The following is a 144179-nucleotide window of genomic DNA, read 5'->3' on the forward strand; positions in this document are numbered from 1 at the left end:
TAGGTTTTTACTCGAATATGGAACGAGTACTTTGCGTAAATTTCATTTCATTTAGTTCTTTACAATAATTTATTTATTTGTGAACCACGTAGTACTAGCTTAAAGTGAGGAAACCTCAAATATTTGTACATATGCAAGGAGACCGGCTTTCATTGTTTAACTCGTTTGTGTTATGTTAAATCCAATAATTGTTTTAAATTGTGTGAAGGCATGGAAGTGATCAAGGCACCTTTTTGTTTATGAGTGAAACTTACTTGACCACAAATAGCCTACCTTGTGAGAAGAGCGAGTACTTGCTAACCCACTTGAGCCAAATGAATCGGAGTCATCAATTATGAACTGTCAATTCATAAGCACAATGCTTGATGAAGTTGCCTTTAAATTTTTCAAAATTCAGTTCATTCTTGACGCACTTTAGGACTCTGATATGTTTTTAATTATTGAACCCTCAAATTTCAATGTTATTTGTCCCTTTTGCCTTAGAGTAGAGGAACATTCAATTAGGGTATTTGATTGATTCAAGTTGGGGAGAGAAGGTAGATGTAAATCTTATGTCAAGTACTATGGTGTAAATTTATCTTTGATCAAGACAACATGTTGTTGTAAATACAAAAAAGAAAAGAAAAGCAATGTGTACATGAAAAGAAAAAGAGAAAAAGAAAGAAAAATCCAAAAAGAAAATAAGTTGTCAAGATCAAAGTGCCTCATGTTTAAGCACCAAGGGTTTGTAATGATTGGTAGGAAAGATTGTGAATTTTAATGGTTGATACAAGGAATGCTCCTCTTTGATAGGCTTTTTGATTTCAATTGCCCCACATATGACATTTCTTTTGTAGCCAAGCCAAGTTATAACCATCAAAGACCTTTTGATCCATGTTTTTATGCCTTTTGAAACGATTTTTGGATGGACACATAACTTGATTGGAATGTTAACTTGATTGCCGGATGTGTGTTCATAACCCTCATTCATTTGATTTCAATTGTTTATCTACTTTCATAGAAGTGTGTTAGGTGTGGTTCGTAAATAAATATATTATTGTTTTGAAATGTTTGACATGAACTTTGTACTTAGGACTCATCTCATGTTAGTAGTAGAATTTTAGATTAGTTGGAAACTTAGACTTGCCCGCGCATTCACTTTTAAATCATTCATCTGAAGATGTTTTCAAAGCCTTTTGTACTTGTGTCTTGTTATTAACTTGTTTGATTTTCATTTTGTTTGAGGACAAACAAAGAGTTAAGTTGGGGAGAGTTTGATAAGTGCTAAAAAGTGTTATTTTCATGTTATATTTCATACACTTTTTGTTACTTGTTTTACAAGATATCGAAGGAAAAGCCGAGAAATAAGCGTTAAATGCCTTATTACGCTTTACTTATCATTACTCTATCCTTTTGTGCAGGAATTAGCCCAAGACATTGATCAAAGAAGCAAAATCATGAAAAAGTACTGTTTGGGCAGAAGCTGTCCATGGAGGCATGTAGCTCGCAACCAAACTCGCAACTGCGAGTGCCTGTTGCGAGTAGCTCGCAAATGCGAGCTCCCTTGCTCGCACCTGCGAGTAAGGGCGGTTTGCCCAGATACGCCAATAGCGTATCTCTCTGGAATCCTTTGAAATTCTCAACTCGCATCTGCGAGTGGTGTAGCTCGCAGCTGCGACCTCAGGCAGGGCAGACCTCTATAAATAGCCCACTTGCTATTCCTTGAAGATATTATGTTGGGATTTTCTTAGATATTTTGAGATCCTTTTTCTCTTAGGTTTTAGTTTAGATATTTTCATAGAGAGAAGTAAGGTAGTTCTTCATAGAGTGAGATTGGTTTTGGAAGTTGGATCTTAATACTTTGTTGAGACATCACAAGTGTAATGAATCCTTCCTTTTCAATCCATCCTTGCATGGCTTCCATGATGATGTGTAGCTAAATACCCTTTGTTGGGATGAGAGGTGCTTGATCTTTGCTTAACATGTAATCTTTTGATCTTGCAAAATATGTTTCTAGCAATTTATATTCAATATTGTTGTTATTCTTGTGTTAATGCTTTCAATGAGATTCAAAGATGATTTGGACACAAACTCTTGAATCTTGAGCTAGAATAGCAATATATCTTAGGTTAACTTACTTGACATCTTTGTTAATCTTGTGATAATCACCATAATCAAGAGCTAAATGCTTTCGTATAACTCAACCAGGCTGGACACGGTCGATTAGGTTATTCGATCGACTTTGTTATCGTTTAAGGAATTTGGACACGAATGTTTAAACGATAACTTAGAAATAATTATATCACTTTGGACACGAAGGGTAGTTTAGAATTGATTGTGATAATGTTGCTTATGAAGCTAGAATTCGTATGGATCATTAGGTTACGTGTGACGCTTGGTTAAGGAACGCTACTCCTAACAAGTTTCAATCCTTATTTATCTCATCTTTTACTTTTTGCAAATTAGTTTAGATAATCACATTTCATTTCAAACAAACAAGTACTCTTAATACTTGGAATGATAGTCGATGTTAAACTGTCATTGATAACGCACTATTCCCTGTGGAGACGATACAAAAATACTTACCTCGTTTGATGCGAAAATAAACTTTCATCAAAAGTAAGGGCTGTTTAGTAAAAGCGTTATATCCAATGATTATTTCATTCCATTTCTTAATCTGTGTGCCAAAGCCTAAAGCGACACTCATTTTGAAACGGAGGGAGTAGCTTATTTTAAAAAGCTTATTTTATGCAAAACACCTTATTTTAAAAACAGCTTATTTTATGAAAACAACTTATTTTAAAAAAACAACTTATTCAAAACAGCTTATTCAAAACAGCTTATTTTATGCAAAATAGCTTATTTTAAAAGGCTATTAAATTAATTTAGATTAGCTACATAAAAGTTAACTCAGTAGTTAGTAAGAGCCTCAACTCATTCAAATACTGTAAAAGGTAAACATAGGTTATTTTCCACATGCCAAACATTGTAAATAAAATTGTTATTCATACTCAACTTGTACAGTACCAGACATATAGAATTATTCCCTTTCCAACCTCATCAAGCTTTGTCAAGAAATCATGGTTAAGGGCACGACAAGAAAAGAAACAAAGCTGAGAACAAAATTGTATTCCATGAATGAAATTAAGATATAAATTATCAAACAAATTCTGAGTCTAATATTCATGCAGGTATAATAAAGTATGTGTTAACATAACCTATTGTTTCATAGATCAGAACTGTCATTTAATGTTAACTGCAAATATTGATGGTAAAAACTTGAGACTAAAAACTGGTGGCTTGCATATGCTTTATTATATCCAAATTTATAAATCCTGATTTCTAACTTGTGTTATTGTTTTCAGGGTTAATTATGTTTTTGGTCCCTACAAAATTGCGACCTTGTAACTTTAGTCCTTACTTAATTTTAATAGCATTTTTAATCCCTACAAAAAAAAATTTACTTATAATTTTAGTCCATGCTAAAATAAATTTTGTTTAATTATCCTTAAACTCTTAAATTTTTTAACGATTCTTTTTATACAAGTTTAGAACACTATGAAAGGTTCATTTACTAAAATTTATAATTTTTTAACATGAAATAAATTAAATATGAATTTTTTAAAACGACAAAAGTTTAAGATATAAGTAACAAAAATATGGACGTAGAAATCAAATTTTTGCGATATTTTTTTCGCAGGACCTTTTAATAACGTTCTTAACACGCCTGTAAAAAATTGTTGAAAAACTTAAGAGTTTAAGCATAAATTAAACAAATTTGGATTGAGTAAGGACTAATATTGAGTGCAGATTTTTTTTGTAGGGATTAAAAATGCTATTAAAATTAAGTAAGGACTAAACTTACAAGGTCGCAATTTTGTAGGGACCAAAAACATAATTAACCCTTGTTTTCACCTAATCAAATAATTAATATTTTTCTTGTTTGTTGTTCAGAATAAGTAAAATAGTTTCTAAGATTGGCCAATCAATGGATAACCTTAATTTTGTATCTCTAAGATAAGATTTGAATGTTTAACACTGCAGAAAGAAATTCGTGATTTTATTGGTTTAAAAGAAACTGCTTAGATAAGTCAAATAATATAATTTACTCATTTATCAAAGGTTTACAATCTATCAAAGGTTTACAGTTAGCATCAAGACCTCCAACTCCTCGGGTTCCTAGTGTGTTGGATGGTCTGTTAGCATTAAACTTATTATTTTACTGTGTTTGTGTAATAATAATATTAATAAAAAAAATTATATTCTTAAAAAAAAGTAAATAAAAAATATTTTGCATTTTGGATAAAAAAAACACAATTAAATTCACAAAAGGATAAAAAAAATACATTTCGGTTCAAAATATTGGTTTTGGTTCGGTTCGGTTCATAGGTAAGAAAACGGTTAACCGAACCATAACTTTGGTTCAGTTCGGTTAGCTCCATACCTGAAACGGTTCGGTTCGGTTCGGTAAAGTACTAGTAGGTGCAGCTTGTTAACTTGCACCTACTAGTTATTTACCAAAACACCCATGTTTTTCTATTATAAACAAGTATTATTTATGCTATTTACAAAAATGTCCTTTTAATTAAAATAAAGTTTAATAGAGACAAAAAGGTGTTTTAGTAAAGTACAAGTAGGTGCAACTTGTTAACTTGCACCTTAGTGTTTTTAGGTGGGTGCAAGTTAACAACCCCCTATATATATATAGAGAGAGCTTACATATTATATGCACTAAAAATTACTCCAATGCATTTTAATACATGATATAAGTACGCAAATTGTTTGTGAATATGAAAGAGCGCCTAAATTCATATTTGTTTATACAACTGTTTCAAAACATCTCATGTGTGATACATAGATTGTGTTATACAATGTAACAGAAAAAAAAGTTTGGGTTACACAGGATTTTAGCTAAATATTGTCCTTTATAATATTATTGATGTATGGTAGAGACATGGAGATAAATGATCAATTGATCTTTCAAAAAAAAAAAATGATCAATTGAGTATTGTAGATATACATTATATTGAGAGACAAAATGACTTTTTTTTAGAGGATCGAGAGACAAAATGACTTTTTTTTTTTTGACAAGATTGAGAGACAAAATGATGTTTAGTGGATTTTTTTTGTTAAGTGGATTTGATCTATGGGAGGAAAAAAAAATCTAAAAATAGATTTATTTATATCCTCAATAAAATTGATGTCGCTTGGAAATAAATATAAGATATATATATATATATATATATTGGCCAATACTAGTATTTTTCAATTATTTGAAGTTCATTACAATCAGTTAGTTTATAGTAAAAATATTTTAGAAAGATGATTTTTCATATAAAATCGGTATCCATCATATTAAAAAGATACACCTTTTTAAATAAAAATACATCTCAAAATAGATTTATTATTATATTTATCAAAGATGTTGCTACTTAAAAATCTAAGCATGCATGGATAATCTATTATTAGATCGAGTTTTTTTTTTTTTTTTTTAAGAATATTATTAGGTCGGGTTTGTTAATATAAATTTGATTTTTGAGGAAATTAGTCTAAATTTGATAATGGAGACGATATTGACTAAAACAAATTATTGTCCATTTATTTAAAATAAGAATATTGGGTCTTCGTTATTCGCTAAATATGCATCAACTTACACTTTTGACGAATACCCACTAAATGATGAGGTTATGTATCTTCCTACTAAAATACCCTTGCATACAAACATGTATTGTAACAATGCACATTTTTGACAAATTAATTATGGTTAATTTGATAATTTGCATGATAATTATTTTGAAATTTTTATCAATGACAATATGTCCCTATAAGAACATCGACACATTGGATATAATGGTGAGTGACAGCTAAAAAGTCGAGTTGCATTGTAAAATGAAATTATCACATCGGATAAGACAGTGAGTGACAGCTAAAAAGGTGAGTGGCAACTAAAAAGATGATTGACAGCTAAAAAGGTGAATTGCGTTGTAAAATGAAATTATGTGGGGAGGGAGGGAGAGGGAGGGAGAGAGAGAGAGAGATAGAGAGAGAGAGAGAGAGAGAGAGAGAGAGACGGAGTAAAACTATTGGTTATGCCCATATATAAACTGACGCGGTCTGGAAAAAATTAGGTAAAGGACATCCGTAGAGCGGATAAAATGGTGAGTGACAACTAAAAAGGCGAGTTGCATTTAAAATGAAATTATCTCACAACAAAGAGAGATTGGTGGACTCAAAATATTCGTAGTTATCACCAGATAGACACTGACGTGGTATGAAAAAAAAATCAAGTAAATGACATCCGCATAAACAGATAAAATGGTGAGTGACAACTAAAAAGGCGAGTGATAGCCAAAAAGACGAGTGCCAGATAAAAAGTTCTTACATTGTAAAATGAAATTATGTGACAAAGAAGAGAAAAATTGATGGAGTAAAACTATTGAGTAGCTATGTCAAGATTGAACTTAACGTGGTATGGAAAAAATCATGTAAATGACATCCGCAGAAACAGATAAAATGGTAAGTGACAACTAAAAAGGTGAGTGACAACCAAAAAGATGGATGACAATAAAAAAAGTACCTATATTGTAAAAATAAATTTGATCAATTTTCCCACATATCTTTATGCTAGTGAGTAAGTATCAAGGAGCATGAGACTTCAGTGAAGTTCAAAATTAAAACTGGTGGTAGGTAATTCAACCTACCATCAATGTTATTTTATCTTTATGGATAAAATAACTCACTTGTTAGATTAATTAGCACTAATGATTTTGTGCATTAAAAAGTTAAAAGCATATGGAACAAGTTTTTTATTTTTTGTTGATAGTTTAAATTGTAAATAACATTTTTTTTAGAATATAAGGAATTCCATTTTTTTAACATTAATGTTATTAAAACCCCCTATTTTTATGCTAGTGATTTGATAAAGATAAATAAAAATAAATGATGAAACAAAAATTTATAATATTTTATTAAATTTTTTAATTTATTTTTATTTTATTTGATTATTTTAACAATAACAAACATTTTTATATATAGGTTAAAGAAAATAAAATAAAAAGGGAGAAAAATAAAAAGATTTAATATTTGATTGAGGTCAAAGAAAATAAAATGAATTCCTTATTTTTTATTTTGAAAGAGATGAATTTTTATTTTGTATTGTGATAAAATCAAATGGGTTTTTTCACTAAAAAAGTAAAAATATTACATCGGTCAAAGAAAATTAATGTGATTCCTTGTTTTCTTCCGTTCAAATCAAATTAGATTTTTTACTTATCAAAATAAAATGCTTACACCCCTTCACAATAAACCCCTCAAAAAATGAATACATGGTATTTCAAAAAATAAAATAAAATGAATACATGGTCAAAGAAAATTAAATGGAATTCCTTATATTTTTTGGTAATAAAATTAAATGAGATCTTGACCAAAACAAAATTAAATTAAATGAGATTTTTGACCAAAATTGTAAAAATGGCATTTTGACAAGAAGCCCAATCCATGTTTATTTGAAAAGGAAAATGCTAAAAATTGCCCTAGAAGCATTAGTTAAAAGTAGAAATATTGCATTGGAAAATAGTGAAAAGTGGTGAATTTTACATTTTAAAAATCAAAATATTGTTGAATTCAATGTAAATATAATATTTTTGGTTTCATTAAGAAGTGCCCTAAGGGCACTAGTTAGTATAACCACCGACTAATAATAAGTTAATTAAACCCTACGAAAATAAAATAAAGAAAAATGCTAAAGAGTGCCTTTAGAGCGGTTAACAGGGCACATTTAAAAATGATGTATTGAAAAATTGTGAAAAGTGATAGATTTAACTTTTTTTTTTTTTGAGGAATGATAGATTTAACTTTTTAAAAGTTATAAAATTGCTGAATTCTTTTTTGGTAGTGGCCGGGGTTTGAACCCCGGAGCACCTTGCATATTTTATGCATTGTCCCAACTAGCTGAGCTAAGCTCATGAGGACATAAAATTGCTGAATTCAATACAAACTTATCATTTTTGGTTTCCTTAACTCCTTAAGACACCGGTTAACCCTACAATAAAACCCATTTTCTAGATTCCATGACACCTATAAAACCCCCCTTACCTCATTGTACTTTGCATCTTTTTAAGAAACAACACAACATAGTTTCGCACTGAACTCAACTGAAAGAAAAAAAAAACCGACACTCTCGCCGGAAAAATCGCCGGAGTTTCTCACCGGCCACCGGCGAAAATAATCTTCCAGGTTTTCGTTTTTTGATTTTCATTTTCGATTTTGAATTTTCATCGTGGCATTGCAAAAACTCAATTCAATTACGTTGCAGTAGATCAAACCTTCACTCTGCACCGCGATTCAATTTTTCTGATTTCTTTTTCGTTGTTAATTGTTAATTCAAAGTGTGTGTTTGAAGTTGCATTCATTTTCTGATTTCTTTTTTGTTGTTAATTGTTTAATTCAAACATGAAACCATGAACTTGTAATTAATCGATACAGTTTTTACAATTTTGCTTCATTTTTTGTTAAATGTTTGTTTGCATGATAGTTTTATCGTTGAATCTTTGTTTCAGCAATTTGTTGAATCTGTCTGTGTTTGTTTCAGTTCAATTGAGAAGGCAGAAATGGATGAGTTTCCGGCAGGAATTGACAATGCGGATACTGGTCATGAGGCGAAAATGACGGAAAACACCCCGGCGATGAATACTTCTGATGAAATTCGAGGTGGTAAGATATTTGCTTTAGAGAAATTATAGCTGTACAACCATTTGTGATAACTTTTGAACAACTTTATCTCTCATACTCATTACTATTTCTTAGTCTCTCTTCCTTTCTCTCTCTCTCTCTCTCTCCTGTTTTTGACCAATAAGAAAAGAGGAAAAAAAGGTTGTCCCAAACATTGCCATCATTGTACAAATATCATTACTCATAGAAATATTTTCTTGAAAACACAAGTCAAACATACTGAATGAGTAATAAATACACATATTTGTATGCAAAAGTTACTCCTTTTGATTACTTAAACAATGTGCATGGGTACTTGTTAGCATTTCCCAAAAAAATATTTTTTTAACCTTAAAATGAAAAGCTGATGGTAGTAGCGTTTCCAAAATCAATTTTTTTTCCTAGTAACAAGAAACATAAGTGTAAGAGCCTCAAATGTTTTTAAAAAAAGAGTTTTATGATAGTAAACAAACGAAAATTAGTTTTTTTTTTTTCAAAAATCTCTAAAAAAAAAGTTCTAGATTTTTTAAAAACATAATCATTTTTTTTAAGCTAAAACAAAGGCAGCCTAAATTACTAAGTCTCTTGTGTTAGTATATATGGTTGTTACTATTTTACGGCAATTTTTTTTTTTTGAAGGAATTTTACGGCAATTTTTTAAAATGTATGCATGATCATTTTTCGCATTGAATCGTTGTCCAAGTAGTTTGCTGAATCTGGTTTACTTTGCTTTAGTTCCATTCCAAGGAGATTTGTATCCGAATGAGGCAATGGATGTGATTCAGGCAGGACTTGAAAATTTAGATTCTGGTTATGAGGCAAAAACGACTGAAAATACCCCAGTGACCAACACTTCAGAGAAATTCCGAGGCGGTTAGATATTCACATTGAACTAGTTATCTCATTTGTGCAATCTGTTATATCACGCTTGTAAATTTTTGTCAGTGCGTTTGTTTTAGAATTTTTTTTTTCTTTCAGAAAAAATCTTTTTTAAAAGAAAATAATCACTTTTATCATTTTTATAGTGCTTGTTTAAGATTTTTTAGAAAATACTTTTGTTAAAAAAAAATCATTTTTAAACTTAAATTGAAAAGCTGGTCCTAGTAGCTTTTCCAAAATCTATTTTTTTACTACTAAATACAAGGAACTTAAGTGTAGGAGCTTCAGATTTAAATAAAAAAAGATTTTATGATAGTAGTTTGCTTCAGATTTTTTTTTTTTTTTTTTAAATCTCTAATTTTTTTTAGAACAAAATCATTTATTTTAAATCCAAACAGGCTATTAATATACAAAATATCTTGTGCTTATGATAGTTGTGCCAATTTGATTTCTTAAAGTGCATGTGCTTAAGCTTAGGTATCATTTTTTTGACACTGAAAAAAAATACTATTAATTTACAAAGTCTCTTGTGTCAATCTATGGAGCTTTACTATTTTACTGCGACTTTTTTAAATGTTCGAATGATAGTTTATTTTTTCTTTGAATCGTTGTCCAAGTAGTTTGCTGAATCTGATTTTCTTTGCTTTAGCTCCATTTGAAGAAGATTTCTATCAGAAGGCTGCAATGGATGCGCTTCAGGAAGGACTTGAAAATGTAGATTCAGGTTATGAGGCAAAAATGACCGAAAACACCCCGGTGACGAACACTTCAGAGAAATTTCGAGGTGGTCAGACATTCACATTGAACTAGTTATCTTATTTGTGCTATCTGTTAGATCATGCTTGTAAATTTTTTCCTATATAGTTGTGCCCTGGATGGAAAGTGGTTTTTTCTTTTGTATGTTTGGAGAGTCGGTCATTTATTGAGTTCCCGCCTCTCAACGTATTATTACCGCGATTTTAGCAAAGCTACAGACTGTAGCTTCTGAAAGGACGTGCACCGAGTTTTATATCACTGTGAAAACATAAAGGCTATTAAATTACGAAGTCTCCTGTGTTAATGATAGTTGCAATTAGTTTGATTTTTAAAAGTACAACACGCATAATCTGTAGAGCTTAGGCATCATTTTTAATTTATGGTAAAGATTAACTTCGCTGAATCTTTGGGCAAGTAGTTTGCTGATTCTGGTTGTCTTTGCTTTAGTTCCATTCCAAGAAGATTTTTACCCAAAGGAGGCAATGGATGTGCTTCAGGTAGGAATTGAAAATGTAGATTCTGGTTATGAGGCAAAAGTGACTGAAAACACCCCCGTGACGAACACTTCAGAGAAATTCCAAGGTGGTAAGATATTCACATTGAACTAGTTATCTTATTTTTGCTATCTGTTGTGTCATGCTTATAAATTTTTTCCTATATAGTCATGTCTGAAATGGAAATATGGTTTTTTTCTATCTTGTATGTTTCGAAAGTCGGTCTTTTATTGAGTTCCCACGTCTTGATTTATTATTACCGTTATTTTAGCAAACTGACAAACTGTATCTTCAGGAAGGACATGCGCCGAATTTTATATCAATGTGAAAGAAACAAGCTATTTAATTAAAAGTCTCGTGTTAATGATAGTTCACTAATTTGATTTTTAGAAGTACAACTTGCTTAATCTGTAGAGCTTAGCCATCTTTTTTTAATTTAGGGTAAAGATTAACTTCGCTGAATCTTTGTCCAAGTAGTTTGCTGATTCTGGTTGTCTATGCTTTAGTTCCATTCCAAGAAGATTTGTATCAGAAGGCGGCAATTGATGTGCTTCAGGCAGGAGCAGGACTTGAAAATGTAGATTCTGGTTATGAGAAGAAAATGACTGAAAACACCCCCATGACTGATACTTCAGAGAAAATCCGAGGTAGTAAGATATTCACATTGAACTAGTTATCTCATTTGTGCAATCTGTTATGCCATGCTTATAATTTTTCTTTCTATATAGTCATGTCTGAAATGGAAATATGGTTTTTTCGATTTTGTATGTTTCGAAAGTCTGTCTTTAATTGAATTCCCGTGTCTTGATGTATTATTACCACGAATTTAGCAAACAGACAAACTGTATCGTCACGGAGGACATGCGCTGAATTTTATATCAACGTGAAAGAAACAGGTTATTAAATTAAAAAGTCTGGTGTTAATGATAGTTGCACTAATTTGATTTTTAAAAGTACAACTTGCTTAATCTGTAGAGCTTCGGCATCATTTTTAAATTTAGGGTAAAGATTAACTTCGCTGAATCTTTGTCCAAGTAGTTTGCTGATTCTGGTTGTCTTTGCTTTATTTCCATTCCAAGAAGATTTGTATCAGAAGGCTGCAATGGATGTGCTTCAGGCAGGAGCAGGACTTGAAAATGTAGATTCTGGTTATGAGAAGAAAATGACTGAAAACACCCCCATGACTGATACTTCAGAGAAAATCCGAGGTAGTAAGATATTCACATTGAACTAGTTATCTCATTTGTGCAATCTGTTATGCCATGCTTATAATTTTTCTTCCTATATAGTCATGTCTGAAATGGAAATATGGTTTTTTCGATTTTGTATGTTTCGAAAGTCTGTCTTTAATTGAATTCCCGCATCTTGATGTATTATTACCGCGAATTTAGCAAACCGACTAACTGTATCGTCACGGAGTACATGCACCGAATTTTATATCAACGTGAAAGAAACAGGTTATTAAATTAAAAAGTCTGGTGTTAATGATAGTTGCACTAATTTGATTTTTAGAAGTACAACTTGCTTAATCTGTTGAGCTTCGGCATCTCTTTTAAATTTAGGGTAAAGATTAACTTCGCTGAATCTTTGTCCAAGTAGTTTGCTGATTCTGGTTGTCTTTGCTTTATTTCCATTCCAAGAAGATTTGTATCAGAAGGCGGCAATGGATGTGCTTCAGGCAGGAGCAGGACTTGAAAATGTAGGTTCTGGTTATGAGAAGAAAACGACTGAAAACACCCCCATGACTGACATTTCAGAGAAAATCCGCGGTGGTAAGATATTCACATTGAACTAGTTATCACATTGAACTAATTTTTTTCCTATATAATCGTCTCCGAATTGGAAATATGGTTTTCTAGTTTGTATGTTTGGAACGTCAGTCATGTATTGAATTGCCATGTCTTGATATATTATTACTGCGATTTCAGCAAAGCAACAAACTGTAGCTTTAGGAAGGACACACACCAAAATTTATTTTGCCGTAAAACAAACAGGCTATTAAATTACAAAATCTCCTGTGTTAATGATAGTTGCACCAATTTGATTTTTAAAAGTACATGTGCTTAATTTGTAGCTTAGGTATCATTTAGTCATGATTATGATACAATTTCACTTTTTGGTATGTGAAATTGGACTTTTAATTTGTTACCCAACTTATTTGGCATACATGTGTCAAAGAATTTTAATAGATGTTAAATTGTTAATCCATGCAGTTAGTTCCTTATAGGTGCCTGATTCACATGATTCATGATAGCTTATTTATTGTCATATAATGTGCTTTGATTAGTTGGGCATTTTTCATAAGGTGTAATATGAAAATCAATGTTTTAGAAACCAAACTTAGAAGATCTCTAGGTTATGGTTCAATTGCTTTTAACTTCTCGAATGAAGACAAAACTCTAGTTGGACCACTCAAATAATCACTGTTGATAGTGTCGATCCAAGGTTTAACTATTTGAAGTTTGGTTCGATTTTTAAACATTGATGCAAACAGAACCTTTTGATTGCACAAACTTGGATACATGTCACTTATTGGCAATTATTTCCTTCTTAACAGGTGCTGAATCCAGATGTCGGAGAAGAAGTAAATATTTATCTTACCCATACACAAATAGTGGACCAAGAGATAAAGATTTGCCAGCTGAAACAGAAGAATCAAAAACTCCATGTGTTGTTAAAGAAAAGGCTTCAAGCAGAACTAGTAAACCTTCAAATGGATCTATTTTATCTGATAAATTGGTTAGCAAGAGATTCCAAAATAACTGGTACAGAAAATTCATCAGCTGTAGTAGTATGTCTAGCAGTCCAGATTTCGTAAGTGCAAGTTCCGGTGATTTACTCTCAGGACTATTTTCTGCTGCTGTTGATTGTATGTCTCCAATTGAGGATAAAAACTTTGATTTGGTTGAGTGGTTCTTCTGCAAAAAAAGAATATCAGAATATCATGATGAGGCTGAACTTGCTACTTTTTTGGTTAGTGTGAATGGGGGGAAAACAGCGAAACCTGGTGGCAATGATTTACTGGATACCAAAAGTAGGAAGAAGAGAAAGAATACTAAAGCAGAAAATGCAGCAAGGCGTAAGATGAAACCTCTTTCTGGTCTATCAGATATGAAGGGTAATGTTTCTATAGGTGACTGCACAAGTTCTGGGAAAAAACTTCAACAAAAGAGGAAGGTGGAAGAAATAACTTCATTGCGTCAGCTGCAAAGTCCGGAGACAACTATAAATGAGAGTGGTAATATATGCAGCTCTGTTCCTGAAACCCAAAATCATAATGTCCTTGCTTCTGAAAAAAAGACCAGGCCTAAAAAGAAACAAAAGTTGGAAGCTGCACAAAAGTATCAAGGTGCTCAGCTTGCTTCTCCTTTCCATTCGAAGAGTACTGAATGCAGCTCACTAGTAATAGATTTGCAGTTTATGTCCCCACCTCTACCTGTTGATATTCATCAGAAAAGCAATGGTGAAAATAAGGAAGAACAAGTTTTTAAAGTTTCAAATCCAGAGATACGTGTCTCCCAAGGTGAACTTGATGGAAATGTTACTCGCAGTAACTTGTTTGTGAGTACATCAGAGGCTGGTACTGCCTCCCAGGAAGGATTTGCAGCAAATAGTACTAATCATAACGTGTCGGTAAATGCTGCATCAGAGCTTGGTTCAGTATACCAGGCAAGATTTGTTGGCACTGCCTCCATAAATAAAAGAGAGAAGAAGAAAAGAACGAAGAAAGCACCACAGGAGCATCCCAATACTAAACATGCTAGAGAGATACCTGATTTGAACAACATTAGCTTTGAGTCCAGTTCAACAAGAAAAGAATCCGGACCTGTCAACTTCCTTTCATCTGAATTGAAGTCAGGGCACCCAAGAAGCTTATCTGCTTGTTCGAGCCGTACCAAAACTGTTAACTTAGGTGGAGTGGAGTACAATGGAGAATCACCGGGAACCTTTCTCTTTCTACAATTTGCACCAGGAGTTGATATCCCATCAAAAGAGGATATGTTGAAAACATTTTGCCGGTTTGGTCCGCTGAAAGCACCTGAAACTCAATTGATGAAAGATAATGGTGGCGCTCAAATTGTTTTTGTTAGAAGCATAGATGCTGCAGAAGCACTTCGCAATTTAGAGCAGAACAACCCATTTGGTGCAGCTCTTGTGGGCTACAGGCTCCATCCTCCTTCAGCGGCTCCACCATTGGAGCAATGCATGACACCAACTCAACCAAGGCCCCATCATCCTCCTGCAGCAGCTTCACCATTGGAGCAATTCATGACACCAACTCAACCAAGGCTCCATCATCCTCCTGCAGGGGCTCCACCATTGACGCAACTCATAACACCTACTCAGCAAAGGCTCCATCATCCTCCTGCGGCGGCTCCACCACTGCCAACTCAATCAAGGCCCCATCATCCTCCTGCCGCGGCTCCACCATTGGAGCAACTCATGACACCAACTCAACCAACTAGGTCTATGCCAATGCCTGGTGAGACACCTCCTCCTCTTGAGATTATGAAGCAGAACTTGCAGATGATGACATCAGCGCTGGAGAAGTCAGGGAATAATCTTTCTCCCCAGATGAAAGCCAAATTGGAAAGTGAAATAAAAAATCTCCTGACTAAGATGAATAGGCCTAAGGTATGAACATTAGTATGGGAAGTTTTCCTATTTAAATTAAGCATCATTGTATTGAGATTTATAAGTAGTTTAAATTATCCGTCAAAAAAAAAAAGGTAGATTAGATTAGACTAGTTTGGGCTTCTGTTCTAGTTCTTCTTCGGTTGTTGGTCTGTTGTTGTACCTTTGTACTTTCCTGCCGATTCTTTGACTTTGCACAAAATGGCGCAAGGATATCAATTCATGGTTGTCAATCATCCATATCAAATATTTATCAAGCTTTCCTTTCATATTCACGCCTGTTATTTTTATTTTTATTTTTTTTATGATGATAAATATTATTGAAGTTAGTGTTATGTTGTGAGTGGAATAAAACTCTCAATCTCTATCACTCCCAATTTTTTTCCGTATCGTTATTTTTTAAATATATTAGTGAAATATTTATTACATTCATTTTGTTTCATCTTTTTGGAGCAACTTAAATAGATATATCATCCACAATAGTAAAAAAAAAAAAAAAAGAAAGGGAATCACCCAAAAAGTTATCTTGTACAATCTGCATGCGTTTGATTTTTCTCGTTCAATATATTTATTACACTTAAGCAATTCACCTGGTAATAATAGCCCTTGATAACTTAGGCTTATTGATCGGCTCTTATCGCGCAGTGTGCATGACCATCTTATATCTTTGGATAGTGAAATGACATGAAACATTACCATGAACACCATTATTTCCTTTAGTTTTCTCTTCTCAATTCTCACCTGCATGGGTATGTATATGAATGATCCTCATTGTCGAGTTGTCTTTGGATTCAAAGCTTTGTCGTGGACCGTGGTATGACTTTGTAACTTGCAAGTCCGTCAAAGTGGTATTCATTATCAAATTTTGTTGAATTCTTAAGTTGAGAAAACAAGACGACACTCTTTGACAATAAGTTTGCAAGATTTCAAATACGTAAGACTATTTATTTATTTATTTTTAAACAAATAGGATTATATTAAAACATTTTGTCTAAGTACAATTTATGTCTAATAACTGGAGAATCTCTTCCATCCAGTAGACCTCTACTCATGATGGGCCTGATGGGCCAACAGATCAGCTGCCTTATTCCTATGAGAATTCTATTCCCACCATGTTTCTCACGCGATCAACAACATTTCGGATTATTAATCAAGCAGTGTAAAAACACGTTAAACACACCCTCCATCATTTCGGATTTCATAATCCGAATCAGGTGTGGAAAGTGGGAAAAGAAAAACTCTATTCCTATTTCTATTCGTGTGAACAAAAGTTACATCCTCAGAAAAACTAAGTTGGGTTTTAACTTGTATAATAATATTACTCCATCTAGTTCGCTTTTTCCTGTAATTTAGTCTTGTATGTTTTCAGCAAACAAATGATGGTGACAATCTCATTCAACATTTAGAAAAATGATGGTGTCAACATCTTATAAATAAATTGTGTTATTATCTTTGTCGAAATAACCACCTTCATTCCTTTAAAACCAATTTTCTTCTGAGATTGAATACACGGTTGAGATTCAATTATTCATCCCCATCAAATATCATGTAGGAAAACAAATATTTATTTGATTCCAAATTCCACCTAGCAAGGCACCTTCCGAAACTTCAATCAGGCTTAAATGCCACCTGAACTACATGTCTACATGTGTGTTTTTTTCTTTGGTGGTCCCTATCTTTTTATTCCTGTTTTTCTCTTTGAGCTGAGACAAAAATATTGAAACAAAAAGCGTTGACTGGCTTTTTTTATGCAAAGCGTTGACTGGCTTTGAGCAGCATTTAAAAATAAGGGTTAAATATGTTTTTGGTCCCTATAAATATGTCAACTTTTCGTTTTAGTCCCTCTAAAATTTTCCTTCAACTTTTGGTCCCTATAAAATTTTCAATCACTACTTTTGGTCCCTATTTTCAACTTAATTTATGTATTTTTTAATGAAATTGTGCAGAAATGTGTAAAATATTCTAAAACAATTTCCTTAAAAAAATTAGAATTTTTTAACAAAACACAAATTAAATATGAATTTTTAACCGTAAAAAACATAAAAAATCATATTAAATTCATGTTTTGTTAAAAAATTCTAAATTTTTTTTGGAGTGATTCTTATAATATTTTGAATTTTTCAGGAAAATTTTATTAAAAAATATGAATTCTACATATGAGTTTACTTTAAAAGAGGGACCAAAAGTGAAGATTGAAAATTTTATGGGGACTAAAAGTTGAAGGAAAATTTTAGAGGGACTAAAACGAAAAGTTGACATATTTATAGGGACCAAAAACATATTTAACCCTAAAAATAAAAGAAAATAAATACTATTGAGCTGTACGTTTTCTAAAAATAAATAAGGAAAATGATAAAAAGCACGAGGCGAAATTTCGTGCTACTCCCGCGAATGACTTGTAACTTCCATAGCCATCAGATTTTCTTCAAATTACCATTTTATCCAGACTTATTCTATAACATTACGTCATCGCCTCTCTTGTGGCAACACAATATGTATATGTGAAACTTGCTGTAGCAACCAAAGGCAATATATTATCATCTCATACATAAGATAACATTCTCTACATATTATGAGCCAGATTGATCACAAGGAATATAATACAACAAACAATATATAAGTACATTGAAAAGCATTATTTGCCAAGAAATTTATGCACTCATCTTTTATGTACTGTTCCAACGATCGTTTATCAACAACATTTAAAGGAGAACGTTTTGAACGAGACAAATGTCATGGACGAAAAGAACGATCCGAGCAAAATTGCACTATGCTTAAGAGATAGTGGCAAAAAGTTGTTTTCAACAACTATAATTAACTTTAAACCTAATCTCTAAGCTTCTCATCATCTATAAATACAAGAAAGTTTGAAATATCAAGGCAAGAGTTCAATCTGCATTGAATATTCAACTTGTTCTTGAAATCTAAAGTCATAAACTCTTCAAACAACAAACTACAACTCCCTACTATATATGTCCATCACCTATATTCTGAGTTTGTTTTAAGTCATCTTAAGCACGAGTTGAGAAGCTTTTTAAGCTAAGAGATTAATCTTCAAACATAATACACTTTTACGTGAAAATATCGTAATCTCTTCATCTTTAACACCCCAACTCATAAGAGATATGTGAATCACATATTATATGTGTGTTCATATCATCATAACCTTTAACACAAGTTGAGTGTAAACTAGATCATAAGCACCATCAAACTCTTAATTTTCTCAAGTCTATCCTTTATGTTAGATTGAGAGGCATTGAGTAAAAATCCTTTCTAGTTTGAAAGGTGAAAGGTTGAAGAGCACCAAAGTCCTTACCAGATTTAACCTTTAATTTGCTAAGTTGTAAGAGTCTAACTATCTCTTTTAAACCTAACTCTCATGTGGACTGTGGTACATAAAAATCAAAACCTTTTTTAATGACATGTTAGAATTTTTTTTAACAAAACTAAATAAAATACTTTAGAGAAAGTATGTGTTATATCTATTAAAAAAATGATTGCTCAATTACCCGTCGAAATTGCTCATATTTCTACAAAAACGATCGGAAGTTACAACTCCATCAATATTTACACACAAAAAAAGTTTATCGAAAGTTACGTCTTGATCAGAAGCAAAATTGAGAGACCTATATATCGAGCAACCATCTTAAAAAAAGGTCGATATAACCTAAGTATCATGGAGGCTCAGTCTTTTCCATTGGCCCTAGATAAATACTAAGTGCGGTTAATTCGTTCTTTATTTTAAGAATTGCTTTATCCACCTCTTAAGTTGCTCAAAATTCCTTAGATTTATTGAGTTGTGTTGTTACTCTTGATCACACAAATTCTTCGAGAGTTACAATCCGATATTTTCTTTTTATCGGGTTGTAACTTCTGATTTACTTATTTTCAGTGGCCGATCAACTTGAGGACGGATAAAGCAATTTTCATGTACTTATAATTATAACTCGAATCGAAGTATAAAGAAAAAGTGATCGAAACTTCAATTCTGAATCAGGTGCATATCCAAAGATTCTAAACTCATCTTAGCATTGTGGCACGGCAGCACCTTCCAAAACTTCAATCAACTTGAAAAGCACCCTTGTAGATATGTGCATTTTTTTCTTTGATGGTCCCTACTCTTTATTCCTTTTTTTCTCTTCCATTGGTTATTATTGATAGATAATATTCCCTATTTTCAAGTATTGAAACAGAAAGGGTTGACTGACTTTGAGCTTTATTATTTTATTTTATTTTTGAATATATATAAGATTTTGAGCTGTACATTTTCTACAAAAAAAAAGGAAATAAATATCGTCATTTTGCACGGTGGAAATGAAAAGTTTCGACATAATATCAATAAGTTTCCCCTTTGGCTAGTTGACTTCTCTATACTTAAAACACTTTAAAGCCAATCTCTTGACACTTATGTCGACATTCTAACAACATTACTTTTTATTTTTTAAATATTGAAACATTATTAGTCATATGAATGCTAACAAATTCCATAGTTTTTGCCGTCATATTACGTGCAGAATTCACATTATAACTGTAACCTTTAAGTCACATATTAGATATTCATTCACATCTCCATTTCCAAGACCTACAACATAAAACCCTATAGCCTAATCCTTATATATATTGCATCATTTCATCACCAGTTCCCTGCACAACTCTCTCAACCGATCACTCCCATATGCTTTGAGTTTCTAACCATTGAAATGGGATTCAAAAACAATAACAAAGTGTTTGTTTTCTCTATCTTGATCTTCCTTATAATCCCGACTTTAATAGCCGCAGAATGCACATGTGATGAAGAAGATGGAGATAGAGACAAATCCAAAGCTCTTCGCTATAAGATAGCAGCTTTAGTATCGATTCTAGTTGCAAGTGCAATTGGTGTTTGTATTCCACTTCTAGGCAAAGTGATACCGGCGTTAAGCCCCGAAAAAGATATATTTTTCATCATCAAAGCCTTTGCTGCTGGTGTGATTTTGGCAACCGGTTTCATTCATGTGCTTCCTGATGCTTTTGAGAATCTTACTTCTCCTTGTTTAAACGAACATCCTTGGGGTGATTTTCCATTCACTGGTTTTGTGGCTATGTGCACCGCTATGGGGACTCTTATGGTTGATACTTATGCCACTGCTTATTTTCAAAACCACTATTCTAACAAGGCACCAGCCCAGGTTGAGAGTGAGGTAACACCAGATGTGGAGAAGGATCATGAAGGACACGTGGATGTTCATACTCATGCTTCACATGGTCATGCACATCCCCATATGTCTTCTGTTTCTTCGGGTCCGTCAACAGAACTTCTTCGCCATAGGGTCATAACACAGGTATAATTATAATACAAACTTAGTTCTTCGCCATTTATGTTGATATATGTTTTGATGTATGTGTAAAATTCTTGTACATGCATATATAATAGTTAAACCCTTCTTTTGAATAAATATATAATTTATGTTGATATATGTTTTGATGTATGTGTAAAATTCTTGTACATGCATATATAATAGTTAAACCCTTCTTTTGAATAAATATATAATAATAGTAACAATTAAACTCTAATAATATATTCAATTTTTATTTTTTAATCATGTCATACGCAAAATAGTTCATATATTGATTGAAATACGGTGGTTTGACTTGATTCTGATAAATTATTTTGATTTCATAATAGGTATTAGAGTTGGGAATTATTGTTCACTCCGTTATAATAGGAATTTCTCTGGGTGCTTCAGAGAGTCCTAAAACCATAAGGCCATTGGTAGCTGCATTGACTTTTCATCAGTTCTTTGAAGGCATGGGACTTGGAAGTTGTATAACACAGGTATTTATTTATTTGTATTTTTTTTTTCTTTCAAAAAAAGTTTATTTGTATTTTTTTAAGTATATGTATAACTCAGATATTGCATTTGTGACATATATCATTCAACTATAAGAAATTATTTAATTATCAAACTATTTCTGACTGTACATGGGACCATGTGTTTGCATATCACTCAACTATAGAAAATTATTTAATTTGTATCAAAATATATCTGACTGTTCATGAGCCCATGTGCTTGGGACCATGTGTTTGGTTTGGTTGTTGTGAAACACAAACTATAGAAAAGATAGGATAAGACTTTTCAAACCTTGGTTTTTTTAATGAAGTTTCAAATGTAGGTGATGTGAACTTTTCAATAAACTTGGGCTGATAAAGATAAGACACTTTAAGATACTAGTATTTATCTTTGACTTATATGTCAGACATTTTATTCCTCTCAATCTTTGTGTGACCAATGCATTTTGTTGGGTTTCCATTGTTTGTTCCTATATCGCACTACTAGAAAATATACATTTGACATCAGGGCTTTCACATCAGTGGATAAATACCCGAAGGGAAAGAACTTTGGAGAAGGTTTTCACATCAGCTGAGGAAATGCCTGAGGGGAACAACAGATACTAAAGAGTTTTCACATCTGTGGAACTAATGCCTGAGGGCAAAGATAAACGCGGTGGCAATTTCGTAATATTAGCAAACTTTACATCAAACATTGTTCACATCAGTGGATAAAGTCAGCCGAAGGGAAAACAAATAAAAAATAAACAAATATGAAATTAGTCATTCTTTTCACTCGCGTTTTGTCTCTCTTCTTGACCCACCACCAAAACCCTCAAAATCTCCACCTCCAATTTCAGTCCCAAATTCGTCCCAACCACCACAAATATCCATTCAATTGAGTTTCTTTTCAATTTTATTCAACTGGGTTAGAAGGATCGATTGAGTTCACTTCCCTTTAGTTGAAGCAAAACCCTAGATCTACAATGCTCTTCATCTGCTGGCCAGTTCCTTTCTTCGTAAAAGAAGCCGTCGAGGACAGATAAGACTGCAACTTCAGTGATTTAGTATATAGTCACGACTATTCCTCTCCGTTGGCCTCTCGCCGCCGTCTCCTGAAAACCCCAAATCTCTGGTCTTCACTCAATCTCATCTTCTTATAATGGGTTTCATACAAGAATATTTGAAGTTTATTTTTGTTCTTTTCCTTGTAGGTTGTTTTGAAGATGTCATTAATGGCCAAAAGACACTTTATTCTCTGCAGCGATGAAGGTGTAAGAATTAGCTGGTATGTATTTCTCAGTTCCTCCTTTCAATTCACACTTTCTCTCTTTGAAAACCCTTTTCATTTTCTTTTATTTAATCTTTATTTTTTTTGTTGTTTCTGATTATTTAGTCAACGTGTTTGGTGAATTTTGTGTTTAATGATTGTTCAGCGAAAACAAATTTGAAGTCCCTCTCATAAGTTGTTCTTATCACTGATGCTATTGTGAATTTGGGTTTGAACTAGGAGTTACTACTTTTTTTTTTTAAGATTTTTTTTTATTTGTGGTAGTTTGTTTTTTCTTAATGCATTCAAAAGGATTTTTTTATTTGCGTGGTTAAATGGAATAATAGAAACACGGAAGGCCAAGAACACTATGTATCTAAGGAAGAATTGGATTTTTTTTCTTAATGGATTTTTTGCATGGTCAAGTGAAGAATTGTCTAGATTAAATGATAATAAGTGTGGTGCTTATGTCATAGTGTAGGCTGCATACTATTTGATAATCAAACATTTTAAATGTAAAAATACTTCAAAAGAACTTTGAACTAAGAATGGATCAAATTAATGTTTGACATAATTAGAGCCTATAAATCATTGAAACAACATATATAATTTGCAACTGTTGCTTTCTTTAGATCCAAATTTTATGTGGCTATTCTAGATGATACACCACTGTGAAGGTATATAAATAGTTTGAGCATATATATATATATATATATATATATATATATATATATATATATATATATATTGTAATGAAGCAAGTATATTATTCTTGTAGGCTAGCCATTGCCTCTATTTTTTTTTAAATGACTGACTTTACTTTATTGAGGCAGTTCCATCCTTTTGTCTCTAATACTTCAATCCCACTTTGTCAATATTGCAAGACAGGGCATCTGAAGCAAATGAGTTTTCATTACATCTTGTAGGCTAGCCATTGCCTCCATGAATATCCACTTGACAGAAACAAAAAAAAAAAGCAGAATTTCATAGTCTTTGAATTGATTTGTTCACGTCAATATGCATTTAACTTTCTCTCTATCACTACTAACCTTATTTCAAAATTTAGCAAAAACTGCATCAAGGGTTAATTTTGGGATTGTTCTATCTTTTTTCTTTCAATGCATGAAGGATTTATAGTCAGTGTTTGTATCTCAATTTTGTCTTCTTTGCTTGTTCCTAGAGATAGTAAAATCCATACTTTAAACCTTTGGAGGAAATGGTTTGTCAAATATTAAATCGACCATGAGACAGAAAACCTTGAAATTTGTCATGAACTTGGTAGTGTCTTATAGTTGAAATTTGCTTATCATTTTGAAAATGGGGAGTGATTTATTTAGTGGAGTAGCATGCAATAGAATCAAAGAAGGTAATTGAAATAAATAGTTTGAGGATGAAAACCATATCTGATGTCATTGATATTATTAATGGAATGCATAACACTTATGATTAGTTATTATTAACGGGTTAAATGTTTTGATGTAACCAATGTGTTTGGTGTTTTACTTTTGTGATAGTTAAGTTGTGTTGGAGGATTTTAGTTTGATTTACTGATTATTATCCGATTTAATTGTACAGATATGCTACGTAGGTGAATGATAATATCGTGCATTTAGGATCTGCTTCTTGCCCTCTTTGAGAAGACATTGAGGAACTATCTGCAAACCACTTTCGATTTGCTAAGTGAATTTAGGTCAGTAGCTTCCTCCTCCGCCTGGTTCGATTTGCTTTGAATTTTGACGGTACTGCTAAAATATGGTGTGGTTGTTTGCTATAAAATAGTAATGGTCTTTGGTTGATAGTCCACTATTTTCTATGGAGTGTCTTGGAAGGCTTCCTGTTTCTGGTTTCTTGTATTTGGCAATCTTATTTTCCTCTTGTTCATGTCTCTTCGTGCTTTGGAATTTTTTTATGACCTTTATGTCTTATAAAGTCCCAATGTATTACCATTATGGAATCATTGTTGCAATGGAGTCTAATGCTGGTGGTTTATTTGCTGTAACGTTTGGATTTAGGGACTACTATTTGAGTGGTAAAAAGCTTTGTCTCTCATGTTCACGCTTGTTTTTCTCGTGTTAGCATAGTATCTCTATGAGGAGGATTTTTAGCTTGTTTGCCATTCTGTTCAGTCTTAACTTACAAGGTTGTTAAATCAATCATCAACAATGTATTTGTTTTTGCTCTATCTCGGGTACGTCTTGTGCTTGGGTGTCAATTTTTTCTAATATGTTTAGCCGTTAAAAATAAAAATAAAAATTATACCTCTGCAATTTGCAACTGATCATATGTGAACTGAGATCCCTTCACTTTAACCAGCAAATGTTGAACATGTAAGTTTATCTTTAATTATATCATATATACATAAATGAACTTGTACTAGATTTTGGTTGATGTTCTGTGTGGAAAACTAATTGAGTTGTTTAGGGGTACTAGATGCTAATTTAGTTTTAATTTGTGCAACATGAAGCCAATGGCAGAATGAAAGGTTGGATTATAGTCATTGTATCACATTAGTTACTTTTGTTTACAATTTTTGTACGAAGTATTTAACAGGAACAAAGAAACCCATTCCACCCTATTACTATTTAGTTGAATATAACATGTGTTAAATTAGTACTTTTAATTTAAAATTTGTGTAGGTTAGATGTCACTAAATCTATAGCTTCATTTATATTATTACATTTGAACCTATATGACTATAAACATGTACTGTGTTACTTCTTAGATAAAAAATAATAATAATTAGGATGCTTGATTTATTAAGTATCCTTGTCTTAATATTGTTATGCATATTACCTACATAAGTAACTTTCTTGTGTGGTTTGCTATGCTTTAAAAAATGGATAAATTCAGTATAATAGAGCTAAATTTTAAGTTGTGTTTTTTATGATAACAATGAGTTTAAAAATATGTTTTTAGTTAATCAAATCGAGGTAATTGTGTAAGCTGTGGTTTTTTTTTCCAAGTGCTGGTATTGGCTGGTTGGCAGCACATTGTTTCTACTGTTTTGGTGCCCAGGTTCTGCTTTTGCCCTTTGTTTTGGGGTGTTCCTGTGTCCCTGCTTTTTTTCGGGTACTGTTTTTAGTTGGTTTCTGTTAGGAGGCCGGTCTGTTTTAGCATTCTTGTTTTTCTGATTTCAACCATTGTAGATACTTGAGTTCGTCCCTTTTGATTCAATAAATTCCATTTTCCTTTCCTTAGATTTGTGGGTTCTATCACAGGAGGCCTACTAATAATAATATGATAGAATAAGGATGGTAATGTGACTGCTATTTGGTAGCTTATTTATTTGGATTGGTTTGGAAAGATTTGGTTCTCTAATTCATATAGGTTGTGATAGTTTTTAGGAGTTACCTTATGTTCGTCCAGCAATTTGTATTTTTTATTTTTCATGCAACTATTGTTGTGGGAATTTATTCCACAAGTTGATATCTTGAAGGTGCAAGTTGCTTTCTTAATTCAAATGCAAAATTCTAGAGAAAAGAGGTAACTTTCATCACTTAAGGATATATTGATTTAGGGATCTTTGATAAATCACATTAGTTTATTATTTATTGCTTGTGGTAACCGAGTTGCTCAATAGTGAATTGAGTAAGTAAGTTCAATAGTTGTTGGTGTGGCAGCAAGCGCATGTGGCCTAGTGGGTCATATTTAGTATTTATTGCCAATATTGTCTTATTTTTTTCTTTTAATCATTGTCTTATTCACCGGCCTTTTTAGAACTTGCTAATCATTGCCTTTTTTCCTTTATAGCCAACAAATTTAGAATCAGCACCAAAACGCCATGAGAACCAAAATGCCATGAGAAGTGGATAAGGTCGGCACGGCGAAAGTCTATGTGAAAGGGTATAATTATAAGTATTGTCGATAAAATTGTAAGTATTCAATCGACGTAAACTGTCTATGTGAAAGGGTAGAATTTTAATAGAGCTGTGATAGATTCTGGTATGTACTATGCAGAGACCGCAATGTGGGAAAGTGGTACTATTATGCAAATGATAAATCTGTGGCAGATCTTATTTTATAGATGTTGGTTTTATTTTATGATTCAATTATCATGTTAATTAATTAGTCACATATTTGGGATAATGTGTAGTTTACATGTTGGTCGTTTTGCGTATGATAATGGTGGAATTAATTACATTAAAATTCAACAATGTTTGTATATTATAATTTGGTAAGTTTACATGTTATATAGAGTTGTATTTTTTTTCCAAATGTTATTGTATGTTTGAATTATAACTAACAAAGCATGATAACCTGTTTTCTAATGATTTATATATATAAGGTTTATCTGCTTTGGGTTATAATTTGATGCAGATTTGGATCTGTAGTTAGCTTTTGCACAATTAATTGTATAATATATGTATTTTTCACGTCATTGGGAATGTCAACTGATGTGAAATATGAATTTAAATAAAAATGGAATACAAATTCACATCGGTGAATCTTCTACCTGATGTGAAATATAATTATATGATATCTGTTACAATGGTATAACCGATGTGAAAACCTTTGATATTGTATTAAATATTCACATATCAAATCAGTGAATTCCAGCCTGATGTGGAAAATGTCTTAACACATCGGTTTGGTACCCGATGTGAAATGGTGGAGACATTTAACATCACCTTTAGTCACATCGGTTGGGACCCGATGTGAAATGTCGATTTCCACTGATGTTAAATGTAATTTCTGTATATGTTCAAAAGATGCCAAACTCCACTATTGTTTATTCAAAGATATCATGTTTTTGAACTATGTTTTTTTATATTATTTTTTTCCCTTTTTCTAGCACCACTCTTTAATATGTTTTTCTTTGCTCATATTTCTTAATTTGTATTGGGACTGCTTTCCGCAAAAAAGAGTTCTCATAACATCACCTTTTGCATGAAATTTGAATTTTTCTAATTTCAATCATGGAAAGCATGAAAACAGTATCACCTTCAACCGAATCTCATCAGAAATCAAATATTTCAACTAACAATGTCAATCTTTTCTAAAACATTTATTTGTTGTTTGACTATACAGAACACAATAACCATTTACTATCACTATTTTCTAATAACTCCTTTGAATATTACTCACACTAGCCACAACTAAAGGTTTACCAATTTAATAGCATTGGAAATACTTGCAAAAAGGTTATCATATTTCACACGTTATGAAATCATATAAAATTGAAATAGTAAACAAACTTATCTTACAAGTTATGTGTTAATTATATTTTAAGAACTTTGTGCACCTTATAATTGTTTGCTGACTTATTGGATGTGTGATCATTGCAGGCAAATTTCAAGAGTCTATCAATTACAATTATGGGATTGTTCTTTGCTTTGACTACTCCAGTAGGAATTGCAATTGGCATAGGGATCAGTAGTGGTTATGATGAGAACAGTCCAACCGCCCTTATCGTTGAGGGAATATTCAATGCAGCATCGTCTGGGATCTTAATCTATATGGCACTTGTAGATCTTCTTGCTGCCGATTTTATGAATCCAAGGATGCAAAAGAGTGGTAGACTTCGATTAGGATGCAATATATCTCTTCTATTAGGATCTGGTCTTATGTCTCTTATAGCCAAATGGGCTTAGATGTTTATATATTTTTTATTATAAATTTTCCTTTCCTTCCAAAATTTCATTTAAAGTCGCTTATGATCTCCAAATATACCTATAACATAGACCTATTGTCGGTGAGTGCATGAATATAAACTTCCATATCACGTCACATTTTGGTTCCTATGAACTATTTGGAAGTTGAAAAATGAGTGCATATTTTTGAATGAGTCAGATTTATGTGTAATTTTGGTTTTTGGATCACATTATGGTGTTCTCGTGACTAGGTTGAAGTTGGACTGGTGTGTATATAATGAGTAGTGTGTTGACCCTGTACGATGTATTTGAAGGCCATAGTTCCTTTGGCTAGATGGGTTTGGCAAGGTCGTGGTTATTGTCTAATGCTTTTTCTTCTCTTATGCTTGATTTTTAATATTTGGATTAGAATATATCTTATACTCTTATCTTAATATACTTTAATTCTTTTGGTTGTTTAAAAAAAAAATGTTTTTCAACTTGATGTCATGTGTCCATACATACAGTGATCAAGAATTTGCTTCAGGATGTTTTTTAGTTCATAAAAATGTATGCTAAAGATTTGTCTATATACTTCTTTCGGTAAACTGCAACAAAAGTTTGAATAATGAAGAACAAGGAAAAGCAAAACTAGTTTCGGATTTGATTTATTGGTATGAACATATTTCATCAGAAACGACATAACTTGACTTGAGTTGACATCCTATATTTATAAGTTTACATCTACAGAGTTTGAACTAATCTACGGAAAAGCCATAATGATGGAATAAAAAGATGCACATGAATTCACTTCTTTCCAAGATATGATATCTCAAAGATGTGATCATGTGTGCATGAGAAAGTAAATGAAGATCCTAAATTGAATCTAAGAGATACAATAATGTATATATCAGAAACAAAAAGAAGACAAAGATGTTATAGTATCGCATCCTTGAAGGATAAAAAATAGAGTTTAGAGGTATCAATGAGTCCTTTATCATCAATGTCAGAATATCATGCCAAACATGTGGATAAACATCGCCTGCATAGTGCTTACCTTAATATAAGTGACCAGTTCATTGATCACTTGATTAGTTTTGCACAACTCATAAGTTTCTTTTATAAAGGTTTATGCATTGGGGAATAGAAAGAAATTGACATCAAGAAAAAGGAGGAGTTTGTATTTGTTGTATAGATGATGAAAAAAATTGCAAGTTAAAATGCTATGCTAAAAATAATGAACATTCTATTTACCAATAAATTTTTTAGTATCTAGTAACTATCTTGTCAAAAATAAATAGGCAAACATATATAAGTTATAAGAGCATTGCAATTGTAGGTTGCAGCTAGCTTACCTTCAAGATTTTCAAAGTGCTGCTTAGAATTCTTGGGACTGATATGACTATCCCACCACCAAGAATGTGACTTCCTTAATTCCAACCTCTTCATTTGCTTGCTAGACTGAAGTGAACCTAACATAAGAAAAGAACCAACCATCATTATGTGCAAATAAGCTTTACTAGCATAATAACACATGTATTTACATAACCTTTAGCTCAAGTTCCGCGACGTTTTCCCCAGAAGCAGCCGTTTTCCAGAGCAAGTGTTAGCTAGCTCCTGAAATTATGATACAACAATAATCACAAATCAGCATGCTTATGTCGATGGGAGTAATCTATCTAACATTACTCTTAAGCCAGCCATACATACATACATACATACATACATATATATATATATATATATATATATATATATATATATATCATGTATTCATAGTCTTCAAATATATATATAAAGCTTATCAATAAGAGCAGGAAACATTATGGATCCTGGGAATCTAAAGCTTATGCTGGCAACATTTGTTCGTAGTACTTCCCTCAAAAAAAAAAAAAAACATTTGTTCGTAGTAGTAAAGAAGGTGTGCATTGCATTTTGGGATTTACATGATTGGATCTTAGTTGGGCCTTTGTTCGATATTGGTCTATTGGGCCAAAGATGTATTTTGGACCCATTGTTGGGCTTCTGTTCGGGGCTAGATTAACGAGGGAAAGTTACTAAATAGGCCCCTCAATTACGCTTTCGATCCGGACATAACTCTCGATCGGCTTTTTTTAGCCAAGTGAGCAATTTTGATGGGTCTATTGAGCAATCATCGGAAAAGCCAAAAATAGGAACCACTGTTATCAAAAGTCCCATTTATCTAGTAGAGAGCCTTCTCTTCTTAGGAGAAATAGTGTTATCAAAATCATGAATAAACGATAATTTTTCTTATCACATGTAGACGATTTAATATTCCTAAAGTCATAATCTAACGAACAATTATCCTATGTGTGGTTAAAAAGCCTATGGTCAGTATCAGAATATTCCCTAGATTAAATTTGAAATTGATAAGATAAAGAAAATCATTAAGCACAAAAATAACTGAATCATCCTATGCATTCAATTGCATAAAAGGACTCGTGAATTACATAGTTCAAGTAATCAAAATAACTGAATCATCCTATGCATTCAATTGCATAAAAGGACTCGTGAATTACATAGTTCAAGTAATCCGAAGAGGTTCATCTACGTCATACTCAATAGAGATTTATCTACTCATAATAGGAAGATGCATTACAATGGATATTGGGAAATCGCACATTTAAAATATGAATTTTAGCCCTCAAATCCTGTTTCCAAGAGTTGATGCCACTTTTTTCTTCCCAAAAGGCCTTCAATCGTATTCTCTAGGTAAATACTTCAAAAACCCTTGTGTTTTGCTAAACTTTGGCCTTCATAACGATAAATTTCACACAGAAACGCCTTGCACCCCAGGTGATCTGCAAAATGGATTGATCTTTAACCGCTAGAATGATTTTACTCCATAGACGAACGCAAGTTGCATGAGACAAAACTTTGGCATTTTTTCTTTCATACTCTTTCTTCAACTGTGATATGGCTTTGTATCTCCATAACTTCTATAACGGCATTCATATCAATTATGTTAAAGTTCCTTTTAATAAAGATAGTTTAGTGATTAATGCTGGAAATAAAACTGCTTGTCAAGGTATTCTTAGAGTTCGCAATAATAGGTTTCTTTGTGCTTTTACATAAAACATCTAAAATCATGATGCAAAATTTAGAAACAGGACTTAAGTGACCGATGTTCAATTTAAGGGACTGAATATGATTTCAATTTCACATATTTGAGAGATTACATTGATCAAGCTTTACAATTTTAAGAAAAAATTTTGATTGGGAAAAAAGTGATTGAAACTTCAACTCTCATAATTCGTAAACTCGAGTTTACATAAATAAAATGAGGTAAACTCTCGAGTTGTAAAAACTCCCAATTCCATGGCCCTTGAGGTTGTTAAAAAGCAAGTCCTTGCGATTAATATAAATTGATTTTTTTTTTTGGAGAGAATTACGAATTAAATCAATACATATAATATTGCGTTTTCAAATATTTAATGATAAATATGTCAACAAAGATATTTAAAATATAAAACATTAATTCCTTTTTCTTTAAAAAAAATAAAATTGATGCCTTTTTTTTTTTGGGTAAAAAAAAATTGAAGACTTCAAGCTGTTAAAAAAATTTCATCATTTTTTTTTTTTTGTGAAGAATAGAAATATCGTCATTTACCAATGAGTTTTGAAACAATAACAATAAGTTTCCCTATGGCTAGTTGACTTTCCACATTTAATTTACTTACTTAAACAAAAAAACTTCTGTTTATTACTAGTTATGTCGACATTTTAACCACATTATTAGTCTAATCAAACAAACAACAGTCATATGAACAGAAACAAAAACTATGATGTTGCCGTCATCACGTGCTTATGACCTCGAAATCTCATATTTAATATTCAAATATTTCTTTTTCGAAATCCCAGAATTCACGTAACAATTATATAAATTCATCTTTATCAATTGTTCACAATACACACATTTTGTGCATTGTTTCATCTCTCCCTGCACAACTGTAACATAACCATATTTCTTTGGGTTTCTAACCATTGAAATGGGATTCAAAAAAATTATGAAAGTCTTAGTTTTTTCTGTCTTGATCTTCCTCATATTCCCGACTCTAATAGCCGCAGAATGCACGTGTGATGAGGAAGATGGAGATAGAGACAAAGCCAAAGCCCTACGTTACAAAATAGCAGCTTTAGTGTCAATTTTAGTTGCAAGTGCAATTGGTGTTTGTATCCCACTTCTTGGCAAAGTCATACCCGCGTTAAGCCCTGAAAAAGATATATTTTTCATCATTAAAACCTTTGCTGCCGGTGTGATATTATCCACCGGTTTCATTCATGTGCTTCCTGATGCTTTTGAGAATCTTACTTCACCTTGTTTAAACGAACATCCTTGGGGTGATTTTCCATTCACAGGTTTTGTGGCTATGTGCACTGCTATGGGGTCTCTCATGGTTGATACTTATGCCACCGCTTATTTTCAGAATCGTTATTCTAAAAGGGCATCAACGCTGACACAGGTTAAGAGTCATGAGGCAACCTTAGATGTGGAGCAACAAGGACATGTGCATGTTCATACTCATGCATCCCATGGTCATGCACATGGCCATGTTTCTTCCGATCCTTCATCAGAACTTCTTCGTCATAGGGTCATATCACAGGTAATGATATTTTATATATAATTTTCATTATGTTCTAACTATGAAAGACTTTTGATTAATTTTTTTTGTTTTTTTAATCATATCACATATTAGATTGATAAATATTGATTTTTTTAGTTAACATTGATTGTGATTTAATATTGTTTTGATTTCATTATAGGTGTTGGAGTTAGGGATTATTGTCCACTCTGTTATAATAGGAATCTCTCTCGGTGCTTCAGAGAGTCCTAAAACCATAAGGCCGCTTGTAGCTGCATTGACCTTTCATCAATTTTTTGAGGGCATGGGACTTGGAAGTTGTATAACTCAGGTAGTGCATAATACCTATCCATGAATTATGGAATATGATTTAATTTTTATAAGGCTAATATTTATGAGTGTAAATGGGACCATATGTTTGTTTGGTTGGTGTCAAACATGAAATGATACTATGAGTCAGGATTACTTTTCAAACCTTGATTTCATTATGAAGTTTCAAATACATGTACGGTTGGATCTTTAAAGATAAGATACTTGAATATAGTACTTATTTGACTTACATGTTTGTTTTAACAAGAGAAATTACTGCACAGCATTTTGTAACCAATGTATTTGTTGGATGCCCTTGTTTGTTCCTAAATGTTCAAAATTAGCCAAACTCCCTTATAGTTTCTATAGCTATGCTAATACTCAAGAGGAAAAAAAATGTTATTATACTTCACATTTTTGTTCCAAAGTCATATAAACTGAAATAGTAAACAAAACTAATTCCTAGAAGTTATGTTAGTTGAACTTTTTTATTTATGTATGGTTGAAATTGTGCACCTTAATTGAATTTAAACAAGAAAACAATCATGGGATTATTGACTTATTGAAAGTGCAACCATTGCAGGCAAATTTCAAGAGTCTATCAATTACAATCATGGGATTATTCTTTGCTTTGACTACTCCAGTAGGAATTGGAATTGGTTTAGGGATTAGCAATGTTTATGATGAGAACAGTCCAAACGCACTTATTGTTGAAGGAATCTTTAATGCAGCTTCAGCTGGTATCTTAATCTATATGGCACTTGTAGATCTTCTTGCAGCTGATTTTATGAATCCAAGGATGCAAAAGAGTGGTAAACTTCGATTAGGATGCAATCTATCCCTTTTATTAGGAGCTGGTTGTATGTCTCTTCTAGCCAAATGGGCTTAAGAGTTTGTACAATTTTTAGTTTAGTTTTTCATTTCCTTCCAAAATTTTATTTTAAAGTCATTGATGATTTTCAAATATGCCTGTAATAACAGTAGAACTATTGTTGGTTCCATTATCACATTATATTTTGGTCTTACGGGCTATTTGGAAGTTAATAAATGAGTGCGCATTCTTTTAGCAAGTCTGATTTATGTGTTATTTTGGATCACATTATGGTCATAGAGGTTTTTTCGATTTGGGTGAAGTTGGACCAATGTCTCTTTTTTGAGTGGTGTATTGATCCGCTAGCGTGGTCCATTTGGCCAAATATGTCTTTGGTTCAGATTAGTAAGCTTTTGCTTGAAGTTGTTGCTGTCATTGATTTATTATACCTTTGATTTCAGGATGACTTTTTTGATATGTTTCAGTTTATTTTCTAAATATACTATCTAGGATGGGAAGGTTTCCTATTTAAATTAAGCAACAGTGCAATGAGATTAATAATAAGTAGATTAGATTACACAAGTTTGGGTTCTGTTATAGTCCTTCTTCAGTTATTGCTCTGTTGGACTTTCCTCACAATTCTTTGACTTCGCACAAAATGGATATTATTCATGGCTTTCATTTGTCTGTATCATCGAGAACAAATATTTACAAAGCTTTTCATTCATATTTATGCTGATTGAACCAAATTTGGCACATTATATTCTTAAAATTAAGCTTGATTTTTGGGAACAAGTAACTACAAAGGCTAAATTCTGCTCTATATCTTGCTTCATGAAAAAGAAATTAGAGAAATTGTTTAAAATTTAAGCTGATATTTCAAGTATAACTTCTAATACCTGTATAAAAAACAAACCTATTTAATTTTTTTTTTTTGAGAGTTGGGTTGTGTATCATTTCTTTTAACATACTGTAAGATTAGGAGTATATACAAATGATATGAAGTAGCCTATTTATCTGTTGAAAGATGACCGCAGAGTGCAAACTACTAAAATTGCTGTAATTGAGAGTATTTAATTTTTAAGTCATCCTAAACTACTGATAGATATCCATAGATTTGTGCTAAAGATCAAACAACCTGTTGAAAATTACATATAGTATATTGCTTGAAGGCAAAGGAAAGCACAACTTCAGTAACAACTGATAAGTTTCGGAAGCATGCCTATTAATAGATAGGTTTTGATCTTCTTCTATAAACTTGTGGATTCGATCAACATAACTTTGGTTTGAGTAATCATGGACGTAAGCTCAGGTACATTATAAATTGGTTCTTGTAGAATTAGGGATGTTGCAAGAGCTGATAGGACTATGGCTGCAGTTAGCCCCGTTTTAACCAATATACATGCCCCAAAAGTGAAGGCAGAAACTTAAGTTGAAGTTGTCCATAAAAGAGTGTCTATTGCTCAGGGGCGGATCCAGACTTTCATTATACGTGGAGCTAAAATTTCTAGGTCCTTAGATTCACTACAATCCAATCATACAATCCAATCATACAAATTAAACTAATTCTTACAAAATCTACGTCTTTGTCTACCATGATCAGACCAAGGGTAAACGAAATTGCTAGGTTTATAACGACCTTTTTTAAGGTAAGCTTTACGTACCTCATCTTGGATGTTAGGATGATAGCTTGAAATTGGAGACCTAAGTCCTGGATCCGTTTCCAACAAATTGTAATCAACAACTTGAATACCCTCATTGGCCGAGTTAGGTGTAACTTCATTTTGTGGTTCACTTGGATGTCGAGTATTTGATGGTTCTTGACTAACCGAAGAACTAGCTTTGTCTCTAGAAAGCACGGGAAAAAATTTCTTCATCCTATAAAAGTAAAACACACAATCATTGTTACAAGTAAGTAACAAGAATATCACTAGTCATTAAATCATAAACAAATACAAAATACATATATATCGGGATACATTATAACAGCTTCATAGAACTCTTTGTCACATTTGATATAGCAGCATTATCAATTGTTCAATAAAAGATGGCTAGTTCAACCATTACAATTCTTAGTATAGTTTTCTACCTTATGTTCATTTCACAAGGTAGTATTTTCTTCCACAATTTTTGTAAATTATTATTCAAAACTGTCATAATTTTTTTTGGTGATTATCTCAGGTTATAGCCTATGTTCATTGAAAGATATTTCAGTAACCCAGTATGAGACATGAGTAGTGGAGAATAAGCCAGAATGGACTGTATATATCTCCAAAAAATATCATTATGCTCAAAGAAAATTGCTTTTCTGACCCAGCCACTTATTACCATTTCCACTTATTACCTTTGAGAGAGATTGCAATTTAAGAGAGAAAGGGACGTGTTTAGTTACGGTACAGGAAGGAAATTGGAATAGAAAATGAAAGAGAGAGAGTGAGACACACATCTGTCTTTTGTTTAATATACACTCCGATCACTATTATAAGCAAATGTTTGCATTTTAGATTCATTCATTGAATGATGTATGTGACCTACAACAAAGACCATATATATCATTAATTGTTGAATGAACCTAAAGTGTAAACTTTTGCTTATAATAATGACCGGAAGGTATATTTAAAAAAAAAAAAAAAAAAAAGGGAAAAGCATGTGGAGCTATAGTCCCACATTGCTCCTACATGCATCCGCCCCTGCTATTGCTGAACTTGCATGGAGGTATTTCAGCACCAAACTCATTTGTGTCCCTAAGTTGGAGGATTTTTTGCATGGATGTTAATTCCATGAATGCAACTTTAAAATTCTCATGTTCTTCATGGTCTCTGATGTCATTTTCATTCTTGCATCCGTGGCTTCCATAATTTTGGAGTGTAAACCTTTTTGCATGTTAGCCATATGTGTGTTACACACCTCGACCAAAGTTGTCATGGAAAATGCAACAAGGGAAGGTATCCAATCCAGATTTATGCATAAGATGGTCTGAACTGGAATCAACCAAATTCCATGAATGTGATGGCAAAAGTCTCCAACTCTGTTGGCATCCACATTAATGGTGATATTACCATCCATTGGTCCACCACACTTTACCATTAGAGACTTTTTTATAAACTTGAGCCATAAGAGCTGCAAAAAATTGAATTCGAGTTCTTTGAGCACCAAAGTACCATTGTCTCTGGCTCAGTTGTTTCACAGTTTTTTAAAGGAAGAGAAGGGAGGCAAGAATTAGTCCATATTGGTTGCTTGAATTATCATTGTTGGATAACAATTTTTTTACAAAGTTTAATATCAACAATGGACACTATGAGGCACTAGTATTAGCACCTGAGAATATGAATAAAAAGAAAAACAAATTAGTAATCACTATACATAAATCAAAATGATTGAATGTAGTACATAAACAAATTAGTGATGAGGCTAACTTGGAAATTTGGCAAATGTAATTTTCAAGTATTGCAAATCAATGCTGTGGAGTTCCTTTTTCAATGGTTTCTCTTTCTCTACTCACCACCATTATTCAACCCCACAATGATGCTATTAGGGAAAAGCTTATGCATATATCATATACTCGCAAATAGTTTGCTATTTTTATACCTGCAAGCTACTTGCCGAACATTTGCAGTGAATTCAAATGTGGAAGTTACTTTACTTTCACAGTGCAATGCAGACCCACGACTTTTAATAATTTGTTTCTTTTCATTCTCTTGTACCTCACTACATTACACAGTCTCTTCATCATAAAGGCCTATATTATGCATATAGCTTTCTCCCTATCCCTTCACTCACCACTCTTACTCTAAATTCATTTACTGCAGTATACTAAAACACTTTGCTTCAACAATGGCAACCAAATTGCCACAAGACGACCTCATTAACATTGAGGAGAAACTGAAGGAAGACTACTTCTTGGACAGTTATATAATAGTTTGCACAGTCTTGTACCTTAAAATGCTTTTCCTATTCCCATACCTTATGAACTTAGACTTGCACAAAAACGTCGAGAAATCCATAATATTTTTAGTCATCTGTTTCTTGTCCAACTCCTTGTTTTACCTTGCTCTCAAGAAATCCCTCCACTTCATCAGCCGCCGCACCTTAAACATTGGCATGCTTCATCAGCCGCCACATCTCACACTTTGCCGCTTATTTAACATTTTGCTCATTCTCGTACCTTATAATGCTTCTCCAATTGTCGTACCTCATGAACTTAGACTTCCACAAAAACACTGAGGAATGCATATTGTTTTCAATCTTTTGTTTCTTGTCCACCACATTGTTCTCCTTTGCACTCAAGAAATCCCTCCACTTCATCCGCCGCTGCACCTTATATACCGGCATACTTCTGTGTTGTTACACTTGTCTTTGGATGGTGCTTCTTCGCGACTGGGATTTACTATACTATACCTGGTACGTTATTTTACAACCTAGTTAATTTGTTTTAATAGTTTGCATTAGTATTATGAATTATTATGTTTTTTATGGTATGGTGTATATGTGTAACCTTGATTCTTGATTTCAAAGAGATAAGATTATTTCGTGTGATGAGATGGTTTTCATCCAGGGTTGCTGGCTTGCTGCTAATGCTACTATATAAATAACTCTTGACTAACTGTGCTGATTATTACTATATACCTAATATAAGTGATTCTCTTACTGCAGGCTTGTATAGCTTAATAGCAAAGATGGAAAAAAGCAGGGGAGAGGCCACATGCTCAATATGGAGAAGCTAGCTTGTTGCATTTTTGGGTTTGATGAATGGAAGAGTAAGAAAGGATTATGCTGTACCAAATCCAGCACTAGTTAATTTGATGAATGAAATAATACGTAAGATTACGTGTGTCTGTTTAGTAATGTGTCTGCTTAGTACATCTTCTAATGTAATGACAAAAATGAAATACATATTCTAATGTAATATGGTCCCTCTTAATGATTATGTCTTGATAGTATTTTATCACTTATTGAATTTATGCAACTTATGTTAGACATACTAGTATTTTAACCAAAAGTCACTTGATATCAAACAATTAAAAGTTTGTCTTGACTAAGATATGTCATGAATTGCAAATAAAAATAATTAAGTGGCCAACATAACATTGAGTATGAACTAGATACTTATCTTAAAGAGATGGTCCAAGAAGATGATGTGTTGTTGTGGGTAAGCCAGTGTTCTAGACTTTGAGCTAAAGTGATACAAGGAGGGTGATGTGTTCTTGTGGAATGCAATATTTATATGAGGTCCAATTATTGCCTGCCTAGGATATGGTTGGGGACATCTACCTCTAGTGTCAACTCCTCCGACTCCATCGACATAGTATTCTAAGTTTTATTTATGAAAACACTTTGAAACTACCTTCTCTCTACCACTTTTGATGTATCACCACCATATCCCTTGCCTTGTGGTTTCATAGCTTGAATTTTTCCTCCCTCCCTAACCTTGCTTTGTTCACCTTTAATTTGAACTTCCCTGGTCCCCCATCTTCGACATTCTGTACGTTCTTGAATTTCACAAAGCTGAAACGTCGCCCCCATTTGTTCAGGTTGCGGGGGATGAACGCTTCCCCCACCCTCCCGTATTGTGCAAACAACCTCCGCAAATCCATCGCCCCCACCTCTTCCGAGAAATTGGTGAAGAAGAAGGGTGTGCTTGCCCTGTCCATGTTGTGGACAAAGCCACCCTTCTGCGCGGAAATGGCGCTCTCTCTTTTTGAAAGTCCCGGGTGGTCCTGGAATTTCTCTCTATCTACTTTCTCTCTCTCTAGTTGAGTTTTAGTTGGTGATTATTATTCATTAAATTACTCTTTATGTATATAATTTTTCAATATAAATAGATTATTAATTAGTTTTGTAAAATGTGATCAAGGAAGGTTGACTTAGTTTGTAAAAGTTGACTCATCTGAAGGGGGTTCGACTTTTGACAACTCACTTAAACTTTGTTTTATAAAAAAAATAGTTCTGTAAAATGTGTATTTAGATTTGTTAATTTATATGCATATTATAAACATGTGGTGCTAACTTGATATTTTGCAAATGCGGTTTTCAAGTATTATCAATCAATGCTGTTGAGTTCTTCCGTTTTAATGGATTCTCTTTCTCCACTCACCACCATTATTCAACCCCACAATGATGCCATTACGGAAAAGCTTATGCATATCATTCTCCTGACTGCAATTTCACATGCAGCGGGACTCTGTTTGCCATTTTTATACCGACAAGCTACTTAATTGCAGGACATTTGTCTTTAGCTCATAACATCTTTATTATCACTGCGCATTCACCAAAACATAGTCTGTACATTATGGCATCATTTATACCCTCTCAATCCATATTCATATATGTGATGTGACATATGTGTTTTGAATGAATACAGGAGTTTCAATACTTGAAGATTAACATGCAAAGCACACACTCATGTAACATAATGGTGTATGTTTCAATTTTCAACTGAAACCTCTCTTGAACATCTATGCATTGTCATAATAGATGTCATATTCTTTTCCTTAAACTGAAAAAGAGTGTTTTATTGGTAGCATATATATGCATTGAGACTGTTAATCTAATGCATAAAATGATTAAAACTTCATTCACCGAATATACAATGCTAGATGGAAATAATCTGAAAAGGTAAATCTCAGTAAGATTAGAAACTAAGTTCATCTTGTGAATATCAATTAAGACATACTCATCAAGAGCCTTCAATTTATATTAACATTCTCTTATGCACAATAGTTGTATACATCAGAGTAGTGGTGTTTATCAGCTTCAAGTTTACAAAATAGTTTGCATTAATATGCTTTATAATTGGTGAAAATTATGTGATCTAGCTCTACACATGATTCAGCCCTCCACGTCTCAGGTTTCAATAATAAGATCTATACAGGAAGCAACTAAGGAATCTGATCCTAATCATACATATTCTGCTGGCTTGATTTCAATAGAAACCGTTGAAGATTCAGAATTCCATGAATGTGATGGCAAAAGTCTCCAACCCTATATCGACATCTACATTAATCAAATTGGTGATGTTATCATCGGATAGTCTGCAACACTTGACCATTAGACTTGCTATAAACTTAAGCCATAAGTGCTGCATGGACTTGAAGTTGAATTCCAATTCTTTGAGCACCAAAGTACCATTGTCTATGACTTAGTGTCTCCACAATTTTTGAGAGGAAGAGAAGGGAGGCAAGAACCAATCCATATTGGTTGCTTGAATTTTCATTGTTTGGATAACAAATTTTTTACAAAGTTTGATATCAACAATGGACCAATATAGGATGCAATAGTATTAACACCTGAAAATATGATTGTTCAAAATTAAAAAAACACCTGAAAGTATGAATGAAAAGAAAAACAAATTAGTAATCACAGTATATAAATCAAAATGACTGAACTTAGTACATAAAAAAAAAATTAGCAGATTTAGCAGGCTTATTTATATACAAAATTATTTTCCCGTTTACCATGAAGGCAGGCTTATTAGCAGATTTAGGAATAGTCTTGTTATTTTATTTAAAGATCTCATTGAAAAGTATACTTTTAAATAGATTTTAAAACTTCTAGATCAAAAGATATCTCTAAAGAAAATATATCAAACTCAATCCAGACTTTTAAAAAACTAAACCGAACGTTTAAAAAAGACTTTAAATTTAGAAATGGTTGCCTTTCCACCGCGAGAACCATAACAATCACACTGAATTGATACTAAAACTATTTTGGCCAAGTTTAAAAAAATCAGACCATCATCAATTCCTTATGTAATGGAAGTCTGTATAAAAAAAAACTTACCCACATAACCCGCATGATGTCTTCCTCACTCTCGACAACATGGAAATCCTTCACCTGAAAATAAATATTTGTTCTATGTTAATCGTTCATGCAGCACAAATACTTAAACTCAGAGTTGCACTATGAGGGAGTAGGTAATAACAATGTATTCCATTCAGTAGAAAAAGTTAAACTCACCATAAAATAAAGATATGTATAGAGTGAGGATATTGGCAAAGCTGTACAATATAAATGAAAAAGACATTAGAGGGTAATATAGAGGTTGTTTTTATAATTAACGAAAAATCTCAAAGAGAAAAAAAACAATGCTTACATCTCACCCCCATAGCCATCGATAGATTTGTGCTAAGACCAAACAACGCGCAATACTGGAATCAAGCAAGCACCATTGTTGTTAACTTGTTATAGGAGAACATCTTATCTTAATCTTAATAATATACAAATGTGAAGAAACAAATAGGAAATTTTTTTGCACCAATCCAATGTGTCACATCCTCAAGGTAGCCATATTACAAATTCAAGAAATTCAACATATATTATCAAAATAGGTTGAGTTATTACTTGGTAGGAGTTCTTCTTCTTCTTCCTCTTCTTCTTCATCTCTCTGCACATGTGTTTGTAGCAGAAAGTGATGAAAACAAATTGTGAGGTGAGTGGATCGAGTAGAAAGAAGCAAACGTTATATAAAAATGATCGAGGGGGAAGAGTTTGTTTGGAAGAAATTGGAAACTATATAAGCACGAAGAGTTTAATATATAGTAAGGAGATAATATGATGGTATACGTGGTTGTTGAAAATAAAGTTATCAACATGTATGCATTATTGACAAAGTCCATTTATCCATGTCAATGTGACATATGATATGTCCACGTTCTTTTAATTGGTGTTCTCATCACATGTGTAGTGGCAGGAAGTTCAGCAAGGCTAGGAGTAAATATATAGATGAAATTTATTCCACTATTATGACAAGAGAAGTGGTTTCTAGAATATTTATAAATAAATAAAATTAGTTCATGGAAAATGTTTGTTAGACACTCCAATATGTGTAAACACCTTTATAGTAATGATATGATAAATGCGATAGTTTGATGATGTGAAAAGACAAAAAGATAGAAAAAAAAAATATGAATGTGTTGAACGGGTGTATGAAATTTAAGGAGTCTAAATATCATTGTTGTTAATTAATAGATGCAACAAATGAATGCCAAGCGAGTGTGAAATGAGATCACCAACTAAAGATTTCAAGTGGGTTGTTTGGATTTATTTTTTTCAATAAAGATCATCATGTTTCATAAAGATTTAACTGATTGTCGTGTATAAAAAAATTAATACCGCTACTCAATCACGATCGTTTTATCATTAAAATTATTGGAGTTTTATCATAATCATTTTTAAACGAACACATAATTGTTTATGATGTCTGGGTGATCTGAAAATATGTATGACCGACAATTTATGAAAGTTAAACTCATTTCATTTGACAAAACTTCATTTTTCATCAAAATGTCTGTAATGACTATGTTCACTAAGGATATACTTGAAAAAAGCATAGCACGGTCACATAATTGTCTGGTTTGGGTGGACTTCCATGACTTTAAGTTTTTTTTTTGAAAGGCCCATGACTTTAAGATTATTATTCTGCTTTTGTCGTTTCATGACATTTTATCGAATCATTTATAAAACTCAACTGAAATATATTTAAACTGTCGACTTTAACTTTAAAATGACTCTAAAAACGGACTAAAAACTCTATATGATTTCTTGTCACTAGAGAGCAGCCCATTGCATTGGAGTCCACCACAAACGAAAAGGAATCGTCATTACTTTTTTTGGAGGAATATATAAAATTTAGAAGGAAAAAAGTGAAATTAAGGAGTTGAGCTCTACTCCCAACCCTCGCAAAAAATACTCAATGTGCCACAACCCACAACAAGCAATGCTACAACTACATGTTAGGAAAAGGTACATAAAATTCTCTATACTATCTCACACAAATCATACTATTTCAATCTAATCAAATTATTCCCAAAGAAAAGGAACCAAATCATCCAGAAGTCCTAGCTCAACTGGCAAAAATGCCGAAATTGTTAGGCCGGATGCCATGACCGGGGTTCGAACCCCGGTACCTCCACTTGTGTGTGTGAGTTTATAATGGCTTTGCCATTTCGTCTATCTACCAAAAAAAAAAAAAAGGAACCACCATTTCGTCTATCTACCAAAAAAAAAAAAGGAACCAAATCCAAAAAGAACTCGTCTATCTACCAAAAAAAAAAAAAAGGAACCAAATCCAAAAAGAACAAGCATGCATATGCTAGTCAATTGGAGAATAATCTATCTCACAGTGTAGATGTCTAAAACACCAATCTATGTAAGGTCTTTTTGAGCGGAGTCCATCAGAAAGTTTAGAAGGCAAAACTAATTTTGGAATTTTATTGTCATGCTGCCTTGTATACATCTTCAATTTGTCAGAATAAACATCAATAGCATATAAAGCATTGTTTTTATAACCCCACATGCCTGGGTTGCTCAATGCATAGTACTTTTTTCTCGGAGCATAAAATATTGCAATGTCACCCAAAGTTTCCAACTTGACATAATTCATGGTTGAGAAATCTATCTTGTACACATCAAATATTACCTCGGATAAAATATTAAGCACTAAAAGTTGCCCATCACAATTAACCAATCTTACATGTGACATATGAGCTACACTAGGAATACTCTTGAAATCTAAAAACTTTATAGTTGCAAAATTCAAGTTGAGTATCCCTATGTTGGCTTTGTCTGTGACAACATATATGATATTGTGCAAAACAACAAAGTCAACAACCTTTTATGGTGTCAAATAAGTAACCCAACCAAGATTTCGAGATTGATAAACATGCAAATTGTCAGAATTTTCACATAAAACTGCCAAGATAAATTCCTTTGATCCTCTAACAAAAACAAGTAAGACATTGCAAGCAAAGCAAGAGGAACCAACTTCAAAGGTTGAGTTATCGATTACCATAATTCTTCTTGTAAATGGATTAAGTAGCATAAATGAATTATTTCTCCCTGTCATGATCAAATATCCGCTAGAAGACCTTTGATAGACAAATCCGATGTAGCGATTGATATGTTTGAGTGATAAATTTTTTGGTCATGTACGCTATGGAAGAAAAAAGATTTCTCAAAATTTAAAGATTTTTGGAGAATTAATGGTTCTTGAGATGCCATGAAATTTCTCCAATAAAATTTATGAAATTCCCACCAATTCTTGCACACACTACCAAACTGGAAGAGGTCATCAAAATTTAGCTTTCTAGCAATGACATCTAACAAATCCCAAGGAAGTTGGTTGTTCTTGTCTACCTTCATTTTTTTACCTTGCATAATTGACAGTGTTGTTTTTTTTTTTTTTTTTCCATATATTTCTAGAACATATGACATAGACATTGTGGAGTTAAAGAAAGATTTATTGACCCATTTTTTCAAACAGAAATCAAGACCCACATATAAATATAATACAGTTATGTACGTACTCCTCAATTTTTATGTCGGTAGATTATTTTCCTATTTCCCTAATCATTGGCATTGTGTCGTTAAAAAGTATTAAAACAAGATTTCAGTATCTAAAAAGGTACCAAACTACCAGCAACAGATGACCATACATACACATACATACACATGGTTTTGACAGGAATGGTTTAAAAAGCAAACCAAACTAATCAAAACCAAGTACGGGTTTTGACATATTTTTATCAAAACATTAAGTTTTCATTTTAACATGTATCTCATGTTTTTTGCTATAAAACAAAAAATGTATCTCATGTTTTTTTTTTTTATGTATCATTGTTCACGTTGTTTTTTTATTTCTCCATGACAATTAATTTTTTTAGGTATAAGTGAAAACTTCTGTGAGAGAAAAAGTAAATCATTATTTTTTAATATTTACCCAAGCAAAAAGTGGAACCAGGAAGGAATAATAATGAAACTTGAGTAATAAAATTGTACATTTGCTAGAAGAAGAGATGGAAATAGAGAAAGAGTTATAGTACCATTTTTTTTTCTGGATAAGAGTGAAGAGGGAATTGAAAGATTGGTGGATTGAAAAAAAGTGATAAAAATGACATGCAAATAATACAAATTCTTGTGTTTGAGAAGGTAAACCAAATATTCGTTTGGTTAAAGTACATTTGCATTGATGAAATGTGTTTGAGAATCTTAAAGAAGTAATATTTTGGTGAAAATGCATTAAATTGAAAAATTAGCCCATGATTTTGATGAAGTGTTAGCTGGAAGAAGTGTATAAAATACTATAGTATGTTACCATTATATATATATATATATATATATATATATATATATATATATATATATATATATATATATAAGATTGCACTTTGGCTCCCCAACTTATACAAATAGATGATTTTGGCCTCCATACTTTCAAAATATAGCATATTTGACCACATCTTTAGCCCATTTTGCAAAAGTGTTGGTCCCCTTAAGTCAAAGCATACATGAACACTCACTTAACCGACTCAAAAGCCACCTATAATTTTTTATTTCAAAACTAAAATAATATCCAACTCATCACTTGATTGAAAAAAATTAATAGAAAAGAAGACAAATAATCAACAAGCTTTAAGCTTGTTGAATATAATTAAAAAAATTAATAGAAAAGAAGACAAATAATCAACAAGCGTTAGGCTTGTTGAATATAATTAAAGACACCATCTTAATTGGGACTTTCAAACTTGATCTTGAGAAAGCTTTTCATAATGTTAATTGAGACTTCCTTCAATCCTTCTTTTAAGACTATGGCTTCCACAACATTACAATCAAGCTTATCACGCACTTTGTTACTTCCTCCACCCTCTCTATCCTTTAGAATGGGAATAAGATGTCTCCTTTCAAGCCTGATCATGGTCTTAGACAAGGTGATATGTTGTCCCCTTATCTTTCAATCATTTGCATGGAAAATCTATCCATTTCCATCAACAATGATGTTCTTCAAAGGACATGGTACCCCATCTACTACAAAATGTGGAAAAAAAGCGCCCCTTTAATGGCGCTTTTAATACTAAAGCGCTATAAATGGAAACACGGAGGTCTTAGATAGCGCTTTTTCGAAAAAGAGCTACCTTTGGTAACAACTTTATATAGCGTTTTATTTGAAATCGCCATCATAAGTTTATTGAAAAACGGTAAATATAAAAAAAAAATTAAAGAATAATATTAAATAGCGCTCATTATAGAAAGCGCTATTTATGGCTCAACCTTAAATAGCGTTTTTAAAGCGCTGTGGTAAATTAAGAAAGATAGCGTTTATATTGTTAAAAAAGTGCTATTTAATAATTGAATTTATGTTGCCTAGTGGTAAAGTGTGTTCACAATCAACGCTAGGTCGCCTGTCCGATTCCTTGCCCTTACGTGGAAGTTTTATTTATTTTTTCATTTATATAAAATTCGATCCTTTTTGGATTTTTTTCCTTATTTATATTAAAAAAATCGGTGTATGTGTATCATAACAATAAGCTCTATTTTTTGGTTCCTAAAAAAACAAAATCAACTAAAGTAAAAACACAAATTCTATAAAACGTATTTTTTATTTTTTTTAAGATCCCATTACTAATTTTTTCCTCAAAACTTTCAGATTGTGCGATTCATTCCAAAACGGCTGCCCTCTCTTTCATTTCCAGAATCAGCATCATTCTACTTCGATTCATTCACCACCATCACTCTACGTCTCTCTCCTTCGATTCCAGCTTTCTCAATACTCAGTTCTTCATTCCAGGTACCATCTTCATTCTCTCCTTATATTTCCTCTGTCAATTTATCATATTATTGTTTTAGGGTTTTTGGGTTCAAACTAAAATTAAGACTACAGTGTTGGTATTTATGATAATGGGAAATTGAAATTTTGCTGTGAAATTGAATTTGACAATGGTGTGTTGTGAAATTAAATTTGAGTTTGTGTGTTTTCTCATTTAATTGATTGTTGTTTGGATTAGAAAAAAATCTCAACTAGTATTGGGATAGTGTTTCTAGTTTTATGTGTAACCAAGAAAAAGTTTATGTAAAAAAAAAATCAATAAAAAGTTTATGATTACTATTTACGGGGGATTTTTTATGTAGTTTCCCATTTTCCCATTTTCCTAGCGCTTTTTTCCTGTATAGCGTTTTAAAACAAAAACGCTGTTTTTTACTAGTGCATGTGTTAGTTTAAATCCCTTTTAGATGGAGTTTATTTTTGAAAGCGCTATCTAAGGATAACCTTTGCTAGCGCTTTTTGACATAAAGAGCTATATAAACCCTGCTTTAGATAGCGCTTTATACAGAAAAAAGCGCTATATTACCTTTACCAGCGCCATTTATAGTAGCACTTCAAAAGCGCTATCTAAAGCAAAAAAAAAGTGCTATATAAGCTCATTTTTGTAGTAGTACATCTCAACTAATGGCCCCCCAGTTATCTCACATTATCTTTGTGGACGATGTCTTTCTCTTTACCAAGGAAAGAAATTCCTAGTTTAGATTCATTACTGATTTGTTTGAACGTTTCAGCCGTGCATCAGGATTGAAGATTAATTTGTCCATGTCTAAAGCATTTTATTCATCAGGTACCCCTCAATCAAAAATTAACAAGGTTACACATCTATTTCGGGTATTAGAAGGACAATTTCTCTTGATAAATATTTAGGTCTTTCGATTCTCAGAGGGTGGGCAAGGTGAAGTGATTTCAATTTTATTATGGAGAAAATGTAAACCAGGTTTGCCTCTGGGATAAACAAAATTCTCAACAAACCATGTAGATTTGCTCTAGCGTCTTCTGTTCTTTCCTCCATCTCATCTTACTACATAAATATTGCATATCTTCCTCAAAGCATTTGAAAAAGTATTCATTAAACCGCTCTTAATTTCATTCAAAGAGGCCCTAATAACAAAGTTATCCACTTGGTTGGTTGGTACAAAATTGCTCGTACTAAACATCTTGGTGGTTTAGGTATCAGATCGGCTAGAGAGACTAACACTTGCCTCATGAGAAAACTTGTTTGCGATATGGTTCAGTCATCTAATAAGCTTTGGGTTAATCTTTTCTCCAGCAAATATGTAGCCGACCCAAACATCCTTCATGCTACCGCTCATCCCATTGGATCGCCTACTTGTACTTCCATCGTTCATGCAAAAAAAAAAGTCCTTGGGTAAGACTATTCTTGACTCGCAGGTTCTGACTCATCTTCCTTTTGGTTCAGCCCTTATAGACCTCTCAATTTCTTAGGGACTCTTTTTTCCTACATAGACATTCATGATTTACATATCACAATTAATCATAGTAATGATGTTGAGACTAGACAATCCTTGTGGAGATAAATTTTTTATATATTACCACCCGTTAGTATTTTGTCATCATTCATTTTCTGAAAATATAATGTGTATCCCCATTGAACAAATCCATGCTCCATCCTTGACTAAGTTTGCATACAATAGTGTAGTTGAAACTAGACAATCGCTGTGGAGACGAATCTTTTATATATAACTACTTGTCTATTAACTATTACATTTGTCAGTAGTTTGTCAATATTCATTTTGTGAAAAGATAATTCGCATCACCATTGAACAAATCCATGCACCATCCTTGACTAAGCCTGCATATGCATTAAATGCATCGATACTTACTTTATAAGTTTTTCAAGATCCAACTCTAAATATTCTATTTATTGGTATAGATTCCTATCAAGATTATAAAAATAAAGTAAAACACTAATATATACTATAGCTATAAATTCGTCATGGCCTAGATTTCACATGAAATCCAACAACAACAAAAAAAATCCCTCTTTTGTGATTTCACTTTTCTGTCATGAAAGGTTAAAGAATAAAATAAAAACCTTGTAAAATAAGAATGAATTCTTATGATTGGTACAATTCTTTATTTGACCTCATTACTAAGGGTGATAGAAAGACAAACAACACTTTGATGTACTTAAGAGAGGTTTAATTATAATTTTTTATATCACCACTTTACTATGTGTGCTAAAAGAAAACATACGACACATTTAATAATGATGAGGAATGAGAATGAGAATGAGCTCTTAAACTATTTAATGTATTTAAGGTGAGAATGAACTTTATAAATCATAAAGTGATAATACCATATTATATCTCATACATGCAAAGGGGAGAAAGTATGGCTAAAATTATAAAGTTTGTTTATTTCATGATTATCTTTATTTCTCCATTTGTTGTTGAAACGAAAGAAGAAAGTAAGCCCCTTTTTACCCTTCAAAAGTTTTCTTAGGTACATTCTACATAATGTTTTATCTCATTTTACTAACATCATTTATTCAACAATGACAGTAAGCACCTGGCTCCCAGAACTTCCTCCGGGCTTATGTACTCATAATAATGACTGTCTAGATTATAATTGCCCTCGAAAAGCTTGGTGTATGACTTTTTTTCTTTCTTTTCTGCATCGTGGATCCCCGTTAGGTTACTGTAAGTGTATTTAAGTGATATGCTCGTAATATTCTAATAGAAAAATCCATAAGTTGTCATTTCGTAATTATGTTGGAACCCGGTAATTTGTATTTTTTTCATTTTCTACTTTCATGGACCATATAGTTATGGTTTTGTATTCTAAGATGATCATAATGAAATTTAATAAGGAATTTGAAATAATGTTTAGATTGTCTTCTTCTTTCTTAATTTGAACTTTAATTCATGTCCATCAAGAGTATCTATAATAATTAAGTTGAAAAAAGTGTTTATGTTACTTCTATGACTCTCATTTTATACTTATGTCATAAATTATTACACCTATGATTTTTATTAGATTCAATTTACAATTATCTTCTTTTTTTTTTAACATCATCAAATGCTTTATTTTCCTTTAAAATAAATGAAAAACAAGAATGTCATAAAAAATATAATAATTGGCAAAAATATTGTGAACGTGTTAACGGGAAAAAAATTTAATTTGTTCTTTTTTACCTTTTGCAATAACTTTTAGGGAGCTTCAAATTATAGGTGATATAGTTGAGCTGCTAACATAATTCAAATGTCAATCTATATCACATGATTCTTTTGCACCCTATTCTTTTAAAAAAAAAAAATAATACAAATATCTCTAAGGTTTATGCTTGAGTTTCAAGGTAAGACATGTAGATTAATAAAATAAATAAGAGAAAACAAGTCTTACTCATTGTTATTATGTCGACGTACACATATGCAGTAAGAAATTCAGAAATAGATACGTCGATCAGAAGGCAGCACTGTTATTGTGAATGTGTATCAGAAAGAAAAATTAAATAGGTGAACTACATGGAAAACTATAAGAAGAGGAATCCTTTATTTAAAACCACTCTTAACATATAGAATGCGTGAAATAATGTATGATATATGTCTGAAAAAATATGCAAACTATATTTGTCACATGTTAGAGAATTTATTAAAAAGCTTATAAAAGAAGTGAGAACTAATGACAACTTATATACAATTTGCACTTTATATAAATGAGCAATTCACTCTGCAAGATAAAAATCACTCAACTGCCCTTCCATTTTTATATATGCTTAACTAGTAACCAGTAACCACCAACTCTTTGTTGTTTTCATTGTCCACGTCATAGCCATCTCAGACAGTGCAATGCAAAGATTTTCTCCATCACAATATTTAATCAATTGAATTCTCTAGTTTGATTCAAATTCTGAAATATGAGTTAAAATAGACAATGTTAGTTTACTCCTATTTGACTTGGTTAAATTTTTTAAATGTTTAATCTATTTTAGATTTGGTATATTTCTATATGAGATCCAACTATATACTACACCACCGTAGAAGTCACCCCACCAATTTAAGGCAATGGCACTTAAGTGCCATGGAGGAAAAAAAATTGACTGCCGTTGGGAAATTTAGCGAGCGCAATAAACTGCCGTTGTGGCGAACGACAATTAACTACCGGAAGTATTTAGGTTTTTTTTTGCGATGTGAAAGAGCAATTTTATGTGTGAAAAGAGCAATTTTTCATGTAATTTGAAGACATTATTGGATCAAAGTATGGCAAGTACATTTATCCAGATCAATGTGACGTGTTATGCAGTTTCAATAGGGGCAAATCTCTCTATGTACTTGGTAGTGCATGTGATATGTGTTGTGAAGACATTATTGGATGAAGGCATTATTGGATCTCATATTATGGCAAGTCCATTTCCGTTTCAATAGAAAATCTTCACATACCCAAACCAAACAGTTTCAGATTATAACTAAATCATACAATTTTGTTGATCTTGAGCCAACAATTTAAGTAGATCGGCGACCAAATATTTTGGTAGGGTGACTTCAAATGCATATATATGCATGTGAAGAGTGTTTTTTTTTTCTTTTCTTTTCCGGTCAAGCATGTGAAGAGTGTTTTATTGGTAGCATATATATATATATATATATATATATATGTGTGTGTGTGTGTGTGTGTGTGTGTGTGTGTGTGTGTGTGTGTGTGTGTGTGTGTGTGTGTGTGTGTGTGTGCATTAAGACTGTCAATCTAATGCATAATAAAATGATTAAAACTTCATTTACGGAATATACAATGCTAAATGAGATTGAAACTCCAAAAGAACTTGGAATGGTATATAACAATTGACGGTATAGAAACTATACGAAACAATCACTAATTATGAGATGGAAATAATTTGAAAAGGTAAATCTTAGTTAGATTAGAAATAAGTTCAACTTGTGAATATCAATTAAGACATACTCATCCATTCAAAAATAAAATAAAATAAGACGTACTCATCAAGAGTCTTCAATTTTTATTAACATTCTCTTATGCACAATAGAGTAGTGGTGTTTATCAGCTCCAAGTTTACAAAATGGTTTGCATTAATATGCTTTATAATTGGTGAAAATTATGTCATCTAGCTCTGTACAAAAAAGTTAAACAATAATCAACGTTCGACATTCTACCGCGGCCATCATTAAAAGAAGGTATAAATATAGCACCGGTTTCTTGTCATAATTTATTTGCAACTTCTTCCCTTAACCGTATGTTGGCGCAGATTTTTTGAAGTAACAATATATGCAGGGATTCCCCTTAGTTTTGCTGCAAGCAGCAAGATTTCCACTGATTTCAGAGAACAACATCAGAAGAGAAATAAATTAATTCAATCAATTTTGAAAAAACAACTTATGTAATTATTGCATAAAACAAACCTGCTGTGTGCTAAGACCAAACAACGTGCAATACTGGAATCAAGCAAGCACCATTGTTGTTAACTTGTTATAAGAGAACATATGGTATAAACATATTGCAAATTCAAGAAATTCAACATATATATTACTTGGTACGTAGGAGTTCTTCTTCTTCTTATTCTTCTTCTTCATCTCTCTGCACATGTGTTTGTAGCAGAAAGTGAAAACAAAATTGTGAGGTGAGTGGATCGAGTAGAAAGAAGCAAAAGTTATAAAGAAATGATCGAAGGGGAAGAGTTTGTTTGGAAGAAATTGGAAACTATTGAAATAAAGTTATCAACATTTATGCATTATTGACAAGTCCATTTATCCACGTCAATGTGACATGCTATGTCCTTGTTCGAATGTCCTTGTTCTTTTAATTGGTGTTCTCATCACATGTGTAATGGCAGGAAGTTCAACAAGGCTAGGAGTAATTATATAGATGAAATTTATTCCACATTATGACAAGAGAAGTGGTTTCTAGAATATTTATAAATAAATAAAATTAGTTCATGGAAAATGTTTGTTAGACACTTCAATATGTGTAAACATGCACCTTTATAGTAATGATCTGATAAATGCGATAGTTTGATGATGCAAAAGGATAAAGAGATAGAAAAAAAATATGAAAGTGTTGAACGGGTGTATGAAATTTAGGACTTTGCCAAGTATCCAAGCCAAAAAATGTAAGACAAACTTTTAGTCAACAAAGGTTCTCCTTAATTCTAATTGGATAAGTATTCAATTTAAAACTTTATTTTAGGAAAGTGACTTGTTAATTAGGTTTATAATCATCATACATTGAGTATTAAATCATCACATACCCAAACCAAATAGTTTCAGAAGTATCAAACCCACTTGGGTTGGTCTGGTGATATTGGTTTGGAATCTGGGAGTGTGCTCCTCTTTAAGGTCTCAGGTTTGATTTTCCTCAGTGACAATTTGGGTGGGAAAATTTCGCTTCTTCAAAGAAAAAAGTTTCACAAGTTATAACTAGATCATACAATTTAGTTGATCTTGAGTCAACAATTTAACCACTTAATGTTAAATATTATTGTTTAGTGAAAGAAATTGGATGTCCAAATTTAACAACCAATGTTACTTACTTACTATAGTGGTCCCAAAGCATCTATCCTTACAAATGCATGTGAAACTCAAAAGGTTCAGAGTCCCAACTATTAACTGACTTCCAAGGGCAACAGAAAAATATTTACCATGCATCACCAAAATCATCAAAAACAGAACTAAGGTACATTTACTTTTCAGTTTCCAGCTTTAGCCGTGTCAATAATGAATAAGATTTTCATTTTTATGGAAGCACATAATATAAAACAGACTCAAAAGAACCACCTGAATAAGTGCAACAACATTAATTGATTTGAAAGGAAAATAAATACCTCCTGTATAGGACTTACTTAGTTCAAGCATATAGCATTGATCAATTCATATATTAAAGTTTAAATTAAATTATTAACAATCATCCATGACAAGGTTTCTATATATGTTATAAATTATATGAACATTTGTGATTGAGCATGAAAAATGAATATTGATTGGTATGAGTAAGTAATTAACTACTGCTACTATGATCAAGTGAGATTTTCCTCGATAGTCGTTGTGATTTATGGTCTTCTTTAATCTATTGGGAATCTTCTCCTCGCCGAGAATCCACAATGGCGTCGAGTTTAGGAACTGGAGGAGGAGTAGGTGGCGGACAAGGTAGTTTGTTTATAGGTTCCTTCAATCGGAGATAAATTTATTTGAGACACGAAATCTAAACATATCTTCTAGTTGTAATAACCTTGTATTTCTGTCAAAAGTTGTCACGTAGAAATCAAGTTGATTAATATCATACTCCACAATTGTTCATCTATACATCAAATATAATTTTAGCATAAACCGAGGCTGCATGCGTACACATGGGATTTGGGGTTGGACTTCAAATATTATTCATCTTGGCTTTGAGATCCAACAATATCAAAAGAAAGTGACATATTATCTTCATTTTTTTTTTACGAAAGTGACTTCAAGTGACATTTCATCTTTTATATCATCATAGTACATTTATTCATATATTTCCTTAAAGTTTTGCCTAGCCATATTAAGCAACACCGTAGAGTTTGATTCCCCACTCAATTCTTGCTTCAGAGGTGGCCCATGCCATGTGCCAATTGGGAGAGAATGATTGATTTTACATCACTAGCACAAAGACAAGTGCTGGCTATTTTGCATAAACGTTGCTAACTTGTGTTTTGAGAAAACATCGCAATCTTGTTGTTGATTCGAAAATTATTTTAACCGAACAAATGGACTCGATATTGAAACTCCAAAAGAATTTAGAATGGTGTAAAACAATTGAGTTCTGTTGAGGTCTCCTTCAATAATTGTGTATAACATCAATACTTTTGAATGAAACTACAGTATAGAAACTATGGAAACAATAACAAATTGTGAGATGGAAATAATTTGGAAGGGAAATATTAGTTAGATTAGATACTAAATTGCTTATGAAATCATAATATCAATTAAGACTTGCTCTTCAGGAGCCTTCAATTCAATCTATATTAAGTTAATTCTCTTATGCACACCTTTCACCAATTCTTAAGATCAGAACATAAATCAATTCCATATGTGAAATAAATGACATATTGATCCATGTTCACCAAGCTCTTTTATGAATAAGCCTTCATGTTACAATAGATGAGTAACACACTAAGCATCATTTGAGATCATCCTTCCTAACTTTTAATCTCGTGCATGGTCGATCCATTGCAATTAGATTAAGCTGACTATTGTACCTGGGAAGAAAGAAACATTTAACCGTCGTTCTGACCATTGTAATAATCTGCATTCACCAGAAGAAAAATAAGCAAAAAGATATAATTTTCAATATAACTTTTGCAGTCATAAAGTATCACTCTGAAAAATAATTTAATAATGAAACATTTGACTTTGTTAACTACAATTAGATCAGAAACTGTTAGTGGGAATGTAAATGCGCCAAATCAAGATATTGGTCAAGCTTGGCTAATTTTTTTCTCTTGTTTTCAAAAGCAGTACCATTTTCAAAAAGATCACCAAAAGTATGAGCATCAATTCCCAAATATATATCTCATATTGCAGTACTCTGACATCTTTTCCAAAGACATTATTTTATTCTGAGAAGGGAAACTATGCACTAGCTATATGTTGTGGCCAATAATTTCATTGGCAGAGTTTAGATGCACTGCAATTAATAGGGTATGGTAATGTACTGCACAACCCACAAATTGAGTTTATATTAATTCGAACACAATATTACTAAGATTTTCAACTTTAAAGGGTTACTTCTCTACTCTTCTCTTCATCCTATCCAACTTTCCTTCCTTCCTTCCTTCATTACCATGTTTTCTTTTGTGAAATGTTGGCAACTACTGCTCCATTATCTCACTACTACTGGAGAGAAGAAGAAGAAGAAGAAAAAAGAAAACCAACCAACACCAAGTAATCATCTATAGATTTGTGCTAAGACCAAATAATGTGTTGAAAACATTGTGTTGAGAGTATCACATTGTTTGGTTTAGTACAAATTTATGGATGGTTTTCAACATGAGATTTCTTCTTGGAAGTTTAATTGGTATGAATGGATCTACAAATGTTATTTTCTATACCTTAGCACCGGGTGGCTCAGGGACAAAAGGAAAGGTAGAGAAAATAGAGAAACTCTCTAATATTCTCAAAGAAAGTTGTTATTATTGAATGCTTCTATGATTGAGTATGCCTAAACACTTGATGGTGAGTCTTATTTATACTACTCTAGGAAGGCTCTACATTACAAACTAGAAATATCTAGAAACATCGATTACAAAGAAAAGTCTAGAGACATGGATACTCTAGTTTATAAGACTAGAAGGATCAAGAAATGCTAAGATTTCCCTAGTGCTTAATTTTATTTTATTTAGTAGAGTGTAGATTCCTTATTATTCCATAGTATTCTAGAGACTCCCATATTATTCTTTAGTGTTCTAGAAACTTCCACATTAATGCATCGGTTATTCAGTTTAGTGTTTTGCTTCATACTCAAAAACAGACAATTTCTAATATAACAAGGCGCTAGGTCCAGATGGTCTAAATCGAGGATTTATCAGAGATAATCTTATTGAATTTGGTATCCCCCAATTATGGTTGATATTATTTGGTGGTGCATCTCCTCGTCTATAGTGAAAGTTCTTTGAAATGGAGAAGCTTTAAAGGAGTTCAAGCCATGGAAGGGTTATTCGCCAAGGCGATCATTTATCCATGTACCTCTTGGTTATGTATCAGTATATTGAAAGATTTTTCCATTTAATTTTGGTCGTCGATCAAATTTTTGGAAGCCTGTTAGATTTTCTAGTGGAGGACCTTTCTTATCTCACCTAACCTTTGCAGATGATCTCATTTCTTTTTTCTAAAGCAAGTTTAGAACAGGTGGAGCTTTTGTGTAGTATTTTGGATATTCTTTTTTCTTAAGGGTTTGAATGGATTTATAAAGCTTAAATGGTTTAAATGGACCTTAGGGAACATAATTGAAACATGATTTGCACTAACTAGAATTAGAAAACTTGTCTCAGCTAATAAATTCAGGGAAGAATGGTAGATAGATTCTTTTGATTCATCACAATGAAAATCATCAAGGATTTTGTGACTGTTTCCTCATTTTATGGATTGATCATAAGTGCAATCAAATCAGCATGATGCATAATAATCAAAATAACAAAATTCAGCCTTGTGCTAACTATAGTTTGATTTCCTTCAAACCAGATTAGAACTTGTTTCAAGATTGGTCTAGTATTGAATCTCTAATTTCAGTGCTTGGATTTGAAGTTAAGAAAATTGAGCTAGATTTAATTTGAGATGATGTCTCTTGCCATTGACATCACCATTAATTTATAACATGAACACGTTTTTATTTATTTGAAGACTTTAGTACATGTTTTAAGAGCAAATGCAGAAGGATGGAACATAATTGGACTCTTGAGTGAATAATTCTTGGATGAACACAACAATTTAGATATTTAATTTGATTACACACACAAAAAAAGTACACATCATATAATCATTTTAAAACTAATGATTATTTAATTATTATTTTTTCTGTTTTTTTTTTTTTTGTGTCTACACAAGAATTGCTGAGTACTCTAACACAAAAATAAAATAAAATAAAATAAAATATGCTAGCTGCACCCAAATGATAATACAATAAACCATTCCCCCTCTTCTCATAGACTGATCACATATAAACCTGAATTCACAATTATTTTACTTGTATATTTAAGATTCAATCTATGGTGGCATGCCATTTGATTTATCCCAATGTTATGACATTTTTCTTTCACTTTCAATTTTTTTTGAGCAGAATTTTTTTTCCTGCACTAATTTTTTTTTGAACAGGAATATTATTTTGTTTCTTTTACTTTCGAATTCTTTTTATTTTTAAATACGTACTCCAACATTCAGTAAAAAAAAATAATTGCACAAGATTGTACCCACAAACTCATGTAAAGTGCACAATAATTGTACTACAAAGATTGCATCACAAACTCATGTATAGTGCACAATAATTGTACTACAACAAAGAATCTCGAGTGGAATAGGTCAAAAACCAATAGTAATGGGACCTCAATATACCTACGTGTACACTAAGGCAAAAACTGATTCTAGTAGTTGTTATAGAATGAGAGACGTGGTCAACAAAAGGGAATACATGGTGAACACTAAAAAGTAAAAGACCAAGTCAGGAACCATTAAATCAAATAGAGCAATTTTTCAAAAATTAATCAAGATTAATTCCAAAATAAAATTATCGATGTCATGCTATAGGCAAAAGAGTAAAATGCATTGGTGCATACATCAAGTATTGGTCACTTATAAATAGCAACCATCGATTAGCTTCATCTCATTCATTCATTCATCAAATGCATGAAATTTCAATATCTGAATTTATTCAAACCCATTATGTAGTAATCTCATCTCAACACACATTATTTTCCTTACACTTCCCTTTCTTTCTCTCTCTTTCCCACAGTTCCCATTACTTCTCAGTTCTCGGCACAATGATTCGTGTGCATGGTCCTTGGTTTTTTTGCAAATCGGTGAGTGTTTGGGTCTTCTCTTTTTGTTTCCATTATGCTTCATACAACCACTTTAATTGTTTTTTTCATGAGAAAAATTTAGGTCGAGGGAATAGTTTCTTGCATTTTAAATATCATCATTTACCTATTTAAATATGGGTGAATTTTTTTTTCATAACGACATATTATGTTTCATGTTCTTTTTTATTTAATTAAATGTTTTACTCAGATGAATAATGACCGATTTTTTTTTTTATCATGATGATATTAGTTCTCTCTCTCTTGAAAAATTAATTTATAACTTGCAATATACCCATGCAACATAGACTCATTATCATACACTCATTAATGTAAGTATATATATTTTTTTGAATAAATTAATGTAAGTATATATGTCATATGAAGTAATTCTTTAAAAAAAAAATGTCATATGAAGTAATGCTTGATTTCCTTTGCCCTTAACCTCAATACTATATGTTTTCATATAACATTAATGATGTTTGCTTGATTTCAGTGTCGTTGTCAACACATTGTTTGGTCTTAGCACAAACCTATGGATGACTATGAGGTTCTTTCTTCGAAGTTTAAATCTTCTGATGAGGTAAAAAGAAAATGACAGCTGCTGCTTATAGTTGGTGGCTTCAAAGCAAATAGTCTGGCAATATTGAACGGTGCTATGCATCTTCTTTCCGATGTCCGATGTTGCTTCATTTTCCTTTTCCTTGTTTTATTTATGGTCTGCGGGATGGGAAGCTACTCCTCGCAAGACTACATATTTTATAGAATAGAGATTCTCAATGCTTTGGTTTCTATGCAATTAATTTGATTGCTTGCGGGATGGGAAGCCATTGATAGATTTGTTGTAGGTCCTCAAAAAGTCGAGGATTTTTTAATGTCTCTAGTTGCTGCAATTGGTCTTGTCATTAACAACATTACGACTTTGTCAAAATCCGCAAGTGAAGCCAAAAAGTTTGTCCAAAGGATGAAATCCCATCACTATATATATAGCCTATAGCGATGACACAAAATCCATTGGTGTAGGAAATTAAAAAGGACGGACATAATGTGCCACTGAAATAGGGCTTTTGGGCTAAGCAAGAGTCTTTTACCCTTTACCTACAGATTCTTTGCTGTTGCTATAAGTCGATTTTCTTGTAGTTTGGGTTTTAGTCGTTATAAATATTTTTTTACTCCTAGTAAATACTCCATATTTTGCTTTTAGTCCTTCAATTTATTTTTTTACAGATTCGAATTGATCTTTGTAATATGTGTAATATACTATTTAAAAAAATATAGCACTTTTTTATAAGCATACTTTTATTAAAAAAGAGCAAACTAGCAAAGATATGCAAAGCTACTCGAAATTCAGCACACAAACTATTATGGAGTTTATCATCCACAACACTAATTTAAGAGATAGAAAATAAATGTAAGTGGTTGTTGAAAGTTACAATAAGTTAAGTTTTATTTTTATTGAATTGTTAAATTCGGATTAAAGGATTCTCATCTTTTAATTAGCATGAGAACAACAAGTGCAAAAAAAAAAAATGTTTTCTTCAAAAAAAAAAAACAAGTGCAAAAATGTGTGTAATTTTTTTTTATTGGGAATACAAACTCATGTGTAAAATTTTTGAAAACTTGAAACAAATATAGGAATTTTGTTTGTATTACAAATTTTGCACATTACGTTCGTTTGCAGCTGGTTCTCTCTTTTAAAGGATTCTTGCTTATAATGTTTTAAATAAAACATAAATTAGTTACGGTATAAACATCAAAGAAGACAAACTGTGGTATCTGACCTTGTGTGCTGCAACACTTGCTTCACCATCTCACCTTGTGTTTATGATTTATCATGAACAAACACATCAGCTAGACTAAACCAATCAATTTGAGTAATATCAAAATTAAAAGAAAACTCAAATCACCACAAACAACTTGTTCTTGCAATTATGGAGAATTTTGTTGTTGTACACTTTAGCTTTTTCCAACGTTACACACTTCGAAACAAACACACTCTGAATTGTATGTACTTAATATGTAACATTATGTTATTCATATACTAATTATTGCTTATTTTATGTATTAAGCAAAATAACTTAATACGAATCAATCAAAGCACAAGTACATATGTGAGATGTGACTCATTTCATTTGTTTCCAAAATATGGCAAATAGTACTTTCCAAGCTTCATCTCCATTTTTATCCTTTTCTTTGCAAATATCACATTACAAACCCCACCATGTGAATACCATCACATGGCCAAGATCTTCACATGCAAAACACCTAGCGACTCTGCATCATAATGACTTCAACCATCACTCCAATTGTGGCTATAAAATAGAGAACGCTACATAGCATTAGCAACAACACTTTTTTTCATCTTCTTCTTCTTCATCATAGTTTTTCTCTCTTATGTCAGCCTCTTTTCCTTTTAATTACCATCTTCATTTTCTTATATTTCATTAGTTTGTTAGCTCATGGACACTAATACTACAGATAAGAAGATGAAGAACACCCACGAATATCAAGTAATCATATATAGATTTGTGCTAAGACCAAATAATGTGTTGAAAACAAATGTGTTGAGAATATCACATTGTTTGGTTTAGTACAAATTTATGGGTGGTTATCAACATGAGATTTCTTCTTGGAAGTTTAATAGGTTTGAATCTATAACGTTTTAATGGTTTTAATGGACCTTAGGGAACATAATTGATACATGATTTGCACTAACTAGAATTGGATAACTTGTCTCAACTAATAAATTCATGGAGGAATGATTTTTTCGATTGATCACAATGAAAATACTCAAAGATTTTGTGACTGTTTCCTCACTTTATGGATTGATCATAAGTTCAATAATATCCGCCTTGTGCTACTGAGTTTGATTTCCTTCAAACCAGCTAAGAATTTGTTTCAAGATTGATTTAGTATTGGTTCTCTGTTTCAGTGTTTGGATTTGAAGTTAAGAAAGAGCTGGATTTGATTAAGATGATGTCTCTTGTCAGTGAAATTGTTAACTATAATATATTGACAAGTTTTATTTATTTTAAGACATCAAGTGCATGTTTTTGGAGTAAATGCAGCTCATGGATATAACACAATTGGCTCTTGATTAATTACGAAAACATCTGGGAGGCAGATTATTGCAACAAAAAAAAAAAACAGGGATGTTCTTGTCTTTTCTTTGAATGGTTTAGTAATCCATTAGAGTTGTATCCTCCAAATAGATTGATATTCAGTAGAGTTGTATCCTCCAAATAGATTGATATTCAGTTTTTGTCATTAGATAGACGTTCACTTATCGGGTGATTAGCGTACTGCTTGTATTTGCATTGAAAATTGAGCGTATTTTTGAAAAGAGAAAAAGTCAGCCTAAAAAAGCTGAAAAAGTTTATTTTATTTATATATTGTGTAGATAAATGAATCACGCATGATTCAGTCTTGAATAAAGATTCCAAATCTAACCAGACCGATTTTCATAAAAGAAGGTCCAAAATAATCTAATTATATCGATTGTTTTATTTTTGATTTTTTTTAATTCACTTTGCAATTTTAATTCGAATTCAATTGATTCTTCTTAAGTTGTCCTGTCTTCTCTGTTTGTCTATGCTCTTTCCTTCTTCAAAGCTCCTTCATGTATAATCTCTTCCATAGAATCTCTTTTGAATAATTTTTTTTTGAGGGGAGTGAGGACCTTGGGAAAATGTCGTGGATTGGTCGGAAAATTGTTTGCTTAAAGAAAGGAATATGGAGGGTTGGGGGTTAGGCAGCTGAGAGAGAGTTTAATACCGCTTTGTTAGGAAAATGGTGTTGGAGGATATTAGTGGATAGAGAAGGTTTTGGGTATAGGGTGATGGTTGCTCGTTATGGTGAGGAGGCTGGGAGGTTGGAGGGAGGTCGCAAAAATACGGGATGGTGTAGGGGGGATGGAGGAGGTTGTTTTGCGGATAGTGTGGTGAGAAAAGTGGGAGATGGTGTCGACACTTATTTTGGGTATTATAGGTGGTTAGGAGGAGTTCCTTTTTGTGTGAGGTTTAACCGCTTATTTGAGTTGGTGGAGAATAAATCTACTTCGGTAGCCTCTATGTATTCGCTAGGATGGGAGGAAGGGGGCGAGGCGTGGATGTGGCGGTGAAGGTTGTGGGTGTGGGAGGAAGAGTTACTAGTGGAGTGTAGAGAATTACTTGAAGTACCTTCGGTTCTCTTTGACCGTTAGTGCGGTCTTGGATTGGTTTCTCGGGCGCTCATTCTCAGTTTCTTTCAGATCACTTCAGTTAGCTTATTTATTTAACAGGTGGTTTAAAAGCGGGGCGTTCGTTCTTACAGCTTATTTGGCTCCTCTGTGTGCGTAGTGTGGAATGAATGTAATAATAGATTATTTAAGAATTTAGATTGTTCCATACCTAACCCACTTGGGTTGGCCTGGTGGTATTGGCTTGTGATCTGGGAGTGTGCTCCTCCTCGAGGTCTCAAGTTCGATTCTCTCCAGTGTCAATTTAGATGGGCTAGTTTAGCTTCTTTCAAAAAAAATAAAGGATTGTTCCATACCTTTGTTCTTGGATTAAGTTAAGTATTATTCCTTTTGGTATCTGAAAGCAAAGAATGCCAATTTTATTTATGGCTTTCAGAGGTGGTGCTTGTGCCCGTTTACATGTTTGGGCTTTGGCTAATTATTTTTTAGCTCTTTGGCTGATTGTTTGTATATTTTATTGGTTGTCTTGGTACACCTTGTACTAAGGAGATCACTTTGTCAGTTGTTCAAAAAAAAAAAAAAATTGAATTCGATTATGTGACACTTTTGACTTTCTAGTACTAGAGGATGTGTTCTTTTACAAAAAGTTCAAAACGTCATGGATAACAATGATGCATCTCCAACCTTTATATCTATGAATGTAGTTTTTAAGAGTTTTGATTTTGCCGTCTAAAAGTGTTAGCGACCAACCTTTTGCTCGTTTTTCTTTAATTTATGTGTAATTTTCTACTAGAGGAAATAATTTTAAAAAAAATTGTTTTTTTTATATGAATGGAATACCTCTAATATTAGTTACCATTGAAAAACGAAGGTTTTTATGTATGTATGCCTCCATTAAAATCCAGTGATGTGATATGTCATGGTATAGCTAGCTTGCCCTCCTCCTCCGTCCCTAATTATATAAAAATTCACCACTCACTCAATAAAAAAAAGTCCCAAACATAAGTTCTTTTAAATTACTAACACTAATTAATATTACTAATTTATCATATAATATGAAAGTCAATATTGAATGTACACATCTATAAAAATAATTTAATATTAATTACATACACAAATTACATATTAACTTTACGATCAACTAATTTTTTTTTATAATGTTACAATGTAATGAGGCAAAAAGAAAAAGAAGAAAAGAAAGAGACGAAATTAAGTTCCAAGCTTATCTCTCAGGATGAGAGATTCCATGTCAGGCAGAGGGCAGTTCCAGTGAGTAGAGCATCTTCCATGTGATTCTTCCTTAGCCATAAAATCTGCACACATGTTTTGTTTCCTAAGAACATGTACAAATGTTGTATTTCCATTTTCATGTAAAACATCTCTAATATGAAGGAAGTCAGTAGCATAAGTAGCATAAGTGTGCAGGGTACGATCATGACCATCGATAATCAGGTCAACTGCTTCCAAACAATCACTCTCACAAATAATGTTAACATAACCTTTTTTACTACAAAAATCAAGACCTATCTGGATAACACGTAACTATTTTTTTTTAATATATATAGTAAAATATTGCATTAATGCTTATAAATATATAGTAAAATATTGCATTAATGCTTATAAAAAAAGATGGAAAGAATATTTAGTAAAAATATTTTTGTCATTTTTTTTAGGTGTGGAAGTACGGGAGACCCTAATATGAACCTCTTTTATTAGGGTCCACCCATGGGTAGTTTTTGTTCCTTTCCATTATTTTATTTTTTTATATGTTCCTTCTCACTTTACACTGTAAAATTGAGAAAAAAAAGTAAAAGTTGTTGGGTTGGAAACCACCGCCACGACCAATTAATCCCACAATTAACAACAACAAATTTACGTGGCTGAATGTAAAAATGAAAGAATAATCAATTCCCAACAAATCTAACTCACTATTTTTTCTACACCTTCAATTTCATGCCGACGAAACACAACAACAACAACAAGCAATGAAAGTGTTCGTTTGATACTTCCAAAAGCACGACAACATCCTTGAAGCCGTCATCATTTCCGACAAGCTTACCAACAGATTCAAATACTATGACATCCTTGTGCGATCAATCATTACATTAAACACTAGTAAATTCATTTCCAATCTTTAATTTGATCAAATATTGATAAGAAAGATGTAGGTAGCATTCAAGGAAGAAGGCTTGTGAGGAACCAAGTGTGAACATCACCGGACTCCAAGCCAACATTCTCTGGGTGCTTACCGACGAAGGTCTTGTCCCACCACTGCTCAACGTTAAGATGTACATGGAAGAAGGATCCGAAATGTGAAATGAAAAAATGGAGTGAAGAAATAGAAGGGAAATGTAAAAGTGATTTGTGCAGCTTAAGCCAAAAAGGAACAAAATCCACCTATTATTGTCGGTCAATTAGTAAGGACCATGGATGGACCATAATAATAGAGGTCCATATTAGGGGGCTTCCGTGGAAGTACTTAGTAAGTTTTAACACACAAAAAACCAATTTGTATGAGTAGTATGAAAGCTACCCTACTTGCCGTCCTTGCATGGTATTTTCTCTTTTATAGAAAAACCATTCCTCGTGGAATGCATGGCATTAATTATTTTACCATAGTTTACATTTACTTTGAGCAGGGTAAAATCGCAATATTCTTTCATTTCCTTTTACCCTTGTGTATTTATTCTTCACCTCTCCTGGCTATGTATTAAGCTATTGACCCCCCGTCTGTTGCAATTAGCTAACCCATCTTTGTTTTTTCACTCAATTGTTTCCAATTAATTTTCCCTATTTTTCTTTCTTTGTAAAGTTCTTTTGTTTTGAAACACGCAGAGAAAGATGAAGAAGAAAAGAAAGAAGGAAGACCACCTACCAAGTAATATATATTTTCTTTTCTTTTTAATTCCTCTTGTCGATCTATTTTAGTTTATCACTTCTTACTTCATTACCAATAATATACTAAGATAAGATTCTAGCATACATACATGTTGGATTGATTGATTAATTAATTAATTTGATTAGCATCGATCACTATGATCTAGCTTCCATGAATCATCATAATTAATTATTAACAACAACCTTAATATCATTATAATTTGTGATATCATTACCAATATTACCAATAATATACTACAACACATCCCCGTAATTTAATTTGTTTTTTGATCATGTGTATTTGAAAGTGTGCTAAAACGGTGACCAAAGAAACCAAAGTGATAAACATGTCGTGAATATCCGAACAAATAATCATAACAAATAGACCTAGATCTAAGTGTGAAGCAAAACTAGAAGCATATTCAAAGCAACAAAGATAAGAAAGAAAGGAAAGAAAACAACACGCCACTATTGTTTAGCCAGCTCGGTCTAAAATGACCTAATCTGGAGGATAAAGCAGCTCTCTAATCCACAATAATGATAGGAGTGATACAAAAAGGTTACAAGAAATTAGGTTCAAACCTCACAAAGAAAAAACCTTAATTTCTACCTAATTTTCAAGTCACCCACACTCACAATGAATCATAAGAGAAAACAATAGATTGATGAAACTTTTTTATACTTCTACTTCCTCTAATGAGATCTCACCACTTAAAGGGTTTACAAATGTTTTCCAACGCAAGAAAAACTCTCACCGAAGACCCTTAACCCTAAAGTTCCCTCCTTTGGGTTTCCATCGTGCCACATTAGACACCCAGCGTGCATGATGTGCAGTTAGTACGCCAATACAATACTATATTATATCCGTTAATCGTATGCCAAGCACTGATGCCACGATAAAACCAGTGACAACCTCCCAAAAAATGAGCCAAAATCGTGCCACGATCCCATGCTCTCGTGTCACGATTTTTTCAGAACGCCAACATCCAATCTTAAGTCAAATATCAAAAAACACAACATGATGATAAATACAACTGAATGGAAGAGGACAAATACCAAGAAACAGAACCAAACAAGGACCGCTTGTGTTGTGGATTTTTATGATCAAATTCCAAGTCTTAATCACCATTGTTGTCTCAAGTTAATTAAAGTTTATTACAAAAGCTCCCAATATTTCAATCTTAGTTACTACAATGTGCCACAAACTCAACAACAACCTCGAAGTCTCAAATAAATTGACATCTTAGCTACCATTCAATTTCAATCTACATTACATTAAATTTCAATCTTAGTTACTAGCTTGTTTCCCTTTTAAGTACGTCTTAGTTACTAAACAAGTCTTACTATTACATTGAACTTTGTTTATTTTATTATGTACTTTATCATATGAAACATTTAATTTTTTTTTCTTCTAATAATATTTAATCATTTGATTTATAAACTGTGAGTATGTGATTACTAATTTGTCTATTTACTCATACTTTCATGTGTTAATACCATTGCATCTTATATTGGTCCACAATTTATTTTTATTGGGGATCACGGTGTAAGTATACATGTCACATGAAGTCATGTTTTTTTTTTTTTTTTGCCTTCAAACTATACTGTTATTATTTGTCCTATAACAACAATGGTTTTTGCTTGATTTCAGTGTTGTTTTCAACATATTGTTTGGTCTTAGCACAAATCTACGGCATGATATCCACATACAATTTTTTCTAAGGGATTCCATGTGGAACAGTAAGTAGAGTTTTTATTTGTTACTTGCTTTTCTTTTAAATTTGATAAAAAATATAATTGTGATTTTTATAGTTCATATTAATCTTTCAAGTATTTATATGCATATAAGTTTTATCTTAAATTTTTTATTATATCTTAGTTGTATCGTATCCTTAATTTTAAAAATATCGTGTACCGGCACATTCGTATCATATAGTACTTCACATAGGACGAATTTATCTTCACATAGAACAAAAAAAAAATTAAAACATAAAATATAAATGAACTATAAAAATTATCTTTACATAGGAAAATTTATACGTATCAGATACATTTCATATCCGAAGTGTGCAACACTGATCTTTACACAGGACAATTTATCTCAATTTAGGACAAAAGCAACTTTTTCGGTTTAATCTGATTTGATTTTTGACATAGGAGACATGACAACAACTATTTTTTTTTTTCACTTTTCAATGAAACTAAAGTTTGAAAGGAGAATCAATTTTATATAATAGTAACCAAACATCTATGACATACTACGTAATTGTATTGTTTATTTTTAAATTTGTGACTTTTGAGAACCAATTACTTAACTCTTTGGCTTTTTAGCTTATGCTTGTTGGTACACCCACATATCAATGAAGAACATGAATATCTTCCCCGACCGCATTGAAAGACTGAGGGTGCAGCCGGTAGGCATAATTGTCACTACTGCTGTCATGGCCACACTTGGTGAGTTATATCGACTGAAACTATATTACTACTTCTATGGTCTTCATTCTTTTGATTGATTTATATCATTATTTTGTTATTTTCCTTTCAAATGAAAGCTTTCTGAAATCATATATGACATTGGTGGGCTTGTATTTTAATTTAGTTGCAGATATACACCTTATGATTATGGTTATAATTTTTCAAGAAAACATTCAGCTCTACGCTTAAGATTGAAACATCTGTTTATTTATTCTTTTAGGCCATAAATCAAAAGATCCTAATTTGAGAAATGAGGTATGGTTATTTAATTGATCCAAGAATGAATATACCAACAATGGATTGGTGTATTCAATATACTAACAATTTTTACTATGATATAGGAAATTTTCAATATACCAACAATGGATTAGTTCAATGGTAAGAAACTTAAACTCCTTTAGCATGTGGTCAGGGATTTGATTCCGGCTCATGTTTATAAAAAAATTCGGTTGGATGGGGAGAACCCACCTCCCTGCTGGTTTATCATAACCATTCTTGTGTTTTAGTGAATATTCTTATTTTAGGAAGGGTTTGATTCCGGCTCATGCCTAAGAAAAAATTTGGTTGGACGGGGAGAGCCCACCTTCCCACTGGTTTCTAAGATACAATCAGATTTTACTGCTTAGTCCAAAGCATTAACTTTTATAAATAATACAAGTGTGAACAGAAGTGTGAATAATATAAGTTTGACTTAATGTTATTATTTACAAGTGCGACTAAACTTATCTCTTTGCTTTATTAAATAATTGTGACTTGTCAACTCCATTGTTAAAACTGTAGTTGAGTTTTAAGATTATCCACATATTTCTCTGAGGTGCATTTTTTCTCTCCATTTTTTATGCAGTATTAGGAAACTTCGTATCAGCTCTGAACAATTATGTTGCAGATCGATATTCATCATATTATTCAGTTTCTGATTATCACGTGTACGAGTTCTGTAAGGTATCTTCGTTGGTTGCTTAGCTTTGGCTATTCCATGTTTTCATGATAGGTGATTGAGTTTTATTTAAACTGTAGCATTAGAAATGTTTTCCCTCTATTCAATTTAGGCTTATTTGTGCTGATTTAAGTTTCTTCGCAGTAGTCTTCCGTAATGTAATGGTAATCTATCATTAATGATGGTATAATAAAATTACTGGTTTGTCAACTTGGACTGTTAGAATTTGTGGTAGGGAACTTCCTTTTGCATAATTAGATGCTGCATTGTCATCATTTAAGTTGTACCTTTTTTTTTAAGGACCATTTAAGTTGTACCTTATAATGTTTTATGTTATCTGATGCATCACCTTTATTTTTATTACTGTTTTGTTGGTCAATGGTGCCTCGAAAAATTCCTGTCACATACCCGAATTCTGTGCAAATAAACTCTTGCTGAAGAGAACCGCTTTTTTTACGTGCAGAATTCTGTTTAACTCATAATTCAGTTCCTTGTTGGATTTAGGTGTAGCTAGTTTGTGCACTAGTTGTAGTCCATACCGTAGTTGTGAATTGTGCATGTTTCAATTTGGAACCTGATGTCCCCTTAATTTCTGTTACAGATATGGAACTGTTCACGCGATGAAGGTAACAACGAATTCATCAGACTGTCATTTCATTCTAGAACAATTTTGATATTCTACTGTGTACGATTAAATTGCAATATTTTAATCAGGAATTAAATAATATTAAAGCAATAATCTTAACCATAGTAATGAAAATCAAGAATGTTGGGGTTCCCACTCAAGTATCTTGGGTGGCTATTTTGTTCTTGAGATTGAACCAATGATGAAAATATATAGAAACTCAGTGGACCTTGAATACAAGTTGTAGTGAACGGTATAACTATTAGAGTAAGATGATATATTCAACCATTATGGTTTGTTGACTCTCTATTGACGAAATGTTCCACCTCAATCACTTGTTGATAGTAGATGGAATCATAGTGGCTGAATTAGATTCACCTTACCAATTGTTGGAGCATGGAAAGTTAAATAATATCTTATACAACTTTGCGTGAACCCAGTAGAAGTTGTTGAAACAACACTATCCTTCTAGTTGGTCGGAATGTCCATTTTTTTCATGACGCTTCTCACCTTCACGCAGAAAGCATTTCTTAGCATGCAATCGTTTATCATATAATACTCAAATTCAAATGGTTAATAATATTAATTTCACATGGTTCCTCATTATTTAAATGGTTCACATTAATTCTTCAAATTAATCTTTTCATGTTCATGCAGTAACTATAGCAGTGTGAGTGAAAGTGAAAATGAACAAGATGAGGCTGCAGGAGCTGTGTCACCAAAGAAAGGGGAGTTTGCCTAAGTGCTCTCCGTGAATATCGATGGTCCACCACACAATCCAAGCTTTAAAGGTTCTATTGTTGTCAATAGTTTAACCTTCACGACCAAGCAGCTATGAAAGCTTTGCTCAACTTTTCTTAAGTACCCTACTTTTCTCTCTTTTTTGGATTTGCTTTGTTTCCCTAAAAAGTTATGAAGCCATGCTTCCCTTCTTGTTTAAGATACATACTACATATTGTCTTATAACAACAATATTGCTTACTTTATTTCAGATTTGTTTACAACACATTGTTTGGTCTTAGCACAGTTCTATGGCTTTTGGATCGTTCTTATATGCCCGGGAAGATTATGTTAATGGCAAGTATCCCTCTTTTTAAGAATATCTGTTAGATTGTAAATAAAGTAATTGTATTGAATGGTATAATTCTAGACAGGAGTAGACCTAGACAGGAGTAATTGCATTATGAGACAGGGCCGGCCCTAGGCATAGGCCGGGAGTGCAGCGGCCTAGGGCCCTTGCCGGTAGGGGGCCCTAAATATTTTTTACGATAGGGGGTGTATATAGAATTATTTGGTTCTTAGGGGGTGTGTATAGCAAAGTTTACTGAAAGGCTCAAATATGTTGAAAGGCTGTGCTGAAGCCTGTTAATGTTTATGGCCCTTTTGTCTCAATTTTCTATATATACCCTCTTATATAAAAATATTTCTATATACACCCTTCCTATAATTTTTTTTAGTTTTTCTTTATAATGTGCCAAAAAAATTATTATCGAATAAATTTGTGATATTTTTTGGGTCCTTTATTTCTAATAATGTGCCTTACTAATATTAAATATATTGGCCATATTTATTATCCAAGAAATTGGGAATTTTATAACAAAACAAATTATATTTTAGTTTAAGATAAGCCTACTAGAGAAATTAATCTTAATGTTGTCTTTAAAATGTTCCAAAACAAGTAAAACCATACAAAAAGATGTTATAAACAACCTAGAGTTACTAGTCATTATATTGCTACCAAAATCAGCCTTTATCATGTTTACAGCAGTGTAAATTAAAATGCCAGCTGACAATGAATCCAGAACACCTTCCACTACAAGTGCACCGGGAGAGTTTGGGTTATACCCTAAAGCAAGCCATGTTCCAATGCCAACACCACTCGGCATAGTTAGTGCAAATAAACAAGCCATTACTATTGCCTTTGAAGTGTTGAACCGGGCTTGGGAGATGCTTCCTCCAAGTGCAAACCCTTCGAAAAATTGGTGGAAACATAATGCCACAATTAGTGGCCGTATTTCATATGGATTTACTGAAACTCCTAAGGATAGTCCAAACGATTACAGAATGTGATACTATCCCAAGCTCCAAAATCACTGAAACTATGCCGTGTTGTCGAATTTCAGTTTCAGTTTCTTGTTCTTCTATATGAGCAGTAATTAGGGCATCATGGCCATTTTCAAACAAACCTTCATTTTCTAGGTCTTCCACCACCGCTGCTGCCTGTTTTTGCTCCATGTACCGATTTCCAACGACATCAAGCAAAAGAGTTAACACCAACCCAACCATGAAAAATATCCCGGTGAACGGAAACTTTTTCAGAGTAGAGTATTGTTTTTCCTGTGAGATATTGGAGCAGTAGTTGCCAGAAATCTTGGAAAGAAAACATGACGATTAAGGATCGGAGATAGGTGACAAGAAAGTTGATTGGATGAAGAGAAGTAAATGGTTTATCGGATGAATGAAGAGAAGAGGAACTGAGGTGTTTTAGGTGACAAGATATAAAAATGAGTTTGGTCTTGGAAGAGGTAGTATATATAGACCCTGAATGAAGCTAAACCATAATAATGGCATAAAAGGAGGATTAAGTACAAGAAAAGAAGAGAAAGTATTATTAATTTTAAAATGATTTATAAGACAGATTGATATAATAAAGTTGGAGGGCCGAGTCAATGTGGAACATAACACCGGTACCAAGTAAATCAAAATTGCAATCAAATTGGTTTTGGGGGAAAGGAGGGGTAGATTTAGCTAGAATTGGTGATGTTTACCTTTCATGCATTTGTATTCTGTTATAACTTATATATGTTGATGTATGTACTACTTAATTATTATTTTCCCAATTTCTTTCTTTGAAATGTGTCCATGTCCATAATCTTAATGGATCCCACACTTTTGTTTTTTTCTTTTTTGGGGAAATATTCTATGGATTTAATTAGAACAAGTACAAGATAATTATCTACTCCTTATTATTGTCATTTTCATTTACTTGAGCATGCTAGAGAATATTTAATATGACTGGTTATCACAAACACCTAATATAATATATTTAGGTTCTAAATTTATAATCATTACAACTCCAATACCATTTCTAGCACTTGAGAATTTGACTTAATATTGTTTCATATCAGCAAAAGTCCTCAGAGATATCTCAAATAATTAAGATTGAGTTCTTCTTAGTTCAAATTTAGTGCACTTTCACAGTTCATAGAAAAATTATAAAAATTTACAGAGGAAGCAAAACAACATAAAATGGAGGATTATGCATGAGAAATGTCTCCACAATGGAAGATATCAGTTTTGATTAATCTTGAATGGTAGTGTAGAGACTAACAAATGAACAGTATTACATTACTGGATAATCAAGTAGTTGTGTGGTGTCCAACACAATGATTACAACTTGGTCAATTGATGATTGTAGGGCGCAAATGTTGGGAAATCAAGTGTGAGTCACCCACATTTGAGGGGTAATCAAATGTGAGTGATTATGTCCTACATCGACTAGGAATGGAGGAAACAAAGGATATATAAGAGAGGGAACCCATAAACTCGTCAATTTGAAAATAAGAGAGTGGTGATTAAAGAATTAAGTGTTGAAAATAGAGTTTTATTAAGTTAAAGAATTCACTCATACCAATTTGAAAGGACTAATTTAACTTTAAAAAAAAAATCCACTCATCACAGCAGCAAATGTAGCATAACGTAGGCGTAGGAGTAGTTAGTTTTTTTTTTTTTTTTTTGGTCGAAAATAGGAGTAGTTAGTTATCTATAATAAAGTCGAATCGAACTAAAAAGAAATGACCCCGTCACAAACTATAATTCTCAATCATATGCAAATCCAAACTCATGGCATAGCATAGTACTTAGTAGCATACCTTATTACCACCTTCCAAAACTTCAATCATGCTGGCATGAAAAGTACCAGCTTTTCCATTCATATATATGTATTTTTTTCTTTTTTATTTCGTTTTCTAATTATTATATATAGATATTCAAGTTAAATAATTCTGCATTTCCAAATATCGAAACCAAAAGAGTTGACTATGAATTTGAGCTGTATTTTTGTTGTTGATAATAAAACTTTATCGAGCTGTACATTTTTAAAATAAAAAATAAAAGAAAAAAAATATCGTCATTTAGCACACCGAAATCAAGTATTTCCCTCTTGGCTTATTGACTCTGTACTTAAACACTTCAAAACCAATAGTCCAATGCACACTTATGTCGACATTTTACGACATTGTATATAGTCTAATAAAATAAATAACAAGCCATATGAACGGAAACAAATTCCATCTTTGTTGCTGTCAGTATGTGCATATTATAATGTAACATGGAAATATCAGATTAAAATATTCAATCTCAATTTTGAAAACCTACAAATTCACCTAAGAACATATCCATATAAACTCATCTTGGTTATTGTCATTAAGTGCATATCCTCTAAAATCTGAATTTCTAACAATTGAAATGGGATTCAAAAAAGATGTCAAACTCTTTGTTCTTTGGATCCTCATTCTTTGTATAGTCCCAACTCTAATAGCCGCAGAGTGCACATGTGACGAAGAAGATGAAGAAAGGGACAGATCCAAAGCTCTACGCTACAAAATAGCAGCTTTAGTGTCAATATTAGTTGCAAGTGCAATCGGTGTTTGTCTCCCACTTCTTGGCAAAGTGATACCGGCGTTAAGCCCTGAAAAAGATATATTTTTTATCATCAAAGCATTTGCTGCCGGTGTGATTTTGGCAACCGGTTTCATTCATGTGCTTCCTGATGCTTTTGAGAATCTTACTTCTCCTTGTTTAAACGAACATCCTTGGGGTGATTTTCCATTCACTGGTTTTGTGGCTATGTGCACCGCTATGGGGACTCTTATGGTTGATACTTACGCCACTGCTTATTTTCAGAACCATTATTCTAAAAGGGCACCGGCACAGGTTGAAAGTCAGGCAACCCCAGACGTGGAGAATGAAGAACATACACATGTTCATGCTCACGCATCACATAGTCATGCACATGGTCATATTTCTTTGGATCAATCATCAGAACTTCTTCGTCATAGGGTCATATCACAGGTAATAATAATATAAATTTAATCATATAAAGATACTTGTGCATGAGATATGAATATGATTTCATCTCTATGAGAAGTTTTTTGCACGCTAACAATATATTATTTTACTTTTTAATCATCTAATATGCAAAATAATATATATATCCTTGAAATATAAATGTTGAACTTTTAGTTTGAATTGATTGAGATGAATTTTTATTTTTTTTTGAGTTAATCATAGGTGTTGGAGTTGGGAATTATTGTTCACTCTGTTATCATAGGAATTTCTCTAGGTGCTTCAGAGAGTCCTAAAACTGTAAGACCATTGGTAGCTGCGTTGACTTTTCATCAGTTCTTTGAAGGCATGGGACTTGGAAGTTGTATAACTCAGGTATATCATATACACCATCCGGTCACTATTATAAACAAAAATCAACATTTTAGATTCATTCATTAAATGATGTATGTGATATATAATAAAGATCATATACATCATTAATTGATCGAATCTAAAATGTAAATTTTTTTTTATAATAGTGACCGGGGGGTGTACAAATATATCATTGAACTAGTGTGCATGAATTCTTATCAAGCTATCTCTGACCGTTCATGAGTTTGATTTGGTTGATGTGAATTGTGAAATATTAACTATGGATCAGGATTTCAAATATAAGTACGGTGAACTATTGGTCACACTTGAATCTATAAACATAAGATACTTTATGATGTTCTTAGCTTATATGTTGATTTTTAGACATCTTGATCCTTTCAAGTGATTTATGACCAGTGTATTTGTTTGTTTGGTGCCCTTGTTTGTTGTTGTATATGTTCAAAAGATGTAAAATGCATGACTGTTTATTCAAAAAATATTATCTTATGAAACATTGTCTTTTCGTTACTTTTTTGGGTGGTATATATACCGCTTTTTTAGTATGCATTCTTCTTTCTTAATTAATCGGTGAAGGATTGCTTTATGCATAAACAATTTCACATATCATCATTATCTGTATTAAAAACTTAAGTTTTCTAATATAAAATATAGAAATCACGAAAATTGTATCTTCAACATAAACTATAAAAATGTTTTGATCCGTGAGAAATTCAATAATCACCTTCAACCGAATCTCCATATACAAATAAAAAATTTCAACTAACAATGTTAAACTTTTCTATAACATTTAGTTAATGTTTAATTATGCAAAACTAATTACTATAAGTTATGTGTTTGTTATATTATAAGAGATTGTGCACCTTAATTGAAAGTGCAATCATTGCAGGCAAATTTCAAGAGTCTATCAATTACAGTCATGGGATTGTTCTTTGCTTTGACTACTCCAGTAGGAATAGGAATTGGCTTAGGGATCAGCAATGTTTATGATGCGAACAGTCCAACTGCCCTTATTGTTGAAGGAATCTTCAATGCAGCTTCAGCTGGGATCTTAATCTATATGGCACTTGTAGATCTTCTTGCTGCTGACTTCATGAATCCAAGGATGCAAAAGAATGGTAGGCTTCAATTTGGATCCAATATATCTCTTCTACTAGGAGCTGGTTGTATGTCTCTTCTAGCCAAATGGGCTTAGCTAGGTGTTTGAATATTCTTAAATTTCATTTCCTTGCAAATTGTTCATTTAAAGTCCTTGATGATTTCCAAGTATGCCTATAATAATAAACCTGCTATCAAAGACTGCATGAATATACAGTTTCGCATCACATTCAGCTTAAACTGGTTCATGTTTATCAATTTTGGCATTTTGGTGGACTATTCGGGAGTTGAGAAATGAGTGATCTTATTTGATGTGTCTGATTTTTGTGTTATTTTGGGTTGGATTATGATATTGTCCTTCTTGACTTGATTGAAGCTGGACCAATGTCTCTCTATTATGAGTGGTGTGTTGCATCTCTATGTTGTATTCGAAAAGCCCTAGTCGCTTCGCCTTACTGGGTTTGGCAAGGGCTTGGTTCTCGTCTTGTGCTTCTTTTCTTGTATAATTATAGTACTCATTGAACTTTCATCATAATATATTTTAAATCTTTTGATTTGTTTGTTCAAAAATTTACATCCAGGACTAAGGTTGATCAGGTTTAGCAAAATTACCTATCTCAATTAGTATTTTGTTAATTAACTAGGCTTTGTTTATTCTATATCAACGTTGTTTTTTTCCTATTGAAAAAGTTCTCTCAACATTAATTATTAATGAATAATTCACTATAATACAAGGAAGAGTGTTATTTGAACAATCAATTTGGTTGACAACTTATATGACAACCATAATTTACAAAGAAAATGTAGGTATTTGCATGGAAACCAACACAATAGAGAGATAAAGTAAAAAATAATGTAAGTATGAGAGAGAAGTTGTCACCAAATGGATGTTCAAATATCATTCCTCTAATATAAGTTACGAAACGATCTTTATATCAATCTAAACTCCGAACGCGCTATCACATTCATATACCATCGGGACATAACATATATAATATTCATCGGAAGATATTGAATGACATTATTTGACATTTATTTTGATTTCATCAAAAAAATCAATGGTGAACACTCTAGTATTTATGGAGTTTGGTTGGGTATATGTACCTCATCTAATTATTAAAATAAAGGGAAAATTACACTCACCTCCCCTAAAGTTTGCCAATATGACACAAACACCCCCTCTAGTTTTAAAACATACATTAAACACCCTTAAGTTTTGATCAAATATACAAACACACCCCTTTTTGGTTAACCCCGTCAATTTTCCGTTAATTTTTCCACCATTAATAGTCAACCCACTTTAATCCACTCATTGTGAGATTACACCATTTTCAATCAAACAGTATAATCTTGAAATAAGAGAGGTACGTAGAAAGCTACACCATATTGTTGAAGCAACTCCCATTTAATTTGCCATTTCCTTCTTTTCACCAAGAAATTTGAGTATTTCCCTGAATTACTTCGATAATATAACACAATAGTACCTATTAAAAAATATAGCTTAATTCATAAACACCTATCAGTGTGCAGAGCAAGAATCATGGTGAAACATAATCCATTTTCTACTTAAATAGGTCCCAAATGAAAAAACTTTGAAAAGGGGATGCAAAGTTTGGATGTGCCGTAAAGGAAATTTGAGGTTTGGGCTGGACATCACAGAAAAAACAGATAATTTAAAGTATGAATACTTATTGTACAGAAACTGTCACATGTTCTTAGTTTTGTTTCTTTGAAAAGACATGAGGATTTTAGTGTTTTGATAAAACGGCAGGTTAACTCACTGTCAATGAAGGGGAGGTAAGTGTCAAGTTAAAATATAGAGGGGTGTGAATGACATTTTAAATGACCTCGGGGGAGGTCAATGTAATTATCCCTAAAATAAATTTATCAATTTTTTGTTATGAGAATTATTGAATATCAATCCTTTTTACCGAATAAAAAATTATCAATTTTGTATTTTTTGTTTTGAGAATAATATATAGAATATGAATCCTTGCGCGGTGTTTTTTCTATTAAAACATGTTTAATGTTCTTGGTGGCCTTTCTCTTAATCCATCTTGATTTTGAATCATCGAAGTGTCAAACATAATGGTCAAAATTATCTTATGCACCAATATTACTTTGAAAAAATTTATAATTAACTATATAAATCATGAGCAATGTTATATCTCTAGAAAAATAACATCAAAAATTCTTCAAGAATAAAGAGTAGTCAATCACAATGCACTATTTGTCACAATTCAAGGAGGTGTGGCTGAAAAAATAGGAAGTGAACAAATAAATCATACAATTAAAACTTGTCAGATGTGTCTTGAAAAATTATTGATGTTATTTTTCTAGAGAAATAGCATTTTCCGTAAATCATATACGAAATAAATATTTGTTATTGATTAATGAACTAAAATGTGTTATTTCATGAATCAATTAGTTAAAAAAGAAAAATGCATGTGCACCAAAAAAAATGCATTTCAATGGTAACCTATCTATATCTATGTGAGTTTAACTCAGTTGATAATGGTATGGATATTGCATATTATATGCAGGGGCCGATGTTCGAATCTCAAACACCCCACTTCTCCACATTTAAAATGTGTGAACTAACCACTAGTCTACTTGACAAAAAAAAATGGTAACCTATCTATTAAATATCTTCATGATAAAAATTTGAAAAAATTATAATACATCAATTATAGTTTTATTTATAAATGATACATAGACCAAATATTTGTCAATTAGTTAAAAAAGGTATTTCACGAATCAATCATTTAAAAGTGAAGCCGTTTCAAAAAAAAAAAAAATCATTTAAAAGTGAAATATGCATTTCATTAGTAATTTAGTTTTTTTTTTAAGAGGAGTAATTTAGTTTTTCTCGAATATCATTTAGATGAAAAATTCATGAATATATTTTAGATAAAAAATTTAAAAAAATTATAATACACTAATTATAATTTATTACTAAAATTATACATATGACCCTTAAAAAATGTACATAAGACAAATTTTTATGATTGGTCAATTAACTAAAATATAACTTTTTTTTTTACATTTTTTAACAAGCTATGTCGAGTACCAAAAATAAAATAAAATAGAGTCTATATTATTTTGTTGAGGTTGGATTAACAAGAAGAAAATGTTAGGAAAAGTGGTGTGTAGTGTGTCTGTGTAGAGCTTCTCATATATGCACGTCCAAAATCCAAATGACACCACACAAACACTGTGTTTCTAGGATAGATCATATTACAAAGATAAATTCTGCATCAAATAAACATGTAATGGAAGGAGATTTAAAGAAAAGCACTAATGAACTTATGGAATATGAACGTGTCGTCTAAAATTCAAGTTTTCAAGAGAATGAAAATGTGTCACACCTTTGCTTCTCATGTCCTTTTGCATAACCGGTCTGGATAAAGGTTGGCACATAGATTGGAACATCAATGACACTAGATAACGTTGGGCAACATCACTTTGTTCGGTTCAGAAAGATGGTGAGGGGGGAGGATTCACAAAAAATGGTGTATTTGGTTGATGAGAAATGAAGTATTGGTCAAAGGCTCAATTGGTGAAGTTTATGTTGTTCTAGACAATTACTAAAATAAAACTCGTTCATGGAATTGGTTTGTTGCTACAGAGATAAATCTTGCTTAATTTTTTTTATAATGGTGCTCTAATCCTTTGTCTCGCTTTCAAAGTGGTTAACACTATACGCCACCAAAAAAAAGTGGTTAACACTATTTAAATTTTCAAGAAAAATAACCAGTAAATCATTGTGTATTAGTAAATATATAAATTTACAAACAAAAAAAAAAAATTGTTTGGTGCCCTAAAGCCCCTGCATATGGAGGGTTGGGTTCAAGAAGGGATCCCACCATTTTGATGCATTGTACGCAATCTTATCCTATTTTTTACACAAGAGACCGTTTTTAAGACTTGAATATGTGATATTTCAGTTACATGTCAACAATTTTAACGTTGCGCAGTCTTATCAATTTTAACGTTTCTGCCACCCAAAAGTTGTTTTCGTTTGAATTTACGCGACCCATTTCTCTCAATCATATATTGTTGAATTTGGATCAAGGTGCTCTATCAAAGCAATCAACAAAGGTAGTTTCTCCTTTGGATTATTGGGGGAATATTGCTTGTTGGTGTAAGAACAACCAACACTAACATTGCTGGTGCATCAACTTGCCAGAATGGCCGTTACTAATCCCAGTTGTTTATGACATGATGTACCCCAAAATATTGTGTGAGTGAATTTTCAATGACATTTCGTTTATCTTATTAATAAAAATAACAAAGAGTTTTCAATATTATCATACATATACTTGAACTTAACAACGAAAAGAGATAAACGTGGGAATAGAGTGCTTTGGTTATTGATTGGATACCAATATTACAATATTTAAAAATCTCCATCTTTGAAAGACATTGGTAGCATCACATGAGCAATGGGGTCTCTCTTCACCTTCCATCTCTTGAACTGTTTTGAAGCAGCTTTCAATGCCCTGCCCCATCTCTGTATCACATAGTAGCACCCACAAGTTATCACCAATAATTACTTCAATTTCATCATTTTACTAAGTTAATCAATTCAATTAATCTACATAAAAATCTCAACAATAGTAAAGTGACCAAAGAGTTTAAAAAAAAAAAAGACAAATTTTGATGAATACCCAATATCATAAAACAGAACAGAAAATAAAAGATTTGCTTAAAATATATAAATGTAACACAAAAACTCAAAGAAATACCTTATTATTGATGATGGGGTTACATGCACATTTGATCCTTGAAGGTGTTGGGGAGAAATCAGAAGCAATCTTGTTGTTCTTATTATGTTTCTTAATGAAACCAAATTTGAGATTGAAGGAATTAGAAGTGAACTTCTTCCTAAGCTTAGAACCAACCTTGTTGACACTGCATCTAGCTCCTAAGCCAATGTCATAGGAGAGTTTCTTTGGAGTAATGAGATCCAAATCCATGGGAGAATAGGGTCTTGGAACCAAAGGGGACCAAATAGTGCTTTGAGAGTAGTCAAAATCATAAGCAGAGTTATCTGGGAATTTGCAGAGAAGCTCTAGTGACATGAATGGTTCTAAATATTCAACAACTTTTGTAGTGTTCAGTAACAATGGTTGTTGTTGTTCTTCTTCTGCTTCTTGTGGTTCTTCTAAAGATTTCATTGCTAAATCAAAGTGTTACTGTTTGGTTAATTGCTTTCTCTGTTTTCTTCAAAAGCTTTGATTTGGTTGGATTTGTTTTGCATTGTAATCCAATAAAGGAGGAGAGAGAGAAATAAACGACAAAAAAAGGAGCCGTTGTATGTCATGTCACAACTTGTGTAATGTGCAATGTAATCATAAATAAATCAAACAATAAATAAAGGGTATTACTTCCATCAACTTTTATCCAATATTACATGGTGTTAGAAAAAGTGTTGAAAAGTGAGTGTTGCTAACATTTTTTTAGATATAAAATATCTTCTACGTTCATTTTTATAAAAAATAATTAGACTAATTTTTGTCCCGATTATAAAAAAATATAATATATAAAAATATTTTCAAAAGAAGGAATTGTTTATATTAATTCATTTATGTACTCTTGTCTTGTGTTTATAATAATTATAAATTAACATATTTTTAAAGAATAATTTGGTTTTTTTAAATGAATAATTTGGTTATATTTTTGCTTAAAATATCAATAACTATTTTAAACGTTGTCCTTAATTTTAGTGATTTGTATTTTGTTTCTTGCAACAACAAATAAAATTAGAGGGGTAAAACTATGAAAGTATAGACCAATTATCACGTTAGACGTGTAGGTTATAAATTTTAAGAGAAATGATAGGGTCACTCTCTAACACTCTCTTTTAACACACCCAATGAAAATTAGACAAATCACCCACTTTTTTTATTCAATTAACTGGTTACCGGTTGTTCAGGTTAAGTGAAACAGCATTTTTTATTTTTATTTTATAAGAAATAAAAACATTTGTAGAGTGAATTGATGTTCTTAAAAAAAAAAGGCATAAATATGCCTTTAGTCTCTGCACTTTCATCAGATTTTGGCATTGGTCCCTGCACTTTTTTTTGTTTGGAATTGGTCCCTGCACTTTGTAAAAATATTGGTATTGATCCCTCTGTTAACTTTCTGTTAAAAAAAAAACACAAAACTATTGGTATTGGTCCCTGCACTTTGTAAAAATATTGGTATTAGTCCTTGCACTTTGCAAAAATATTGGTATTGGTGCCACGTGGCATGAAATGATTGAGCCACGTGGCACTCCGTTAGTTTTGTGTTTTTTTTTAAGAGAAAGTTAACAGAGGGACCAATACCAATATTTTTACAAAGTGCAGGGATCAATGCCAAACAAAAAAAAGTGTAGGGACCAATGCCAAAATCTGATGAAAGTGCAGGGATCAATGACACATTTAAACCAAAAAAAAACTGCAATCTTTTGCAATCTGCCTCGCTTCATCTTTTGCAAACTGCAATCTTTTGTTGCACTTGGGATCCACCGCTTCATCTTTTGCGAAATAGAACAGCACTCTGAAAATGGGATCCACCGCTTCATTTTTTGCGAAATCCGTTGTCTTTATCGCTATCTGATTGTCGCCGCCAGATTTGTCGAAAACTTCGGATATTGGTCGCGAGCAATCTATTCCATTTTCACAGTTGGGTTCAATTTTTTGTTTTCATTAGGTTCCATGTTTGTTGCTGGTTTTTTCAGATCTATTTCTAAATTCTTTCTTTCTTTTTCTTGTTGTCGATCAAATACTTTCTCTCTGCAATAGGAATAAAAGAAAATGATGATTTGGCTAATTATCAATGGGATGATGATTAATTGATAGCAACGAAACTGGGTTTGTGAGAGACTGGGAGCTTAGGGAGAGAAGATGAAAAGCCAAAATATGATTTAATTAGAAAAATTAAATAAAATAAATGGCTAAGAAGAAACCGGTTACTAGGTAAAATTAAATAAAAAAGTAGATGAGATGGCAAGTTATGATAGGAAGGTTAAAAGAGAGTGTTAGAGGGTGTGACCCTAGCATTTCTCAAATTTTAATTAACAAACAACTCTTCTCATTAACCGAAGCTTAAAGCCAAAATATGTCACCATAAACTTAGTTCAATTGGTATAAACATTGCATAATATAGGTTTTACTATAAGTTTTTTTGTCTCAAAGCCTAATAGTTAGAATTTTATCCCTTAAGTGGGGAAAAAAATGAAATGTAGCAATATTCTTATCAAAGAGTTATGCTCGCAGGAATAACGAAAGGTTATCAAAGGTAGGTAAACACCTTTTTTTATACACCTCTCATGTACACCACATGTGTCAATGGTATTTTAGTAATTTCACATCACATGGGTGTAAAAGGGTGTATGCCACATATATAAGAGCTCATTCAGGTGAGGCCTACGTTACCCTCTCTTGTTTAGGAGGTAATTACCCTCTCATGATATCAACCAATCAAAATGTAATATATAGGCAATGTAACGCCCTCCTTTTTATTTAATTATTTTTATTAAGTTAGAGTCTATTTATGTGATTTATTTATTTATATGAGGTGTTAGTATTTTATTATGTGACATTATTCTATTATTTATTAGAATATGAGAATTATTAGAGTAAGTAGATTTGGAGGTAGTTTTGAGATTAGATGTCTTTTTATGATTTAGTCGATTTATTTTGATGAGTGATATTTTGTTATGTTATATGTTGGTATTTACTAGAATAATATATATTTGTTATTTGTTAGAGATATATTTGTTATTTGGTGTAGAATTATATTTGTTATTTGTTAGAGATATATTTGTTATTTGGTGTAGAAATATATTTGTTATTTGTTAGAGATATATTTGTTATTTGGTGTAGAAATATATTTGTTATTTGTGAGAGATATATTTGTTATTTGGTGTAGAAATATATTTGTTATTTGTGAGAGATGTATTTAATTTAGAAATAAATAAGATTATGAGGATTATTAGTGTGAGTGGAATTGGGGGTTAGAATAGAAAGAAGAATAAGTTGTTGGGCCTAAATAGATTTGGGAAGAATATTTTAGTATTATAAATAGAGAAGCTTAGGTTAGAAAGAGTTTACCTTAAACTGCTTTTTGGAAAAGAGGAGAAGACCTTAGGAAAGAAGAACGCTGCTGCTGATTCAGGAATTAATCTAAGGTGAGGGTGAGACTATCTTGCATTAATATTAAGTTGTTAAATCATTAGATTACATCTAACAAGTTGGGGAGAGTTTGTGAGAATTTAAGAATTAGGGTTTTGATAGAGATTTGATGATTAGATGATGAAAACTTGTTGAATTGATGTAGAAATTGTATACAGTCCTTAGATAACCCATATGATGATTATTGGATGTAGTTTTGAGGTTAGAACCATGGAATTGGATGAGATGTTGGTGAGTTTAAGAATTAGGGTTTAATAATTGTAATAGGTTGTTAATAGATTTGAGAACCCTTTGAATTTGCATACAGTAAGTTGATGAATGATTAGTGTTCTAATGATAGGGTAATCATAGGGTAATGATTAGGATCAAGTTTGGAGAGTATCGGATCGAATACGAAGTGGAAAAGATTTCACCAAAGCGAAATCGCAGCTGAACTGCGATTTTGCTGTCAATGTGCAAAACGCGTTTTTATTGTCTCAGTTTGACAAGTTTAAGTTCCGAACTGGGTTTAGGTGTAAACACGAAAGTTGTAGGTATGGATGTTAGCTTTCTAATGCCGTTGGTCTCACGTCAAAACAATATATAGAACTTGAGTTATGGTCAAATTACTGCACGTAGGTCACAGTGAATTTTTATGGACTTTCAGCACAACTTTTACGAATTTAAAATGAAAACTGGTATTGATCGGTACAGAATTGGTCTTAAGCGTAAACATGAAAGTTTTAGATAATTTTGTTAGCTTTCTAGTGGCTTTCGTTTGACGTGAAAAAGATGTTTGGTCTTTGAGTTATGATTAAAATACTACAGGGAGGTCTTAACGAAATTGTACGGTGACAGCATTCTCTGTTTCATGTTTTTGCGTTTTGTTCATATGTTTCTGTTTTGAATTGATCTTTGTTGTAAACACGAAAGTTGTTGATATTTGTGATATCTTTCCAGTAGCTTTGGTTTGACATGAAAATATGTTGTGGATAATTTATTATGTTTTTACAAAGATACATAGTGAATTATTGTCGATCTTTAAATACGATGTTATATGAAGTTGTTTATGATTGATGAATATGATGTTTTAAGATGTTGTTTATTATCATTTGATATTGTTATATTATGATATGACATGAATTATTTATGTGATCCATATGTTGTCAAGATGCTAAGATGTTAAGATGTTAAGACGTTAAGATGATAAGAGTTGTTAAGTCGTCGAGTCGTTATGAAGTCATCAAGTTGTTAAGATGTTATGTTGTCAAGATGTCAAGATGTTAGGACGTCATAGATGTTCATGATGTTGTTTAAGTTGTCAAGTTGTAGGAAGATTGAGTCCATTGCATACTCATTAAAGATGGGGGCTTGAGGCCCGGCAGCTTAATGCTCAAACTACGTTGGGGGCTTTAGGCCCGGCAGCCTTGTGCTCATTAAAGTTGGGGGCTTTAGGCCCGGCAGCCTTGTGCTCAAACTACGTTGGGGGCTTTAAGCCCGGCAGCTTTATGCTCACATGTTGAAGAGCCTAATTACGCTCATTTATGTTGTTGAATGGTACCACATGCATTTGCATATCAAGAAGTTTTAAGATGATTTAAGATGTGAAGTTGTCGAGTTGTCAAGTTGTTAAGTTGTCAAGATGCTAAGATGATTTGAGATGTTAAGAGTTACATAGTCGAGTTGAGTCGCATTGTCGAGTTAAGTGAGGTTTGATTATGAAGTTTGATTGTGATTTGATGATTATGATTTAATGATGATGTTTGTTTATGAAGTTGATTATGAACTTGATTATGAAGTTGCTTTCGGTAATGCTATGTTTTGATAATGATACTTATGTGAATTACATGTTGATGCTTATGATTGATATTGATGCTATGTGATGATTGTTGGTGACTATTATAATGATGTTTAAGATTAGTAATTGATGTTATATAATGATGTTTAAGATTAGTAATTGATGATATATGAAGATGTTTATGATTAGTGTTATGATAGTTTATGACTAATGTAGGAAGATTAATGATACTAGTTAAGGAAGTTTAAGTTGTTAGATATGATTAATGAGTTATAAGATGTTTAAGTTGTTGAATGTACTTTATATGATTTATATGTTTAATATTTTTGTTTTGAGAAATCTCACCCCTCTGCTTGGAAATGTTGCTCTTCGTATGGGTAACTTGCAGGTAATCAAGATTAGAGGCGTCGTGAGTGGACTCCTCACATGTGTGTATAGGTGCTCTGATACGTAACGGGATGGGACTTGACTTTACTTCTATTCCTTACGTATTATTTATGAACTTTTATGAATAAATATTAAACTAAGACTTATGAGATTTTCTGATGAGGCCTGCATGCCAAAGACTTTTTATGTTGAATGAACTAATTCCGCTGCGAAGTTTTGAATTACTTATGTTAAATGATTTTGAAGAATAAATTGTTATTTATTCAGTTTATGAATTTTTTAAGAAGTGTAGCATTCCGTTTAAAGTTGAATTACTCTGATTTTTAATTATGAAATTTTTACGTTGGGAAAACGGGGTGTTACAGGCAACATTAAATGTCAAATAAATGAGTCAATTTTTTCACAAAATAAAAGAGTTAATCTTAATTATATATAAGGTAACTTTTATTACTTTTAATTTTTATTTAATTATATTAAGGTGTTCAATCTTAATTAATTTACGCTATAAGACTTATAACAAATAGAATTTTACATCAAATTTCTTTCATCTGGATGTCCTTAAATTAATCATCTACATTCATAATATTTCTTCCATTTCAGAACCCCGAACGTGAGAAAAAAACATCTCCTTCATTCAAATTTATTCTTCCCTATTGATCAATTCTTGTTTCTTTTTCGTTCTTCTTCCCATTTTGATTGTTCAATTTGTCGTTCCAAACTGCCGTAGTTTCCAATTATAGTGAGAATTGTCGTTGTTTCTAGAACCGCGTCAGGTATCGTGACTTGATTTTTTTTTATTTAAGCAGCCAACCTAATAAAATCTGCTGACACGCATAGACCTGCCTCAATATCAGCCAAAGCCTTTAAATCCAAACAAAAGAACAAAAGCCTCATGACATAACCATTTCAACAGCAACCGAAAAAAATGCTAGCAAACTCCCACATCACAGCGGCAACACCTGCTAGTAGTCCTCAAAGTACAACGGATGACTTACTCAATTTTAGGGTTATTTTTATGTCGGGTTTGAATATTGAGTTAGAAAATAATAATAATAATAATAATAATAATAATAATAATAATATATGGTGTGACAATTTATATAACTAAATCCTTTTTTTTGTGATGAAACTAAATCTCTTTCTCTATAGGGTTTTGATTTTTGTGTTTAAAAGAAGATTTAGGTGAACATAACATTAATTCATGATATTTGGAGATATATTTGTGTAGATTTTTTTTATTCAATGAAGAAGATGAAGATTCAAAGGAAGAAGATGAAGATGATGAACATCTTCATCATATTTCTAGATTTTTTTTATTTTTAATAAAAATATACTTTAAAAAATAAAATTATGTATTTTTTTAATAAAGAAAATGAGAAAAATGATGTATATGTGCTTTTATGAGAGATAAGAGACCTACATAGAAAAAAATAAAGATAAAGGACCAAAAGTGTTACAAATAAATAAGATAAAGGACCTGTAATGTAATCTTGTCTATAATTAAATAAAAATTAAAAGTATTAAAAGTTACCTTATGATTAAAATTGATTTTTTTTTTTAGAAAAAATTGACTCATTTATTTAATATTTAATGTTGCCAATGAATATTACATTTTGATTGGTTGATATCATGAGGAGTAAATACCCCCTAAACAAGAGAGGGTAATCTAGAAAAAACCGCTCATTTATCTTTCATGCCGTTATTAAAGCCTTGATTTATGGCTTTTTGCATATTCGGACAAATCAGGGAACTTTAAGAAACATATGGGTGGAGAAACAGTTCCATTTTCATGGTATGAATGCTAAAACAAGTGAATTAATCTGGTTGTTTTTGGTAGTTGTTTCTCTCATAGCTACTTAAAATTAAAACCCTTTGATTATTTTTTTTTATTATTAAAAAGTTTAGGTGAGCTGGGTTCCGGACTAACTAGAATTGATGCAGACTTTAAGGTTCAAAAAATGTTGATAAAAATATTACAGATTATCCACCAACAAAGTCCTAACAAGAGTTGAAGATTTACCCTTCATGTTTTTTAAAGTGCGTATTCGAATGGAATAAATTATTTTAAAGTTCACATTTAGAGCACATAAATTTCTTAATTTTCACAGACATTTGTAGCATAAGTGATAAACACTTGAGTCCATTAACCATTTGTTTCCGATTTCAATCCCTAACTCGTATGTATGAGAAAAACATATCCTTTATATCTAATCCTAGCAAACATGTTTACCCTAATTCCAAAACCCTAATCCAACAAAATGGCTCCAAATAATTTGAATTTCAAAATCAGCTCTTCCCTCCTTAATTAATTGAATGAAGTGTCTTGGAATGACAAAAACTCTAAGCCTTCCCACTCAGAATTTATTTCGGTATGTTTTCCATGCACCTAGGTACATGATTTGCCTGCACTTTATGCCTATATATGGATGTTACTAACCATCAGTCAGTAAACACTCAATACATCCAAAAACCATTTATATTCTCCATGGCTCTAGACCTTCAGACGTTGCTTTCTTACCCCAATTAATAATGTACCTTGGTGTACTATATGGAAAACATGCAACTGATCTATTTCCCAAGCATGTTCACACACTAAACCGGCATCCATCATAACTTTTTTTTTATTCTAGCTCTTCTTCCCATGTCAACTTTAGGAATCATAGTGCTCTCTTCCCTTGGTTCAACAACACAGTATCCATCCAACTCTTCAACACCATCACCATAGCTGCATGTTCTCCGCCATAATCTTTCATCAACCTTCGTCAACAACAAAATTTACGACATGTTTTGGATCGATTCAATGATCACCGAGGATTTCTTATTTTTTCTACAAAAGATGAACACCTCTCTTTGTTGTCCAAATCCAAGCTCTGTGGTGGTGTTCTATTTTTTTCTGATATGAATTTGATGTCCAACTCTTCTAAATCATTTATGTTTCCCTTCGAAAAAGGAAAGAAAAAAAAACTCTTCTGCTTCAGAAACGAGAAAGAACATAGAACAAAAAGACAACTTTGAAGGAAATTTTTTTATGTCCAATTCTCCAAAACAGGAACACCTCTCTTCTATATTTTTTTTCTTAGGTTCGATTGGTCTTTCTTCCATAAAAACCAAAAAAAAATATTGCTTCTTCTTTGTTTAAAGGAAAGTGTGTATCAAAGTTATATATATATATATATATATATATATATATATATATATATATATATATATATATATATATATATATATATATAACTTTGATTAGGCTATTGAGAAAGTAAAACTGTAACAGAAAAGAGAGAGAGAAGAAAGAAATATGGAAGAAAATAGAGAATATCATTGAATGAATGGTGAAGACAATGCTTACAGTTATTTATAGTTCAACTATATGAGTACTATACTAAGCTAGCATGTACATCACACATGTGATTGTACCCTAAGCTCTAACTAACTTATAGTTTGTTACAGCTATGAAAACTAGCCTAGGGTTTTAGTTAGCTTGCGCTGCAAGTAACTGTTGTGTAGTGTGTTCCTCTTCCTTATCTTTGATCATCTGAGTTTCTATACTTTCCATGTTATTCTTCAATATCCTCCCACAAGCTGAAGCATGATAGATATTGATCATGCCAAGCTTGGAAACAAAGGAGTGAAACTTTGGAGGTGGCAAAGGTTTGGTGAGGAAGTCTGCAAGTTGTTCTTCAGTAGGTATAGGAAGCAACCTGAGTATTCCTTTTTGCACCTTTTCTCTGACAAGATGGCAGTCTATTTCCAAATGTTTAGTCCTCTCATGAAACACTGGATTGGAGGCTATATGAATTGCACTCTGACTTTGTAAATCCTTCAAAAGATAGAGAAGCCACTGTAATTCACATGTCCCAGTGGAAAGTGCTCTATACTCTGCCTCTGAAGATGACCTGGAAACAGTTGCCTGTTTCTTTGCACGCCATGAAATCAAGGATGAACCCAAGAAGAAACAGAAGCCTGTTGTTGATCTTCTAGAGTCAATACACCCAGCCCAGTCAGCATCAACATAACCAAGGATTTGTAGGTCAGATTGTCTAGGAAAGAATAATCCAAGTCCAGGATTTTGTTTTAAATATCTGATGACTCTACAAGCAGCTTTGTAGTGTGAAATAGTGGGAGCATGCAAAAACTGACTCAGTTGTTGGGTTGCTAGTGTGATGTCTGGTCTGGTAGTGTTAAGGTAAAGGAGTCTTCCAATGAGTCTCCTGTAACAAGACACATCAGCAAAAGGTTTGCTATTGTCTTGGTGCAATTTGATTGAGGTGTCCAAAGGAGTGGTAGCAGGTTTAGAAGCTAGAAGACCAGAAGAGTCCAACAGATCAAGACAGTATTTCCTTTGTGAAATAGAGATTCCCTTTTTGGAGTGAGCAACCTCTAAACCTAGGAAATACTTTAGAGTTCCCAAATCTTTGATCTTGAAATGAGTGTCAAGTATGGTTTTGATTATAGTGAATTCTGTGATAGATGAGCCAGCAAGAATAATGTCATCTACATAAACTAACAAAGCAGTAAAATCAGGACCCTGCTGAAGAGTGAAAAGGGAGTAATCTGATGGCTAATGCATCTAGTTCAGATTCCATAGCTTTTAACCAACATTCAGACTGACAAGCTTCTTTGTAGGTTTTTGGCTCAGTACATTGAGTGACAGACATGGAAAAAGACTTATGTGATGGTGATAAATGTGCATAAGAGTGAAAGGATGCAATAGGGTAAAGAATACCTGAAGATTTTGGTGATGGTGCAGAAGAAGTTGATGAATTACATACATAATTTGCCAGATAAGCAGGTGTCTTCCTAATTCTAGTATTTGTTGGTGATGATGATGAAGGGGCATGTGTAGGGTCAGGGATGGAATGAGTATCATCATCTATGTTTAGTGGTGTTTGTGTAGGAGAAGTATGGAGAGAATTTTGGTCAGAAGAGGTAAGATTATCATGAATAGAAGGATTAAGATTTTGGTTTTGATTTGAAGATGTAGGAGAAGTATTAGGATAGTATTTCCATAAAGATGGTGAAGAAACAGGTTGATAAGGGAAAATATTTTCATGATGTTTAATATTTCTGGAAACAAAAATTTCCTTATTGTGAATGTCAAGTAAAACTACTCCTTTCATGCCATGTTTATATCCCAAAAAAACACATTTTCTTGCTCTAGAAGCAAGTTTATTTCTGTTTGCTTGTAAAGTGGAAGAAAAAACCAAAGAACCAAAAACTTTCAATTGATTTAGGTCAGGTGGCTGTTTATGTAAAAGAAAATAAGGAGTGTTATTGTCAATTATAGGACTGGTCACTCTATTCATGATGAAAACAGCATGAATAGCAGCATAAGACCAAAAATGTTTTGGAAGATTTGATTGAAAAAGTAAAGCCCTCACTATGTTTAAAATGTGTTGATGCTTCCTCTCCACTCTAGCATTTTGCTGAGGAGTCTCCACACAACTTCTTTGATGTAAAATTCCTTTAGAGGAGTAAAATTTTGGCATGAGAAATTCTGGGCCATTATCACTTCTTATGATTTTAACTTGACAGGAAAACTGATTTTCAATGAGAGTAATAAAATCAATAACATGTTGTCTAGTTTCAGCTTTTGTTTTCATCAAAGTTAACCAGGTATATCTACTAAAATCATCTACTGCAGTAAGAAAATATGAATGACCATGTATGGATTTAACAGAAATGGGACCCCAAATATCAAAATGTATTAGCTCAAAAGGCTGTTTAGCTTTATTACAACTGGGAATAAAGGGGAGTTTTCTATGCTTAGCAAAGTGGCATACATCACAAGTAGCTTTGCTATCAACATTTACAAAAGGAAATTTAGAATGTAAAGCATTCATTCTAGAAAAAGAAAGGTGACCTAGTCTGAAATGCCACAGGGCACTATCAGGTAAAGTAGTGAAAGGTTTATCAATGGTACTTGAACTGCAAGCAACCTTATCTGGTAGAGTCAAGTAGTATAATTCATCCCTCCTTTCACCAGAACCAATCATCTTCTGAGTATTCTTTTCCTGAATAACACATGTGGAACCATCAAATATAACTATGCAATTTAGTGAATCAGATATTTTTGACACATATAACAAATTAAACTGAAATTCAGGAACATAAAGCACATGTTTAATGGAAAAATCTGAACTAAACTTAATGGTTCCAGCATGTTTAGCTATTGCATAGTGGCCAGTAGGCAGTTTGATATGCATGGGAGTGATTTCATTGTAAGAATGAAACCATTGAACATTTCCACAGATATGATCACTAGCTCCTGAATCAATGATCCAGGAGTTCAGAGCAAAACTATGACAAGTTAAAGAAAAAATAGAACTAGTACTGGGCTTACCATTTGATGTATGACCAGATGGCATAGAAAAAACCTGATTCGCAGAAGCTTGTGCAGGCACTGAATCTTGTTTAGAAGATGAAACCTGAAGTAAACTCATTAACCTTTCATACTGCTCAGGTGTAATAGATGTAGAAGCAACTCTCCCAGTCTCATCAGGAGTGGAACCTTCAGTCTCTGAGGATGCAGCATGATTAGCATAAGAAGAATTATTAAAATTCCTTTGAAGATGAGGAGGGTATCCATGCTTCTTGTAGCATGTTTCTATGGTATGATTGCTTCTACCACAGAAAGTGCAAACCCTATTCTTGTTGAAAGTAGAACCTTGATTGGTATTCTTGTACACATTTCCTGAATTACCATGCTTAGGTTTACCAGTATTCACAGCATTGATAGAGGGTAAAGAATCTTCAACACCTTGTGTAAAGTTACCCTGTCTTTCATGCTGCAACACCATGGAAAATATCCTATTCATTGGAGGAAGAGGATCCATGAGAAGGATCTGAGACTTAACCATGTTGAAATTGTCATTGAGACCAGTAAGAAAGCGCATAGCATACAACAAAATGTGATTTTTCCTAGCAGTGCGCATAGCCTCACAAGAACACTGAACTCTGCAACTACAACTAGGCATAGGCAAGTATATCTCTAGTTCTTCCCATAACACTTTCAATTCAGAGTAAAATGTAGTAACTGATTTGGAATCTTGTTGTAAAGAATAGATTTCTTGCATAAGTTCAGAAATTCGTACCAAATCACCTTGAGCAAAACGCTCCTTGAGATCATTCCACACATCCATGGCGTTTTCCATGAAAACAATAGATTGAGAAATTGAAGGATCTACTGAATTCAAGATCCATGAGTGAATCAACATGTTGCACCGATTCCATGCACGAAAAGAAGGATCAAACGGATCTGTAACTGGTGGAATGGTGCCATCAACAAACTCATACTTCATTTTTCCCCCAAGAGCTCTACGCATCGAACGAGCCCAAGAATGATAGTTAGAACCATTCAACAATGGCGTAACCGTTACAGAGGATGGACCATCACTAGGGTGAACAAAATACGGGCTGGTTTGATCAAGAGCAACCTCATATGAAGAACTTGTACCATTGTTGTTGCGAGGTGCCATGGAAGCAGAAAAACAGAGGAGGAAAACGAAGAAGATATTGAAGAAGAGGAACAAAGAAACGAAGCGGAAGAAGAAGCTCTCTTGAATCAAGAGGCTCGTGATACCATATTGAGAAAGTAAAACTGTAACAGAAAAGAGAGAGAGAAGAAAGAAATATGGAAGAAAATAGAGAATATCATTGAATGAATGGTGAAGACAATGCTTACAGTTATTTATAGTTCAACTATATGAGTACCATACTAAGCTAGCATGTACATCACACATGTGATTGTACCCTAAGCTCTAACTAACTTGTAGTTTGTTACAGCTATGAAAACTAGCCTAGGGTTTTAGTTAGCTTGCGCTGCAAGTAACTGTTGTGTAGTGTGTTCCTCTTCCTTATCTTTGATCATCTGAGTTTCTATACTTTCCATGTTATTCTTCAATATAGGCTTTGTTTTGTTCAATCATGGGTTCTCCCGATGGCTACAACATAAATTTTTGTTCAATTATAACAAAATTGCAATTTATAGTTCTCATATTTTTAAAATTTCTTCATTTATGGTTGCTAGCTGTTCTCTTCATCTTCTCACATTTTCTCTTCATTTACAATCTCCTATCCTATTTTTTGTGTTTCACACCACAACCCTTACCTTCTGTCTACTCTTAAATCTTTCTTTCTCCATTTCCTTTTCTATTAATTTCTTCTTATTCACATCTGTTCTTATTTGTTTATTTTTTGTTTACATATTTTCCTAGGTTCAACAGGTTTTAAAATTGTTTCTCCGAATATTAGAGCATCTTATTTGTTTATTGTGCGTGATGGCTGTTGTCAGTGAGAACGGAGAGTTTGGATTTAGTCTCAGTGGTTGCTAATTACGTTCTTTAATTTGTTGATTTAATCCATGATGTTGCCATGAGTCTAATCTAATGACATTCAAGTTTGCCTGAATATGGTGCATAAGAATATGAGAACTGTTCACCTCCAATGTTTAATATAGAGAGCAAAGCAAAGTTAAGATGCTTGAGACTTCTGATGTCATTGTGCCTTTCTTATTTTGGGTAAGTTGTACATCTCCAATGTTTTGTTTTTTTGTTCAATGGATTTTAGTTGTTTTGAGTTCTTCATGTACTTTCAAAAAAATTTGCTTCGTATTGTGTAGATATGTGTTGAAAAAATCAATAATTTCATGTTAATCTCTTTGGTTTTTTGAAATGTGTAGATATATAGGTTGATTGGAATCGGGTTCTGTTCTCCTTTTCTAAAATAAATTTGTAACATGCAATTAACAATTTTAGTTACATAGGATGCACGGTTATTGCTTTCATTTTTGTCCTTATAGAGGTTGAATGGAATCCGGTAAAATATATTGCTATCAAATTGATTTGAGCTTAAATTGTCTTCACGCTCTGTTACAGGTAGCTTGGTCTTCTTATGTAATTTTGGATTGAAGACAAAATATCACATCTCATATCTGTAAAATTATGCAGCAAGTGAGTTGGTCAGGATGTTACTTTACTATTTAAAGGACTTTTTAAAGTTTTGTGCCGCTTTTTAACGTTGTCATGGGGCTGATTCAATTGCAGAAATTAGCTCATTATGGGCTTATGGCAAGGGTTGAAAGGCATGTTATAGGAGTAGTGAAGCTTTGCCTCAAATATCATTAATGGATTGGTAATGGTTTGTTAAGGCTATGTTGCAGTAAACAGTGAATAACACGTAATTGTGAAAAGAAGGGTCTCTTGATGACGCATAGAAGATTATGCATAAGCTTGCTCCTGCTGCATAATCTTTTATGTAAACAGTATTGCATGTTTTATGAAACAATTACTGTTATTACTACTAATTTATGGTAGACAAATATCACAATGACGTTTATTAATTTTGCTTTAATTTGTTTGTCACAATTCTACAATATAGAGTAGTCTTTGGATTGTTTGGAGACTAAACATGTTGAATAAATGAGAAGCAAGCACAGTTGATTTATTTATTTATTTATTTTTCCAATATTAGAAAAATCAATGAAGAATGTATTTCTAGAAGAACAATATCATGTAGAACAAGTTGTAAAAGAATTTGTAATAACATTTACCATAAAAAATTGTTAATGAATATCTATAAAAAAAGAACAAGTTGTAAAAGAATTTGTAATAACATTTACCATAAAAAATTGTTAATGAATATCTATAAAAAAATTTACAATAACTTAATGTATTCAAAAAATTTATATTTTCTCATTCAAATGTAAGTACTTCGACGTTTGGGATTCTTAATGGAAATTTTAGTGAAATTCCTAATGGTCTTTGTCTAATTCACATCTTCATTATTTCATTTTGCAAGTAAGACTCTTGCTTATGGATATGAATATTTTCAAGCAAATTGTGATTCATGGAATTCCACTAATTGATCCAAATCACCTAATGTTTATTAGTGTTTTGTTTCTATTTAATTTTGCATCCCCCAAATGTTTGATTTAATGGTAATGTGAACTTTCATCAAATACTGGGTATTAAAGTTTTACATTATATCTGTTTATAATATATCTCATTTCAGTTTGTTAAAAAGAAGTTTTAAATTATATCATAGTCGAATATATTGAATCATCAAATTTTCGTTTTTTAAAACCTTTTTTTGGTTATAGATACTGCATTTCTTCCCATGCAAAGTTATTTGAATCATTCATATCATCCTAATGCGTAAGCTCTTAAAAGAGGCGAGGTTTGTGGGGCAAAATTGCCTTGATTTTGTCTAATAGATGTCAGTTTAATTTTAGTCTTAGTTGATAAATTATTTGACTTCATTTCATGCTAAAAAGTATGATTAGATTATTTTCTTTGGGGTTAGATAGTCTTAAATATTCTCTATCCTTGGAGATTGTAAAATGATATACGATGCACTATCAAGAGTTGCACCAAAAAATTGTTTGATTCTTTTTTTAAATGGTAAAGATGGTGATTGCAATGATAATACATTTAAGTATTTTTTTTCAAAGTATATGACCCGTGCGGTAGTACGGGTAGACGATCTAGTATTGATAGAGATCCAAGTCTGCACGCGCGAGAATATCTTGTTTACCAAAATATATTACTGCTTTTTTGTATGAAATGACTATATTCGAACTGATTCCTAATCACCTAAGATTGAGCACATAAAATGCCGTTAAAAATACATATAAATATGACCATAGATCTATCTCATATAGTTCTTTGAGTGCATAGCAAGCAAAACGAAAGTGCATGTCCAAGCAAGAATATATTCCTAACAAAATAATTGATGTACTATATTTTCATACGTACTAAATACTAATGCTACCTCCGTCCCTAATTATAAGACCCTTTTGAGAATTTTTTTTGTCCCTTTTTATAAGACCCCTTTGCTATTTCCAACTACATTAATTATTTCTTTACATACATGCCCCTATTTATTATACATCTTTTTCTTCAATAAGCAATAAATAACATGTTGAAAACATAAACCAACCCTCTCTCTTAAAGGATAAAATTGTAAAACCAATAGTAATTACAAACATATTTAATACAAATATCAACTATCTTAATTCCCGTTATTTTTTCAAAAGGGTCCTATAATTAGGGACGGAGGCAGTAGTATCCAAATTCAAAAGAAATGCAATGCACCACTTGTACTTTATCCTTTTAGCAAATTGTTAGCTTATAATTAACATATCACAAAGTGACAGCAACAAATTAAAGCTGACAGCAGAATCAACTTTAGTTTATATATTCATGCTTTCTCACTTTACGGCTACCAACCAACTATTTATATTACAGTCCATTTCTCTTACTCTCCATCAGCAAAATCTGTGAGGATATTTTCATGTTTCAACCTCTAATTTTGTGCATTGGTGTTAATCCAATTCCAATGGATTCATCAAGAGCTTACATCCTTAGATTCAACATTGCTCATCTTTGCCTCTTGATGCTAGTTTCCACTCTTTTCCCTTTGTGTGGTAAACCATGCATGCATATAATTATATGATTATTTCATATACTAATCTATCTAATATATAACTTTAGTGTGTGTAACTTTTGGTAAATTTGCAGATGCTATAAATCATGGAAGAGGTAGTAGAAGCTACTCCATCAAATCATGGAAGAAACTCAAATATCAAAATGGTTTCAACAAATTTTCATCATTTGGCTACTCAGATTTAGATTCTTCATATGGTTCTCCTTCTTCTCAACCCCTTCCACCTTTCAATTCACTTGCACCACAACCTACCTCTCTACCACCTTATTCACCTGTTCCAAACCCACCTCATGATGTTTTTAGGCCACCACCAAGTCCTAAAACCACTGTTACAATGTCGCCGCCACCACCTCCAAGCCCATCAAAACATGTTCCAAGCCCACCTAAAAGTGTTATAGGCCCACCTCAAGTATACTTGCCACCTATTGTTTATCCACCACCACCTTCAAGTCATAAAAAGCCACCACAATATGCTATCTGGTGTGTGGCAAAGCCTACAGTTCCTGATCCTATAATTCAACTGGCTATGGACTATGCTTGTGGGTCTGGGGCTGACTGTAAATCAGTTCAGCCTAATGGGATATGCTTCCAGCCCAACACAGTGTTGGCACATGCTTCTTATGCATTCAATAGCTATTGGCAGAACACTAAGATTGGTGGGGGCACTTGTGATTTTGGTGGCACTGCTATGCTTGTCACTGTTGATCCAAGTAAGTTTGCACTACCATCTTTGTTTACCTTTGTGGTGTGCATCATTTGTCATGTGAGTCTGTGACTATATGTGTTCGGACACGATACGGACACTGACACGCCGACATCGGTAAGAATCTCATAAAATGACATAATCTGATGTAATCATAGGTGTCATGTCAGTGTCTGACACTGACTCGTGTCCGACACCGGAACACACCTAATCCAAGGAGTGTTTGTGCTCCATAGGTGACTATATGGTGAAACTAAAAACCAAAAATAATCATTTAGTGATGATATTTTGATAAGCACTACCTTTTTTTTAATTGCTGATAAAATTTTCTCATATGGATAAAGGAACTTTTTTTTTTTGGTACAACATATGGATAAAGGAACTTAGTTAAGTGAAAAAAGAAATGAAATTTTAACCCTTAATGATATTTTACTGGTGTATTTGGTAAAGAGATTAATTTTCATGTATTTCATGTTCTACACTTTTTTTTAATAAATGTTCTACACTGTTAGCACAATACATGTAGAACATGTTGATCTAATGATAAAATTATATGCATGGACTTTGGAAGTTGATTATGATAAAATTTAAACAGTTGATCTAATAATTACGATGGATTGACAGTGTAAAAATCCACTAAATATTATAATAAAATAATTTATTCTTTTGGTACGAAAAATAAAATAAATTTATTTTTTTGGTAAAAAGAATAACATAAATTTTAATGAAATTATATGACAAAATTATTTCTTCACATGTTTCATTCATGTATATTGAGATTCGTTTTTGTTCAATGAGATCCTTATTTAACCGTTAGTTAAGTCATTTCACATCACATACTATATCCACACAACAAAGGCATATGCCACTTGATTTCTTTTCATTTGGAATCCATCCGGGTAGAGAAAACCCGAATTCCTAACATCGGTAGCCGTCCGAATAAAAATAAATGGTCCAAACAAATATATATTTTAATTTTGATTTTATAATTTAAAATACCAAACTTAAATATGATCTGTTGAAACTTGATCAAACAGCTACTGAAATGCTAATGTGTGATGTGTGCTTCCCTGAGTACCAGGATGTCTGATCCCTTTTTTTTTGTTTTTTTGAGGTGCACATTTCATTGGCACACCTTGTGGTATTAGATTCACGCGCAGTCACTTAAAAGTTAAAATCCACATACACATATTCACAACGGCGTTGACTAATGGATCAAGATCTGATCGAATTTTAAGCATTTTTTTAAATAAAAAACTAAAATTCAACCTCTTTTAAATAAAAAACTAAAATTCAACCTCAAAACCTACATTGTTCGATCTAGATTCAACAATCACCTATGTCGTGAAAGTGAATCCTTGTAACTACATAGAATGCATATTCCGTCGTCTTTTTAATTTAAAACTATGGTCTTTTGCTTCAGACTAACATTTTCCTCAAACCCACGATTTATTTCGCAGGTTATGACAAGTGCATCTTCAAGTCGACTTAGCTCATTGCTTGCTATAATACATAGCATTCGGAGACTTACCAAAGATTGAAAACCTCTTCCAATGTATTTTCTTATGCAACAATCAATTTCCTTGCTTAATTAGATGCATTATATTTGGAGTTACCTTGATCGTATCCTCCCTAGCTTGATTTTGTCTAGTTCTATTCTATATATTTCTAAAATGAACCTTATGGTTGGTTTCATATTCATGACCATAATTTGATATTTAGAGATGTATATAGCTCTATTAAGAACTAATTCTTTTGTTTAAAACTTAGATAAGCACCCTTCTTTTGTGTATTACTATCAACATTATAAATCCTTGAAAACTTTTATTTTTCCTTTCGATTGTTTATTATTATCGTCGCCAACTTGTTCAAAAAAATTATTATCGTCGCCAATTGTAGATACGTGGATTAAAGTTTTCAACTAAATTCAATTAATGACTTACTTTTAAAAAAAAAAAAAAAAAAAAAACTTCACTGATATATGTTGCATTTGGAAGCCAATATCCATGTACTGTAATGTATAATTGAAAAGGAAATCCCAGCCGACATCTAAATGCATATAAGGTTAAGACATTTCTCAAAAAAGAAAAAATCTAAATGCATATAAGGTTAAGACATTCCTAAAAAAACAAAATCTAAATGCATAAGGTTAAGACATTACCGACATCAAAATGCATATAAGGTTGATTGCAGTATCCATTTCGCTTTCTTCATGCATGTGCTACCCAATTATCTACTTGCATATTTCAATGAATAAAACAGTAGTTACCTTCAGCCAGCTTGTAATATGTTGTCACACCTCCGAAGCTAATTTGCATTCAAAAAATAAGTGAGAACGAAACATTTTCCCTGCTTTGTAAGTTAGTGAATTTTATGTCGATCCAAGTAAATGATTCAACTTAAAACAATGAGTAATATATAGTTCCAATTTACAGAATTGGATTTAGCTAGAATATTGATAGCTGCAACACAGTTTTGAATATGACCCACGAGAAAGAGTTATCAAACTTTCAAGATTTTTTTCACCATATATAAACCCTAACTCACTCAATTCTTTTTCAGTGAAGTATATAGCTTCGTAGTAACTTACTACACTACTACAATATTTGAAACATGGCTAACTATGCTATAGCCAATGTTTTCGTCCTAGTCTTGCACTTGAGTACCTTGCTCAATGTTCTTGCTAGTCCTGTTTGTCCTTACCCAAGTCCTAAGCCACCAAAACTCCACCCTCCTATTGTTAAGCCACCGGTTCAAAAACCACCAAAGCATTCTCCTACACCAATTCACAAACCACCAAAGTATCCTCCTAAGCCACCTCCATCATCACACAAACCACCACATTTTCCAAAACCCCCGATTGTTAAACCACCTCCATCTGTCCCTAAGCCACCTGTCGTGAGACCACCCTATGTTCCTAAACCTCCACCATATGCTCCTAAGCCACCAATTGTGAAACCCCCAATTGTTAAACCACCTCCATCTGTCCCTAAGCCACCTGTTGTGAGACCACCCTATGTTCCCAAACCACCACCATATGCTCCTAAGCCACCTATTGTGAAGCCCCCAATTGTTAAACCACCTCCATATGTCCCTAAGCCACCTGTTGTGAGACCACCCTATGTTCCTAAACCACCACCATATGCTCCTAAGCCACCTATTGTGAAACCACCAATTGTGACACCACCAACACCAAAACCACCAGTGATTACACCGCCAGCGCCAGTGATTACACCACCAACACCAGTAATTCCTACGCCAACACCAACGCCACCAGTTATTACTCCACCAACACCAACACCACCTAAAGAAGCACCATGTCCACCACCAGCAACACCGCCAGTGATTACACCACCAACACCAGAACCACCAGTAATTACACCACCAACACCAGCACCACCAGTGATTACTCCACCGACACCACCAATTGTAACTCCACCAACACCACCAGCGGTTACTCCACCAACACCAACACCACCAGTGATTACACCACCAACACCAGAACCACCAACAATTACACCACCGACACCAACACCACCAGTGATTACTCCACCGACACCACCAGTTGTTACTCCACCAACACCACCAGTAATTACACCACCAACACCAGAACCACCAGTAATTACACCACCGACACCAACACCACCAGTGATTACTCCACCGACACCACCAGTGGTTACTCCACCAACACCAACACCACCTGTGATTACACCACCAACACCATCGCCACCAGTTATTAGTCCACCGACACCACCGGTGGTTACTCCACCAACACCACCAGCGATTACACCACCAACACCAGAACCACCAGTAATTCCACCACCGACACCAACACCACCCGTGATTACTCCACCGACACCACCAGTGGTTACTCCACCGGTACCAACACCACCAGTGGTTACTCCACCGACACCAGAACCACCAGTAATTGCACCACCGACACCGACGCCACCAGGGATCACTCCACCGACACCACCAATGGTTCCTCCACCAACCCCGACACCACCTGCGATTACACCACCAACACCAGAACCACCAGTAATTACACCACCGACGCCAACGCCACCAGGGATTACTCCACCGACACCACCGGTGGTTACTCCACCATCCCCGACACCACCTGGGATTACACCACCAACACCAGAACCACCAATAATTACACCACCGACACCAACACCACCACCGATTACTCCACCGACACCACCTAGTCAAACACCAAGTCCACCACCAACACAGCAAACATGCCCCATTGATGCTTTGAAATTGGGTGCATGCGTTGATGTGCTTGGTGGAATCATACATGTTGGAATTGGTGGCAGTGCTAAACAGACATGTTGTCCATTGCTTCAAGGACTTGCGGATTTGGATGCAGCCGTGTGTCTCTGCAGCACTATTAAACTCAAGCTTCTCAACATCAACCTTGTTATACCCATTGCTCTTCAGCTACTCGTTGATTGTGGAAAAAATCCACCGGAAGGATTTAAGTGTCCAACATAGTGTCCTTATGCATGCTAGTAATGCATATATCTAGTACATTAATATTTCGGAGGTAATTATACTTTTCTATTATTAAAATAAAATCCTATTAATAAAAGTTGTGTCCAAGCAATTTGTGAAATTAAATTTTATACTATGTGACTCAGCTGTGTTAATGTTTACAGGAATTGCATGAATATTACTAGGTTGCATGGAATAAGGTTAACGTACACAAGTTGAAAGAGATGTAGTGAAGAAATTGTCATTGCTCGTTTATCAAGTTGTTGTAGGATACCATCACAAATAAAGGACAAATATGGTAGAAGTGCTGTAATGGAACGTGTAACTATGCGTGCAGTGCGGACGCGAGTAAACTTTATGCACTTCACGAAGTTATCGTCGTCATGCACTAACGTACCCTTTTAAATTTTATTATCAGCATTGCAAATCAAAAATATATAGCATTTGAAATGTTTATGTTTTCTTTCTGTGAGAGTTGATTATTAATATCGTTATCATTACTATTTACTAGTAAAAGATAGCTGGATTTATAGTTTTCAACTTCATTGACATGCTGCAATGCTGCATTTGGAAGCCAGTCCGTGTTCCAATCAACGTTTTGTCGTTAAACAATTAGGAAAATGTAAATTGGTTTCATTCAGAATTAAGTGTGTAAACAATTTGATGATGAAATAGACTTGAGTGCATTACCTACAATTACCCACCAACTCCACATTCCAATCTACAAACTGCGGTAATTATATATATGATTGCTTAAAAAAAATATATGGTGGGATTCTTGAACTAAATTATAAGGTATTACGGTGGACCTTACTATTTTTAGTATATCTTACTAAAAAAAATTGAAGGATTAATAGAATATTTTTTATTATCTATTTTTTATTATTATATCATTCTTTATTTTACTAAAAATAGTAAGCAACAAATACTGTCATCATTAACTAAAAAGGTTACTTTAAAGTTTTTAGCAGCTATTGGACCTTAATAAAATAAGATAATTTTTTTTTTTGACAAGAAAATAAGATAATTTATATAATATTACTTTAATTGCTAACGATTTTTTTATATAAACCTTCATTATGAATAAATTATGTCAGTGACTTCACAAAAAAAAAAAAAAAAAGATTTTTAAGGACATGTTCCGTTTAAAAGTGCTTATTCGAATCATATACATTATCCAAAAACACACACTTAGAGTGCAAAAGTTTAATGGTTTTCTGTATGCATATATATCCTACAATAGATTCACTACAAGAAAATATGGATTTTGCTACCATTATCTTACTACGGATGGTAAGAGTAGCAAATCTCAATTAAAAATACTACTAAAATACACGGGATATAAAAAAAAAGACAAGTTATTACATTTTATTATTGTTTTTTATTTTTGAGCTTATATTACCTTTTGAGAAAAGAAAAAAAAAATAGACCATCACTAGAAAAAAAAAACGATTATTCCCAAACAAAACTTCTCTTTTGGATTCACCTCTGATTCATCACGAAATCCAATTCACCATCTCCGATTCACAATCTCCGATTCAACTCCGATTCATCACGAAATCCAATTCACCATCTCCGATTCACAATCTCCGATTCACAATCTCTGATTCCGTCTCTGCTTCATTTGATCCTTCTCATCATTCATGGTGCATGCTTCAGGTATGATTTCTTCTTTGTTTCATAAATGTTTCTTCGTTCCATTCCTGATCCAAATCGATTCTGCATCTTTCGCCGATCCAAATTATTTGTCGATTCTGTATTCGTGCCTTCAATTTTGAATCTAAACGCTCTAAGTCTCACATTTCTAGTGTATCCTGCGTGTTTATTTTTCTTAATTTTAAGTCAATTTTTCAGGTTTTGATTTTTGATTTTATCAGCTTGAATCGGTGTTTTGATTCTGAAGCTTTCGAAGTTCTCAATCTAAATCGGCGAATCGGTTATTCGTTTTTCATCGCAACTTCGCTGCATTTTCTTCAATCTTCGCGATTTTCTCTGATCTACACTATCAACTCAAGGTATTTATTAACTTCAATTTTGTTTTTCTATTCAGCAGTTGTTGATTTTTGTGTTGATATAAAAGAATGCATAATTGATTGTAGGATTTTTTGTGCATAATCTGTGTTTTTTGTGTAAATATGATATGTTATATTGATTATATAAGTATCAGATAAGTGCATAATCTGTCATAGAAATAGTTTATACATAAGCATTAGATTATAGCTTATGATAGCAGCTTATGGCTTATACACAAGCATTAGATTATAGCTTATAATAGTTTGAACAACACTGCTATAAATCATTTTTCATGATCTATGCAGCATCAACACTCCTAATTGAAGACATGTCGAATGTCCGACAATAATAGGACACTGACACATGTGATAATTACATTCAATCACTTTAATTTTCTCAAATGATTACTTATTACTTACCCGTGCTGCTGCTTTAATTTATAGTGAGTCTTATAGAGCTAGTGTTGACTGTATGGTGACATTCTCAATATATATTGTTATAGTTTATGAGATGGCACATGAGTAAGTTTTGAACTATAGATATGCTAGTGTTTACCATAAAATCGTATAAAATTAGTTATTGAAATAATAGTGTAATTCAACTTAGTAAAAGTATAGAAATAGGACATCCCTATATTTACATTGACATTGCCATTACTGTCAAGAAAAAACAAGATTTTAATATGATATGTTATGATAATAAGGTATAGTTCTGTTTTACTAGATTCCCTTTATAGTCATGAGACCCAATCGAAGTTGGATGAAACAGAGAACAAACTCTACTGATCAAATAACTGAAGAATTCAAAAATGGAGTTGACGAATTCATCAAGATTTCTAAAAGAGATCCAAAAGTTGCTGATGTCTTAGGTCGCATTTTTTGCCCATGCTCTAAATGTAAGAATTCTAATAGGGAGAAAACATTCTTGGTAGCGAGACATTTGTATAAAGATGGATTTATGGAAGGTTATACAAATTGGATTCTTCATGGTGAAGATCAATGGGGGGAAAGTAGCTCAACTTCAACTACCCATCATGAAGAGACAGAGACTAGGAATCCCTATGTAGATATGGTTATAGATGCCATGGATGATGATCTTTCTGAAGATTTGGAGGAGGATCCCAATCCATCAGCTTCAAAGATTTATTCTTTGCTAAGAGATGCTAACGAACCACTATGGGATGGATGTCTTAAGCACTCAAAATTGTCAGCTGTAACTCAACTTTTGAATTTAAAGTCTGAGTTCAACATGAGTGAGCGATGTTATGATCGAATGGTTGTCATAATTAAGAGCATGCTTCCTGAGTCAGAAAAGTTGGCTGAAAATTTTTATAGATCGAAGAAAATGGTTGCCGAGTTGGTATTAAGATACGAGAAAATAGACTCCTGTCCTAATCATTGCATGTTATATGATAGAGAAAACAAGGATCCAAATGTTTGCTCTGCTTGCTTAGTATGTGGGCACCCACGGTTCAAACCAAAGGTTGGATGTTCAGCAAAAGGAAAAAATGTGCCTTTCTCCATGTTGCGATATTTTCCCATTATTCCTAGACTCCAACGCCTATATATGTCTAAAAGCACTGCACAGTATATGCGCTGGCATGCAGATGGAGTGCGTAATGATAAATCAATAATCACTCATCCTGCTGATGCCGAGGCTTGGAAACACTTTGATGCCATATATCCGAATTTTGCACTAGAGCCTCGTAATGTCAGGCTTGGCCTTTGTACAGATGGTTTTAGTCCGTTTGGTTTTTCAGCTACTCCACACTCGTGTTGGCCTGTCTTTGTCACACCATATAATCTTCCACCAAGTATGTGTATGAGAAGAGAGTATATTTTCCTTAGCCTTCTGATCCCGGGACCAAAGTCACCAGGTAAAAGTTTAGATGTATATCTTAGACCTCTTATTGATGAGCTAAAGATATTGTGGGAAGATGGGGCAAACACTTTTGATGCTTGGAAAAGGCAGAATTTTAACATGAGGGCAACATTAATGTGGACAATAAGCGACTTTCCAGCTTATGGAATGCTAAGTGGGTGGAGTACTCATGGAAAACTTGCTTGTCCATATTGTATGGAGCGCACTAAGTCATTTAGACTAACTCATGGTCTGAAATGTAGCTGGTTTGGTTGCCATCGCCAATATCTACAACTTGAACATTCATTTCGTCGTGATCGAAACGCTTTTACGAAGTCAACAGTGGAGAAGTCTATTCCACCACATCGACTAAGTGGGGTTGAGGTCATGAATAGAGTGAATAAACTTCAGGAGTTCGTTTTGGTATCATGTTTGTGGTGGTATCACTTGTGACTTATTGGGTACCGATTGTGGTTCATATGTTATTATAGTGCAAGATTTCTGACTTGTCTTTGTATGGACTTGTCTTTGTGTGGTATATGAATTTAATGTATTTGGTTTTATTATTATGTGAGATTGGCATATATCCAAATATTGTTTCTGTTTCTGTTTCTGTTCAAATATTGTTTCTTTTCTGCAAGGTGCCACAACTAATTACGGTGGTTGGGAAAGTGCTCACACCACTTTTTATGGCAAGAATGATTGGAAAAAAAGGCAAGATCAAGGTGTGGCTGTGAATGATGAATACTATGCTTATGATGATGGTGCCTACAATGATGGTGCCTACAGTGATGGTGAAGATGAAGATATTCAGCTCATTCGTGAGAAAACAAATCAGCAAAAATCACTTAGACAACAAGCAGTATTTACAAATAATTCAACCAAAGGTATTGGAGGATTTTCCAGAGTTTCCAACAATGAGAAGGTTAGTAGTCCTAATGGTCCACCCGCCAATGAACCAACTTCAATGCCTTCAAGTGGAGGATCACATGCAGAAACTGATAGGAGAAAAATTATAACTGTTGAGGCGATCTCTAATCCGTAAGCTACTTTGTTGCTAACTATTGTTTAGTTCATTGTATTGTGCCTTGTTGTTGGCTGAATTGTTTTTAAGTTTGTTAGCACCACTAATATGTTACTGTTTTACTTGGATTCAAACTTCTCACTTGCATTAAATCCCATCTGTAGGAGGAGGTTTGTTCCCCAAAGTGTAACCCGAGATATTATATCTGGGGTGATAACGAGGATGCCTACTCCAGCTGAGAAGTGGAAAGATTACAATGCTGAGATGAAGGATGAGTTATTTAAGGAATTTATGGTAACTATATATGTTCCTCTAGTCTTATATTTTAGTTTATAGATAATTTTTTTTTTATATTTATATTATACTTATATGATATACTATAACAACGTAGGGTAAATATAAGTTTCCATCAGACTATGATCGAAATATGGCAAGAACTGTGTGGGAAAGAACATGTTTGGACCGATATCCTGATCATTTAAAAAATGCAAGAAACTCTGCCTTAAGACAAGTGAACTCAACAAATTTGCTCGACACTAAGGGCCATGGTCCCAAAGGAATGAAGACAGAAGTATGGGATGGCTTGGTCGACATTTGGTTGAAACCAGAATGGAGGAAGAAGTCAGATGCTAATAGATGTAACAGAGCTGCCTTACCTGATGCAGTATTGCACACTGGAGGCTCTATATGCTTCATTGAACATAAAAAGAGGATGGTTAGTTATTAGCTTTATATTATAATACATTTTACTTTCCTGATTGGGGTGTTTTTAAAATTACATTTTTTCAAGTTAGTATATTCTAATAAATGTCAATTATAGGAGAATGAGTTGAAGCATGAAGTTTCTTACAGAGATGTGTATGATCGTATTCACAAGAACAAAGATGGAGAGTATATCTCTCGCCGCTCGAAAAAATTTGTGGTAAGTTACTTTAAATTTGGATTTATGTATAATATCATTTCAATTATCTTGTAACCAGCACTTAATCATTTCTCTTGTAGGAGTCATATGACACCGCAATGTTGGAAAAATATGGAGAGGATTCTTCAACTCATCCGAAGGTTGATTCACTAGTGTGGGAAGAGGCGTCAGGTCCCAATAAGAAGAGACGGACTTTAGGGGGCCGCAGCTTGGACATCAGAGGATCTACTTCATTTGCAGATGGCATTGGTCCTTTCGGAATTCCAGCTACGACAGAAGAAGCTATCCAGAAAGCGGTAGATAAAGCAATGACTTCTTTTGTCCAAACACAATTGGTGCCAATGTTGGAGCCAATCCTATCTATGATTAGCTCTATGCAGCAAGCACAAATGCAAGGTGGAGTATCTGATGGTATTTGAGGTAGGAAAATTATAAATTATTCTATGTTATTCAAAAGTAGGTCCCTAGAGTTGTGAACCGTGGATAATGACATATTGACATGCAAGTGATACTATTAGAACTAAGCCATATGAGTTTTTGTTGTGTGACTGAATTATGATATGTCATTCAGATTACACTTAGACTCATTCGATATTGATTATGCTGAATTATGGATATCTCCAGTTGTATATCTCATGTTTTCATATATAGGTTCTGTTTGAATAAAATACTTTTGTGTTTTAAGTATTTCAGCTTAAAGTTGTTGTCTTGATTGTTATGCAACAAGTAAAAGTTATTGCATAAATAGAAAGATAATAACGTGGACATTTTATTGCAGTGCTTGGAATTGTTGATTCTTGAGAATGGTCAAACACGTGGTGGTAGACGTGCCTCTGATGTATCAATTACTGGACTAGCAGCAACTAGCAAAGATTTTGTGGTGAAGATATGGGAATGAAGTTTTAGTTAATCCAGTTTTTTTTTTTTGGTACAAAGTTAATGAAGTTTTAGTTAATGTCTGTGTATACCTGAGGATATCAATGTTGTCATGACCACATCTCTCTTTATAATGTGTTGAGATAAATTTTTGGTAGAGATATTGGATCATTTGTGATCTATGTATTGCTACCTTTTTGGTACCTTCAAGTTGATGAATATATCACAAACTGGATTATGGTTCTATTTTGAAGAATATATTGTATAAGCTCAACTAATGTTCTAATATTAAGAATATCTTGTAGAATTAATATAGTAAAAAATTATACCATTAGTTTTCTTAAAAATAAAAACTGCAAAAAAAAAAAATGGCCGCAAACTTCCAATGACTAGGATCTCGTTGCAAATTAGTTAGCTATAGAATTGTTGAGGAATTGCTACGATAAGTTTTAGTCATGTTGCTGTGGATTTGATGCTAATTTGCTATGACAATTCTTAGTTATGTTGCTATGGAAAATACATTTTCAATACTTATTTGCTATAGATTAACTAAATACTTGCTAGGAATTTGTTTCTCTTAACTATGGATTTACTAAGAAATATTTCCCTAGCAAATTTGTCTCTCAATCCATGCTACGGCCGAATCAATAGGTATTCCGTAGCATATCTCTAGCTAAACTCGTTTGCTAGGATTTATTTGCGAATTAGCTGCGAAAATGGGCGTAGCAAATCACATATTTTCTTGTAGTGATTTCTATCTCAAGTTCTCTCTAGTTCTTTGAGTGTGCCAAGGAAACAAAAGAAAGTGCATAGATGTGGTAAATGATCAATGATCAATGGACACCCATGCATACACGTTTACATCATGAGAGAAAAAATATAGGAGAGGTCGGAGTGATGTGATAAATGTGGTAATTAGGGATGTGATAGAACGAGAGAGATAGAGAGAAAATTAGATGTTGAATGTGAGTGAAAAAGTTAAGGATGTTTAAATATAAGAGCTTGAAGAATATATTTCACACAACGGCCAACTCTATATTTCATCTGTACTAACGGTATCCAAATTCCAAAGAAATGCAATGCACCACTTGTCCTTTATCGTTTGAGGAGATTGTTTTCTTATTAACATGTCACAAAGTGTCAACAACAAAATTAATTATAGCGACAACAGTCAACTCACTACAAGAAAAAGCAAAATTAGAGAGGGAAATTAGTGACAGAAAAAATAAAATCCCTCACAGATTCCTTGGTCGCAAAATTTAGTGACGGAATTAGAGAGGGATTTCACGCTTTCCCTCTCTAAATTTACCTCACTAATTTTTTCTTTTTTACCAATGACTTTAGTTTATATATATATATATATATATATATATATATATATATATATATATATATTCTGGTCTCTAACTTTACAACTTGCCTATTATTTATATTTCAATTTCAATCCTTACTTCAGCAAAACCTGGATGACCAGTTTGATGCGCAGGATATTATAAAGACATCATAAAATATAAAACAAGATAAGGATAGGATATGATGCAGACAGGATACCAGTTATCCTATCATTTGTTTGTTATGGACACGATAACAAACATCATTTTATAATATCATTTTTTTCATGCTTCATAAATATAATGACATACTATATATATATATTTATATATCATATTTAAATGAGAAGTTTATCCATACGAAACTATTACATATTTTTGTCCAATTTATTTTGTAATATTTGATAATTTAATAAATTAACACTACTAAATAATTGCATAAATATATAATTTTACATGATACTAAATACATAGTTAAATAATTTTATATAATTTATAGAAAAACAGCTAACACACTACTAAATAAATATTATTACATATTTTTGTCCAATTTATTTTGTAATATTTGAAAATTTAATAAATTAACATTACTATATATATATATATATATATATATATATATATATATCATATTTAAATGAGAAATTTATCCATACGAAACTAGTACATATTTTTGTCCAATTTATTTTGTAATATTTGAAAATTTAATAAATTAACACTACTATATATATATATATATATATATATATATATATATATATATATATATATATATATATCTTATTTAAATGAGAAATTTATCCATACGAAATTATTACATATTTTTGTCCAATTTATTTTGTAATATTTGAAAAACAGCTAACACACTACTAAATAAATAATTTTAATTTTTTTTTAAAAAAAATGAGTAACTAAATAATTATATTATATATATTTTTTGAAGTCCTCGTGAGCATAACTCAGTTGGTATGGACAATGCATAAAATATGCAAGATCTGAGGTTCAAATCCCGGCCACCACCAAAACAAAATATATATATATATATATATATATATATATATATATATATATATATATATATATATATATTGAAAGAAAAGTATATTATATATATATTGAAAGAAAAGTATATTATATATGTTAGAAAATAAAAATATTTGATATATATTATATGAAAATGATGAATCTACCGTTGCAAGAAAAACATATTTAATTTGTTCGACAAATTAAGTTAATATTTCTATTCTTGTAATGTTAATCAATTTATTTAAATATTCTAATTTTAATAGTTTTAAATTTTTATATTATATAAATTACATATTTGCTCTTGTGTAAAAATCATACATATTTTAAAAAATTTATTATTTACATTTCTAATTTAATAAAAAATATTTTTCAATTTTATTTTCTTATCCTACCATGACCGGTTCTAACCCAGCTCATACTCAGAATAGAAATTATAACTAGTGAGGCAAGATAGGATAAGTTCCAAGATTAACTTATCATATCCTGATACGGCATCAAACACTGGATTGAGAGAGGATATGATATAACTATCATATCATGTTTCTTATCCGGACCACCAAACGGGTCTGTAAGGTTTCAAATTCAACTTTTGATTTTGCCTTAGTCTTAATCCCACTCCAATGGATTCAGGTGCGGCTGCCAAGGGCCCAGAAAAAGTTTTATAGGCAGGGTGTATATGGCAAGAATTGTTTCATTGGGGTATATATAGTAAAATTCACAAAAAAAGGCCCAAATATTTATAAATAACTTCAGCCAAGTAGCCCATCAGTCTTTTTTATACAATTCAGCGGCATTTCATTTTTACATCTCTATCCGAGCGCTTTAATTTTCACACACCTCATCATTTCATTAGCCAAAAAAGCAAAATTGAAAAGTAAAACGTAATATGCAGAAGGGAAAGTAAAACACAAAATCTCTACTCCTTCCTAGAGTCTAACATTTGAGGATGCTTTTTGGTGTTTCAAATTGAAGCTAACCTGAACTTGTATTTAGCTCTCATAATATAATATGACTTTCATCATGCAACTTTTATGATTGGGACATCAAATTTGGTCTTGTGTTATTTTCTAAAAGTAACATATCATATTCTATTGACAAATGATAAAATGTTTTCATGTTACTCGGTATGAGGGAAATGTATTTATACTATTGTTATGGATTTATGGTGAAGAATGATAATGAAGCTCTTTGAGAAGTTTTAGCTAATTTAACTTCTTAAAAAAAAAACTGAATTATCAAATTTAACTAATTTATGGTGCATGGATCTCAAAAGCATACTATTTTCATTCTTGAATGAATTATATGAATAAAAATTAGTTATTTATAGTTATATATTTTTGCATTTTATGTATTTATTAATATTTTTATTTAAATTGTCTTTAAAACTGGTCCTCTCAATTAAAAAATATATAACTAAACATTTGCGACTGTTAAAACCGTCGCAAAATAATATATAAAAATTTAAATAAGGTATTTGCAACAAATATGAACCTTCGCAAGACCCTTCAAACTATATTAAAGTACCTCCTTTGTGACTATTATGAAGCGTCGTAGATATACTATAGGGGCGGTTAGCAACCACGTTGTAATACTCTGCGACCATTGTAACGACCGTTTTCTGAGCCGTCGCAAAATGTTGTAGCGAAACCAATTTCCCTGCCTGTTGGAAAACCGTCACAAATGACCATCTGCAATCCTTAGAACCGTTGCAATCAATCATTTAAGGGTTGCAAAATGACTTTTTTCTTGTAGTGTTTACGGATAAGGCATAATAATAGTAAGTAATTCCCCTAAAAAATAGTAAGTAGTTGATTTATAAATATTTTTGTATATTTTTTGAAAATTGAGGAGGTGGAAATCATTATTAATTAATATAATCTTAATGGCTATTTTTAAATTGTCTCAAGTTTTTTTTTTTTTTTTTGTCTTCACCTTTCATTTCTTATGGAAAAGGGCTTTGGTAATCAGAAGTTCAGTTAAAAAGTAAGTAAAGTTTGGTCAAAAGTTATTGCACAATCAAATTTAGATTCTCAGATACAATTCGTCGCTGAATTCATTAACTAATTGTACCAAATTGTTTGATTTTTAGAATTGTCTCAAATGTATTAATACTCGATCTTTTGAAATTATAAAACTAACTTTTACAGCTGAATTGACAACCAATCAACATTGATTTGTAAACATCACTTTTGTTTTTTGTTTTTTATTTTCGTTTTAGTTTCGATTCCTTAAACCCCACATCAATAGTTGGACCTTTTTTTTAAGGATAGTAGGACCTTCTTAAACCGAATTTGTTTATTTAAGGTTTGATTCTAAATAATTTATTTTATGAAAAATATAGCCACTGATGAAAAAATAGAAGTAGTTAATTTATTTTAACAAAGCAAACAATTTACTCTATTGCTTCGTGATGTTTTTTTAAATTTATTTACTGATAAAAAATCTCATATAGACAAAAGAACTGAGATAAGTGAAAAAAATAAATGAGATTATAGCTAGATTGATATTTTACTAATGTGTTTCGGAAAAAAGTTCAATTTTGTTGGTGTAAAAATTTTTACATTGTAAGTACATCATAATGCAATCTTGTGTGTGACTTCACAAGTAGTACAAAAAAAAAAATTAATTTTCAATTATCAAACTATAATGATTAATTGACAATGTAATTATAATTGACAATGTAAATATTCTTTGCATTAACACCGCATATGAATTAGGAGATAGTCTTGTACAACACAAGTACAAATAAAATTATTTAGGTGCATACACAACACTTAAGAAATCAAATAATAATTAAATTAGTCATATCATTTAACATCATTAAACCATTTTATCTTTAAAAAAAAAAACATCAATTATGCGAGTGTACGTGTACCTAAATTTAAAAGATTTAGGTTTATTCCCAAGCAAGTATTTCTCGTGAAGCAGAGGTAACTTGGTTGTGATATCACTCCTCAATCTTGTGATCCTTCGTTCAAAACTAGCATCATGAAGCCATATATTTAGGTAAATATTAGAATAGAATAACAATTTAATGAAATAATATGACAATTATCTCTTCACATGTTTCATATTGAGACTCTTTTATTTACAATGAGATCCTTATTTCGTCGTTATAGTTAAGTGATTTCACATCACATACTATACCCTAACAACAAAGACATTTCATTGTCACACCTCGTCGTCTTATGGTTGGTGTGCCTTCAATTCAGTTAAAACTATGGGCTATTGCTACAGACTGACATTTTCCTCAAAATCAAAACCACTGTTTATTTGGCAGGTTTTTCTAGGAATTCTTTAGGTGTCTTCGAGTTTGGAAGCATACTATCCTTTTTGTAATAATTTAATTTGTTATAAAACTTATAAAACATGGATCGGTGATTGATTATATATATAATCATATTATGATAGTCTTATACGTAAACAATTTTTTAAAGAAATATACCACACATTAAAAATTCACATATGCATTAATTAATTTACTTTGAACCTTATGTTCTACTATATTACTATAAATTAATTAATAATTTTAAGAAAAACAAATAACTATTTAAGTTAATAGTAATTTGTAATAGCTTTTTCTTTAATTGTATAGAATAATATATGACTGTAATTAGAGTTGTATAATATAATGCAAACTTTAACAAAAATTAAAATTAAGAATTTATTTAATTAAAAATTGAATACAAAGAGTGAATCTATTAAAATTAGTAGAGTAATGTACAATTAATACATAAAAAATTAACAATTGAAACTTATCTCACCTTATCAACGGGATATATATCTATCGGAAATGATTGAGAGATGTACTTTTATTGTTCGACACACATCGAATATGATTATCTCTAAATTATGTGGGGGGAAAACTTATCACACACGTTAGAAGAAAAAAATGTTTATTTTTTCTAGTTCTATAAGTTTTTAGTGTAGACAAACAAAATTACAAATATAGCGTAGTTGAAAAAAGAATTACTTGAATGGTGTAAGTCACGTGTGAGATGTGCGGGTATCTATTTATTTCTATAAAATTCGTGTTTAACATGTGCGACTTAGGTTTTTTTTTCCCTATGAGTCATTTTTTTTTAAGAAGTTAAACTATCATATTTGAGACATTGAAACAAGTATACTTCAACGTCCTAAGTTTAAAATCATCAAACCAAACCAAATCGGTTTTTTCCTATAAGCCATACATGCAAGTGTGACTTATATTAAAAAAAAAAAAAATTGATAACTTTTGTAACTATGACACAAGTTAAGAAATCTAAAAGTAAAAGTTCTTTATGAAAAGAAAAAAAAATTGACTCAAAAAATTGAATAAAATTGAACGAACGAACTTTAAGACCAACATTTCTATATTGAGTTTCTTAATATATATATATATATATATATATATATATATATATGCTTCAAGTACACATGTTATCATTTGTCTTAAAAATCAGTAGATTCATGTTCATTTGATCACATGTGCATCTTTTAGGTAATTAGTTTTTCAACTACACTATATTAATAATTTTGTTGGTCAAATTATACTTGTGAGGTAAAAAAAGAAAAACCTTTTCTGAAATGAACATTATGGTTTTATATTCATGACCCATTTTGATATGTCCCTCAAAGCACGTGTTATCATTTTCGTTTTAATATTTAAGAGATGTATATGGTTTTACCAATCTAGTTCTTTATTTTATTTTTTATATAGATTTTCTACACCAGGGGTAATTCTATTACAAATTTGTTAGACATATATTAAATGTGGCTGTATCTCTCGGCATGGATTAGAACTTTGTTTGTTACGTTTGTGAGAGTTTAATCTCTTGCGCTAAGCTCAACCTTATTGGTGAATCTATATCTTTTTTATATATGATGTTCCTAACTTACTTAAGAGTTATATGTTGTAATATATATTTTTCTTTTTACTGCTTTTCGATCTTGATTTATTAAGAATTATTTTGGTTTTCGTATAACTATTCCCCTTTTGTGTATTACTATGAACATAAATTAATTGTGAATCCAAAGCATTGCTTGAAAACATTTATTATCAGCATTGCTTGAAAACTATTCCCCCTGGATTCAAAGTTTTCAACTTCACTGATTTCTTCAACAAAAAAAATACTATTAAACTTCACTGACATGTTGCATTTGGAAGCCAGTCATGTACCGTAATAATTGAAGAAAAAATATTATCAGCCGACACCTAAATGCATAAAAGGTTAAGACATTACCGATCAATGTTTTGTCGTTAAACAATTAGTCAAATGTTAATTTTTTTTTGACAAATTAGTCAAATGTTAATTGGTTTCATCCAAAATAAGTGTAAAAAATTTGATGATGATGAAAGAGACTTGAGTGTATCACCCGACTAAAATTCATTTCGCTTTCTTCATGTGCTCTAGATCTACAATTACCTGCTACTCATTCCAATGGATAAATTCTGGTAATTATAAATGTGATTACTTAAAATATATATGATGGGCTTCTTAAACTAAATTATATAAATTGTTATCATTAAAAAGCGACTTTAGACTTTATAGCAACAATTGTATCTATTTGTTCACGGGTTGGATTAAGTTAGATTTAGGCTATTGGTCATTTCAGTCCACTTATAAAAATGGAAAGATGGATATTATTTTATTAGTTTACACCATTGGGAGAATTTCCTTATTTTGTATGAAGTCAAATAGAAAATACAGCCTCAACTTTTGCAAATTATCATGCAACATGTTACACAATAGTCTACATTATATATCTATTAAAAATCTTAATATCTTGTACAAACCTTGTGTATAAAACTTCATTTGATTTGATCAGTTATAGCAAATTACATAGACATATGGAGTGTGTTTCATCTTAAAAAAATAAAGGACTAAATATGATAGTTGTATTGTGTTTGGTTGTAAAATTGCTTTAGAAACTAGACAAATTGAAGGGGTAAGAGACACGACAAAAACTGAAATCAGACTAAACCACGGAACCAGGGGCGTAGCCCTTCATTGGCAAGGGGTAGCCTTGGCTACCCCAAAAAATATATTAATCTTTAATTGGTTGGTATAAATTTATATTCGACTACCCCAAATAATGAATATTGAGCTGCCCCAAACAAATTCAATTGTCGAAAATTAACATAAACAAATTAAATGGACATTGAGTTTCTTGCAAATAACCTATTTGTTTACATTGGAAAAGACATTATTAATCTATCTAGTAAACGATCAATTATGGATAAAATTGGCTTCTTGGAATGCATTTTCCCAACTTTTTTAAATAGTTATTGTCAATTTTTATCCTTTGTTGTTGCTTTAATTTACAAGTAAAAATTATTGTCATTTTTTTCATGTATTGATTAATTTTTAGATTAAATTTGTTTTTAGTCTTTATAACACTTGCGATTTTTGAGTTATATTTCTAAGATTTTGTTTGATTTTAGTCCTTAATTTTTTATTAGAGATTAAATACATGACTAAAAACACTTTTTTTTTTGTAAAATTTTAAAAAATCGAGACAAAATTGAATAAATTTTTTTGTAAGGACTAAACCTAAAAAATTATAATCTATGGGACTAAAAACATTTTTATCCTTAAATTTAATATATTCGTTTTAAAAATATTTTATTGTTACTTTATATTTGGCCCATGCATAAATTTTTTGCTAGCTTCGGCGCTGCACGGCACAACATTTTGTCTCAAATACAAGTTATTAAAATACCAAAATAGTCTTTTATCCACCAAGCATTGTATAAGATATTAAAATTGTTCAATATCATACAAGTAATGTGTTGTTATGTCTTATCTTTTATCGTTCTATCTTGTGTTGTTCTGTTCGGTGCATATATATATTTTTAGCAAATCAAACGCACTCATGCACATGGTGTCTATACAAGTTAAGAAAAGGTCAATTCTAACATGTTTCTAAAAGTGATTTTGTATAACATGCACAAATAAAATGGTACTCTATCAAGCACAAATATCTTTTTTACCATCAAATCAATAAGTTATATCATATCTCATTTTATTTTATTTTTTAATCTTTGATGGTGGAGTTTATTGATCAAATAGTTAATCTAAAAATATATCAATTACCACCCTTTGTTTTCAAATTCTTTAACCCGGGGTCACTAAAAACATAAAAGTATTTGGGGTATGTTTATATTGTGAAAACATTTTTTATTTTCTAGAATATATATATTTAAGCAAAGGTGAATTGCAAAAAATTAAGCGAGATTCTTTCATCACAAGTTTGCAATTATGGTGAAATCGAAGAATTTAACTATCTGAGCTTGTAAACTTAGGCATGGAGTACATAGACCAAAATCTAAAGAAAAAACATCAAACAAAACTAAAGGAAAACTATGTCGATCAAGACAACAATCCTCCAAAATAAATCTAGGTGGAAGACTCCACCAAGTATAATGTTTAGATGGAAAACCAAATCCCGTAATAAATATAAAAGATAACAAATTGCATTTGAGACCACAACTACAAAGCATTGTGTCCTTTGTTTTTTAATCTCCGCATGATATACTGGGAATTCTCAAAAACCTTCATCGATAATGACGGCTCTTGAAAATTCTCAGTCTATTACATGAAGATTAAAAAACGTTCATAATTGCGGCCAACAAAACAATTTGTTAGTAATAATTCCAACCCTTTAGAAGAAAAAAAAACAAAGTAGACAAGAAAAAGGATGTATCAATACGACAATCATTGGAAGTCCAAAGCCAACTCTAACTGTTAACATCAAATTGATTGAGGTAGATTCTAAGGTAAAGGATCAATTAAGTCCATCACCGGTGAACCAGAGAAAAATTACCATTAGATTCAATCACTGATCATGATTTATACAAAATAAAAATAAGAGCATTTAAGAATTGTCTCGTACAATCTTGCCCCTATTAAACTTTTTTGTTTTTGGTATTCATCATCTTCAACCTCCATTCCAATTTAGGAGCAATGATACAAAAGAGAATTTGCACAAAAAATTGAGTGTCTTCAAAAGTTTATGGGGTTTGCGAAAAACATAGTTTATGTGTTCAATTGGAGGTGGTGACCTCTAAAGTTTAAACACACAGAAATTTAAAAATATGGCATCTTTGAATTCTACATAGAAAAAAAAAACATAGAATAGTGTGTTATGTTTGTTTCTCTAGGGCATGAGACATTTCATTGTTCAACTTATGTTGTCATCGAAAGGCATATGAGTGATGGGTGTATGTCGTATCGGGTTATTTGGTTCTGGTAGATAGTTGTAAATCTTCTCTTTTTTAATTCTAATAGATCTAAACTATTAATTTTATTTGATGGTAAAAATTAAATGGTCCACCGATGAGGAACTTAACTGTTCTCTCACCTTAGACGTCAACATTGGCTAATAAGAAACTAATGATTGAAAGTTTGCTCTACATGCCCACAATGATACTCCCTCCGTTTCAAAATGAGTGTTGCTTTAGCCAAAAAAAATTGTTTCAAAATGAGTGTCGCTTTCAGTTTCCAATGCAATAATAACCTTTTCTTTTCAATTGTACCCTTCAATTAATACTCTGCGCACAACTTCCAAAGTATTACTTTTAAAACTAACCAATAGTTAATAAGGATAATTTGGTAAAATAACCATTCTTTCTCTTAATCATTGCATTTCTTAATATGTGTGTAAACACCTAAAACGGCACTCATTTTGAAACGGAAGGAGTAATAAATAGAGATCATTCAGTGCAACTTTTAAAACAAAGATGCTCATTTATAGGAACTTCACCATGAATAAGTCTCAAAAGAAAAAAGGATTTGGATGGAGGAATTGACGGTCCCCAAAAAGCTTTGCCCATGATTGATCATAAGGAGAAACTTGACAAAAATTATAAGCATCCTAAACTGAAAGAGAACCTGATGAAGAACCCTTCTAAGCAAGATAATTAGTGGTAAGATACCTTGATATAGACAACTATAAAATTTCTTCAACTGCATAGGGATTCGCTGATAATTACTCTATAATTCCTCAATTTTTGAACCTTGCAGAGAAAAAAAAAAAAAAACATAGTAAAAAAATAGCCTTTGAAAGTCATTTGGTAGTCCTAAGTGGAACAGATGACTCTTCCTCAATCTTTGTAGTATATTTGGCACGGACTGTGTTTAGGTCATTTCTCATGATTATCTAAATGTATGATTTAATATGGTAGATCAAGAGACAGTTCTTTTTGAAAAATATAGCTTTCATAAAAAGAGGTCACTTATGTTAAAGAGGTCAAAATTTAAATCCAGAATGCCCAACTTAAACAAAGGCATGCAAACTTTAGAAAAGCAACAGTCACTAATTCCTAGATTCAATAGTGTTAGACGAGATTAAATTAGAAATCCATGTATCAAGGTGCTTCTATAAAGAGCTATGTCATGTATAAATATGAAACAACTCTTATGCATAAACCACCATAGGCGGCAATCCCACACATCCACCACCCTTGTGTGATAGAGAGTGAAAAGAGAGAAATGTAATTATTTATGAGAGGACAAAAATATCCTTCAATTAAAAAACTGATATATAATATTTTATTATTGCTTTTCTAAGTAAAATTATTTTAAAATGCAATGTAATTAATAAAATGTATTATTTGGTATACTTATTAATATTTTTATTAAATGTAATATTTGGTATACTTATGTTTGCTCTGAATTCACTATTACGATAAAAAAGTTATGACATAATAATTTTATATTTTTTTTTTGTATTTTATTTTGATAACTAACTTATTCCTTTTTCAAAGAAAAATATTATGTTACAATGAATTTATATTTGATACTTCTTTTTATTTTAATGTTTCGGTAATCATATGTTTTTGCCTAACTAATTTTGAAAGGAAAAAAAATCAAACTAAACAAGTATTAAAGAGAAAAAGGCAAAGGGTAAATGTGGAAGATGACAAAAAAATAGATCTTTCTTCCCTCTTTCTCGGCTAAATTGGAGAGAGTCATAAAAATAGTGGGACCCATGCCTGTCTCTTCTCTCTTCTCTAATTCTCTGCTGTACCAAACTGAAGAAGTATTGCATTTCTCTTGTATCTCTCTCTCACCTATTTCTCTCTCTCATAAATCACCCCTACCAAACACATTAGTCTTTGTCTCTTTCTCCCATGACATCCCCTAAGACTAGGGGTGTAAGTGGTTCGGACAAAACCGAAAGTCCAAACTGAACCAAACCGAAAAAATATCCGATCTTGTTTGGTTCAGTTTGAAACCATCCAAACCAATCGAAACCGATCTAGCTTGGTTTGGTTCATGGTTTTTCATTTCGAGATCCATGAAACCGATGAACCAATTTGATGATAACCACACTCCTTATTTTACTAATATTATCCTACCTTACACAAACTTATGGTTAGGCCCAAAATTAAACATAAAATATTTTTTAATCCATTCACTTTCTCTCGTCTTTATCTCATCTCATCAGTCAGACTCTTTCATTTCTACTAAAAAAGAAACCCTAGTCATCAACCACACCAAATTCATTGTTCATCGCCACCGGTCACCGCTGAGATATTTGAGTTTGATGAAGTTATTTTTGAAGAATGATGGATGAATGAATCTTGGATCACATGTATGAAATATTGAGTAAGGTTCGTTATAAAAAGTTATTTGAAAAATAGAGAATATGAAAAAACAAAATATGAAATACAATTATACAAAGTTCTATGAAATATTTTGTGAGAATATGAATTTTTTTTAATTGTATTTTTAAATAAACCGATCAACCGAACCAATCTGATAAATAATTAGCAAGTGTACTAATCAATATCGAAGTAATAAATAATTCGTATCCTCAGGGACTGTTTTGATTTCCACTAAACAAGAACGTCTTAGTTAAGATGTGATTAAATAATGGGGTTGCCCTAGGCAGTTGGTTTTTAAGTGCAATTTGTAATTTAAAATGGAAGATTATAAAATTGGTTCTTAAAATACTTAAAGAGATGACTAGGTCAATCGATTCATCTATACATCACCCATTAAGTAACATGTAGTCTTGAATCTACGAATTTCACAAAGTCCACGACAAATTAACAATTTAACTTAGGTCAATCCCTTGATCCTAAGTCCTCTTATCTAATTATAATTCCCTAATCCCTTAGGTGAACCTATAATCATCAAAGGCTAATCGATTCGTTAATTCAGTGATCACGATCTAACAACGCTCTATCCCTAGATTGTCCGTTAGAAAGAACAGCATAAATATTTCCGAGATACACGCTAGTGTCAATAGTCATATAATCTCTTAGATCAATTATATCTGGTCAGGATCATAAAAGCAATGAGAACAAAATATACTGAATAAACTCGATTGAAATTCATAAACGTAAGAGTTTCAGGTTACATCAAATGAGCTATTACAGAATCATCTCTTGACCTAATCACAATAGATCTAGCTACTCATGGCTAAAGCACAAATAACTAATGATAAAGAAGAATTCATTACATTCAATTGATGACTGACTATGAGTTTTGATGGTCTCCCACCGTTGGCTCAATGCTTCAGACTCAAATTCCAGCTTTCTCCGTAAAAATTCCGAACCCTTTGCAAAAAGAACATTCTGGCTTTTATAGAAAAAATTGTAACACGCCAAAATCGTACTACGATGCTGGTAGATCATAGTACGATGCCTCATTAAACCCAGATCATCAATCAACGCTCCTTGATATCGTAGTACGATGAAAACACATCGCACTACGATTTTTCCAGTAACTTCAGCCTTCCAAAACGCCTTCAAATCGTAGTACGATGCTACAGATCGTAGTACGATGGTTTATGTACTTGTGCACTTAATTTTCACCTCTCTGTGGCTCATAACTCATGCAAATCACCTGAACTTAACTGAAAGTACATAGAAATCAAAGCAAAAGTGCTATATGACCTAGTGTCATCACAACCCCAAACTTGCACCGTTACTTGTCCTCAAGGAACTTACTTTATAAATGGATTTTAACAGTAAAATAGCGCCTACCTCATCAATGGTAAATCAAAAGTTCATCTTCCAGTCAGCAATAGTGGCTAACTTGCTTGCCAAATCCTTCACTCCACAACTTCACGCAACATCATTGAAAGGGTTCACACAGTCGACAAACTAATCACTATATTACCGAAACTTGGAAACCTTCTAAACATCAATCAAAGTCACATTGCCATACACACATTTAAGGACTTTTAGGGTGTAACGGGGCTAAGGTCAATGGTGGGATAATTTGGAAAGTAGGCTTAAACATGACACTTTGGAATTAGACACTTCCTACTTACTTCGACAAAGATCATCACAACTTGACATAATATGCACAGAGTTAGAGAACACAATATGATTCAAATCACTACATTTACAACACACGTCTCAATTTATTTCACAAAAGTTTTTTTTTTTTTTTTGAAGTTGATTACTTTTTGTATCAACTTAATTGACATTTTTCAATATTTTTTTTTTCATTTTTTTTTATGTGAGACGTTCTGATTGAGACATTTGTGATCCATAAACTCATGTTCTCTGTAACCCTCACCCCAAACTTAAGTTGTTGCTATCCCATGAGCAACCCCAAACTTAGAATTAAAACCTCATCACAATTTGTCTAACTCCAACAAAATATTGGGATAAAATCCTATGGTCTCTAGGCTTAAAGACGTGGTTTGTCACCGAAACAACGGGGTCTATTCTACTGGCTCAAAGTTGGCTTAAAAATGGGAAAAATTACATTCAAAAGGTAGGCTTGAAAGGCTCAAGGTACAAGCACTTTGCCTTAATGTGTAAGCAACATTAACCAATCGACATAAAGAAAATCCGCAAGTCTCAGAAATAGCATCAGTATGGAACACTCATATTTGGTGAAAATTGAAAAATAAAAGTTTTGGCTGTGGAACTTACTGGTTGAGGTTTATGGAAGTTGTTTCACATTGCCGTACCCTTCAACCGAGACCTTCGTGCAAGCTCTTCCTCCTTGAACTTTTGATATACCATGGATGAACAAATGCTACTAAACTGGTAAAATTCAAAAACAAAGCAAGTCCATTAATAACAAACAAACGCAGATGCAATTACAACAGAGGGCATACAAAATCAATACACTAGCAGCAGTCACAACACACTGTTTTTTTTTTATTGTGCAAAAATAAAGAAAGCAAAAACGTAAAACTAAAAAAAACTACTGCTCTGTGAGTCTGGAGTCAACCCTCCTCCTCATCCATCTGGTCCTGCTGATCGTCTCCAGACAAGTCGGGAGGGTCAGTGCTTAACATGCTTGCAATCTCCACATTCTCTCCGAACTCAAAATCTTCTCTAATATCCTTCTCCAGCTGAACTGCCCTGTTTCTAGTAGCCTCAAAGTAACCCTCCATGCGATCCTTAGAGCCACCAAACCTCTTGTAAGAACCCGTCGGTTTCCTCTTGTACTGAAGTGCCATTGCAGCAAATTGTTCCGAGAATCGGGGAGGCTCAATTAGCAACTGAGATGATGCCTCCTCCTGCCAATTTGCTGATGTGTAGATATACTCCGCCAATGCAGGGTGCATAGGTGGGTACTCAGCCTCAGGTGCGCCCTGCACTTCTGGTTGCTCTCCTTGTTCATTCTGGATACCTCCGCCTTCTCGCATCTTCTTCTCATACCCCTCCAATGTGGTGTCTGTAATAGGGTTCTGAGATTTAACAAACACATCCAATGGCTCAGTTTGGACCCCAGCCTTTTCACATAAAAGATTTATCAAACAGCTGTGACCCAATGTCGAACTCTTCGTTCTCACCATTTCCTTAATACTGCGAGAAATCAGCCTTCCAACATTCATCTGCTCATGTTCTGAGAGGAGAACTAACAATATAAATACTCGATTCAATATCATTTGAGCAGCAGCAGAAGTTCCTTCAATTGTAGAATTGATGAAAGATGCCCACGCTCTATAGGTTGGCAACAAGTGTGCTGTGTTAATCCTTTGAGGATTGCTGGTTGGGGTCTTCCTCCTCCACCCTTGTCCTTCTTTCATTATCCCGACCAGTAGTTCATCCCATTCTTCCTGGGTCTTGGGCCAGTTTGCAGTGGCAATTCGCCGTACCACATCACAGCTTACCGGAACAGGCAACCCCAAGGCAGCGTTGATGTTACCTGCGTCATACACTACCTTCTTCCCCCTCACAATTGCAAAATTTCTATTCTCTTCTTCCGCATAAGCATTCGCGAAAAATTCCAAAGCAATGGACTTATTGCTTGTCTTTGTCACCATGCCATTCAAGCCTTCCCAACCTTTTTCCCTCAGTGTTGCTTCAAAAGTGGGATGTCCGGTGAGATTGATAACATCAAATGCTCGTTCTCCAACAAACTCCCTCTCCTTAATCTCTTGGTATCTTTCTTCTGCCTTTTCCGTTTTAAAACGTTGGTAAGTGGTTGATTGTGTTGGTGGTGTTTGAGTTGGGGGTTGATTTGGTGGTGGAGGGTTTGATGAGGATGCTTTGGATTGGTTTCGGGTACGTTTTCGTGGTTGAATTTCGGTGTTTTCTGAAGTTCTAGCCATTTGTGTGGGTTGGGGAAAAGAACTTGACTTGTACGAAAGGTGTTTGATGAAATGTGTGAGAGAAGTGTTGAGATTGTTGTGGGTTGTTGATGGTTTGTTAGATGAAGATGATGATTTGTTGGTGGATTAGTGAGAAGAGATGAGAATTTGGTGTAGATTGGGTTTGGTTTAAGGTATTAAGAGCATTTGGGAAAATTTTTGACAGAGCTTCGCTAGGTTGGGGCGAAAATGGAATGACAAGGTGCGGCTTCAGGTTATATAGGAGAGTGATATCGTAGTACGATGGCTTATATCGTACTACGATGGATTTTGTAACTATTAGGAACACAAAAAAAACTCAAGATCGTAGTACGATGTCCCTGTATCGTACTGCGATATTTCCAGAGACGAGCAATTTTTTTGAGGTTCAAATATCGTAGTACGATATAAACCATCGCACTATGATTTTTGGTTGCTCGTTTGACTTTCTTGACTTAATCATCGTAGTACGATTTCTGGATATCGTACTACGATTTTTCCAGAAGGAACCACTTTTGTTAGCTTCTCTAATCGTAGTACGATGTGAAATATCGTAGTACGATGCTATGCTTGAAATTTTTTTCCTGGAGCCTATGAAAACATTTGTAGTTGTTCCTTCTGTATCACTTTGAAAACTATTTTTTTTATTGTATATCTACACAAAAATGAAAGATTACCTGAAACATAAATCAGTGGGTTGCCTCCCACTCAGCGCTCGTTTTCCGTCATTAGCTTGACTTATGACGACCTTTTAAAGGTCGGTGAGTACCAGGCCCACTCTTTCCTTGGGCAAGTCACCTCCATGATAGGGCTTCAGCCTTTGCCCGTTCACCTTAAAGCTTCTTTCACCATCTGGTGTCATCACCTCCACAGCTCCATTTTGGGACACGTTCTTCACAACAAACGGTCCAGACCACTTGGACTTCAACTTTCCTGGAAACAACTTTAACCTAGAATTGAACAATAACACTGGTTGCCCAGAATAAAACTCCCTAGAAACAAGGTTGCGATCATGATATTTTTTTGTTCTTTCTTTATAAATTAGCGCATTCTCATACGCTTGCAACCTCATTTCTTCCAATTCATTTAGTTTAAGAAGTCTTTCCTTACCAGCCAATGTGTGATCAAAATTTAAAAATTTAATCGCCCAATAGGCCTTGTGTTCCAACTCAACTGGTAAATGACAGGACTTCCCATAAACTAACTGGAATGGGGAAAAACCAATGGAAGTTTTAAAAGCAGTTCTATAAGCCCACAGTGCATCATCAAGTTTCTTAGACCAATCTTTCCTAGATGATGCAACTGTTTTCTCTAGGATTTGTTTCAATTGTCTATTAGACACTTCTACCTGCCCACTAGTTTGAGGATGATAGGGAGTAGCAACTTTATGCTTCACACTATATTTCGCAAGAACACTTTCTAAGTATTTATTGCAAAAGTGCTTCCCCCCATCATGATCAAAACTCTAGGGGTCCCAAACCTAGGAAAAATGTTTTTCTTTAGAAAATTAACGACCGTATGGGCATCATTAGCTATGCAGGCCGCAGCTTCTACCCACTTGGTCACATAATCCACACAAACAAGGATATAGAGATTAGAGTAGGAGGACGGGAATGGACCCATGAAATCGATGCCCCAACAGTCAAATGGTTCAATCTCAAGGATTCCCTTGAGGGGCATCTCATTCCTCCTAGAAATATTACCTGTTCTCTGACATCTATCACATTGTTTGACAAACTCGTAGCAATCCTTAAATAAGGATGGCCACCAAAACCCGCTTTGCAATATCTTGGCTGCGGTCATTTCACCACTGTGGTGGCCTCCATAAGCTGAGCTATGGCAGTGCCACATGATACTGTTCACCTCATCACCTGCAACACATCTACGCAACAAACCATCAGCGTTAGTTCTAAATAAGTATGGGTCATCCCACACATAAAAATTTGCCTCCTTGAAGAATTTCTTCTTCTGCTGATATGTAAAATCCTCGGGAATCAAGTTCCCTGCTTTGAAATTTGCCATGTCTGCAAACCATGGTCTTTCAGCTACTACAAACAATTTCTCATCTGGGAATTCGGCCTCAATGGCCTTCTCTTTCTTAGTAACCTCTTCATTCTCCAACCGGGAGAGGTGGTCAGCCACCACATTTTCTACTCCCTTCTTGTCTCTGATTTCCACATCAAACTCTTGCAGCAAAAGTATCCATCTCAGCAATCGGGGTTTGGAGTCCCCTTTAGTAAGCAAAAATTTTAGGGCTGCATGATCTGTGAAAATAACAACCTTGGATCCAATGAGATACGAGCGAAACTTTTCCAAAGCAAATATTATTGCAAGCAACTCTTTTTCAGTAGTTGCATAGTTAACCTGGTTTTCGTTTAAAACCTTGCTTGCATAATAGATGGCATGGAAAAATTTCTCATGGCGATGGCCAAGCACTGCTCCAACCGCGTAATCGCTTGCATCACACATTAGTTCAAATGGGAGATCCCAATTTGGTGCAATGATTACCGGCGCAGTGACCAACTTCTTCTTAATTATAGAAAACGATTCTAAACATTCAGCATCGAAAACAAAATCATTTTCTTTAACAAGGAGGTTACAGAGGGGCTTAGCAATTTTTGAAAAATCTTTTATAAATCGCCTATAAAAACCAGCGTGCCCCAAAAAACTCCTCACCCCTTTCACATTGATGGGAGGAGGAAGTTTCTCTATAACCTCAATTTTAGCTTGATCAACTTGGATGCCTTTCCCAGAGATTTTATGGCCCAAAACTATACCTTCAGTCACCATAAAGTGACATTTTTCCCAGTTTAAAACAAGGTTAGTTTCAATACATCTCTTAAGAACAACATCCAAGTGATGTAAACAATCATCAAAGGACTTACCGAAAACAGAAAAGTCATCCATAAATACCTCTATGTTCTTCTCCAGCAAGTCTGCAAAGATGGCCAGCATGCACCTCTGGAAAGTGGCTGGTGCATTGCACAATCCAAAGGGCATTCTTCGATAGGCGAACACACCAAACGGGCATGTGAACGTTGTCTTCTCCTGATCTTCCGGAGACACCGCAATCTGATTGTATCCCGAATATCCATCCAAGAAACAGTAGAAGGCTTGTCCAGCCAACCTCTCCAACATCTGGTCCATGAAAGGTAATGGGAAGTGGTCCTTCCTAGTAGCCTGATTCAGCCTCCGGTAATCGATACACATCCTCCACCCGGTTACCGTTCGAGTGGGAATCAACTCGTTCTTTTCGTTTGCCACTACGGTCATCCCTCCTTTCTTGGGTACCACATGCACAGGACTCACCCATGCACTATCTGAAATTGGGTAGATCATGTCTGCATCCAACAACTTGAGGACTTCCTTCTTGACAACTTCTTTCATTGTGGGATTAAGGCGCCTTTGGGGTTGCACTACTGGTTTGTATTCAGCCTCCAAATGAATTTTATGCATACAATAGGCTGGACTAATCCCCTTTAGATCTGATATGCTCCACCCCAAAGCTGCCTTGTTTTCTCTAAGAACTCTCATCAGTTTTTCTTCTTCAAGATAAGATAAGGTACTACTTATTATAGCTGGATGGCTGGCATCTTCACTTAGAAACACATACTTCAAATGGGATGGAAGTTCTTTCAATTCTGGTACAGCTGGTTTCTCCTCACTTTTTGCTTCTAAAACTTCAAATTTTCTGCTTGAGGGTTCAATTTTTAATGCCTTCAATTGCTGCACACACTCTTCAACATCATCATTAGTGTCTTTTTCACCATCTTCAATTGAATTTGCCATCACTCTTTCTAAAGGTTGCACAGGATTTTCTTCTTGATTGGTTTCATCAACCAGACTATCAACAACATCAACCCTATAGCACTGAGGATGATCATTCCTATGCTTCATGGCTTCAAATATATTAAAGACAACTTGCTCATTCTGAAACCTAAGGATCAATTCACCCATCTCAACATCAATTAAAGCTCTTCCTGTTGCTAAGAAAGGTCTTCCCAACAACAAGGGTGTTTCTTCATCTTCCTCCATGTCTAATATCACAAAGTCAGCAGGAAACATCAGATCATTTACCTTTACCAATACATCTTCCAACACCCCATAAGGATGAGAAACAGAACGATCGGCAAGTGTGAGAGTCATCTTTGTTGGTTTGGGCTCCCCGCATCCTAGCTTTTTCATCATAGAGAGCGGCATTAGATTAATGCTAGCCCCCAAATCACATAATGCTCTTCCAACATTCACCTTCCCAATCGTGCACGGAATGGTGAATGCGCCTGGGTCTTTCAATTTAGGAGGTAATTTCTTCTGAAGGATGGCACTGCAATTTTCTGATAATGCAATGTTTTCGCCATCTTTAGGTTTTCTTCTTCCGGTTAGAAGGTCCTTCATAAATTTTGCATACAACGGCATCTGCTCAATGGCCTCACTAAAGGGAATGTTCACTTGTAGTTGAGACAATAACTCCATAAACTTTTTGAATTGACCAGCCTCCTTCTCTTTTTTCTTCGCCAAATGCGGATACGGTAATTTCACATAAGACGAAACACTTTGTTTCTCTCCTCCTTCTTCAAGGAGTTGTCTCTTCGTCTTCCTCAACATAGACCCCTCATCATTCAACTTCTCACTTCTTTCTCCCTCTTTATTTTTTTCTCCCTCTGAATTTTTTTCTTCATGTTTATTTTCAACTACGCCCTTATTCTTTTCAACTACTTCCTGTTCATCCTCCTCCACCACAATTGTTTCATTCTTTTTAATCACCTTCGGAGGTAAAGGTGGCAACGCCTTCTTACTTCTCAACTCAATCGCCTTGCAACTCTCATTGTTCTTTGGATTGTCTTGAGTGTTGCCTGAGAATCCTCCCTTAGTGTGCTCAGCCATCTGTTTCGCCATCTGCCCAATTTGAGTTTCAAACATTTTTCGGGCTGCCTCATTGTTTTTCCTTTCGGCTTCCTGACTTGCTTTCATCTCCTCCAAGTTGGTTTGAGTCATTTTCATGAATTTGGCCATGGCCTCTTCCCAAGCTGCTGGGGGTCTTTGTTGTTGCTGCGGTTGTTGGCGTTGAGGGTTAGGAAGAAGAGGGTTAAGGGTATTTGTGTTGGAGTAACTCAGGTTAGGATGTTTGGCATATCCAGGATTGTAAGTGTTAGAGTAGGGATTATTTTTTTGATAATTTCCCATGTAATTGGCTTCTTCACTGGATCCCTCTAAGGTACACTCACCATTTGGATGATCTCCTTGGCAAAAATCACACCTTTGTTGCACTTGTTGTACTTGGGCATGTTGGGCTTGTGTTTGTCCCAAGGTTATGGCTTGGACTTGTTTAGACAAGGTTTCAAGGTGTTTGTTCATGGCTGCTTGATTGGCCAAGATAGCAGTGTTGTCACTCACCTCAAACATTCCCCTCTTCTTTTTCTCAGCATCAGCTCGATGCTCATTTTGGGTCATGTTCTCTATCAGGTCTCGGACTTCGTGGTCAGTTTTGGTTCTCATACTTCCACCTGAAGATGCATCTAAGAACATTCTATGGTTAGCGGTTAACCCTTCGGTAAAGACTTGGAGATAAGATTTTTCATCTAGGCCATGTGAAGGACATCTCTTAAGCAACAGGTTAAAACGCTCCCAAGCATCATACAAGGTCTCACCCTCCCCTTGTTTAAAATTGGTGATCTCATGTTTCTTCTCCCAGTATTTGGACATAGGGAAAAACCTCTTAAGAAATTTAAGCTCAAGTTCATCCCACGTTTGAATGGTTCCACTAGGTATGGACAGCAACCAATCTTTGGCTCTACCGGTTAGAGTGAAAGGGAATAATCTAAGCTTCTTTTGGCTCTCGGTGATATGAGCGGGGGGCACACAGAACTGACAAGTTTCATGGAAATGGCTCAGGTGCTCATGAGGGCTTTTGTCATCACGCCCATCATATTGGTTCTCCTTAAGGTTTTGTTGGACAGAACTCTTAATGTCAAAAGCTACCGGGTTGGCTGGTTGGAAGACATGAGTTAGATGACCACGCTTGGCATCCAATCCATAGTCCCCCATCATAGGTCTTTGTGGTGGTGGCGGTGGTGGTGGTTCTTCCATAATTATGGTTTCCGGTTCAGGTTCAATGTCCTGAATTTCAGCTGATGAAGAACCTTGGCTTGTATTCTCAGCTAGTCTTGCTAACCGAACTGCTCTTCGATTAGCTCTTGCGGCCTTTTCGATCTCCGGATTAAACTGCAAGTCCTCAGGTTGGACTCTACCTCGCATACACAGCAAAAGAATACCTTAGTAGCACTGCACCACAAACAATCAATAGATATTTTTAAATACAGACAAAAATTTAAATGACAGAAATCTTAACAATTAACGTTGTTGCCTTGTTGAAATTAATCAACAGTCCCCGGCAACGGCGCCAAAAACTTGATAAATAATTAGCAAGTGTACTAATCAATATCGAAGTAATAAATAATTCGTATCCTCAGGGACTGTTTTGATTTCCACTAAACAAGAACGTCTTAGTTAAGATGTGATTAAATAATGGGGTTGCCCTAGGCAGTTGGTTTTTAAGTGCAATTTGTAATTTAAAATGGAAGATTATAAAATTGGTTCTTAAAATACTTAAAGAGATGACTAGGTCAATCGATTCATCTATACATCACCCATTAAGTAACCTATAGTCTTGAATCTACGAATTTCACAAAGTCCACGACAAATTAACAATTTAACTTAGGTCAATCCCTTGATCCTAAGTCCTCTTATCTAATTATAATTCCCTAATCCCTTAGGTGAACCTATAATCATCAAAGGCTAATCGATTCGTTAATTCAGTGATCACGATCTAACAACGCTTTATCCCTAGATTGTCCGTTAGAAAGAACAGCATAAATATTTCCGAGATACACGCTAGTGTCAATAGTCATATAATCTCTTAGATCAATTATATCTGGTCAGGATCATAAAAGCAATGAGAACAAAATATACTGAATAAACTCGATTGAAATTCATAAACGTAAAGTTTCAGGTTACATCAAATGAGCTATTACAGAATCATCTCTTGACCTAATCACAATAGATCTAGCTACTCATGGCTAAAGCACAAATAACTAATGATAAAGAAGAATTCATTACATTCAATTGATGACTGACTATGAGTTTTGATGGTCTCCCACCGTTGGCTCAATGCTTCAGACTCAAATTCCAGCTTTCTCCGTAAAAATTCCGAACCCTTTGCAAAAAGAACATTCTGGCTTTTATAGAAAAAATTGTAACACGCCAAAATCGTACTACGATGCTGGTAGATCGTAGTACGATGCCTCATTAAACCCAGATCATCAATCAACGCTCCTTGATATCGTAGTACGATGAAAACACATCACACTACGATTTTTCCAGTAACTTCAGCCTTCCAAAACGCCTTCAAATCGTAGTACGATGCTACAGATCGTAGTACGATGGTTTATGTACTTGTGCACTTAATTTTCACCTCTCTGTGGCTCATAACTCATGCAAATCACCTGAACTTAACTGAAAGTACATAGAAATCAAAGCAAAAGTGCTATATGACCTAGTGTCATCACAATCCAAACTGAACCAAACTGATTAGTTTGGTTAGGTCTCTTAATTTTTTGAAAAACAGTGAAAACTGAATCAATCCAAACCGATGAAGGTTTCATCGGTTTGAACTTTTTTTGATTGAAAACCAATCCAAACCGAACTGTTACACCCCTACCTAAGACTAAAGTATTATGTTTACTCCTAAAATAATAAAAATGACATAAATTACTAAAAGAACCCTAAAAACATAATAAAGTCAAGAATAAAGGGGGGCATTAATTAATCTAAGCTTAGTTGTGCTAAATAGCGCTTCATTTAAGATTTATCACAAATTGATCTAATAAAATTGAAAACAACATAAAAATGATTATTATTGGATGCGTTCAAATGTCCTTTTGTAAAAACCGTTTAAAGGTCTAACTTGTTGCCAACATCTAACTTAAATTCCTTAAAACATCTAATTTAAAGGACCACGTGAGGTATTTGACTTATAATTTAATACTTTTTTTATTAGTTTCAAATATTGGATTAAACTTTTTTTTTTTCATCTTTTAATAATATTTACTAGTTTAATTTTTTAATATTTCATATGTTTCAAACATAATTTATCATTATCATTCCATAATCTTAAATTTTAATATAACATGTGTTATTGTTTGTTTTAAATCTATCTCTTAATTGTGTCATTAAAGTATTAATTTTAATAAAAAAAATAAAATTGTAATTTAGATATATCTAAAATTTAATCCAAATTAAACCCCTATTAAATTGAATCAAATTGGTTTAGATTTGTTTTAACGATCTATCCAAACCGAAACTAAATGCAATTTTATTGTTAGATCACATTTTTTTTTTCAACTAATTATAACTGCAACACGAATATCCCTAATAGTGAGTAAAAACAAAGTCTTCTATCCTAATAGAATTCATTTGCTTAGAAATATGTCTAAACTTTCACCATTCAATAATCGTGCTCCTATCATCCTCAAGGAACCAATTAATTCATTTTATTTCCAAAAAACGTTTTGACGGTGCTATACCTGGTTAAGCTAGATTGAGCATTCAATTCGGATTTAAGGGCCTTCAATTTACGTGAAAGAATAAACATAGGACAACCAACAACATAATTATATCAAACGTTTTCCACCACGTGGGTGATATCTGGAAGATGAGATACTACTCCCTCCGTTTCAAAATGAGTGTCGTTTTAGGTGTTTACACGCATATTAAGAAATGCAATGATTAAAAGAAAGAGAATGGTTATTTTACCAAATTATCCTTATTAACTATTGGTTAGTTTTAAAAGTAATATTTTGGAAGTAGTGTGCAGAGTATTAATTGAAGGGTACAATTGAAAAGAAAAAGTTATTATTGCATTGGAAACTGAAAGCGACATTCATTTTGAAACAAATTTTTTTGGCTAAAGCGACACTCATTTTGAAACGGAGGGAGTACCATTTAAGTGAGTTAATGTGATGGAAAAAAGATAAAATGGTAATTTTAACATACTTCGTCCCATATTAAGTGACACAATTGACCTTATCACACATACCAATGCACAATTTTGATGTTAAATAACTTTACTAATCTCTTAGAAAAAATTATAAAAATATGATATTTTAAAAATACTCATTGAGACGAATCCAACGACATCTTATATAATATTATTTATCTTTATATATTAGTAGAAAAATGCAGTCAAAATATATTAGGTCAATAGTACACGTTTTCAAATCATACACGTTTCTGAAAAATAATGGAAGTAGTAATTCTTTTAACGTTTTTGTTGTTTTAAAAAATACGTCCTCCAATTTTATAAGCAATCTTTGTTTTTTAAATTCATTAAATAATTGATGTATCTGAAATATAATATAAGTCATATACGTCACTTATTTAATGAATTTGAAAATAACAAAAATTGTATAGATGTGAACAGAAGAAGTACAAGATAAGTATCACCCATAGAGTTTTTTTTCTTCTCTTTATTAACAAATAAAACAAACACAAATTTTAGGAGATATAGATAAAAAAATATTTTTCAAAAGTAAACGGACTCTAATATTTGATAGGAACCGATCGACAACAAAATAGAATTATCAATCATGCTGGAATTTAATTTGAAGAAGAAATGCAAACCTAAAGAGAGGGGGGCTAAGTAATACCATGCTGGAACTTGAACAAGAAAAACCATGCTCTAAGTAACTAAGTAAGGTAGTACATTACACCAATTGAGATAAGTACGACACATTATGATGATTGAGTGCTATTAAATAAATGATGCTGTAGGAGACACATTATTATAACTCACAAGGACTAATAATAAGAGAGAACGAGAGTGTACGTCAGTGTAGGAGACACGTTATTATAACTTTTTATAAATATTTAAGCTTTGATAATAATTTTGTCGATCTATATATAAGCCACTACCAATTTAAAATTATATATATATATATATATATATATATATATAATAATTTTTATTATATTTATTACGTTGATGGTAAAAAAATAAATATAATTTGTTACCATTTAAAAGTCATAAATATAGTACAATCCAACCCTTTGAGAGGTTAATGTGTGTGCGGATTTTCTAGATAAACAAGGTGCCATTCACGATTCTTCTTGGTGCAGCTTGGAGAACCCTATCCTGGGCTTGGAAGATTTACTTCTTGTTGATGCTTCTAGAGTACAGCTCTTAAGGCTGTAGTCTAGTTTTTTTTTTCATCCTTCTACCAAAAAAAAAAAAGTCATAAATATAGTTTATACATATAACTTTAATAAAAATAAAAAATTTCATCCCTAAAAACATAGTAGAAATTTCATAAAAAAAATATTGTTTATAATTTACATGCGTTAGCAGTAAAAAATGGATAAATTGGGTATGGAGTACTAGTAATTAATAAGGTTCATTGGTTAAAAAAACTAAAAAATAATTTCTCTCCTGATTTATATGAAATGACATTTTTTTGGAACATGAAGGGTATTGATTTTTACACCTTTTCAAAAGCCATTCAAGGATGAATATAGATTTTTGGGGCATCAAACACAAGAATCATTAGCATAACATGCTTTGGAACACACACATGCTTAAATTAATGGTTGGAGTATCAAATTTTAAAATATTGTTGTCAATACATACCCCGTCAATCTTCTTTTTTTTACCCAATAAACATTGAAATGTTGCTTCTTTCGTTAAGCATAAAAACATCAAAGTCTAGCAAAATGTTGTTTTTGCGATGACACATTTCATATAGTTTAAAGGATGCATGATTCGATTACAAAAACAAAATACTAATAATTCTAGCACAAAGTTTAAAGCAAGATTATAAAGCTTCATAGCATGTGGATATTCATTTAGAAATATAGGATTAGGATTGCCCCTTTCATCACGGGTCTAACAGCACCACTTGTCACTACATGTCAAAAATGTCCTCTAGTACAGCACCGCTTTTTACTTGATTCCCCTTGTCCATGCATGAAAAAAATCAAAACAATATTTGGACACACAAACTTGCCCCCACTTTCCTTTTTCTTCTGCCCTAGTTTGTTTGAGACTCATATTGATCAAATTTGGCTATGAATTCAAACAAAAAATTCACTCTACCCATTGCATGTGTGGGGCCCACATATAAATCCATGAAGGATTTCAATGTCCATCCAAGTCAATGATTCAACATATATAACATTGAATAATTTAATTCCAATTTGCAGTATTATGATTTAGATTGATTGCTGCAATACGGTCCGTGAATGTGATCACTCACGAGAAAGAGGTATCAAAATTTCAAGGTATTTTATTTATTTTTAACAAATAAAATTTCAAGGTCTTGTTCACCATATAAACCTCCTCACTCACACCCAATTCTCTTAAGTGTATGACTTCATAGTACACTACACTACTTTCTTTGAAACATGGCTAACTATGCTCTAGCCAATGTTTTCATCCTTCTCTTGAACTTGAGTACCTTACTCAATGTTCTTGCTTGCCCTTATTGTCCTTACCCAAGCCCTAAACCACCAACACACCACCCTCCTATTGTTAAGCCACCAGTTCACAAACCACCAAAGTATTCTCCTACTCCTAAACCACCAGTTCACAAACCACCAAGATATCCTCCTAAACCATCACCTTGTCCACCCCCATCATCAACACCAAAACCACCACATGTTCCAAAACCTCCTCATCATCCCAAACCCCCAGTAGTGCACCCACCACATGTTCCAAAACCCCCAGTACATCCACCTTATGTGCCAAAACCACCAATTGTTAAACCTCCAATAGTACATCCACCTTACGTACCAAAACCCCCGGTTGTGAAACCACCACCATATGTCCCTAAGCCACCTGTTGTGAGACCACCCTATGTACCTAAACCACCAGTTGTCCCTGTAACACCACCTTATGTTCCTAAGCCACCTGTTGTGAGACCACCCTATGTACCTAAACCACCAGTTGTCCCTGTAACACCACCTTATGTTCCTAAGCCACCAATTGTGAAACCACCAATTGTTTTCCCACCACATGTTCCACTACCTCCAGTTGTACCATCACCGCCACCTTATGTCCCATCACCTCCAATTGTGAAACCACCAATTGTTTTTCCACCACATGTTCCTCTACCTCCAGTTGTGCCTGTAACACCACCTTATGTGCAACCACCACCTATTGTAACACCACCAACACCAACACCTCCAATTGTGACACCACCAGTGGTTACACCACCAACACCACCTAGTGAAACACCATGTCCTCCACCACCACTTGTACCTTATCCACCTACACCACCAGCACAACAAACATGTTCCATTGATGCTTTGAAGTTGGGTGCATGTGTTGATGTGCTTGGTGGACTCATACATATTGGTATCGGTGGAAGTGCTAAACAAACATGTTGTCCATTGCTTCAAGGACTTGTTGATTTGGATGCAGCTATATGTCTCTGCACCACTATTAGACTTAAACTTCTTAATATCAATCTTGTTATCCCCCTTGCTCTTCAGGTTCTCATTGATTGTGGCAAAACTCCACCAGAAGGGTTTAAGTGCCCAGCTTATTAATCATATATGCACAAAGCTAGTACATTTATATTTTGAAGGTAACTATTTAATTCAAATTTATATACTTTTCTTTTACTAAAATTTGTGTACATGCAATTTTATTATTTAGATTAGATTCAAATATATTTTTAGTATTTACAAATTAATATACCTTTTTTTTTGCTATTTATTGATCTTTGTAATTTTTCTTTTTTGTTTTTAGTGTTTGCAATATGAATAAGGACTAAAATAAATATTATAAAGATCAATTCCAACGTGAACAATATTGCCGGGAATGTAATAAAACACCAATGATCAAAAGTAAAAAGTAGTATATTTGTAGGGAATAAAAACAAAAATTTGATATATTTGCATGGACTAACTAAAAGCAAAAAAATTGATATATTTATGTCACTTAGCTGTGTCCAGTACTTTTCTATTGCTAAAATCATATTAATAAAATTTGTTTACATGCAATTTCATTGATTAATTTTTTTTTTATACTATTTGACCTAGATTTGTTAATGTTTACAGGAATTTTATGGATATTAGTTTGCTCGGAATAAGGTTTACAAGTTGAAAGAGATGCAGTGAAAAAAATTGTCATTGTTTCTCGTTCAAGTTGGTGTAGGGATACCAGAAATGAAGGACAAGAACGTAGTAGAATTGTACTTTGATGGAAATTATGTAACTGGATGAAAGACTAAAAAAAAAATCTGCACTTCACGTAGTAGTCGTCGTCATGCATTAATATGACATAGTCTTTTAATTTAATTATTATTATTTTCTGTTTCTATCTTTTTGTCATTTTCTTTCATTGCGTATGATGCGGTGTGTATGTCAGCGTTTGTAAGTTCAACCCGTGAGTGCTTTGGGGAAATGTATAATAAGTTCTTTTTATATTTTCTTCAAAATGCTTGATTCTCGACTTAGATGTTTATTCATATTATCCGGAATATTGTCCTTTAAAAGAAAATTACAAACAAAAATCTTGAAAGAAAGGATAAGTAGTGTGATAATTTTATATAATGTTAGTGGGTTGGGTCTAATTTATATAATATTTTCTCTTTTATTTTTGTCAAATAATATATGTATGGTTTGAATGAGATATCTTTTGAATTGTAACAATATGTGCTGTGGCGATTTTTTGGGCGATTTTAGTGAGTATTATCACTGTTCACTTTTTACCTTTTCTTCTTGCTAACTTTCCCCCTTTTTTCACCTAACCACCGCTTTTCACCAACCAACAGCCATGACCACCGTCCCAAACCCCCCTCCACCGTCCATCATTCCTTGGAAATTCCTGCAAGACTACACGATTGAACCACCCAAACCATCAAAACCTTTATCCATTTCAACCTCTCCATCCTCTACCCAACAGAAAACTTTCGCTCAAGCTGTGAGCAATGTTTGTGACATGCCTCTTAGCCAACTACCTAAGCCTTGCTTAAAAGGAGACATCTTCTCCATTGAAATCCCAGAAGATGAATATGAGGCTGGATTGGTGACTTGCAAACACAATCTTCATGGTAGGGTTCTCTGGCCTAAGGGTTCAACCCCTATTTCTGTTGATAATCTTCGATCCAAGCTTGCTGGCATGTGGAAATCCATCGGAGTCTGGGGAGTAACCTCTATTGGAAGAGGTTTTTATGAATTTTCGTTTTCATCAGTGGAGGACATGAGGAGGGTTAGATCAATTGGGTCTTGGAATTTAAACCCTGGTTTTTTAAAGCTTTTTGCCTGGACTAAGGATTTCAACTCTAGTTTCCAACAACAAACAACTGCTCAGGTTTGGCTGCGCATTTATGGCTTAGCTCAGGAGTATTGGAGACCTAAAATTATTTTTGCCATTGCCAATGGTGCTGGAACTCCTATTTGCACGGACAGTGTCACAAGTAAGTCTATGTTTGAAAGATCTTTTGGTCATTATGCTAGAGTATTGATAGATATGAATTTGAATGAAAAATTGAGAGATAGAATATTGGTGGAAAGAAAAGGTTATGCCTTTTTTGTGGATGTGGAATATGAAAATTTGCCTGATTTCTGTACCTTTTGCAAATGTACTGGACATCACATTGAGATATGCAAAAGGAAACCTTTGAATGCTGAGCATATTACAGTGCAAAAACATGGACCTGAGAAGGTTGATATACAAACCGAGCCAAAGAAAGCAGCAACAAAACAGATTTATGTTCCAGTGCAAAAGAAGAATCCTGAGATTGTGAATATCGAAGCGTCTTCATTTAAATCAGATGAGGGATTGAGAAATCAGCAGGATATGGATCTTGAAAAAGAAGTGAATGATGAATTACAAGAGACTGCTAAAAGGGACTCTAACAAGTCTCCAGTTTATTTGGAAGAAGACCAAAGTTCAAATGATGCAGATTTTGTTGATGCCACGCAGCTAAACACCATTGAAGATGACTGTGAGAAAGATGCAGGCAGCAATCAAAATGAAGGTAACTCCCAGGCAACAGTTGAACCTCGGATGCATGAAGTAATTCAGAAGGATATTCAATTTTTGAAGAACTCTTGGGCTAATCTTGCTGACATGGAAACCTATGATGATGATAATGATGCTAATGGTTTGAATCCAACTCAACATTCCCCTCGTGTTTTGTCTGGTAAGCTTCCTTTAAACACTATGTCTTCAAGTAAGGCAGATGATGTTATTCCTGTTATAGATGATCAAGGCTTCCAAATTGTTTCCTCCAAATCAACTAGGAAAGCCGAGCTGAAACTGAAAAAAAACTCTCACTTACCCTATCAGACCTAGGGCTGGCTCCTCAAAGCCATTTAGATGAAGTGCATCTATTGGAATTTGAGGGGCATAGCCAAGTCCCCAACCAAATTGGCGCTAAAAAAACTACTAACCAAATTCAAACCTGACTTTTGTTTTGTAGCTGAACCTATGATTCCTTTATCCAATTTCTTTACCAGATGGCTTCATAGATTAGGTTTCAAAGTGTTTTCTATCAATTACAGAGGCAGTTTGATTCCTAACTTGTGGTGTCTTTGTTCCTCCCACCTTTCTCCTACCCTCATATCAGTTGATGATCAACAAATATCTGTTTCTATTGACATGAATGGTATAGTTTTTGGATTAACTGCTGTTTATGCTTCTAATTGTCACATTGAAAGAAGGAGTTTATGGAACTCAATATCCCATATTCAATCTCAGCATTCTATTCCATGGTGTTGTATAGGAGACTTCAATGTTATATTGGGCACTCATGAATATAAAGGTAACTTTTCTCCTGCTAGGGTCCCAATGCAAGAATTCCAGCAATGGAGGGACTCAAATAACTACATTCATCTGCACACTAGAGGTGCTCAATTCACTTGGACCAATGGTAGAAAAAGGAGATTTAATACTCATAAAAGGCTAGATAGAGCCATTGTTAACCAAGATTGGATCAATGCCTGCACTTCCACTAGTGTTACTACTTTAACCAAATTAAAATCTGACCATTATCCTCTTATCCTAGATTTCAAAAACCAAACCATTCCTTTCTCCTCATCTTTTAAATTCTTGAAAATGTGGAATGAGCATTCTGATTGTGAAAATGTGATTAAGCAAGTTTGGCAGTCAAGTGTGGTTGGTTGTCCCATGTTCATCCTTTCCCAAAAGCTAAAAATGTTGAAAGAGAAGCTTAAGAGCTGGAACAAAGAAGTTTTTGGTGATGTTCATTCTCAAGTCTCCAATGCTTACAAAACTTTAGATGAGATTCAAGAAAAAATTGATGCTCAAGGTCACTCAGACTCTTTGATGGACCAAGAAAAAAGTGCTCAGATCAACTTGGAAAATGCTTTGAACATTGAAGAGATTTTTTGGCAAGAGAAATCCAAGATTAAATGGCAATGTGAAGGAGACAGAAATACTGCTTATTTCCACAGAATTGCAAAAATCAAAAACTCCTCTAGCCTCATCACAACCATGAGGGATGGTGATAATCTTCTAACTGATCCTGATATTGTCTCAGCACATATTGTAAATCACTTCCAAAATTTGTTCTCTGTAGATACAAATGTTACTCAAAATAGCTTAGTTGCTGATGTCATTCCAAATTTGATCACAGACAGAGTTAACAACATGTTAACTATTCTTCCTTCAATGGATGAAATTTCAAATGCAGTTTTTTCTTTAAGTAGAGATAGTGCTCCAGGACCTGATGGTTTTGGTGCATTCTTTTTTCAAACTTACTGGTCAATAGTCAAACATGATGTGTTTAGGGCTGTTTTACAGTTTTTTACTTCTGGTTGGCTATTACCAAATTTTAATGCTAATTTACTTGTGCTTATTCCAAAAACTAACCATGCAGATTCTGTTCATCAGTATAGGCCAATTGCTCTTGCAAATTTCAAATTCAAAATCATATCTAAGATCATTGCAGATAGACTTGCTTCAGTTATGCCAGCTATAACATCAGTTCAACAAAGAGGTTTCATCAAGGGGAGGAGCATCAAAGACTGT

At 33.0% G+C, this 144179-nt stretch overlaps 11 protein-coding genes, 7 long non-coding RNA genes, 1 other non-coding gene and 1 pseudogene across 49 annotated transcripts; 14 read left to right on the top strand and 6 right to left on the bottom strand.

Moving 5' to 3' along the window:
* The first annotated feature begins 8088 nt into the window (after positions 1-8088).
* LOC146940623 (Serine/Threonine-kinase ATM) lies at positions 8089-15721 on the top strand. Of its 26 annotated transcripts, none has more exons than XM_085754312.1 (9): positions 8089-8214; positions 8570-8691; positions 9424-9561; positions 10217-10354; positions 10771-10908; positions 11324-11464; positions 11897-12025; positions 12458-12589; positions 13375-15721. In XM_085754312.1, exons 2-9 carry the CDS (start codon positions 8589-8591, stop codon positions 15456-15458), a joined length of 3003 nt encoding a protein of 1000 aa, XP_085610438.1. In that variant the 5' UTR covers positions 8089-8214; positions 8570-8588; the 3' UTR covers positions 15459-15721. The 26 variants fall into 26 exon arrangements, with proteins under 26 accessions (XP_085610438.1, XP_085610439.1, XP_085610441.1 ...); XM_085754313.1 differs by having other exon boundaries at positions 12461-12589; XM_085754315.1 differs by having other exon boundaries at positions 11900-12025.
* A 4378-nt stretch (positions 15722-20099) lies between these two features.
* Positions 20100-28533, top strand: LOC146940624 (zinc transporter 8-like). Of its 3 annotated transcripts, XR_015032091.1 has the most exons (6): positions 20100-20773; positions 21118-22396; positions 22476-22549; positions 24107-24221; positions 26282-26403; positions 26489-28533. XR_015032091.1 is itself a non-coding variant. In XM_085754340.1 (3 exons), the coding sequence occupies exons 1-3, from the start codon at positions 20153-20155 to the stop codon at positions 28120-28122; spliced, it is 1077 nt and encodes a 358-aa protein (XP_085610466.1). In that variant the 5' UTR covers positions 20100-20152; the 3' UTR covers positions 28123-28533. The 3 variants fall into 3 exon arrangements, 1 of the variants encoding a protein (XP_085610466.1); XR_015032090.1 differs by having other exon boundaries at positions 26282-28533; XM_085754340.1 differs by lacking the exons at positions 22476-22549; positions 24107-24221; positions 26282-26403 and having other exon boundaries at positions 21118-21267; positions 27817-28533.
* A 3493-nt stretch (positions 28534-32026) lies between these two features.
* LOC146940625 (zinc transporter 1-like) lies at positions 32027-34084 on the top strand. The gene is made up of 3 exons (XM_085754341.1): positions 32027-32726; positions 32887-33036; positions 33598-34084. Exons 1-3 carry the CDS (start codon positions 32112-32114, stop codon positions 33901-33903), a joined length of 1071 nt encoding a protein of 356 aa, XP_085610467.1. The 5' UTR covers positions 32027-32111; the 3' UTR covers positions 33904-34084.
* A 3400-nt stretch (positions 34085-37484) lies between these two features.
* On the top strand, positions 37485-38773 carry LOC146940626 (uncharacterized). Its single transcript, XR_015032092.1, has 2 exons — positions 37485-38226; positions 38479-38773. It is a non-coding gene; the product is annotated as an uncharacterized LOC146940626 (long non-coding RNA).
* A 1683-nt stretch (positions 38774-40456) lies between these two features.
* Positions 40457-42355, bottom strand: LOC146940627 (uncharacterized). Of its 3 annotated transcripts, none has more exons than XR_015032094.1 (5): positions 42166-42329; positions 41918-41972; positions 41782-41822; positions 41605-41658; positions 40457-41145 (listed from the first exon to the last, which is right to left on the bottom strand). It is a non-coding gene; the product is annotated as an uncharacterized LOC146940627 (long non-coding RNA). The 3 variants fall into 3 exon arrangements; XR_015032095.1 differs by having other exon boundaries at positions 41925-41972; positions 42166-42328; XR_015032093.1 differs by having other exon boundaries at positions 40921-41111; positions 42166-42355.
* A 1560-nt stretch (positions 42356-43915) lies between these two features.
* LOC146940628 (uncharacterized) lies at positions 43916-45418 on the bottom strand (annotated as a pseudogene).
* Positions 45419-49712: 4294 nt separating this feature from the next.
* On the top strand, positions 49713-50152 carry LOC146940629 (uncharacterized). The gene is made up of 2 exons (XR_015032096.1): positions 49713-49853; positions 49948-50152. It is a non-coding gene; the product is annotated as an uncharacterized LOC146940629 (long non-coding RNA).
* A 2309-nt stretch (positions 50153-52461) lies between these two features.
* On the bottom strand, positions 52462-53065 carry LOC146940630 (uncharacterized). The gene is made up of 3 exons (XR_015032097.1): positions 52926-53065; positions 52798-52830; positions 52462-52708 (listed from the first exon to the last, which is right to left on the bottom strand). It is a non-coding gene; the product is annotated as an uncharacterized LOC146940630 (long non-coding RNA).
* A 2218-nt stretch (positions 53066-55283) lies between these two features.
* LOC146940631 (uncharacterized) lies at positions 55284-56608 on the bottom strand. Its single transcript, XR_015032098.1, has 2 exons — positions 56469-56608; positions 55284-55663 (listed from the first exon to the last, which is right to left on the bottom strand). It is a non-coding gene; the product is annotated as an uncharacterized LOC146940631 (long non-coding RNA).
* Positions 56609-65842: 9234 nt separating this feature from the next.
* LOC146940632 (zinc transporter 5-like) lies at positions 65843-76832 on the top strand. The gene is made up of 6 exons (XM_085754343.1): positions 65843-65980; positions 67631-67719; positions 68311-68433; positions 74542-75089; positions 75309-75458; positions 76345-76832. Exons 2-6 carry the CDS (start codon positions 67710-67712, stop codon positions 76648-76650), a joined length of 1137 nt encoding a protein of 378 aa, XP_085610469.1. The 5' UTR covers positions 65843-65980; positions 67631-67709; the 3' UTR covers positions 76651-76832.
* On the top strand, positions 69258-70739 carry LOC146940633 (uncharacterized). Its single transcript, XR_015032099.1, has 3 exons — positions 69258-69396; positions 69993-70017; positions 70674-70739. It is a non-coding gene; the product is annotated as an uncharacterized LOC146940633 (long non-coding RNA).
* A 4019-nt stretch (positions 76833-80851) lies between the features above and the next one.
* On the bottom strand, positions 80852-81836 carry LOC146940634 (uncharacterized). Its single transcript, XM_085754344.1, has 2 exons — positions 81302-81836; positions 80852-81066 (listed from the first exon to the last, which is right to left on the bottom strand). Exons 1-2 carry the CDS (start codon positions 81731-81733, stop codon positions 80953-80955), a joined length of 546 nt encoding a protein of 181 aa, XP_085610470.1. The 5' UTR covers positions 81734-81836; the 3' UTR covers positions 80852-80952.
* A 13355-nt stretch (positions 81837-95191) lies between these two features.
* On the top strand, positions 95192-96090 carry LOC146940635 (uncharacterized). Its single transcript, XR_015033499.1, has 2 exons — positions 95192-95416; positions 95774-96090. It is a non-coding gene; the product is annotated as an uncharacterized LOC146940635 (long non-coding RNA).
* A 2037-nt stretch (positions 96091-98127) lies between these two features.
* Positions 98128-100878, top strand: LOC146940636 (uncharacterized). The gene is made up of 3 exons (XM_085754349.1): positions 98128-98322; positions 98417-99052; positions 100506-100878. Exons 1-3 carry the CDS (start codon positions 98190-98192, stop codon positions 100535-100537), a joined length of 801 nt encoding a protein of 266 aa, XP_085610475.1. The 5' UTR covers positions 98128-98189; the 3' UTR covers positions 100538-100878.
* Positions 100879-101415: 537 nt separating this feature from the next.
* LOC146940637 (uncharacterized) lies at positions 101416-104005 on the top strand. The gene is made up of 2 exons (XM_085754345.1): positions 101416-103594; positions 103707-104005. Exon 1 carries the CDS (start codon positions 101659-101661, stop codon positions 103540-103542), a length of 1884 nt encoding a protein of 627 aa, XP_085610471.1. The 5' UTR covers positions 101416-101658; the 3' UTR covers positions 103543-103594; positions 103707-104005.
* Positions 104006-104794: 789 nt separating this feature from the next.
* On the top strand, positions 104795-108058 carry LOC146940638 (uncharacterized). Of its 2 annotated transcripts, none has more exons than XM_085754346.1 (3): positions 104795-105201; positions 105397-105557; positions 106279-108058. In XM_085754346.1, the coding sequence occupies exon 3, from the start codon at positions 106294-106296 to the stop codon at positions 107866-107868; it is 1575 nt and encodes a 524-aa protein (XP_085610472.1). In that variant the 5' UTR covers positions 104795-105201; positions 105397-105557; positions 106279-106293; the 3' UTR covers positions 107869-108058. The 2 variants fall into 2 exon arrangements, with proteins under 2 accessions (XP_085610472.1, XP_085610473.1); XM_085754347.1 differs by having other exon boundaries at positions 105420-105557.
* Positions 107932-110523, top strand: LOC146940639 (uncharacterized). The gene is made up of 7 exons (XM_085749887.1): positions 107932-107950; positions 107991-108456; positions 108604-108733; positions 108831-109154; positions 109260-109361; positions 109442-109781; positions 110140-110523. Exons 1-6 carry the CDS (start codon positions 107932-107934, stop codon positions 109778-109780), a joined length of 1380 nt encoding a protein of 459 aa, XP_085606013.1. The 3' UTR covers position 109781; positions 110140-110523.
* Positions 110524-127877: 17354 nt separating this feature from the next.
* LOC146940640 (uncharacterized) lies at positions 127878-134660 on the bottom strand. The gene is made up of 5 exons (XM_085757385.1): positions 130012-134660; positions 129778-129903; positions 128990-129675; positions 128830-128843; positions 127878-128523 (listed from the first exon to the last, which is right to left on the bottom strand). Exons 1-5 carry the CDS (start codon positions 133379-133381, stop codon positions 127878-127880), a joined length of 4842 nt encoding a protein of 1613 aa, XP_085613511.1. The 5' UTR covers positions 133382-134660.
* LOC146940641 (small nucleolar RNA R71) lies at positions 132708-132814 on the top strand. The gene has a single exon (XR_015033751.1). It is a non-coding gene; the product is annotated as a small nucleolar RNA R71 (small nucleolar RNA).
* Positions 134661-138537: 3877 nt separating the features above from the next.
* On the top strand, positions 138538-140619 carry LOC146940642 (uncharacterized). The gene is made up of 2 exons (XM_085754348.1): positions 138538-139764; positions 140240-140619. Exon 1 carries the CDS (start codon positions 138581-138583, stop codon positions 139724-139726), a length of 1146 nt encoding a protein of 381 aa, XP_085610474.1. The 5' UTR covers positions 138538-138580; the 3' UTR covers positions 139727-139764; positions 140240-140619.
* The last annotated feature ends 3560 nt before the right edge of the window (positions 140620-144179 follow it).

The sequence above is a fragment of the Medicago sativa genome, chromosome 3 (genome assembly GCF_051527215.1).
Source record: "Medicago sativa cultivar Bolivia chromosome 3, Bolivia_mono, whole genome shotgun sequence".
NCBI lineage: Eukaryota > Viridiplantae > Streptophyta > Magnoliopsida > Fabales > Fabaceae > Medicago > Medicago sativa.

What these genes read in the sequence shown, in the direction of transcription:
- LOC146940625 (XM_085754341.1), top strand. Translation starts at nt 32,112, where the DNA reads ATGGGATTCAAAAAAATTATGAAAGTCTTAGTTTTTTCTGTCTTGATC. An exon ending in GTCATAGGGTCATATCACAG is followed by an intron (nt 32,727 to 32,886) that starts GTAATGATATTT and finishes ATTTCATTATAG; the next exon opens with GTGTTGGAGTTAGGGATTAT. An exon ending in TTGGAAGTTGTATAACTCAG is followed by an intron (nt 33,037 to 33,597) that starts GTAGTGCATAAT and finishes CAACCATTGCAG; the next exon opens with GCAAATTTCAAGAGTCTATC.
- LOC146940636 (XM_085754349.1), top strand. Translation starts at nt 98,190, where the DNA reads ATGTTTCAACCTCTAATTTTGTGCATTGGTGTTAATCCAATTCCAATG. An exon ending in CACTCTTTTCCCTTTGTGTG is followed by an intron (nt 98,323 to 98,416) that starts GTAAACCATGCA and finishes GTAAATTTGCAG; the next exon opens with ATGCTATAAATCATGGAAGA. An exon ending in GCTTGTCACTGTTGATCCAA is followed by an intron (nt 99,053 to 100,505) that starts GTAAGTTTGCAC and finishes TTTATTTCGCAG; the next exon opens with GTTATGACAAGTGCATCTTC.
- LOC146940642 (XM_085754348.1), top strand. Translation starts at nt 138,581, where the DNA reads ATGGCTAACTATGCTCTAGCCAATGTTTTCATCCTTCTCTTGAACTTG.
- LOC146940623 (XM_085754312.1), top strand. Translation starts at nt 8,589, where the DNA reads ATGGATGAGTTTCCGGCAGGAATTGACAATGCGGATACTGGTCATGAG. An exon ending in TTCAGAGAAATTCCGAGGCG is followed by an intron (nt 9,562 to 10,216) that starts GTTAGATATTCA and finishes TCTTTGCTTTAG; the next exon opens with CTCCATTTGAAGAAGATTTC. An exon ending in TTCAGAGAAATTTCGAGGTG is followed by an intron (nt 10,355 to 10,770) that starts GTCAGACATTCA and finishes TCTTTGCTTTAG; the next exon opens with TTCCATTCCAAGAAGATTTT.
- LOC146940640 (XM_085757385.1), bottom strand. Translation starts at nt 133,381, where the DNA reads ATGCGAGGTAGAGTCCAACCTGAGGACTTGCAGTTTAATCCGGAGATC. An exon ending in GGATGACTTTTCTGTTTTCG is followed by an intron (nt 129,904 to 130,011) that starts GTAAGTCCTTTG and finishes TGGTGACTGAAG; the next exon opens with GTATAGTTTTGGGCCATAAA. An exon ending in GAGTTTTTTGGGGCACGCTG is followed by an intron (nt 129,676 to 129,777) that starts GTTTTTATAGGC and finishes CTGAATGTTTAG; the next exon opens with AATCGTTTTCTATAATTAAG.
- LOC146940624 (XM_085754340.1), top strand. Translation starts at nt 20,153, where the DNA reads ATGGGATTCAAAAACAATAACAAAGTGTTTGTTTTCTCTATCTTGATC. An exon ending in GCCATAGGGTCATAACACAG is followed by an intron (nt 20,774 to 21,117) that starts GTATAATTATAA and finishes ATTTCATAATAG; the next exon opens with GTATTAGAGTTGGGAATTAT. An exon ending in TTGGAAGTTGTATAACACAG is followed by an intron (nt 21,268 to 27,816) that starts GTATTTATTTAT and finishes TGATCATTGCAG; the next exon opens with GCAAATTTCAAGAGTCTATC.
- LOC146940638 (XM_085754346.1), top strand. Translation starts at nt 106,294, where the DNA reads ATGAGACCCAATCGAAGTTGGATGAAACAGAGAACAAACTCTACTGAT.
- LOC146940632 (XM_085754343.1), top strand. An exon ending in TGCTGTCATGGCCACACTTG is followed by an intron (nt 68,434 to 74,541) that starts GTGAGTTATATC and finishes TTCTTTGTATAG; the next exon opens with TCCCAACTCTAATAGCCGCA. An exon ending in TTGGAAGTTGTATAACTCAG is followed by an intron (nt 75,459 to 76,344) that starts GTATATCATATA and finishes CAATCATTGCAG; the next exon opens with GCAAATTTCAAGAGTCTATC.
- LOC146940634 (XM_085754344.1), bottom strand. Translation starts at nt 81,733, where the DNA reads ATGAAATCTTTAGAAGAACCACAAGAAGCAGAAGAAGAACAACAACAA. An exon ending in ACCCCATCATCAATAATAAG is followed by an intron (nt 81,067 to 81,301) that starts GTATTTCTTTGA and finishes TATGTGATACAG; the next exon opens with AGATGGGGCAGGGCATTGAA.
- LOC146940639 (XM_085749887.1), top strand. An exon ending in AGTTATTTAAGGAATTTATG is followed by an intron (nt 108,734 to 108,830) that starts GTAACTATATAT and finishes ATAACAACGTAG; the next exon opens with GGTAAATATAAGTTTCCATC. An exon ending in TTGAACATAAAAAGAGGATG is followed by an intron (nt 109,155 to 109,259) that starts GTTAGTTATTAG and finishes TGTCAATTATAG; the next exon opens with GAGAATGAGTTGAAGCATGA.
- LOC146940637 (XM_085754345.1), top strand. Translation starts at nt 101,659, where the DNA reads ATGGCTAACTATGCTATAGCCAATGTTTTCGTCCTAGTCTTGCACTTG.